The sequence below is a fragment of the Drosophila hydei genome, unplaced genomic scaffold, assembly GCF_003285905.1.
Source record: "Drosophila hydei strain 15085-1641.00,03,60 unplaced genomic scaffold, DhydRS2 tig00000001-arrow-pilon, whole genome shotgun sequence".
Lineage (NCBI taxonomy): Eukaryota > Metazoa > Arthropoda > Insecta > Diptera > Drosophilidae > Drosophila > Drosophila hydei.
This window is the reverse complement of record NW_022045643.1, coordinates 12,777,022-12,921,200: the sequence shown is the minus strand read 5'-3', so window position 1 is coordinate 12,921,200 and position 144,179 is coordinate 12,777,022. Positions and strand designations below refer to the sequence as shown.

Here is a 144,179-nt window from a genome sequence, read left to right as displayed (position 1 = left end):
AAAGCGTGAACTTTCTTGGTTTCGTAGTCACCAGCACTGGCACCACGACGGATCCTGAAAAGGTTAGGGCAATACAGGAGTATCCAGAACCAAAAACGCTGTTCGAGGTTAGATCATTTCTAGGCCTCGCAAGTTATTACAGATGTTTCATTAGGGACTTCGCCGCAATAGCAAGACCCATCTCGAATATCCTGAAGGGTGAAAATGGAACAGTCAGTAAGCATAGGTCCAGAAATATAAAGGTTCAATTCTCTGAAGTGCAGCAGAGGGCATTTCAGAAGTTGCGCGATATTTTGTCATCCGAGAATGTAATGCTCAGGTACCCCGATTTTAAGAAGCCATTCGATCTAACGACCGATGCTTCGGCTCACGGCATAGGTGCAGTTTTGTCTCAAGAGGGTCGTCCTATAACAATGATTTCAAGAACATTGAAGGACAGTGAGGTTAACTATGCAACCAATGAGAGAGAGTTATTGGCCATTGTATGGTCACTTGCCAAATTAAGGCACTATTTGTATGGGGTGAAAGACATTAATATCTTCACTGACCATCAACCCTTGACCTTCGCAGTTTCGGAATCTAATCCAAATGCGAAAATCAAAAGGTGGAAAGCGCGCATTGACGAGTCTAATGCACGTATCTTCTATAAACCTGGCAAGGACAATCTGGTTGCGGATGCCTTGTCAAGACAGCAGCTCAACGCTACAAATGAGCAAGAAATTGAGTCCTGCGCTGCAACGATCCACAGTGAGGTATCTCTCACCAACACCATTGAGACGACAGACAAACCCTTGAACTGTTTTCAAAACCAGATAGTGCTAGAAGAGGCGCGTTTCCCCTTAAAACGAAGTTTTATTCTTTTTGGAAATAAGAAACGCTACTTGATCAGCTATACATGCGTCGAATCGCTGCTAGACGAGCTCGAAGATGTAGTCTCACCCAAATGCGTAAATGCTCTCCACTGTAATTTACACACGCTTGCAATGATACAAGATGCATTGGTGCGAAGATACCCAGCCACAAAGTTCTGGCATTGCAAAAATCGCGTAGTGGACATATTTGCGGTTGGAGAAGGAAGGGAAATCCTCACAGTCGAGCATAATAGGGCCCATAGGTCTGCACAGGAAAATGTTAAGCAGGTACTCTCGGAGTACTACTTTCCACGGATGGCAAAAATTGCCAAGGAAATAGTACAAAACTGCAAAACATGTGCTAGGGCTAAGTATGATAGACACCCCAAAAAACAAGAGCTTGGAGAGACACCGATCCCCTCACATGTAGGAGAGATGTTACACATAGACATTTTCTCCACTGACAAGAAATACTTTCTCACTTGCATCGACAAGTTCTCTAAGTTTGCTATCGTCCAACCGGTCGCTTCAAGAACCATTGTGGATCTGAAGCCAGCCGTAATGCAACTTATGAATTTTTTTCCAAAAGCCAGATCCATTTACTGTGACAATGAACCGTCATTGAATTCAGAGACCATCATGACTATGCTCACAAACAACTATGGGGTCAGCATTTCAAATGCACCACCATTGCATAGCATATCGAATGGACAGGTTGAGCGCTTTCACAGCACTCTGTTAGAGCTAGCCAGATGCCTAAAGATCGACAAAGGCATAAATGACACCGTAGAAGTCATTTTACTGGCCACAACCGAATACAATAAGTCGATCCATTCGGTCATCGACCAGAGACCAGTTGATGTGGTTCAGGCGCACTCTGATGAGCCACAAGAGAAGATAGAAGAAAAGATCAGAAACGCTCAGACGACGCTCAGAGCTAGGGAGAACGCAAAGCGGCAGAATAGAGTCTTCGATGTTGGTGACAAGGTTTTGGTCAAGTCCAACCGACGGCTCGGAAACAAACTCACACCTTTATGTGTCGAGAAGGCCGTGGAAGCAGACCTGGGGACCGAGGTCCTCATTAAAGGAAGGGTGGTCCACAAGGACAACCTAAGATGACTCCCTTGTTTTTTTTTATTACACCTTTTTTTTAAGCCGCTAGGCAATTTCGAATAAGTTAGATATAGTTTTCTATTTACCTTTAGCCACTTGGCATAGTTTTTATAAAACATTTTGGTGGCGGGTACACCCGATGCTGGTGATTTAGAGCAGACTAGGTCCACTGAAATGCGACTAATGAATGCCAACAGTAGACGGATAGAAGTAAACACTGAGGTTCAAGACCAACTTAACCAGTTAACATTTGCTGTCAGTGGAGTTCTCGGGATAGCCAAAACTCACAAATTGATTTTATTGATTTATTTATTTGAAACACTGAAACACTGTCCAGAAACAGAATGCGGACGATGGAGTTGCAAAGTTTAATGCTTGCTATTACTCTCGCGAAGGCTCATTGTTAGCCCAAACATTTTGGACTCCTCAGATTTAAAATCAATTTGGCTAGAGGAATCCATCAACACTATACATTTTATAACCAAATTCCCAAAAATTAAAAAAGCCTGCAGAAAAATTACGATTTATCCTGTCGTCCACAAGAACCAGCAACAGCTCTATTCGCCCCATAGTTGGATGCTAAGCCAGAACCACAGCATGCAAATCTACAAGCGGAATCGTTGAGGAAACCCCCTTGTTCACGGCACCACCACCAACAGTAGAAGCTCATCAGCCAGCAACAACTAACGAACTCTTCGCGGCGGCAGAGCCAAGCGACTCTTCATCCATACTAGAACCAAGTCAAGAAATCCCCAAAACACCGCCAACTGCATTAATTCAAGAAGTTTCACAGCCACAGGTTGCTCCAACCGCTGCCCATCTCTGTCGACACCTGCCACGGCTGCCGGCTCATCCTCATCCTCATCGGCAGCGGCGTCACGTCAACTGCAGCTGCCGGCATTGTCGGCAGTTGCCGCACGGCAACAGCAGCTACTGCTGAACGGCTCTCTGAAGAGCAAGACGAAGACATTTCCTGCGTATCGAGCATCGGTGCGCAGCGAGAGCGACGACAAGGAGTACAGGGCGGCTAGCAGCAGCAGCAACACGATACCGACGACGGGCAAAAGTCGGCCAAGATCAGCGGCAAGAACTGTAACAATCTGCTGCACAACGCCGGCAATAAGCTAAGCGTGAGCAGCAACTCCTTCGGCCTATACGCAGCATCTGGCATCATCGCCCAAGAGCCCTGTCTCCAGCAACGGCCATCTGAACAAATACTGCCTGACGGACTTGACGCGCCGCAAGGCCGAATTCAATCGCCAGCTGAGCGCGCCGACAGACTACACACATCACTCGTCCAGTAACGGCTCATAGCATCGCTGGAGTGGTGGGACACAGTCATCACGGCCATCACGGGCACGTGCACGGCCAGTCATCGACGGCGCCAGCCACACTCAAGTCGCTGCAGCTGCACAACTTTGGTATGCATCATCCGATGCCAAGGCCCACGTCCACGTCGTGCACCAACAGCTTCAACAGACGCCACATACGTAGGCGCAAGAGCAAGCTTAGTAAGCGCCTGCTGAACGGCGATAGCGAAGAATCAGTACGCTGCTCATACTGCTCCGTATTGAATGTGAATGAGAACGACTTGCGGATTTCATTCGAGAACACCTGCACCGACTCGCTGGTCACCGCTGCTAATATGCGACCAAGGAACCGAAATGGTGCACTTTGATGATGTGTCGTTGTACGGCACTCCGAAAGAGGAGCCATATGCTGTGCTTTAATCTGCATTGGCTTCACTCTTTGGTGGATCATCGACGCAAAGAAGTCCGCGAAGCACTTGCGAGGAGTCGTCGCTGGAATTGGGTCGGTCGAGGACGACCTTACACTTGAGGGGGGGGTAGTTAACTTATAACACTTAGTTAGCTTATAACACTTAATGTAAGGTATTATTCAACACTTATTATCGGGTGCTAGACAAGTTAAGGAACAGCCCTGGCAAGGGCAACTCTACTTACGCCGGTGAGGCTATGATTTATAAAAATATAGATCAGTCTCGTGTTTTAACTCGTACTGATAGGACATGCTAAAAATTGGTGTCATATAAGTAAAACTAAAAATAGTGAATATAATAAGAAAAACCAATAAAATTAACTGTTTCGATTATTCAAAAAAGAACAATTAAAAGCAGGGTTAAAAAGCGTTCTTCCAGTAAACCGCTTAAATAAATATTCACTCCGTCATTTGCTCGTTAAATGGCTTATTTCATTGTCTGAGCCCGAGGCCAGCAATAAGAGGCACAGTCGCCTCTCAACCTAACTTTCAGTCACCACAGGACTGGAAAACATATAATTTATATATATGTATACTGTTTGGCTTACTTAAACTCAAGTTCCGTAAATCGTTTGTACATACACGTACATACACGAAAAATTGGAATCGTACGTGATTTTTTATACACACATCCACACACGCATAGACTCTTGTAGAATATTATAGACGCCAGTTTTCTCTGCGTAACGCATACGCCGCATGTTGCGAGCTCTTCCGCTCTCTGCTTTCTGTTGATATGGCAAGTTTTTAAATCGAATGTTAAATTATGCGCCACAGATAATGTCGAATTCATTTTGTGCAACATTTCATTTAGGATGTAATTTGTTTCTTCCTTTTTAGTTCATTTCTGCGGCATAGAAGTGTCACTCATAGCGCAACTGCATTGTGGCTGTTATCGTTTTTGTTATTATTATAACGGGCAGCAACAATTTTAATTGAAAAATCTCCAGCTATAAAGCTGCCTGGCTGTGGCGCACTCATTTGTGAAACTCACCCCTTTTTTGCCACAACCAAATTATATTTTGCAAATATTATGCATCTGCCTAATTGAATTTTGTTTTTCGGTGCTCATTGGACATATACATATATACTGCCACCAACATGATAATCTGGTCCCATTACAACTCAAATAAGCGTATGATAGTCGTTAATCATGCATTTTAATTGCTTCAAAGTTACTAATATCCAACCGCATATTTCCAAACAATTAAATAGTTGGCTCACATCTGAGTTGGAATTTGGCTTTGGTCTCTTCTCTGATTAAATAATTTTGAAATCAGTGTTTGGTTCCCTTCCAACTTTCAGCTGCCAACCAAAATCCACTTTCAAACAGCAAACAGTGACAGCTTGAGCCCAAACAATACTTCAAATTAAATACATAAAGGAAAAGTGTGAGCTCTTCAAATTGGCCAGCTGAGCCACACAATTTCATTTGGAGACCTTGAGCACTGAAAGTCGTTGCAATTCCAATTGAGTTATGTTGCCAAAATTGTGAGCATCAACCTGTCAGTAAATTTAGCTACGTGAGCTAACATTTCTGAAGCAAGGAATGCGCCTTAACGAAATATATTTTAAAGGCCAAGTTAATCTCATAATTCTTACAACTCTTTAATAATTTAATTGCGATAAGCAAACTGATTAAGAGAAAATCAATATTTACCATGAATATCGTACGAAATGCCCCTCTCCGATTACAAAGCCTCAAATGAAGAGTTTGTTCAGAGGGAAATTTATGAAAAACAGCGAAAGAGAATGAAAGGGAAGCCATTGACCCATATGAAGTTGGCTGAAAATATGTGTAACCTTAAGATAAAAGAAAAGCAAAAATGAATTTATGTTTCTCTTTATTTAAAGCATATTTTTACATCGCTCCTTATATATATGTAAATTTATATATATTTGTATTAAATAGCTGTAGGCCAAAGTTACGCAGCCTTTTACAATTTCTCAGCATTGATCGCCAATCAATCATCAGTCAGAACATATATATGTATATATATAGATATATATATTTATATATTTATAGACATTAGTTATATATTGATTTAAAAAAAGTAAATTGATAAACTTTCTACTCTGCTTAAGTCTTTGGCATCATCTGTTCAAGTGGCAGGCCAAAAATGTTTGATGCCAAAAGTTTTTGGGGTGCCACATGGGAAAAAAGAAAAATTTAAATTGATTTTTACTCCGTCAATGGTAAAATGTGCGCATTTCTGTGTTGTTGTGTGTAATGAACCATGAAGTGTTTAAAAGTGAAGGAAAGAGTTCAACGCTTCTAATGATTGAAATAGGATAAACTTTTTATACGATTGTATGTAATAGGCAGAACGGAGCATTTGCAACAATACAAATTAGACTTGAGCTATTTAATAGTAGACTACTGTAATTTTCTTGAGAAAAAAAAACAAGCTTAAACTCTCAATCAAGCGGATAGCTAAAATAAGCAAAATATAGTCGTAAAAATATATAATCGTAATAAAATATAATCGTAAACGTTTAAAACTGTTTTCAACTACTTTTCCGTACAATTGATTTGCATTCACGGTATGGGCTTTACCTTCATTAAGCACAAATAAATGCTTGCTAAATGACTTTATCAAACTCTGCATTAGTTCATTTGTCTTCTCTATTAACAAATAACTGTTACAGCCCAGACTTTAGTTCAAGCAACCAAAAGACGGCAAAGCACACATTTGCCTAAAAATATAGTCTACTTTTACGTCCTCTTCAGGCTTGTCAGTTGCTCGGCTCCAGACCCAAGTCATAGAGAGAAATTTTCAATTTAATAACAGCAAGAGAAATTACACTGCAGCATTACTGTCTGCTTCTCTCGCCTTTTCACTCTGCCTCTCTCTCTCTCTCTCTCACTCATGTTGTGCTGTACTTTCAGCTGCATTAATTTATGCATGAAACTCTATGGCACGTACTGTAATGGGGATATTTCTTTAGAAGAAGCGACCAAAAGTCAGGCTGGCATAGATAGAGGATGCAAAGCCTGTGGCAGGAAGTGGAAGCGCATGTGCAGAGCCATTGGCAATGCCACAGCCAGGAAGACACTGGCAGAGGCTTATTACCAGACATGGCCAGTACCCGCTGCCCTCTGGCCCCTGGCCCTCATTAACTGTCAAAACCTTTGTCTCATGGCTTGTCAAATATGCATGGCTTGTATCTGCAATTGTAACTGCAACTTCGACTCCAACTGCAGCTGTGATTCGATAGCTAAACACGTGCGTCGCAATCATTTGGGTCATTAAAAACTCTAAGAGAGACTTTTACTATGTCATGCTGTTTAGAATGATTCCGCACAAATAAAAACACAAGCCAGATGCACTATTCCCACATTTCTTATGCTGCTTTTGCTTACCAATTTATTACTAGAATTCTAGGCGCTTCAAGCTTTAAAGACATTCAACGAATGACAGACAAGAAGTTATGTTAATGTTCTTTGAAATTTTCGTTTAAGAAGCGCAACTCAAATAAAAGAAGCCAGAAATGTTAATAGAAATATTAGTTAATTACTGTGGAGGAAAAATCGTAAGTCTTCAATGCTATACGCTCTTGGGTTTCCTTTGTCCACTTTACCCAGTCGACTGGCTGACAATGGGGCCACATGTCTGTGTCTGACGTCTGTTAGTTAGCATTGTGTGCATTCAATTCGCATTTGAATGGGCCCAGTCTAACGTACCTCGACACAAATTATGCAACTCAATTTGTATGTGCAAAGGCCTTGACTGAATTGCCAGTTGTCTCTTTACTGCAGTTGCAGAGCCAGCGTGAACTATTAGTTGGCATTTGCAGAGTAAGCACTCAGGTTCACGGAATCAAGCACAGTTTAAGCTCAGAGCAAATACTTATCAACCGTGAACACGTTGAATATTTACCTATAAAAAAAACTATTTGTAGGATGTTAAATAGGTCAATAGTGATTAAGTGATTAACTTATTGTAACTTATTTAGTAAGCAGGCATAGTAGGTCAATAAGCTTTGCATGATTTATAAAAGGTGCCAAGTTATTCAAATTACCTGATTTTATTGCATAACCATTAGCTTGTTCTGCGACTTGTCGAATTCTCTTTTAGTGTGCAAAATGAAACTTTCAAAAAGAGATGAGCTCAATAATTATTACCATAGCTGGGCACATTATGGACTGTCAAACATACTTTCTGTTGGTGAACCATAGTTTTTAGCGAAAGAAAGTGAGATGGAGAGAAAGATTCTTCGATTTTTTAATTTTGAGCACTTTGTGTGCATTACAAAGATTTCTTATAACGAATCAGAGGATTAAAGTATGCACAAAGGATAAAAAGTAAAGCAAAAAAAGAGGAAAGCGAAAATGCAAAAATAAGAAAAAATATTACTCCAAGAAAAGAAATTAATTCGCCTTCCTTATAATTATTTTTAAAATGTTTTACTATATTTGTTATGAAGCTCTCACTCAGGTTTGCATAATGTTGATGTGCATTCGAGCTATAATGGCTCATCAAATTTTAAAATAGCCAAACAAAATATTAAGAAAAAAAGTTTCTGATGCTAGATAATTTTCGGTGAGATCACAATTTTAAAATAAAATTTTCTTCTCTTTTTTTATTTAACGAAAACTCCAGCAATACACTTAGGCATGAAAACTAATTTGAAGTCAACTGTAATGGAATGTCATAAATAGAAAGGAAAGTTTATTTTGAAAGAAAATCAATTTGCTGTAAAAAAAATTACTTATGTAGCTTTAACAAGAGCCAATAAGGCTTCGTCATGTAATTCTCATTAAAATAAAATCAGTGCTAAACGAAAACGCAAATACAGATGCATATATAATGGCAAACGTGGAAGTAGACTAAAATAGGACAAGGGCGAAAGGAGTTTGTGTTTTGTACGATTTCCAACCTACAGGAAGTGCCTCGAGAGCTGCTTAGTTATTCAGAGCATGCTTGTGTTGTTGTTCGACTGATAAACTGACTGAATGACAGACTGCTTGACTCACTGGCTGGATGAGTGACTGTCTGCATGAATAAGGCGCTACCTGATGCACGACTGGTTAAGTGACTCGCCCAGCAGCAGCGCCTGCACCAGCATGAAGAACAGGCAGACAAAATGCTTAGTATACTTTTTTGGGCACTGGGCTGTTGGCAGAATGAGAGCGACGTGAGTGAAGGTCGCGGGCGTTGACTACGTCATCGTTGCACAGAGATATTACCAACAATGTGTCGAGCATAATAATGAGCAGCACTCACAAACTGGAGATTGAACCCGAAATGTTTGGCTAGTTTCCAAATTTCTCTCTTTCTCTTCCTCTTCCTCTAGGTCGCGCTTTACGCCTGTTTCTATCTGCATTCAGTGTAGTTGTTTTCAGTTAAAGCGATTTATTCCTGGCTCATTTCGTGCTAACTAAACGGCATTCATTTGATAAGCTCTTTCTGTTTTCCCACTGCCATCTCTCTTTGTCTCTATCTGCCAGTATCTTTTACTAGTTGAATGGCCGCAATACACAGCCAAAACCGAACTTTAAATGAAAATGCAAATGCTCCTCGGCGACAATTTCCATTTCGTTTTCCCACAAGCAATTAGTTTCCCACTTACGTTCAATTATTTGTGTTTGAATTTTGAATAAGCCCGAAAGCCTTGTGCAATTTTTAAGTGCAAGTGTGTTAGTATGTGCATCCATGTGTTGACTTGACTTTAGTAATAGCCACAATTAAATTAAGCTTTTCATTTTGATTTTACAATTTAACATAATCGCACAAGCAAATTGTATGCAATTTAAACTAAATGCGTCTTTATTATGTTACTTGTTTTTTATTTTAGTAATAAAGGTATTTAAAATAAACCGAAATTTACTATTTGTAATATATTAGTTATAAATTGGCAGTTTACTCATTTATTTAAATATACTTATATATAAACTAGATTTAATAATAGGTAAAAGCTTAATACTAAAAATTAAACTGTTTACATAAAATTGTAACTTGAGCTGCAAATGCGAAAGAAGTCTTTTAACTGCTGATTTCCTTATCCTTATTCCTTATAGCAATATAAACGCTATTCTGTTCTCCATAAAAAGCAAAAAATAATCTGAGGCATAAGCTTATACTACGCACGGCAGTTGCCGTCAAATTTATTTCACGCTTAAATTACGAATACCACAATTTTAGCACTTTACTAACCCAAACAGAGTAGGGACCGAAGCAGGGCAAACTACAACCCGCATCAGACAAACAATTTGCAAGTGGAACGACAAAAATGGAAACACGATGCTAAAAAATGAAACAAAACAAAGCTGTCAATTTATGATGCGTCGCAAATAAAATACCCTAATTTACTGATTAATTGGAAGCTATGAATTTATATACATATTTGTAATTATTTAATTTTAATAGAAAAGCTACGTTAAAGTTCGATTCATAATATGTGAGTCATTCGATGTGTATATGGATAGTACAACAAAGTTGGATACATGAATGTTATGTAAGTACAACTTATTCTATGCGTGGCATATTGCGTGACTAACTTAGAATACCCTTTGTATCCACACAACTGGCATAACAACATACACAATGTTCAGAAGTAGGAAGACTTTACGCTATGGGCAGAGCGTGTTATAAATCAAATGACTATTGGCCGCAGCACGTGCTCAGATAACTAAGCATAATGCGAAATATACAAATGTGTGAAGTGTGTGCTAGGCAAATGGCTGCCACTCCCATTTTGCAGCAATAAGGAACAGCTGCCGGCACATTAAACTCAATGAGTTGAAATTATTTGCAGGCGAAGGTCAACAAAATCATGGCTAATATGGTAGGTGAGTGCTGGGTGGTCATCATCTGATGGGCGGTGGACGGTGGAGGCTACCAGGCGTGGCATTTGGGCGTTGCTATAAAAGACAGCTTCCGCAAACAATAAATTTAGCCCGCCAAATGAGAAAAAGTGGGTCCCTGGACAACTCGTTGCCAGCCAAGTCGAAAGCATGCAAAGATTCTGGCAGAGCAAAGGCACGGCCAAACATACTTTTAAAGCGAAAACTGGACATTTTCTTTACATATATTTCAATACATATATATTTATATATATATATATATATATATATATATATATATATATATATATATATATATAAGTATATATATAAATATAATATTATATTCAGTTGCTGTTGCATAGCTGGCAGCTCTGCCATTTGTGAGCTTATTAAACTGGGGACGGCCACACCATTTGTAGTTAAGCGTATGCTCAGTTTTTGTAGGCTGTCATAATTTATAGGGGCCTCAGTCCAAGTGCTAGGTGAGTGCTTAGATTTAACAGGACAGCAACAGAAAACTAAGAAGAAGAAGTAAAACTGCCCGAAGACTTCAAGTTGGCATAACAACGCAAATTGAAGGAATTTCAGGAAAAAACTTTTGATGCGCACTTGGATGTCGAAAAAAATCCAATTCGAATCAACTAATGAACCTAAAGTACAACTGATAAATATGCAAGTTTATAATAATCAATTAAAAACAAATAGATTAAAGTTAAACAAGTCGGAGGGTTCTTTCTTCGAGCCTGCCTCAAGAAGCTGCCATGAGGTACACCTTAAAGTCAGCATACAAAATTCATAATAAAAAACTATATTAATTAGTATTTGCTATACAATCTAATCTGATTCATCAAATTCCACATTAGCCTGGACCTTTTTGCTAGTGACTTTAAAGACAATATCTTCAAGATGTGTTCGATAATGGTAAACATACCTTAGATAAAAATAAAAATATAGTGGACAGTTCAAACTGTGAATGCTTTTGCTTCATTTATTAAACAATTTAGTCTCGTGTATGATTTAATGTGACATGAAATAATGCATTACACATTAGTGTTGAAGTCATAAAAATGGTCCAGAACTCATTTAATTAAGCACACACAATGCCCTCGACTTTGCGTTGAAATTAGTTTTCTCATTCAGTTCACATTGCGCTTTAAAGACTTGAAGATGCAGTCGCTGATGTTAGTCTTTCTATTCTTGACAATGACTACGTTCACTGGAGGGTTATCTGGCACAACGAGTGTACTCCCACTATCCAAAACCATTAGGTACTGCATTGATCAAATGAACATGGCTAACGCGAATCTGAACGTGGTTGTGGACTGCCTGATGCGGACTGGGAATCAGACGGCTTTCTTTGAACACACGTTGTGGAAGGTAGACTTGCTGCTGCGACGCTTCCACGGTCTGGAGTTCAGTATTTCCGAGGATTCACATTCCTATGAGCCGTCGCCCTACAACAACATCGACGATGTGTTGAAGATCAATGGAAGCGTGACAGGCTATAATTGCAAAAGAAAGTTGTTTGTGGTGCAGGCCATACGCAGAAAACTGGAGCAAATGTATATGATGAACGGCATTGAGAGCTCGTTGTTTAAGTGGCCTTTTAAGCGAAAGAGACCAGATATAGTCGTGCTAAAAGCTTCTAATGCTTCCGTAAGAAGCATTCCGGTCAAGAAGGGTGACGATTACCCTGAATTAAATTGCCTTATTCAAGCGGCCATCGATAAATTTTCACGGGCCATCGAAAAGCGTTGAAGTAGTAATCGAATATATTGGTTTAATAAGTGAAAGAGAAACACCTCATTTGAATTGTTAATTGCAAATAATTAATGAGTGGTTGTCAGGGCGCACTCAACTGCGGTCCAGGTGCGTAAACAACGTCTGGTCACACGCGGCGTATGAGTGCTGGGCCTGGCCTTGTCGGTTGCTCGGGCTCTGGCTCTGATTTACGCGCGACCACAGCAGGCAGCTAAGACAAAAATCCCAGCCCTACTGCATTTAAATGTGGGCCAGAGGCGGCGAGGAGCTGCCTTAAGTAATTGCTTAGAAGTCGCGCAACATGCGGCACAGTAATAAAGATAATAACACTATAATAATAACTGTAATGGCGCACGCAGCAACTCGCAGTTGCATAGGAGCATAGCTGCCATGTGTGGCCCTGGCCGGCACGTATCTATTCTGCTCTAGGCACTTGGCAGAGGCTGCGTTCAAGTTTTTTTTATGCACTTGCCTTGTTTATTTTAATGTGCCATATAAAATAATTAAATGGACGCGCATGCAACAAGCGCACAGCGAGATAAACAGTTGCCAGCCGAGCATATGACCAACGGGAAACTTTCATATAATTAGCATAGCGAGCCACATTAAACGGCTTTAGTGGCACATTGTCTGGCACACACAGTAAGCACTGACCAGTGGGTCCCTTTAATTGATGTCAGGCCATGAAAAGCCATGTCCAATAAATGCAGTCAAAATGCAGTCTCCGATATCATGTACTAATTGAACAAGCGAACGAATCTAGGCTAAAGTGAGTGAGTCGATATCTGAATGCAATTCTGTAACTGATAACATGGCTTTATTGACTTCCGAGTGTCTTTCTGTCAGTCTGTGTTCACAAAAATAGTAGCGTGACTAAATGTTAGAGAACACAATTTATTCATAAGCACAATATTTTGAAAGCCTTTTGAAATTAATATTAAGAATAACATATTTTTCATTAATTTAGATAAACTATGATACATGTTCTCTCCTGTCTGTTAACCAATCTTTATTAGATATGCAGAATAAGCCGCAATCCGATTGAAGTAAACTGTATGATATTTGAATATATATTTTAAATATTAATTTTCTGATTGCTTTCGTTTCTGAAATACATACTAGACGAACAGACAGACACTGTCGAAATGAGCTTTCCTTCGTGACTTTTGTCTTCTTTCAATGGGCTTTGCACATAAGTAAAACATAAATTAGAGACAGTATATAATGAGTCATGGAAAAAATATGTATGCTTGCAAGGTATCTGGAATGAGTACACTAGACCAAGAGTATCTGTTATATATAATAATATAAGCTATCAAGTTATGCCCCAAAGCCGCAAAAAACTAGCGCTTGAATTTATTAGCAACTCATTTATAATAGAAATTATAATGCTTCTCAAATATTTTGGAAGCCATGGACCAATTTCATCTTTAACTTTCTTGTTTTTGCGCTCTGTTGTCGCGTGCGTCATTTTGCTGCCGTTTCTTTTGCACACGCCCCATTTGTGCGCCTAGGCAACTCGGCTGCAATGTCAATAAAAATTCAATTACGTTTCGCACAAAACTTGTCTGGTATGCCTTTCTTATAGCCATTTAGATATTGGCTATCGGCCGTGCAGACGCACAACGATTCGAGGCATCAACTTTGTTGTCTCCGCTGAGTGGCATTGCGAAATTTGTTTGACATTTGAATAGCAGCTTCAATTGAATTCGGACAACAAAAGCGCCTTGAAATTCCATGTCCCAGAGTCAAAAATCTTGCATTTAGTATCTGGAATCCGGAATCTGTAATCTGAAGCAAGGCACTTAAATTTAATGGCGTGTTTATGTAACCCAACGCCCATAGCAAACAGTAGATAATCATAATCATAATCATAATTTGTGCTCAATTGAGCTCGAGCTCTGCCCACCAAATTTACTATCATATAACTCTCGAAACGTCCTGTTGGGCTTCAATAAAAATAAATTGTGCGCATTCGTAATTTGCTTAAAGTGATTTGGTTTAGGCCACATATGCCAAAAGTGTTAAATAGCGACCGTCAAGGCGAATTCATGTTAAGGTCATTGTGCGTGTTATGGCCAAAATCGTAATTTCTCCCACTCTATCTCTCTCTCTCTCTTTCTCTTGTATAAGCAGGTGTAATCAAGTCCCTCACAGCTTCCAAAGAGCATAGCATACGCTCTCCACCAGCAGCATACAAGTGTTATACTGTTATACGCCTGCCTTGTCACTGCTTCTACAGCTGCTGCTGCATACTTACAGGCGCGCTTAGACTCTGGCTTCAGTCTCCCTTTGCCAGTGCTCTCGTTCACTCTGACAGCTTTGCTCAGTGCCGCTTGATACATGTACCGACGTGAGTGTCCCTCAAGAAGCGCGTAAACTGTGTGCAAGAAAGCTCAGCATTCGCATTAATCAGGCACACATATTTTTGGGCCTGAACAACATTTACGTTTCGCTTCATTAGTGGCTGCATAGCGCCGTCTCTCTTCCGCTCACCGAGCAACCTTTGTGGTTCGTTTCGTTTGTGTGCGTGTACGTGTGCGTGCGTGTGCGTGTGCGTGTGCGTGTGTGTGCGTTAGGTTAATGAGCCAAAAGTGTTTTATCGTGTTGTGTGTTAAATATTTAATACAATCTTGGATAAATGTTGCATAATATGTGTGTCGTTTGGCATTAGATAGCATCTACTACATATTATCTCATATTAGCTTTAACCGCAACTCAAGAGCCTACAAGTGACTCCAAGCCATACGAATCACGTAAGTAGACTCCATTTATTATTTTCTGTTCAATAATATTCAACAGTATTTAATTAAGTATTGAAAATAAATTAAACTCTTTCATTTAAATTCCAAATGCTTAATTAAAAATTGTTCCCGCATAAGATGAGAAAATTTGGTTTGTTTGGTAAAGGTTTTTGCATTTGCCTATTGAAGTTGTTTTGGTTTTCTTTCTCAAGGAATGTTGGGCAGTTGTTATTTCAGGAATTTAAAATTTACGATTTTTAAATCCAATTACTTTCATGTCGGTTCTTACGAAATACTCCAATATTTATACACATTTTCCAATTAACAGGAATTTTCATCCGTTCGCCTTGTAAATTGCCAGCATAAATGTTCAATTTTCTGTGAATTTACTTACAACGAGAATGAGGCAACCACAAAACGTGGTATAAACAAAAGCATTTAAACGCAATCGCACACACACACAGATAGACACACACCCACTGACATAAACAAAGACCCAATTCCATTCGCCGTGCGGAGACTTTCAAATTAATTGTAGTCTAACATTTTGCTACTTGCCACAACTTGCTGTGATACTACTTCATTTGCCACGCCCCTTCCACACACATACAAACACACACAATCGTAGTGCGTGGAAGCATCCCAACTAAGTAAATAATGCGTAAAACAAGTCGAGCGTTTTACGGTTGCGTCCTTAGACCCCTTAATGCCTCCTCCCTGCTGCGCAGAGCTCGACTGGCATAGGGAAACCGTCAATTGTAAAATTGTGGCTGGGAGCAAATCGAGGCAGGAGTTTTAGCTCGTGCCGCCTGATGACTGTCGACTGCAGCTTGATGGAGGTAAAAAGGATTGTCAGGCGGGTCTCAAGCGCGCGTGTGCCGGTGTAATTCATTATGCTGACTAACTAAACGAGAAGTCAGAGCCGAGCAGGAGTCCAAGCTACTGTAGCAAGCACTGTCAATGCCACCAAAGCGGATGGGGCAGAGCTTGCTGCGAATTACTTTTCATACATTTTAACAATTGTGCACATGTGACGATGACTACAAAAAAAGGGAAAAATAATGTAGCTACAGCTGCAATTGTTGTTGCTAACGTAAAAATTGTCAGTCATGGTTAGACTTCCGTCACCAGCTCAGTCAACAGAAGCTGTGCCACTCGAGCTCCCTCTGTGTGTGTGTGAGTACTAAAACAGTGCGTGGTTGCTCTGCCTGTGCTGTATGTGTGGACCTAACCATTTCCTTTATTATATATGTCGTCTGTAAGTAATTCAAGTGCCAGTTTATGCCCTTTAATTAAGACAACAAGCAAATGGAATACTAAAGTTATACAAAGTAAAAGCAAAACAACTTTTTAAAAACTTGCAAAATTAACAACATTTTTCGCTTAGCTGAGTAAAGATAGAATAATTGTATTTAAGGACTTTGTATCTAAATTCTTTATTAACTGGCGCATATTGAAAGTAGATAAAACAGTCAACGGCAACACTTATCAAGTGGGAGTGAGCTTGGCGAAAGTATTCGACTAGGAGCTACCCTGCACCACGTACCCAGCAACAGTTTCAAAATTTCTAAGATTGAAATTACAATATTTAGAATATATAACATAACTGTGGTAAAAGTAATCTAAATCTAAATACGTTTTGCAATTTAAAAGACGTGCTAAAGTAACTAATTTTCTTATGGGTTTTCATCGAGCTAGTCTCGTAGCTGTGCTTGTTTTAGATAGACTTTCGCAGATATGATATAAGTTTCTATCTCTCTCATAGGTTTCGAGCTCCAGCGAAATATAGCCAATGGAAATATATATATATATATATAGGAAATGATATACATTAGAATACAAGAACTTTAGAATATTTATATTAAAGCCCTGCATGTTGCATACATTTGCACTAAGCTGAGCAAACGAGTTTAGTTAAAGATTTATTGAGACTATTCGTTATGCGGATTTTAATGGCTTAGCATTTCATTATAAGATTGTATCACCGTCTCTGTAAGGGCATCGAATAAATATCACAAAAAATACATTGTGGCAAACAAAATAAAAGTTTTTGGTTTTTGTGAGCAGCGCCGAAAAAGTTTTATTTTGACAAGCTATAAAAAACTGTGCTCCATAAATCAGAGGGGCGTGTGTGAACTAAAGCAGTGTACACACTCCCACATACACACACACGCACGCATACACCCACACACATATATATATATAAAGCAAATAACTATCACAATATTGGGGCATAAACAGCAATCATTTTTCGATTCGAATGTTAAGTTGTTTGGCGGAGCAAAAAGTTTATTATAAACTGTTCAGCAGCCTTGTTAATAGTTATTTATATAGTAGAAGGCAGGTGATATATACATATATATATATATATATATATATATATATATATATAAGTAACGCATTCATCTTTGAAATAAACTGGCATCGAATCAATATGAATGGGAGAACGTCAAACTTTTTATTTTATTTAATTTTATAGCCTTATCTGTGGCCACAGGGAAAGACTCAAGTCAAGTGTCAATTTTTTAAGTGTTTCTGTTTTTTATATTCTGAACATTAATCACAGCATGTAAGATCCACTTTGTATATTATTTGGTTTAGTGCATTACCTTGAGTCAGGCTGGATGCCATTGTCAACATTAATGCTAATCCCTCTGACGGATTTTTAATAAGTCTAATGGCATCTGGGTGCCATACTGGTGGCTGTTTTTCTCGTTTTCTTAAGCAAAGATTTATTTATTCCACATAAAGTTGATTAAATGCTTCGCTGCCCACTTTGTGCATTAGCATACAAAGGAAACTGGCTGAAAGAAAACCGAAAGTAAGCCAAATATACTGCTACTTACGAGTTTTGCAAGCGCTGCTGCCACGTTTAGGAAAACTTTCCGTTCTCGACCACATGTAAAAACAAGCACAGTTGCTTCGCCAGCTACCGAATGCTGCTCCTGGGAAAATCAGCTTAGTGAGCGGAAAAAAATAAAATTTTCTTTCGGGCACTTGCGTCAATCACGTACTAAAACAAGTCAGAATGTTGCATTAAACTATAGCCGACTGCCAAATACTCTTTTCACCGGCTTAACGAATATGATTTTAATAAAACGGAAAGTAATTCGGTTATTTTTGTTTTGCTTCTGACCGACTATGTCCTTTCAAACTATGTCATAAAGTCAAATCTTTTTTATAGTATGACAAGTGCAGAGTACATGCAGAGAGCTTTATAGAGCAATAAACTCGTTTTCAACTTGCGCATTCGGTACATAAACTCATGTGACAGCTGTAAAGAATCTTCCTTTTAGTAGTTATTCATATGCGCGCATGGAGAGGGATTCTGCCTCAGCGCTTGCCCTGCATTTTTCGCCCCTTTTTTGTGCTGTTGTTTTCTGCTGTTGTTGTTGCTGCTGCTGCTCCTGTGGCTGTCTCCCGCAGCAGACAACAATTTATCACATTTCAATCAATTGTATCATCAATCATGCCAAACATATTTCAGCAATGCCAAAACGAACCAATGAACCAAAGCGAGCAACATTTTGTTAATGCCTATCAGGCAAATGGAAAACCGGTTGAATGTTATATATATATATATATATATAACAATATATATATATATATATATATTGTATATATATATATATATATATAACAATATATAAACATACATATATATATATATATATATATATATATATATATATATATATATATGTATGTTTATATATTGTTTTCTGATCATATTATCAGAATTTAGTTGTGGTAATTAACAATGAATGCTTCACTGCTTCCTAGCTGATTATTTGCTTGGAAACTGTGCTAAAAGCAAGAAGTTTATATAAAAATATAATTAAATAACATAATTTTGTAATAGCTTCAACAGTTGGAGAAAGCCTTAGCTATATTTCTAAACTTTTTCAATTGTCTAAAAAGATTTGCTCTAATGATATATTTGAAAAATTTAAATTAGTTTATTATTTGTTTGTACATGAAAAGCAACAAAGTCTTGGGACATATATTTACATTACTTACTTGCAGGCCACTTGCCTGGCTTCTGTACTTATCAGATTTTAAACTTTTGGTAAATAAAGACATTGATACATGGCATCAAAAAAGTAGATTTTACTGCCTTAACTGCCTTTTCGCAGTTAAGACTTAACAATGCAAGCAGTTAATATTCAACGGGTTTTAGTGACTTCATTCACTTTCGATTTCATTTGGCTATAGTCATCTCTCATTCTATACACTACATATGAAACTGGCAAGAATGTAAGTAGAATTAAAATTGCAGTTTTTTAAGCTCATCCGCGTGTATGTGAGGCTATTTGCAACATAGACACACACACACACACATGGTAGGCATATTTCCCATCAATTTCTACCGTTGCTCCTTTAAGCGGAAAGCATTTAAGTCGGTCTGGTAAGATGCTTCCCACACAAGTACATGGCACCACGCCCACAAAGACACGCATACAAAGTGCCTAACACAACTTTTTTTTACTACGTGCTTTATACTGTTAGCAAAAGCCGTATGAAACAAGAAAGATGACCAAAGACAGAGGACACGAATATAAAATATCCTGTATAGCCGATATCAACTAACTCTCTGTTTATGGCTAATACAAAAATATTTGCATTAAATATGCTGAAAAGCCCTTAGCAGACGGTCCGAGCAACAGCAAATTTTGGATCGCATACAAAACTCATGGCCCTTATGACCTTCTTCCGGCTTTCATTTTGTGCAGGGTATAAAAAGTGCGCTAATGGTGAAGGTCAGACCGTTGTTACGTTTTGGCCTTAAGTACGGCGCTGTTGCTGTCGTTGTTGTCTTTGTTGTTGCTGTTGTTTTCGTCCACTTTTCTATTTTTGTTTTTTTTTTTCTCGTCGTTTTGTTGTAAGACATTATGTGTTCCTGCAGCGCCATACTAGAGCGGCATGCTCCCTCCCTCTCTCATTCTCTCTCTCTCTCTTTCTCTCTCTCACTTCCTCTCTCTCTCGATTTTATAACTTGACTCTTTGGTCATGCGCCGTGTGTTGGTTAATGCTGTCCGTATAACAGTTTAAGAATTGCAGACTTTTGGGCGATGCTGCTGCGGCCACTTCTGCTGCTGTTGCCACAAATAGTGGGCTTGAATGGTGTGCGTATTCTTTTGTGTTGCTCTAGTGGTTACAACAACACAATATAAATAATTCTTTCGTTTATTATTTATGCTCAGATGTGGTTATTTTCGCGCGAGAAATAATTTCTGCATGCGGCCAAAAGTGATTCATGATTCAAGTTTTCTAATCGAGAAAGCGTTGCCCGTATGCAGGACCAACGCGCGTTTTTAACTACAGATTAACTGATAAAGTATCCAAAGTCATGTAAATTATAATTATGATTTAAAATACGATATAGTTAACATATAAGTATATTATTATTCTCAATATTCTCATATCGAAGCTCTTAACACTATATCAATTTAAGCTTCAGGTATTTATATTTGATAGCTGAAAATACTGCAAAAGGAGCCTTTAATAGCCTTTAATATTTAAAACTCGTCATTTGATCAATAAGCATTGTATCATTCACATAAGCCAAACAAATATTATTTGCCCCACTGGGCGTGCTGAAGTCAATTGCATCAAATAGCTTCTGAACTTACCTTTGCGAAGTGCATTTGGCTACCGTTGACTGAAATTGGATTCACTCAGTGCCCAGAGCAGCTCGAGTATCGACTGTCTGTCCGTCTGTTTGAAATGTGCGATGTGCGATGGGCGTACTTTAGTGCGAAATAAATCCATACTTAACCCTGCCACATGCCACTGACAAAGCCCATAAACTGCCGCCATAAGCTTTAATAACTGACTTGAGTCGCTTTGCTGCTGTCGTCACTTTAATGTCATTTTCATAATATGCCTCGAGCACCTTCGCACTTTTAACATCTTTTTGGTCCTTTGGCTACAGTCGTAACTCCTCCCAGAAAAGTTTTATGGCACGCTTAGCGCCAAACCTTGGGCTGGGGCTATATACGTTAAGTCTCTTTGTAGCGCTACGACTCTGCTCCTCTGCTGATTGCCGAGTGCCAAGTGAAACTGACAGCGCAAATGCGTATTTAATTCCGCTTGCGTTGCCAGCGCCACGCCCACAACCCATAATGCCGACAATTGCTGTTGTTATATAGTTGTTGTCGTTGCCGTTGCTAGTGTGTGCGCATTAATAAATGTCACTTCAGCTGCACCGACGAGAGCAATGCCTGCCTGAACAGCATCCCGTAAGATACCTAACAAAATATAACATATTTTAACGCGAGTGCCTCTTCTGCCTCTGCTTACTGTCAAGCTGAATGAGTGACTGCCTGGCTGGCGGAGTGACAGAATGACTAGCGCAAAAAGCTGATTGCGCGAGCGCTTTAAATTAATTAGTCCTGTTTTTTCTTTCACCATTCACCATTCGCCATTCGCCATTCAACTTCCTCTTTCACTTTCGATCCCTTCTTAACTTCAGCGCTGATAAGTTGCCGACAAGCAGATTTGCGACATTGGCAATTTGTGCTGAAAAAAAACGAAGAGCTCCGCAGACTACTTGACGCCGAACATGGAATACCCTTGGATTTAAGGAGCTGAGATGTGTGCCAAAGGAAACTCTTCTTGTACTTGTCCACGGCAAATATACTTACTCTAAAATGAATAAAAAACTAATTTGTAACTAATTCTCAGTTAATCTATGCCAGATAAAGATAAAGAGTACACAAAATACTTCGAACTGCTTCTGTTTAACTGAGACTTGCTTGCATAATAATAGACTCACCAACTATCACCAAGCATATCACCTTTTTCGCATGCCAGATTCGAATACCCTCGCCACGACGGTATAATAAATAAGAGATTGCAGCACCCATCGAGTCTTGTGGCAAGTTGAAGTGAGTGCGTCCGTCTCCGAGCCGATAATCGGCTTAGAGTGGCAGGCACGGCAGCCATAGCATAATTTTGGGGCTGCCAATTGTAGGCAGCACGTTTTTACTTAACATCAATTAGCCTAATGACATAACTGAGCTCAGAGTGCCAGCTGAAAACTAATGGCATTTCATTTGGTCTACAGTTTGAAAAATGTCAAAGAGTTCGATTAGTTGCTCAAATGCCAAGAGTTTATTCGCCTTTTAGCATTCACAGCATTTAAGCCATGGCTTATATTGGCCGAGGCTTACACATTTATATACACTTTTATTGTGTATCTGCTGCGCCCTTGTCGCTCGTGCAAATTTGCCTGAAAGTCTAACATTTCCATTTGCAACAGCAGCAGCAGCGAATCCCGAGCAATGGCTAAAGGAAGAGAAAGCGCGCGAGCTGCATATTTGCCTGGCACACACATCCGTGTACACATTTGCTTGTGTGTGTGCGTGTATCCTTGGACTGGCAGATTATAACTGTTTTCTTGCGCAATGTGAACTACTCGTTCATTATGCTTTAAGACATTAATTACTAAATTGCAGCTGTATTGGTCTTAAGAGAAAGAGAAAGAGAAACAAAAAAGGCAATTCATGCGATAAACGAATAAGTAAGATATATCGAACATTTCATTTATATACACTATATACATGAGTCTGTTGGCAGAAATCTGTTAGATAATTTACATATTATTTATATAAATCGCACAGAATTATTTATTTGATATTTTATTATTAATTGTTATGTGATTTTGCAGCTTCAAATAATAGTTCCATATTTTCTTGCTAAAGTCAGAATTATTTTAGAGATGCTTCCTTCTTTCTGCAGCAAACATGTCAATGCTTAACTACTCAATACATTTTAGTCCACAGTTCAATGTGAACGTTTTCCTAACGGAACATACTCATCTTCCACCTACTGCCCTATTCCCCCATATAGACGCCATGACAAGACAAATACTAATTTCAACTCTCGCGCTGTTTGCCTAAGAGTTAAACCATAAAAAAGTATTCAACTCTTATTAAATACTCAGTACATGACGTTCAATATCTGCACCTACGTATGTCTATGTATTCACTGTACTACATACCATATTGAACCGTCATGTTAAAAATGATTCAATTATTATTTTGGCTGCAGAAATACTTTACAAAGACACGAAAAAATATGAGTTTCTGTGAAATGTATTTTATACTTCTTTCTCTTATTTGTTAATATAGCATATAATTAAATAAATATCGTTTACTTTCATACTTTATTCACAAAAGATCCAATTACATATTTTAATTGCATCAAATGGGCTGCAAAACATTGAAAGTGAATAAAAAATATGTTAGATGAACAATGAAAGGGCCGCTGACCGACCATTAAGCAGGTTCAGTTCATTTGCCAAAACGATGGCCAAAGAATTTAATCAAAATTTATAAATCACTGCAATGCAGGAAAATAAATTGTGGAACTGTTTGCCAAGTTTCCAATAGAAGTTGTTTAGCTGCCAGAAATACGCTCCATAGCCGAATTTTTATGTGGTGTTCGGTCTGTGGTTGCGGTGCTGGCCGTCTGTGGCAGCGGCTGTTTGCCACTTACGCTTGAATGCCTCGTCCAGTCATTGATATGCGAATGCGCCACAAAAAGTTCAAATTAAAAACACTCGACTGTGTGTTATCCTGGCCAGTTGAAAAGGCGATTGTGAGAAGGAAGGACACAAAAAGTTGCGCAAATCAATTTTTGGCAGAGATCTGACATCCTCCAACCCATCGAGCTGTGCATGTTTGGATATAAACTGACAGCTGACAACTCTATGCAACTGTTGCACGCACTTTAAAACACGGCTTGACAAATTGTGCAGCTAAACTTTATGCCCCAAAAAGTTGCGTCAAGCGGGTAACTGCATTCGACGTACACATTGCAAAAGTTTTGCAACTTGATGTTCCATTTCAAATATGGCTAATCGACAAGCATACGACTGGAACGCCGCACAGCTCTTCCACAGTGAGATTGTCCGTGTTCATGGACATGCGATCTCTTAGTCTGCTCTCATTAAAAAGTAAAATAAACAAGTAAAAGTTTCAAAATCAAAAGCGAATAAAAACAGCAGCAGCAGCAGCAGCAGCAGCAGCAACAGCAACAGCAGCTGAACTCAAAACAAAAGGAAATAGAGAAAAGCAAATAAAAAAGACAAAAACCACTTGAGCAAGTAGCAAAAGTTTTCCATTTATAACGAGCACAGTGCCATCCATGGCTATATGCACAGGGGCATGTTTTGCTATGCGGGTGGGCGGGGCGATTGTCGAAACGAATGTGTATATCCTGCTGTCTCATTTGCTGGAACTGCATGAGTGTTGGTAAAACTTTAAATGCGCGGTAATGAAATTGTTGGCAACAAATGCCGTCAACATACACACACACACACACACATGAACGTTTTATGGCAGGGTTCCGGCAAATGTCGAGCATGCAGGCATTCTGCAGATTTCCAGCACCTCGCCAAAGCCAGAAAGTTGTCTGACTCAAGTGTTACGCCCCAAACTACAAAAAAAAACTGTGTTAAGTTGCCACAACTTGGATACGCAGCGTGCCGGGTACAGTCAGACCGTAATGGGAAGGGTGAAAGCTTCCACTTAGCTACACGTCTGGCCATAATCATATGAATGGCTTGGCATTTGGAGCATTATGCTGCGGTTAAGCCACTAAGACAGTGTATATATTTAAATGAAAAATTCATTTGTAACAACCCAATGGAAATTGAATGTCCGCTTGAACAAATAACACTCAACGACGCACTGCTGCAGTATCTAGAATGGCTGGCTGTCCAAGCTAAAGCTTTTCCAAGTCTTTTGTAATTTTAAAAGCATTCTTAACTGCTCTCGCTATGCGCTTAACGTGTTGCAAAGCGAGATAGCCTTAAGTAATGCACTTGATTAGTTGTAATTGCATTAGCTTTTGATTTCACAGAGTTCCTGAAGAGAAATAGTTTTCTTTAACCAACCAACTTGACTTATTCCACTAAAGATGATTACAAATTTTATATATTAATTAAAATAAAAAAAATATATATATATATATATATATATATTACTTTTAAAATTTATATTTTTGGTACCTTAGTTACTAAATATAGATCCATAACATATGCTCTTATATCATCAATTGCAAAGGCTCTGAATAAAATAATAAATTAATTTAGCCACAACTATAATATACATACTTAAATATATACAATACTTAGATTCGTTTCTGTATTTGAAAGCTCTCAGCAGAGAACAGGCTTCATTCAAATTGGCCTTCCTTCACTAGAACTCTGTTTCTTGTTTCCACAGCTTAATTAATGCAGCATTAACTATAAATTCAATATAATCTAAAAGAAGTTGTTAAATTGTCATAAAACTTCATCACTTAATTGCTTGTTTGTTTTCTCATACGAGGACAGCATGTGATAGTCCCAATTAACATCAGCTTCTATGTGGTCCACTTGATTGCAATGTTATTTACTGACGCACTTGCAGTAATTAAATTACCGAATTGCGTTTAATTAGCGTTCAGTAAAGTTAGCCCTTAACAGTGTAAATATTTATAAAATATATTATAGAATATATTTAAAATTAAACATTCATCCTTGTTGACAGAATTCGATTGAAACCCTTTACGACTAGCTTGGACAGTCATCATTAAATCTCCAGATAACAAATCCGCGATCTATTGCTAACAATATTTAATGGTGAATAGATTACATAAGCTGGGACACAAAAATGTTCATTGGCACGATAAGGATTCGCCTATGAATTGTAATTGTAGGTTGTAAATAAGCCTTACAAATAGATCGATAATATGAAAACGTAATCGATAACATTTATACTGAAATAGTTATCGATTATTTGAAACAAACTATGCGCGTGCAAGTCTCTAGTTCTTATAGATTCTGGACTGACGGACAGACGCACAATGCGGGCAATTGACTCAACTCTTCGTTCTGCCCAACACAATATATACTTGATGGGATCTGCCACGCCTTCTTCTACCTTTTACATACATTTTCACAAAACCAATCTCTGATTTCCCATTTTCAATGGGCTTAGCGCATAAAAATAGAAATTGATTCGACAGACAACTAAAAATGTTGACAGCTCCATTAGATCTAAGCACTACAGGACTTGTGGGCTGTATGGTAAAGCTAATCAATGAATACTGCCTGAAAGGTGGTTGATTTGTTGGCTATTTGCTAAAATGGTTCTGTACATCCAATATAGTTGCTTTCATTTGCAGAGTATGTGCTAATCGGGCACCCCAAAGTAAACACACTTACCTCTTCCAATTGTCAACCCAAGCAAACATTTCCTTAGTTGTCAAATCAGTAACCTGTCACACCCCGATTCCTGGTTGAGCTGTTTTATTCTAAACTTAACAGTGCTCGCTTCTTTATGTTTTGTTCAGTGGCATTTTGAAAAAAAAAAATATTTCGTCAAAATTTTAGGTGTTAATTCCGTATCATTTTTCAACGATTTTAGAGTGAAAATTTTTGTGCATTTAAATTTTCAATATGCAGTGTGTGCGTCGAGTTATTGTTAAATACAGTTCTATGAGTAGCTTCACGAAAGTAGACAACGTTCGCTTCTCCTGCACCAAGGAGACGCGAGGAAAAGGCCTAGTTGTTGGCATTTACCAAGAAGAGGGGAACACCGAGGCGAAGTTAACGCCAAGTGGTGAGGTTGCTAACGATCGCACGGGTGGCAAGCTTTCGCAGGCAGTATGTGAAACTAAGATTACGGGACAGTTGGGCCGCGGAAAAGTGTTCAACAACATTGATCCCGACTTTACTAGTATTGCAGTCGTTGGATTGGGCCTAAATGGTATCGGCTTTAACGAGCTTGAAATGCTTGACGAGGGCATGGAAAATGTACGCGTGGCTGCTGGCATTGGTGCTAAGTCACTGCAAGGTCAAAAACTGGTCGAAGTTTCGATCGATGGCATGGACTATGCGGAGCAAGCAGCCGAGGGTGCCACCCTTGCGTTCTATCAGTACTCTGATATGCTGAGTAAGGAGAATCGACTGGTTAAACCAAACATATCATTGTTTGACTCAAACGATACTGACGGTTGGACTCGTGGAGTTTTTAAAGGGGAATCGCAGAATCTGGCGCGTCGCTTAAGCGATACGGCTGCCAACTGCATGACGCCGACGGCATTCGCTCAAGCCACAGTGGATGCCCTGTGCCCATGCGGAATCACTGTAGAGATACGCACCATGGACTGGATTGAGCAACAGCGCATGCATTCCCTCTTAATGATCGCAAAGGGTTCCTGCGAGCCCCCGGTCCTGATGGAGATTAGCTACTGTGGCACTTCACCGGACGACCATCCCGTACTCTTTGTCGCCAATGGCATCACATTCAACTCGGGTGGACTCAATTTGCGTTCAGGGAAAAACATGGACGAGTCTCGGGGCGAAATGTCCGGTGCTGCAGCCTGTGTGGGTATGATGCGCGGTATTGCCGCACTATCTCTGCCCATTAATGTGGTGCTCGTTATACCGTTGTGTGAGAATATGCCCTCCGGCATGTCTGCGAAGCCAGGTGATGTCTGCACCCTGCTCAACGCAAAGGCAATGGCCATACGTGATCTAGACAAGGCTGCCGTCGTCGTATTGGCCGACCCACTGATATACGGCCAAACGAACTATAAGCCGCGTCTGGTAATCGACGTCGGATCAATTTCCTTGGGTTCTCAGCAAACACTTGGGGGCGGTGCTAGCGCTATCTTCTCCAATTCACATTATATCTGGAAGCAGTTCCAAAGAGCTGGTTCCCTAACCGGTGATCGCATGTGGCGCTTGCCATTGTGGGAGTATTACAAAAAGCAGGTCACTGATGAGCTTGGTTATGATCTGAGTAATGATGGACGCGGCAATTCAACCTGTTGCTTGGCAGCAGCTATTCTCCATGAAATGGTACCTTGCGCTGACTGGGCACATATAGATACTCGTGGCTCTGGCATGATTTCCAAATATGGCATCGTTCCATATCTGGCTAGAAAGAAAATGACCGGGCGACCAACTAGGACGCTGGTGCAGTTCCTATACCAACTAGCCTGTCCAGAGAACAAGTAATTTTGTTGATGTTGTGTCTGTGGCTAATTGTTGAGCAAAATCTAAATGTGTCGTTATTGTTTTAATGCCCCAACGGGAAATTTCGAGAATCCGCTGAATTCAACTCTTATATCTTTGTACTGACAATAAGATTGTGCTACATCAAACATGTACAGTTGAACAATATCAAACGCAACATGTACTGGACAGGTCGTAAAGAAAATCACGCGATTGACGTAAACAAATGCGGTTGTGGCTACCTAAGCTCGACTTGGTGGACTTTGTAACAGAAAAGCATTTCATTAAAGACTGAAGTCGCTTATTGAATTTAACTTTGAGCTAATTTAGCATTGAGTTGATGAACAGGCAATGCAATTTTAAGAAATTCAATCACTAAAAGACCGTGTACTTGGCCAAATGGCCTACTAGGAACTAGAGTTCAACTTGTGTGCCTGTCACAACCAATTATTGAAACAAATTTGCAATCTTCACGCAGGTCGTTGCACGTTCGACACGTTTAGGCCATTTTCCAGAGCGCCCCCAAGCCATGAGCTTGTTACCCAAAAAGGATATTTGCTTTTACACACCTACTTGCAGTCGGCTTTGGCCTCTTAGCTTTTGTTGATGAAATTGCTGCAGGATATTACTTTGAATTATCATAAATAACAGCGCACGGCAACAGCAATGACACTTATGTAACCATGTGTGTGTGGGGGAGTGTGCGTGTGTAGGTATATGCGAAGGCAACAGGGATCAGGTGTGCGTCCGCTTTTCGGGCTTCATTTGGGGTTGTATTAGGCTTTACCCCGGTTATGATGTTTCCACTTGTTCATCTGAATGTGTGCACGAGCGTCTGTATATGGCTTGTGTGTGGAGAATCCATTGATGCTGTGTGAATGTGTTTCTCTGCCTGGTGAGAGAGCAGTTGAAGATGAAATGGTGACCGAATTTAGTTCAGTCAGTATACATAAATTAGCCACAATGAGCTCAACTGCACGACTTACCGAATTGTTTCTATGGCATTCAAGCTAAAGCGATTTTCGAACATTCATGAATGCTTTATGTATGGCAGATGAAAGGACTTGAAATGTTTTGATCGCAAGCTATAAATACAATAAGACGTCCTTTAAAGCATGTACAGAATATTTACGTTTACACAGCGATTGGAATGGACTTAAATTCCATTTTTTGCTGAGACTCGGCTAACGAAAATGTCGAGCTGTCGACCATATAAGCATGCCCCGCCTGGTATTTAAATTGCTTTTGAACTGGCAGCTGCTTCGGAGCCTACTTCAGGCTACATTACATCTGCCGTGACATTTATGAAAAATTCAGCTCGATCTGCCTTCGGTCGGGCTGGGTTGCCGTTGGCCGCAATTTAATTTTAAATTTTTACAGCCTGCCCAGGCTGTAAATTCAAAGTGCTTTAAAAATCCATTTACGAACTTTTAATGCTGTAAGCCTAAGTATATTAAACTCTTTCCCATTGCCCAAAAGACTCACACAGAGCTGAACGCAACTTCAATTCAATTATTCAATTAATTATGCAAGTGTTCAAGTTGAGAGAACATTGATGAAGGAGTAAAAACATTTAATTCTCGTTTCTTTGTGCTAAGATGTAGAGCAGCAATTTATGTGCGAATAGAATAGGCCATGGGATCAACATATTGTTAGCGCAGCTGCTTTGTCAGCCAACAATAATTTGTTTGTAAACAATGAAAAATTCAATTACAGTTGCCTTTCAGGCGGCCTTTCAAAAGCTTATGAGCCAACAAGCCACAAGAAAAGTTTGTTTTGAGAATGTTTATGTATGTGTATGTGTGTGTATGTGTATGTATGTGTGCTTTGTATGCAAAGCTCATCCTGCAGCTGACTAGGCCTTTGCCTAGAACTGTATAAAGGACGTGCCCTTAGCCACAAAGCAGCCATTGACTTGTGCTTTGTTTTGCTGTCGTGATTGTCGAGGGCTGTTGGGTATTGACAATGTTATATCGTATGCTTTAATAGTATCGCCTTGTTTGAGCAACCATCTAGATACGTAGACCCGTTATCAGGTATTACACTTTGTGTGGATTCTGTGCTTGTGGTGCCAAAGCCCAGTAGTTGCTCGGTAAATTATGAATGAAACTTCGTTTTTACATTAACAGGATCTTTTCACTATATTTAACCTTTTTCCATTCCTACACTCACAACCTAAGCAAATACTAGATATATATGTAAAAGTAATCAAAAATCCAAAAATAAACCGCTAGAAGTCGATGAGCGTCGAAAGCAATTAAAAATTTAAGCCTCTTGCAAAACGGGTTTCTGTTGGAGAGATCCGATATAATTAATCTATATTGGCAAAATAAAAATTGAAATTCTTACCAGCTTCAATTTTGCAAGTGGACTTGAAATTTACAACGCTCTCTTACGAAAGAGAAAGATGGAAAAATGATTTAATCACATTAATATTGTGTTGCAGAAGCTTACCGGACATCTATAGCTTTTCTCATTATTCTTGATAAATTTAAAAAACTCGCGGAAAAATGCAACTGAGTTTGGCTGATGAAATTTTGAACGCTTCTCGCGCAGTTTCGTATTGTACATCATTTTCAATATGATGGGCAAGCAGTTGGAAATGCGAATCATCACTTGTAATTTAGAATTTATAAATAAATATTTTTCTATTCTACTTCTCTCGTTCTTTCCCTTGACGAACTATATTTGGAACTGAGCCTCGCTGACAGCAAATTCAATGTCAGGTCACATTGACAGGAGGTATTGATTCTCTGAGCTTATTTAGAAAAACAGATTAATTAAATTTATAAAAATTATATATAAATATAAAATATATTTAATATAATATAATATATAATATATACCATAATTTTGAAATATACATGATTAAATGGGAAAGTAATTTTTCACAGTACTTGAACTATATATATATATATATATGGCCGATATATATACTCGTTATTTTTAGCAATTATGAAAAGTGTTTTCTGTTTTTAATTTTTTCTTGATTTCCTGCAGCTTGGGTCATTTATCAAAATGTATGTAAAGGCTTTCACTGTCCAAAAATGCGCTTACACATTTTTGTATTTTTAACTTAATTAAAGTGCATTTTATTAGGATCAAGCTGTGATAAACTAGCTCTGCAAACGCATAGCATAGAAAGGCAGAACCAGAAGCAACGAGTACGTGGTCAATAAGGGTGACAACGACAACGACAACGAGCAGGAGAAGCAGGATACATTGCCAAAGGCAATCATCGCAATTTAATATTCATGACATTCTCATAGTCAATGTATTTTCAAAGTGTTGCCAGGAGCTGCAACTGGGGACCTGCTAAGGAATGAGTCCTGTGCAGGCGACAAGCATTTGGAGCACCAAGTGATTGATGAGTTTTTTATTGCACTAGAAACAGGGCGAGCATCACATAGACCTAGCATACAGTTAATACCCAGTGCTATTCAAAATTAAATAAATGATTGGCTTGATATATAAAGAGAGATAAGCGTAAAGCTCTAAAGCACATGATTATAAACAATTAGTTAAGCCAGACGCGACGAGACGAGACAGGCTAATCCAGTTGCTCACTTGCTAGTGGATTCTTATTTCTGTTTTGACTATTTCGTCGCCTGGCATTCGACATGTTCAATAAGAAATGAACCCAATTCCCTTCCCCTGGCGGTACAATGCTGACACAAATTGCTCATCTGTTATTTATCATATTGGGGGCTGTCCTGCGACGATATCACATATATGTTCCTATTTCTACTTTTCTTGCACATTTCGCAGCCCTTTTTCTTGCGTGCCCCTAATACCCTGTATCTGTAGAAAATGGCGATGAAAAGGTATATATATGTATGGTTCCATAAGCAGCTAAGTTATTCAAGAACAGAGCTTTGCTTTATGCAGATAAATTGGGTCAGAAGTCTGAGGACATTTCACAGCTCTTAGTTGAATACAGAGTATCTGCTGCTCTGACAAGGTTGACTTTCGTTTTGCGGCTTGTTTTTCTTTTCCTTTTTTGCCTTTCGCTCCACTGCAACTGGCTGATTTGCTATCAGCGATAAGCCAAAAGTCCGGACAGTTCTGCCCATTGTTCTCCATTCGTGGCTTGTTTGGCTCTTTGCTAGCCGGCAGCTACTTTAGCAGGCGTCTGCGTATTAAATTCACAAATTGTTGTTGTTCTTCTGACTGCTATCACAGCAGAAGTTCTTTGTATGTGTAACAGAGCTCGCATTCAGCTGATTCCTGGCTGACTATCAATATGGCTGGGCAATGGGCCTGGATAGATTATTAATTGTGGTGATATCGTTGAACCAGAAATAAATTGGCCTTTCACAACTCTTAACAAGTCGTCGTGTGTTGCTGGCCAATCTCTTCATTGTTTAGCCTCGGACCATTGTTTGGGCTGGCTTTGGACAAGCTTGACTGCACCCGAATTCGGAACGACTCGTTTGCTGGTCCGGTCAAGAAACATGCAAATGATTAACGATCCCAACATTTCGTTCGTCTTTTTGGTATGGCCTGGCGTCGGCTGTGGGCCATAAACAATTTGGCTTATTGACATAATTACGCCCGCCGAGTTTTTAGTATACACTATCAGGAGCTAATCCTTGGCAGCCGTCGCTTGATTTATGTACTCCATAATGGCCAAACATAATTTGTCTGTGGTGTCAACATTTTCGCAGGCTTCCGCCAAAGAATTGCATAATTAATGGCGGAAATTAAAAGTAAATATGCTAGCCTGATTATCCCAACTCCCTCGCCTGCAAAATATTTCTGAAGAACGTCCAGAAAACCAGTCTGCAAATCTCTTTGCATAATTGAAATCTGCTGCAGGGAAGTCGCATTTTCAGACAGCGGAACAAAAAAGCCAACGTCGCACTGAGTTCCGACGGATGAAAGTCAGGATGAAGGAGCTCATTCCACTGCACAGCAAAGTAGGACGTCAGCATTTCCAAATAATATTACTCTTCACACAGCGAGCTTATTCCAAATTGAATTATATTTGTAACAAATACAGTAAAAACTAGCACAAATAAGAACAGGATGCCTTTATTTGTGGGGATAGTGGGTTATGCAATTAGAGTTCGAAAGTTAGTTGGAATGAGAATCGCCTTCTACTTAGCATAAGCTGAAGTTCTATTCAAATGAGAAAAGTGTTCTCAAAACTAAGTTCGAAGTTATCTTTAGACACAGAATATTTCGACCAGCATCCGACCTCAAGCTCTGTTTAAACTTCTAGCTCGAGGTAATGAATTTGTTAATTAATGAACAAGATATAAACACCGATAAAGTGAGTAAATTGTCTGATAGGCAACAGACCTTTGGGTCAATAGACTTAGATTTGCAAAGAGATTCGCTCCGGTTTCTCGCTATTCCTCACAATTTTCTTCCGCTCTCAGTACATTGCCTTGATCATATTTAGCTGTCCTTCCTAGCTCTTGCTTATTCCTTATTAATTATAATTTAAAGACCGCATTGACAGCTCTGAGAGTATTCCAAATTGACCAAACTATAAGTATATAGTAGCAGGTTGCCCGACAAATTGTGCAAACTCGAAAACAACTTCAAAGTTAACATAAATTTTCTTAATAATCTTTGAATTGATTTTAAGCTCAACATATTTTATTTATAATTGAGTGTTAAATATCTTTCAGACAAGGCAAAAGTGGATAATGCAATTCTTCTTCCATGTGTTATTTGCTTAGCTATTTCTTTCTATTCAGCCTACTTACTGCAAATCTTTTAAAAATAAAAATCTGTGAAGAATATTTTTTTTTTATAATTTATTTTTATTTTACAGCTGCTGTTGTTCATAAAACACTTGATTAGCAGGGTATTCAGCAGTGCAGCTAGCCATTAAATGAATTTCCCTATGTTCATTCTTAGCTTTCAGGTATTTTGACGCAAGCTCCAAGTTGAAAATTTTGCTCCATTACGTTTTTCTTTTCTTTGCATTGTTATTGTTGTTGTTGCTGCTGTGGAAATTAGCCGCACGGCTGTAAATAGAAACGCGTTTTCCTGGGGGCGCTTTTCGGTGAGTTTCTGACACTTTAATGTTTGCTATTCGATTGTTGTTGTTGTTGTTGTTGTTGCTGTTGCTGCTGTTGTTGGCAGATTCATTAGTGAGCACGTGGCTGCCGGCACCTCATTTTATGGTAGCATATAATGGCCATCCCGTATTCAATGTTGCCAACGGGCCCCAAGTGCCATGCTATAGCTTGTCCCGATATAATCTGGACTTAAGCTGCAGTCTTTAAGCTTCGAATCTGTGCCAAAGTTCAGCAACTAAGTGAAACGATAAACACACATTAATATATAATGTCCTGTAGTCCGTTTAGCTTTGATTTCGCTGTTTAGTCATGATGTCTGAAGAAAGTTTGCATCAAAAAAACTTTGTTTGTATGATATAATAGTCCGTTTATTCATATCTAAAGTATTTATGCTGCAGCCAGCAGCAGTTTCACTAGAAAACTTATAAACATATAATAAATTGTAGTCCGTTTAATATGTTTAGCTTTGTATTCGTCTGTTCCGTTAAGATATCTCGAGGAAGTTGGCATCAAAACTTTGTTTTTATGATACGATAATCCGTCTATTCACATGCAAATGCAAAGTTTCCCAAATAAATAACAAGAGATTGCAAAGTTTTTTATACAATAACATAATATTTAATAGCAGCTGTATATCTGCTGATGAGTCTCTAATGAAGCGGCTGTTGATACACATGAATAATAAATTCGAAATTGGCGCCAACTTAAAGTTGTAATTCCCTCTGCCGGAGTGTAATGAGCGACTGCGAGGTTAGCTTCGGGCACTCGCCCCAACAGAAGGCGCTTGAACGCCCTTAAGTTTGGATTTGCAAATTTATGCAATCTGCTGCAACGAAGCAGCTTCCCTTGGCTAAAGTATGCGAAAGGAATTTGCATTTTGCTGAGTCACATGGCATGCCACGCCCTCTGCGAGGCCAGCCTAATTTATGCACCGAAGCAGTTCATTATCATTGGTCTGTGCCTATCGAACCGTTGCTCGGTTTTGGACCAAGTATTATTGAAATTAATATTTAAGAGGAAACATTAACAAGCAATAAACTTGCTGTCGGGTGCTAGTGACTGCATAATACTCGTTAAGGGTCCAAACTAACTGCATTTTATTAGGTAAATCATTAGAGGCGGGCTTCACTGACTTTACTGTTGTGGAGTTATTGCAAAGCTTTGCCACGGCCCCCAGCGAGCGAATCGGGAATATCTATACACTTTAGAAAACGAAATTATAAGCGAATATATATGCCCGACTTTTTAGGTGTCTAGCTTCCATAGCGCCGAAATAGTTTGCGTTCATACGGGCAGATGAACGGACGGACGATTGGTCGAACATTACGCAGTCAAGGATTGCTTACCTTAAGCTTAAGGAACGTTTAAACTGTAAAAAGAAGGAGTTCTCTTTTCAACAAGAGTGGGAGATACTTACTGTGAAAATGTATTTAAGCACCCTTTTGCAAAAGCTTGACATTTTAGATACCATATAAGCTACCCGTGTCTTTCTATAAGCTGAGATAGATATTTGCAATGCAAATTGTAAAAGCCGAAAACTTCATATTGAGTGATATGATATAAGATGAGATGAAATTCTCTTAAAACGTTTGTACTTGGCTATAGATAATTTTATATTGATTAACGAACGGCTTACATTAGTCTTATGCAATTGACGTCTTGCTGTTCGTCCACCTGTTCTAATGAATGAAACTTGAAACCTGGAATCGTCTTTAAGCTTCCTCTAAAAACTTTTTTTGGGTCTGCATAGGACATGATAAATCGTTAAATACTATATAACAGCCAAGAATAGATTTTTCAAAACATTTAATTCTTATTGTTATATCTGGAAAATTAACAGTAAATTATGCAGTTTTTAACGCATATATTTATATATATATATATATATATATATATATATATATATAAAACTGAACAATCATGCTTAGCCTTATATTATACTTGTCAATTGTCAATAAACTCCTTCACCTGCTTTAAGCAGCAAATGCGTTCATTTAAGTCCTTTTCGCAGTTTGTTTTTCGGTCGCTGTGGATTTTCTATGGATCATTATGCACAAGTCGAACAAGCTTGAACGAGCTGCTTTTTATTCGCCTTTGAGCTTTGCGGTGCTTTTTACTTAACCCGTGGGTGAAGCTGCAGCAGCTCAATTAAAACGGCATTTGAAGTGGTCTGCGGGCTGCATCCTTATGTATACATAGCTTTAAGGACTCGATTGTGTTGTTTTGCGGGTTTCGCATTGATCGATGGCAGCCATGGCTTCAGGTCGAATTTGTAGTTGACATACTCGACGGCCACTCAAATGCAAATGTTAAATTCAGTTGAACTGGTCGGGCAATGGAAATAAAGCAACAAACAAAGCGGCAACAGCAAAGCTCCCGCACTCCCACACACATATATACACATATATATATATATATATACAAATCCGTATTTACGCATACATCAGTGTAGTTATGCATGTATTTATATTCGTGTTGGCAAATTGACGTCACTTACGTCCTTTGGGCTACTACGCAAAAGTTGAATTTGCATATTTTTGCAGCTTCCGCAAAGCCACACTTGGCCAACGATGTCCTTGTTAGAAAGCATTACAATCCTTGAATACCATCAGTTTCCCTTTGTACGTGTCCGGGGTAAACAGCTCCCCAAAACCTGTTTAAAGCGCAGCTTACAAATTTTCAAAGTTCTTACACAGAAATGTGACATGTGTTCTTGTCAATTTTTGCCCAGACCCGTGATGCTATTGTTATGTTTGATATGCTGCCAGGCCGCATGCAATTTTAACTAAAAAATAGTCCTAGCAAAGTATTTAAATAATCTTCCTTTGTCCACAACAAGTGCCTGCCTACCCTTGTGCTTTGTCAAAAGGTCAAGATAGATTTTATCGCACAAATAAGCATATAAATTGCTTCATTAAAAAAACACATATAATAATGGTGCTATAGTCATATGTATATGTCCGACTAGCAGATACCTTGTCTGTTGTCAAAAGAGGACAAAATAGCAGCAGAATATTAGTAATCTAAATAAGCATAAAAGTTTATTTTCATATAATTTTTGAGTATCCTACTAGAAACATCTCAAGATTATTCTTAGGATCGTAATATTAATACATATAAACAGATATATATATGCCATAGTTCGAATAGAAAAAAATGCATATGTAAATATAGAAGTATATGACAATGGTTTCAAAAGTTATTAAACACGCAAACAACAATCCATCAACTTGACATCTCTTCTGCCAAATAAAAATGGCCCAGTCAAAACGTGCCAAAAAGTATGCTATATATTCTGCTGCACGCAGATGAAACGCAATACACTCTACTGCATCAATCAACGCCAAATGCTGTCAATCCAGTAAGAGTGTCTGTCAAACACTTGACAAGAGGAGCAACAAGCGAGAAGCGGAAACACTAATTGAACTCTCGAATAAGCAACAATGGGAGCAGAACTGAAACGTAACCAAAGTGCGGCTAGGCACTTAACCACAGAATTCTTTCAATGTCAGACAGCAGCATGCAAATTAGCTGAAGGTCAAGCAATCAACGAAAAAGAATAACCACGAACTATGCAAAACGAAACGATAAATACCAGCCCCATGCAACGACTACGACAGCAACAAAGGAGAATTGCACTACAAATGTATTTCATGTCAATGCTTCGCAACTAAGAGCTGTGCGGCTGTTGGTACATGTAAACAAAGCGAACAGCAAAGAGCGAACGTTTCTGTCAAAGAGAGTCAAATGTAACGGTATTAATCTGTTATACTTCATGCTGCTATGGTACAAGTGTACCACAACTAGTACAAATCATATTTGATGGTACACAGAGAAACAGTGGAAAATGTCATTGTTAAATAAATATAAGTAAACAAAATAGTATTTTAAAAACTATATGTGAAAAATAAAGAATATTATACATATAAGTGCTTACTTAACGTTCCTCTCATCTATATTTTTAAAATGGTACTTTGTACTTTTTGGTACAAAATACGAAGCCAGCCGTGGATAACTCTGAGGCTGCCGCTGTTGCTCAGTGCACACGCAGACTTCGGAGTGTGAGTAAGTGGCAGCGGTTAAGCAGGTGACTGCAAGCAAGATAGAAAGAGATAGTACGAGAGCTTGTGTATGTGTATGTAGTGTTCTATTGGCAAGAGAAGCGCACAGCAATGCCTTTCGGCATAGCCGCGCGGCTAATTTGATGTGAAAACAAATGCTTAATGACCGAAGTTGCAGTTAGAATTTTGCATGCGCCGCTTAAGTGCTTAGCAGTGGCAAATGTTTACAGTCAATTAGCAAATGGCTGACAGGTGCAAAACTAAAACTAACCCAAAGTGAATAAAAGCAGCGTTCGACATCAGAGCGCTCAGCATGTTGATCAAATAACTGCTACAAATTTCCAATAGTATTATATTTAAGTTAATTAATAGTGATAAGAGGGCGAGTCTTAGTGTTTGACACTATAGTAGAACTCTTAATACAAATTATGCATTATGTAAGCTCGATTAAGGCATTTTTCCATAGTAATATCTTGCCTTGTGCTATATTTAAATCTATGTCTATTTATTTGATGATACAATAACAAAAGAAATAAACAATGGCAGTGAAATTGAATAATAAAGAACGAGTAGATTGCGAAAAGTCAAAGCTAGGTGAGCATCTGCTTTGCTCCTCCAGATGCTTCCAAATGCTGAGTACTTCAGTTTTAGATTGACTTTTCTGGCGTGTTTTCATTTGGCTTATTCGCACTGCAAATAAAAAACTGCACAAAGCAATCAGTCAATTCCCCTGAGAGAAACTCCTAATCAAAACAAAAACCTCGAGCTCAACAATAAGCTCAACAGCTAGAGAAAACAGCACCTGACACAACAGAATTGTCAGTTGCGAAAAAGTTGCTGAAAAATTTCAAATTTTCAAATAACAAACTTTGTCAACTCGAAACAGCATATTCGTTTATATTTCTTTAGAATAATAAATACGATTGTCATTTGAATCGAATGGCACTTTTTATATCATGAACCCATTGGACATGGGTATTCAGGGTATTATGGTTTTGCGAAAATGTGTATAATAGGTAGATCCCATAAAGCATCTATATATGCTTGGCCATGTCCGTCCGCCCATCCATAAACCACAAAAAACATAGACTTTAAATATATATGTATAATCGTGTATATCATACGACAATTAAATATTGAAGCTCAGATTTACTGTGTATTTTGGACATCTCTCGCCCTTCCCTTAAATTCACAAAGTTCCAATTTCAATTACTAGAGACTCGAGCATTGCCAGTAACTAGCATCTGGATGCCATAATTGAGCCCTGAAAAAAAATTGATTAACAATTTAACAATTAAATTCACATAGCAGAGACCATACATCTGCAGCCCAAGCGCAGCCACTTCGTCAACTGCGCTGTAAGCAGAGCGTGCTTATGCATATGTGTGCATGTGTGTGTGCATGTGTAGTGAATGTATAACAGAATTGAAATATAATTAGAATATCAGCGTCTCGCATTGTTCAGGGTATCTCCTAGTCGAGTCGACACGTCTAGTGCACTCTTACATGTTATTTTTAGCTGTGCAGAAAAGAAGAAAAAATGTTTGATAAGAGCAGGTGAGGCGTCTACTTGGAGTGCTTGTAAAATAATGTAATATCAATCGAAAGCCTGACTGCTTCTGTGTGAGTATTGAAGTGTACAGGATTTTAAAGTGTAATATTTCATTATTCATTAATTGCATTAATGATTAATTGAAATAAATTATCAAATTGCTTTTGCTGCAATACCCGACAAGTATTTCACATCTCGAGTGACAGCAAATATTTAATTAGCGTAAAAGCATATTTTCCACTGCAAACTACCATAAAAACTAAAATTGTTTGGCAAACTTTTTAAGTGGCAATAAAAATATTTAACAACAGCATTTGCAACACACACAGTGACAACAATGTTGCATAGCAACTTTCATAGTCTCCTCCCACTGAATGCTGACGCAAGGAATTTAGTCCTCGTAATTGTGATGAAAATAATTTAAAACGGAATTATGTGAGAGGTAAGAGATTTGTGAAGTACCTGCAGGGGTTAATTGGGTCGACGAGCGAAATTAATCTAACTATGAATTTTCTCTCTAGTCCCAGAGACTGGGCAAAGTACACTGAACAAACCGTTGCATATCTCCCGCAATATCTGAAATTTGATCATATCTGTTATCCTCTTGTAACAGACAGAATAAGACGTGGCGAACCCATTAAATATATATATTCTTGATCAGGAGCAGAGCAGCATCAGTTATAGTAGATAACTTATAGTCGATGATGGCTTACCGCCCTGTTCTGGGTATCTTATAGTCGAACATTCTTGAGAAAGGAAACGTCAGCGGCAACATCAACACTGGCAATTGTATGAATGCCTCATAAAGTGTGGAAAAATGCTGCAGGAAAATTGCCAACAGAGCGTTGCTCAGTGGGCGGGCAGTGGGTGGTCGTTGGGGTTACCAATGTTATTGTTGTTGTTGCTGCTGCTGCTGCAGTTATTGTGGTTGTTGTCACGGCTAGTTGTCAATTGCACTGCGCACTTGCTAAGTGCTCTGCGGGCGGGCTACACGGACACGGCTCTGTGTGCTATATTTAAATTGTATAATGTCTCTGTGTATGTGTGTGTGTGTGTGTGTTTATTTAAGCGGACGAACAAACAAAGTGTTTTAACAATTTTGCCTCGAAAATTGACGAGCTCTGCAGTTGCCATATTAAAAATCATAAAGCATCACATGAAAGACGCGAAGTAGTTAGAATACGTTCGTAGCTAGTAGTCGACTACAAGTTACCCATTAGACTAGAGCTAAAGATTCAAATTCAACTAGAGTGTGCAGATAAGAAACTATATCAAGTGAGACAAGATTGTCCTGGAGTCAAAGAGACTAACTGAAGAGAAGGTGTCATGATATCAAGGTATCAAGGTGTCAAGGTGTCAAGGTGTCATTCAAACATATAAAAGTTGTTGCTCATATATATAAATATTAATTTAGTTTTCTCATTGCCATTTAAACAGTTTTGAATACCCTTTGGCCTTTAGGTTACAGGGTTAAAATTGTAAGGAAGCCAAACGAAAGAGCTGAACTTGAAGCGATTCGCAGCGCGCGCTTTTGTTGCCAAAAGCAACGGCGCGTGTGTGTGCGTGTATGGGTGTGTGTGTGTATATATGTGACTACATATATATATGTATATATATATATATATATAATGGTGAAAGTCACGCGGAATGCAGAAGCATAAGAGAGAAATTCTTAGAAATATTTTACGCGTGGCAAGCTTTTGTTGCAGCCATTATTGTTGTTGTTGTTGTTGTTGACTCAGTTGCCGCTGTTGTTGTGTTGCCTTTGGCGCTACTGAAGAGTTTTTAAGCAAAACAAACAAATAAACAAACAAAACGCAGAAAAAACTTTTTGTGCAAAGCAAACAGACAAAGAGAGAGAGAGAGAGAGAGAGAGATAGAGAGAGCGAGAGAGAGCTACGACGACGTCGACGTCGATGAGGACGCCGCAGGCAGCAAAGTTGATTAAAAAAAGAGGAAGAGAAATAACGTTGCAAAAGGCGCGTCCTTGGAACTTTCGATACCTTTTCTAGTATTTTGCATTATTGGATTTGATGAATGGAGGCAACTATGTTGGCAATCAAATGGAAAAGCGTGAACGCCGCAAACGCAGTCCCTTGCGAGCGGAAACTTATGGAGAAACTCTTGAGATTTCATTAGGGAAATGAATGGGCAGTCGAGCAAGGATTTATTGGCGAGGCGCAGCTACGGCTGGAGACAAGTGTTAGTTAGTTCCGTTTCCAATCAATGCAGCTAATTCCGTTTTCTATCAGTTTAATTAACACTTCATCTGCCAGTTGATTATATAAAAATATTTTTCGATTAATTATAAATAGCCCCGAAAGGTAGGCTTTATAAATTAAAATTTTTTAATGCAGGAGTGCAAGGCGAGTGTGTTCATATTTTGAAGTAATTTCATGTAATTCCTTGAGGTACAATGAGCTTAGTGAATAGACATTTGTTTCTTTTTAATTCTGATATGATAATTAAAGGCAATAAATAACGTCTATTTGACTGTTATGCTTAGTTAGTTGTTGCATTATAATTAATATTTATAAGCATTTTTTTTATATTTATAAAAGTGTAGAACCTGTACAATCAAATTTAGTACCTTAACAACCCATGTATACATATGGAATTAGAGCCAAACCAGTCACAATATGAGGAATTAAAAGGAGACAGTTCACAGCATTCCCATCGTTCTGGCAAAGCCTTGCCGTTTAAGTCGTCTTAAAAGCGTTATACTACTGCTGTTTCACCAACAGACATCAGCTAAATAATATAAAGAACAAATTCTTATTATAACAACAGGGAGAATCCTTGAATTGTGAAAAGCAGTTAACAAATCTCTAGGCGGTAGTGCCCGACTAAGACATATCTCGAACTCTGACCGATATAAGTCTTAAATATGCTCTCTTGCACGTATACACACTTAGATACACACACAAACACACACACACATATGTAAGTACAAAAGGAGAAAAGCTTTTGCCAGCGGACAAAACATTTTATTGAATAACTTCAGTGTGGATTGTAAAGAAATTTTCAGCAGATGTTGTATACACAATATGCGCTTGAATGCAGCAAAAACTAAATTGAAATAAATGCAAATTTTGAAGGCTCTAGCCTTAAAGATGTAAAGAAGTAACTGAAGTTCGATTATTTCATAGAAACGGAAAATGTTTATGATAAAAATCAATTTTCAAGAAGTGCAGAATAATATTGAGAGGCGATATAGCAGTGTCTGCTCGGCTTGCAGATAGTTTCTCCAGTTGGCCAAATTCATTTTGCCACACCTTCGCCTTTTCTAACACTTGTTCGGGGGCTTTGGTGCTTTGGGGGCATCATAATTATACGAATCAGTCATCTGACTGCTGTTTTCTAATGCCTGGCACATTTGGCACAAGCTACACAGACACGTCGTCAAACAAGCCTTTGCCTTGCTTCCCAACTGTCTAGCCCAGCTCGACCCTGCCTGAGCCTTTGCATTCCCGTTCCCATTCCCATTCCCATTCCCATTTCATTTCGTTCCCCGTTGCAGCAGCTTTCAACATTGCTAATGTGTCCCATTTGCAATGGCAAACCACTGAAGCTTAACACGTTGTCTACGCAGACATTGGCCACCGAGCCACGCCCCCAGGCAACAGTCACGCTGCACTCGCACACACACGCACACACACACGCAGACAGCAGTGTAAAGTTTTACGCTGAAATGCCTGCCTTAGTTTTTGCTTCTTTCTGTTGGCACACATTCGTCGCTGTTGTGTGAGACTGTGTGTGTATGTGTATAACTGTTCAAAGTTGCATGTTTGGCCAGCAGCAGCAGCCGCCCCAGCAGCAACGGCAGCTCTGACTCTGACGGCGTTCCCAACGGTAATTGTCTCGTTACTCTCTTTGCATGTTGGCAAACATGGCACATTTTTGCAATGCCCCAGGCGTAGGCTTCACTGTACGAGTGTAGCTTGTGAAGTCGTCACCTTAATTAGGAATCATTGATCTATCAGCTTATTTTATCTATGTCATATGATTGCTGAAATATAATTTTCAGTGTGATTTGCTTGTTTTAAGGCTTTGTTCAAACCCTTTCTAAAATAAAATTAAATTTAAATTTAAAAAGTCTCGAAAAAAAAAACAAAATATCGAATGCTGGATTCAATTTTTAGATAGAACTTTAAGCAAATAAATCAATAAGTTTTGGAATTTCTTAGGGAAATAAAGTCAGCTCAGTGCTTCATTATTAACTGAGCAGCCCTCGCTGTCTTTGCCCACACAGCGAGCACACAGGTTGACGCTCTGCTAATAATTTATTTACACTTACCGTTTTATACGCCCTGAACGGAAGGCGAGAGGCGAAGGCCTCGATGTTGAGGAAGGTGGCGAGAATCAGACCGTTTGATTATACAAATATTTGCCAGCTGGCTTTCTCTTTTTACCTCTTAACTGGGCTGCCATTTGCCATTTGCCATTTCAGCGCTGAAGCTAAGTGAAATATGCACAATTTCCGTTTGCCATTTGGGGCTCTCTCGAAGGTGCGGGGCAGATTGTTAACAGTGTGTGTAAAACATAGTTAGATGTGTGTAAATGCCACACATATAACTGAATGTGCTGCGGCAGTTAGTGAAGCGGAAGAAGGCCAAAACGAAACTAAAGCTGCCAACAGGCAACAGCAGCAATCGTTAAAACCTATTGCAGCTACCTCTGTGTGTGTGTGTGTGTGCGTGGCATAAAGTACAAATGGAAATGCACTTCTAATGGCTATTGGCTAAGACAAAGTTATGTGTTGCACTCATTTTATATCCCAAAGTAGCACTAAAGGATGTATACCCCACATGCCACGTTGCAACCAGTTGGATGGGATTTGCATTGCTAATGCAACTACTTAAAATAAAATAGTGTTCAGCAGGGATATTCCCTGCACATATATATATATATATGAGTTCTATATTGTATGATGTAGCGTACATACATATACGAATATAATACATATTTTAATATAAATAAATCTAAATAATTAAACATAAAAGTAAACCAATAAAGTAAACCAATAAACATTTATTGAGACGGCTCAACTAGGAGATACGCTGAGCTCTGCGAGTAGCTGATATTCCAATCATGCCACGCTTCTTTTACACATTGCAAACAGCGCATGCGCACACACGCCTACACACATACACATACAGCGGCTGCGCATGGACTGCAGAGAGAAGTATTAGCTTCACTGCAAGACCTTAATTGTTTAGGGGTTTTTCTTAATGTCATTTTGAGCCCATTGAAATTGGGAAACCAGGGTATAATGGAAATGTAACAGGCAGAAGAAGGCGTGGCAAACCCCATAAACTATATATATATATATATATATTCTTGATCAGGACGACAAGCAGATTCGATTTAGCTCTGTCCGTCTGTTTTCTCAGCCTCTATAAAGCTAGAGATTTGACTTTTTGCAGATCCGCATATCAAGTTTGTTTCAAATAATCGATAACTATTCCCTTTTTAGTGTTATCGAGTAAAAACATGATCAGAATGCAGTTATTAATTTATATCTCGCAAAGCTTAAGAGCTAAAGTTTCCAAATTTTTTAATTTGTTTGTTAAGTTTTGTTGTTGTTAAAGTCTGAATATCGGCTCCAAATATCCTCAAATTCTTTAAATTTAAATTCAATGCGTGAAATAGTTTGCATCATTACTAAGCTGATAAATACTCCAATAGAATATGTATATCATGAATAGTGATAATTTCATTAAAATCCATTAAGTAACAGAGAAGTTATTAAATAAAACCTTTGGCCAATTTGCACGTTGCCTGCAGATAGCTCGTACATCTAGAATTTGTTCATTATTGGGAGCCTGAGCCAGTAGTAGAGAGAAGCCCTTTGAAACTAACCCGCTATCGCTTCTCTTCATTAAGCTGCTAGCAGAGCAATACCAATGACATAATGACATAAGACTCTGATTCCATCGACAAAGCTGATTAGCAGCTGAAGTGATGCCACGCACGACTTTGATATTTGGGCACCAAGCGGGAGGCGAGCGAGGCTTTGGCTCTTCCATTTGCCTCAAGGTTAGTTTAAACCAACGTTTGGCGGGAGATAGATTGAGGCAACTTCCAACGCTCCAATAGATGTGGGCAGGGTAGTAGCTGAAACCTTCATTGTTGAATTAGAAATTGGCAGTAATAGTATGTGGGTTATTGTTGATCGAATAAGGATCGAAGATCCACCAAAGCAGTTTGCTCCTGCACCGTGGGCCTGATCGTGTTAGTATCCGAATATTTGTTTAGTGGGGCACTCAATGTTTTTTTGTGAGAGGAACACAGCCAATTCTTGAGTCCTGTTTCTCTGGCCATTGGCGTTCCAGATGCCCACACGTAGAGCCATTATTTGGGGCTATGCTTGGTCATGAGGGCCATTAAACTGGTTAATATGTTTGCCTGCTGGGCATCGCATCGCATCGCTTGAGCATTGCATCAAACTGGCAGTGTTGTTGCAAACAAAATCTGTGAACTATATAAAGCTCACAACTTGCAAAGCTCAAAAATTTCTAACGCAGAAGCAAGTAGAAGTAAACACTTCGTGTAACCTTTTTGTTGTTGTTGCGCTGGTGAATAGTTCTATTTTTAGAACTCTGCAGCAGTAGAGCTTAGGCGAAAGCTTTTCCATGTAACACGTCTTTATAAGTCAAACGAATGATCGTGAATGATTTAACAAACTATGTACAATTTTTGTTGTTTTATTTTTCGCGAATGTCTCACTGACTCTCCGCTCTCTGCCCACATATATATACTTTTTCCTTCTGAGAGAGGAACGGGCTAAGAATTCCTCTCGTCATTCATAAAAAAAGTATTTCTTTTCGGAGCGAGCAGAAACGTAACTGAAGTTTTAGCGTGTGTACGTCTGCGTATGCAGGTATGCACATATGTGTGTGTATGTGTGCGTATGCACGCATGGGTATGTGTAGGTATGTGCGTGAGTTGTTTGTTTTTATTATTGTTATTATTTCCACTTAGAGAACCGGTTGTTGCTAATATTATAAATGTTTGATGACCATGATGTATATATACAATAATTATCTATATATTGTGTGTGTAGTTATTTCACTCAAGCAAGTTCGGAAATGTTCTCTTCGAAATGCCAAACGATCGTTGCGACCCGTCCAACCTCCGTTATATATATATATATATAGATTTATATTTATTTATACTGATATTACACATATATGATATGACACTTATTCAAAAGATTTGAAATGTTGCTTATTTAGATATCTTTTATATTCTGCTTTTTTCAGATTCAAATCAATGTGCGAAGGATATAAATTAAGCTGAGTTTGATTCAGTAAATTGTGCCTGCCGAACTAAGTACCGTGCGCATAGATATTCTCCAAATGTCAAATTTCGAGTTGAAGATAAGTTTAGTTTAGTGTCAAAGTCACTGTGTATGAGAGTGCCAAACGCTAAGACAATATTAAATAACGATACCTGCGCCCAGCAATTAGTAATATTTCTTTTTAGAAATGTCTGCCGTCGAGTTAAATGGCACTTTGCCGGTCATGGAATTTCATCAGAGACAGGTGAGCTACACTTATTTTCAAAAAGAAAAATCCGCTTGGGTCTCTTGATAACAGTTTGAAATTATACTGTAAGCTCAGTTATCATTCACAGTCATCGATACTTTATTGTGTGTCAGCCCCATAAAGTATATACCCCGCTCGTCATTAGGTTAGGGTATAATGGTTTTGTATTAGTTTTATGTGTTTTCCCCGACCTCTTTAAATTTAGGTTCAATTGGAAATAGGGCCAATATGTGAGGAGTTTGCCTTTTCACTAAGTTGACTCCAATATAAGTAACTTGGTGTCGGAATGTCGGTTATTGTTTGTATTTTTTAAAAACTCAATACAAACTATTGAAAATATTAAGAAACACAGATGATCAGGGTATCTCCTAGTCGGGCACCCCGACTTCCTTACTTGTGTTCGTATAAAATATATATGCATGCTATAAACATTTTTCTAGTTTACACATTTACTTATTTTGATGTTTTAAAACACTAATTTTTATTATTAGTTAGCCTTTTTGAATTAAACTTTAATTTTGACAGATTTGTTTAGTCGACGCTGCACAGTCATATGGCTAACACCAAATTTATTAGCCACTTTCCTAACGGATTCGCCCCTATCAATAATACGATTATCCTGCATAAAGTAGAAAAGATAAGACAGACTGTTGAAGTGAGAACACTGAACATGTGTTACAGTTTTGCTCGTCAGTGTATAGTCACTTCGTGAAAATACTTTGTTTTTTTTTTTAATTAAATAAATATTTGTATATTGTGATTAAAATAGATTTGCATTTTATTTTCATTTTTATGTTATCATTTTTAATTTTAGTCCAAGTTTCCTAGAATACAAAAAGAAGCAACTCAAGTTGTACTGTTAATATTATTTTGCCTTCGACTGTACGTGTTGCGCGCATCTCTCAGAGTTTCTCGCGCCGCAAATGCGCTTCAGTTGTGTTTTTGCTTTGCATCGTGCATGAGGTTGAATCTTCTAATTTTCTTTTGTGCTTTTATGCTTTCATTTAAATTTGAGTTTAACTTGTGTTTTTAAAAGTGCAACTTATTTGCAAATATTAAATGGAGGACGCACGTCAATTCTTTCTCAAATATTATGAATTCAAGCCAAGAAGGACCTCAATTACAGGCAACTGGCAAATTATCTATCGGTGTTGCGAAATGAACAAGCAGCTGAACGAGGAATGGATACAGTTAGATGAAGATATTTGGGTTTGTCTTTTCATTTATTCATTTTTTACTTTTTTTTTGTTTTGTGGGGACTGTATTTTCCACTGCTTCCTTTTGACTCACTTTCCTTGGACTCACTTTTTCTTAGCCTGTTGCGCCTAGCGAGCTTTCAAGCTCCGAATTCCATTGCGTGTGTGTCATTTCTATTCTCAGGCGCTGAATAGCAGAATAGCCAAAGCTGCGTACTTTTGTACCACAGAGAGCGCTCGACCGAACTTTTGGAGCCGAATTACATTTTATGGCACACTTAAGCTCTTCATAGCACGCCTGGACAGTATAACAAAAGTTCTTTCATGTAAAAAGCTTTATATAAAAATATTACAAACTAGAAGGCGCCACTGCGAAATGTGTCTATATCAACTCTAGGACTTATTTTTAATATTTTCCATAGCTTGTATCGAGAATTAAAAATTAAAATTAAAACTGACATTACGACACCAAGATTCGTACCAAATCCTAATTAAAAAGAATCATAGTTATGTTTGATATTTCAATATATACATGTATTTTCTATATATTTATTCTTTTTTTATTCAAATTTTTTTCTATTTAAAATAAATTTAAAGTTATTTATATATTACGTATAAAAAAGATTTGCGTTTTATTTACATTTTTATATTATAATTTTTAATTTTTGTCCAAGTTTTCCAAAATGCACAATTTCCACTGTTACGGTAATATAGGCCGCGACAGTAAAACTGCGCGTAAAGCACCTCAGTGGCGCTTTTGCTTTGAATATATATATAAATATTACAGTCAAGAGTAGAAACGAAGAAAATTGCTCGATCAGAATTAAACATCAAGCATAAAAATGATTCACTGGTACACATATACATAAATACCAAATATCACATATATCACAACTATCTCTCAAGTATTGGTAAAAGGTTTTTTCCCGCGTACTCTGTACACTCTTTCTTGTTGTGCGAGACACTAGCAGTTCGGTCCGCAAGTTGTAAATAAGAGGAAGCAACAGAGAGTCAAAAATTCATACTGGGAAATAATCAAAATAACTACACCATTGTTAAAACGTAATTTAAAAAAATTAACAACAAATTCTGTTAACTGTTATGTTGGGATTGCAATAATATTAGTGAATGCAGAGAAGTGACTACTGCTGCTATCTGAATTGTCGGCCACGAATATATATTCACTTCTAGAATGAGAATAAAATATAAATGAGTATAAATTTTTCTAAATTAAATAAATATTTGTATATTAAGAGATTTGTTTTTATTTACATTTTTAATTTTAGTTTAAGTTTTCTAGAATACATAAAAGAAGCAACCCAAATTGCACTGTTAATATTATATTGGCCTCGACTGTACTTGCTGCGCACAGCTCTCAGAATTTTTCACGCCGCGAATGCGCCTCAGTTGCGATTTTGCTTTGCTTTGAGCATGAGGTTTTCTTTTGGTGTTCGTGCTTTTATGTTACTTTCTTTTAAATTTGAGTTTAACTTGTGTTTTTAAAAGTGCAACTTATTTGCAAATATTAAATGGAGGACGCACGTCAATTCTTTCTCAAATATTATGAATTCAAGCCAAGAAGGACCTCAATTACAGGCAACTGGCAAATTTTCTATCGGTGTTGCGAAATGAACAAGCAGCTGAACGAAGAATGGATACAGTTAGATGAAGATATTTGGGTTTGTCTTTTCGTTTATTAATTTTTTATTTATCTTTTTTTTTGTTTTGTGGGGACTGTATTTTCCCCTGTTTCCTTTTTGACTCACTTTCCTTGGACTCACTTTTTCTTAGCCTGTTGCGCCTAGTGAGCTTTCAAGCTCCGAATTCCATTGCGTGTGTGTATGTGTGTCATTTGTATTCTCAGGCGCTGCCAGATGGCGCTGCCAGAATAGCCAAAGCTGCTTACTTTTGTACCACAGAGAGCGCTCGACCGAACTTTTGGAGCCGAATTACATTTTATGGCAGACTTAAGCTCTTCATAGTACGCCTGGACAGTATAACAAAAGTTCTTTCATGTAAAAAGCTTAAATTCGGACTTGACACGTCAATAAATAAAAATATAACTGTTATTAATCAAAGGTCTTGGCTAGATTAACAAGTAAGAAAGCTCTGGTGGGGTGCCCGACTAGGATATATCCTGAACCCAGTCCTAATCGAGTTTTTTAATATTTTCCATAGCTTGTATCGAGCATTAAAAATAAGAATTAAAATGGACATTACGACACCAAGATTCGAATCAAATCCTAATTAAAAAGACAAAATAAAAAAGTCCCTTCGCTGCCGGCATTGAACCCATAACCTACGGAAAGCAAATGTCGCCTCTATAAACACCAATACCGTGCTGCTTGCTTGTGAATAAGCAAATTTCATTTTAAGTAGCTGCTGACAATTCTTAGAATAGAAAAAAAGACACGAATAAAGAATTCGGGGAAAGTTGGAGCCGGTATCCAAAATATACCAAGAATCAAAATTGTAGAAAATATACATTGAATTCAATATACAATTTGAAGCTTTTAAGCCTTACGATATATAATTTAATAACTGCATTTCGATCATGTTTTTAATCGATAACAATAAAAGGGAATAGTTATCGATTATTTTAAACAAACTTGATATGTGGACCGGCAAAAATCAAATCTCTAGCTTTATAAATGCTGAGAAGACAGACGGACAGACTGACAGGCGAACAGAGTTAAATCGACTCTGGTTGTCGTCCTGATCAAGAATATATATTCTTAGTGGGATCTGTTGTAACTCTTTCTGAATTTTACTTACATTTCCCATTTTCAATGGTATTAGGATAGAAAAATTCGAATAGGGGAGGTAATGGATTCATATTCGGAAGGCAAGGCAGAGGGCAAAGCCCATTTTTAGGCTTTTATCTTTAGATTCCTTTGATTTAATTGAAGAGCAGGACATAAAAATGGTTAGTGCTTGTTTTTCATAAAGCTTCGAATTGAAAGTGAATTATAAATTTTAATCAAGTCCAGCGATAGGCCAACTGCAGCTAATTTGGTTAGCCTGCCCAGGCGCTTTGCTAGTCGAAAATGCAGAAATGAAAAAACTCTTCCAAAATTGGCTCAGGCAGAGTGACTGACTGATGCTGCCTCCTGCTGCGCAGTAGGCCAACTTTTATTGACTTCCGGTTCGCAGTGCACACAGCCATTCGCATTCGTGCAAAGTGCAAAGTTCTGTTGGCTGTAGGCAGCGCAACGCAGCGCAGCCATTTACGCAATCAACCAGCAGAACACCGCCGTAGATAACGTGGCCAGAAGAGGTGAGAGGGCCGGAGGAGCACGGTGCGGAGGAGTATGGGGTGCACCATTGCCAGCGGCAGCAGCCGCGTCAGCGGTTGCCCAAATGCAAACATGCAGCAGAGTAGCATCAAAATCAACAACAGCTTCAGTTTCTCTATGAGGCTGAAACGCCCATTCGCACAGCAACACCATGTCGCACACACACACACATACAGCAAATGTTGCGCGACCAAAGTAAATTTCGTACGTCCATTAATGGGCAACTTTTTGAGCTAATGCCGTGCATTGCCAAAAAAAAAAAAATAACAAGTTCACTAAAATTGTATAAGCAGCCAACTAACTGAGCCCGCTGCCTAAAAATCAACAACATTTACAACAACAAGCTAAATCTAGCACATTTAGTGAAACTTTGATGGCTGCGCCATACGCTGCTTACAGAGCAGAGTATGCAGAACAGTCGATGCCAATCCTTTGGTTTCATGTATGTCAATTTATACAATTTATGTAAAATTAATTAATTAATATTTAATCAATTGAATTGTGAATTGAAATTTGGTTTTTGTGGACGAACGGAGATTCTTAAAGCTGGAACTTTCACTTTGCAATGTACATATACCGTTCATATACATGAATGGGGGCGTGCCGAATTTGAAATAATAGTTATACGATATACGATTTACGATATATGATATATGATATATGATATATGATATATGATATATGATATACGACATACGATATACGATATACCATATACGATATACGATATACGATATACGATATACGATATACGATATACGATATACGATATACGATATACGATATACGATATACGATATACGATATACGATATACGATATACGATATACGATATACGATATACGATATACGATATACGATATACGATAAACGATATACGATATACGATATTCGATATACGCTATACGATATACGCTATACGATATACGATATACGATATACGATATACGATATACGATATACGATATACGATATACGATATACGATATACGATATACGATATACGATATACGATATACGATATACGATATACGATATACGATATACGATATACGATATACGATATACGATATACGATATACGATATACGATATACGATATGCGATATACGATATACGATATACGATATACGATATACGATATACGATATACGATATACGATATACGATATACGATATACGATATACGATATACGATACACGATATACGATTTACGATTTACGATTTACGATATACGATATACGATTTACGATATACAATATGCGACAACGATATCGACCACATAACGTAATATAGCTGCTTTAGGTTGAGAAACAGAGTATTAAATAAAGGCTGAAACGGCAGCAACGCACAGCATAAACAACTAACTAGAAACACTTTCTACGACTGCAGGTTTTGCAGTTTTTAGACGCCGTCCGAAATTCAATTAACTCGCAACGTTTCACACTTTGTTTCTGATTGTTGCTGCTGCCCACACAGCGCCACATGTGGGCGTGGCCCGTACCGAAATCGTTTGGTAGTTGCGCAACGAATTTGGCATCGCCTTAAAGCATGCAACATTTGTTGTCATTAGCCAAGGGCAGCTTTAACAGACTCCGTGCGATTTAAAACTGAAAAATATTATTTGGAAAGCAAACAAAAAACATATGTCAAATGTGTATGCTAAATAAACAAAAATAAATGCATAAATATATATGTTTACACATATATTTAAAAAATATCTATTTATATTTGCGGGAATTCTTTGAACTATAAATATTTAAAATAAAATGATAAAAATGCATGCTAATGTATGCATATTGGTAAAAATATATAAAACTATATAGAAAATAAAATTTGGTACAAATTTTTATTTTAATTTGACTTAAATTTCGATCTTTTAAAGTTCAAGTAGCCAAAAATGTGATCAAACAATTTATAAGCATTTTTTCTTTAAAGATTTATATTATTTAAAAAAGACTCGTTGTATAAAAATATTATTTTTATAAATTTTTAATTAGTAGTAAAAAAATTATGGTAAAAACAAAAAAAAAAGATGCTTGTTAGGATATTTTCTTTCAAACCAAAAGCAGAATATACAAAGCTAGGTAAGTTAAGATGCGCAGGTTATAGCTGAATTGCTTATTCAGATTATTTATCGATTTCATAGAAATCGAAAAACTGATCGATTATTTGATAGAAGCGCTACTTTTAGGTCTCCAGATCTTAAGCGTTCCTAGGTCGAAACGAACAGTCAGACGGACTGATGGACGCACTATGGGCTGAAATATGTCAAATATTCTGCAATGCCCAATGAGTTCAGGTTGTAAATATCGCATAGTAAGGGTAATTCATGTTCGACTTGGCTCGCAGTGAGCGCACGACTATTGCTGCGCTTATTGGCCACTTACGTAACAAGCAATGGTCAATGGGATGCTCGCAGTTCGAGTCCCGTTGCACCTCAGTGAAGATATTTTGTTGGCCCTCGGCCAAAATGTCAATTCCAATTCGAGGTTCGCACGCGGCACACATCACGTTACCAGCTACGACTGTGTGTTGCCATTTTCCTGCCTGCAAAAGAAAAGTCGGCCATCAAATCAAGCTGGCGACTGGCTGCACTTGTTTTATATAATACAACAGCTGCGGAAATTATCATAGCAAAAACGAAAGCCAGGGCAGCAAACAAAGGAAGGCGGCTAAAGAAAGCATCTCTTATAAATTTTGCCTGTAGCAAAAGGCAATCAAGATCTTCACACACACACACACACACACACACACACACACACAGAGGCGCGCAGACACATGCGAAACACAGCCTCCATTTTGTTCAACTAGAGGCAGACATGCATGGCGGCATTTCCGGTTGCTTGGCACCATTAGTGCAGCTGCCACGCCCGCTCTCGCCCGCCTTACATTTTGGCTTTTTGTCGAGATAAGCAGTTTTCCTTATATTTCTTTCTGCTTCTGCTTTTGGCCTTGCTGCAACTTTACGCTAGAAGGAAAAACTTGTTTTTAAAAAGCGCATTTGACATGTGTTTGCTGCAGGCCCCAAAATACGTAGCACCCAAGAGTGAGGGGCTGCTCGGCCCCTTCAGCCATGCCCCCACCCCCGTCTAGTTCGTTTCTCCAGCTCTGGCCAAAAGTCTTTGCCAAGAACTTAGCAAGTTTCTGGGCGTCCTCTGCTTAAGCCTGTGTGCGTGTGCAAAGTATATTCATTATTTTGTTTTCATTTGCTCTGCGCCGAAGTTCGCAATTGAATTTTATTGCGTCTTTTTGGATCTCAGTGAAATGCTTTTGCGCCCGATCTGCCGCCCTGGCCCTGGCCCTAGCCCTGGCCATGGACCTCAGACAGACAGTTCGAATGCATTTCTTATGGCTGTGCCAAGCAACCGCAGTTTGTGGGCTTTTAGCTTAACTTTTGGCAAAGAGCAGGAAAGAGAAAGACAGACGGAGTGAGGGGAAGAGACAGGGAATTCTCTTTCATTGACTCTGGCATCGGTAATTATGTGATGGAATTTGGCATGAGCATTACTCTGAAATAAAAGCCTTTGATTAACCAGTTTATTATTGTAGCAAACTTTGCTAAGAACGTTTATTAACTACGTTTAAATGGCACATAAGATATGATACAACAAGTTAGCTTACCTAATTCATGAGATTATTAATCCAGTATCTAAGATAGCATCCTTCAGCATCCTCAGAAAAGAAGTTCAAAAGTAATCCAGAGATTATTCGTATATCCCTTTAGTTACGATACTATTAATGATTCTCTCTACTCTGCAAATCGTATATTCCCGAGACTTAATGCGACAAATAATTATGTAATATTTTTTCCGACTGAATTTTTTTTTTTAAAGTTTAGAAATGGAGCATTAATAAAATTCTAATTCCGGATAAGCTATGATGCAGCTCATCATAGTCTAAGTCCGATATCAGTCTATTTAATAATTGAGCTCAATTAAAATATCTTTAAGCTACAACTTTTTACTGAATTATAAATATTTTTGAAAAAATGTAGTAATAATATATATTTATTTAGAATAAATTAAGGAAATAAGGAATATCAATTATAATTTATTGTGCTTATACATATAGTTTAATTATTACTATTATTATTATTATTACTATTATTTTTATTATTGTATTTATTAATATTATTATTTTTATTGTTATTATTATTACTATTATTTTTATTAATATTATTATTCTTATTATTACTATTATTTTTATTAATATTATTATTATTATTATTATTTTTATTAATATTATTTTTTTAATATTATTATTATTATTATTATTTTTATTAATATTATTATTATTATTATTATTATTATTATTATTATTTTTATTAATATTATTATTATTATTATTATTATTATTATTATTACTATTATTTTTATTACTATTATTTTTATTAATATTTTTATTATTTTTATTATTATTATTATTATTGTTATTATTATTATTAGCTTATTTTATTGAATTCAATTCGTTGCAGCCAAATGCCTTCAACTCTCAAACGCATTTGGCTTTAAGTCGGCTCTAAGTGGACGTGGAAGCCAGTTCATACAAGTTAACAGGAAAGGTTTTTATTTAATGAAGGTTGAGTTTTATTGAAAGGCAAAATGAAGTCGCAAGTTCTACGTTCTGACCCCAAGCAGTGGCGATTGACGACAGAGCAGCACAGCTTCGTCGGCGTCGTGGCGACAGAGCTGCGTGGGAGATCTGTAGCCTGTGGTGGGGTCGTTGACTTTGTTTCATTTGGGTCCAAACGTTGCTTGGACACGGAACTTGAGTTGACATATTTACGGCTTGTTGACTTTAACGTTCTTAACTTACATCGCAAATCGTACTTATTCCCTATTCTAATTGATTCTACAGTGCTTAAAAAATATGTAATCAATTGCGAGATGGCTGGGCTGCGCTGTCAGTCTGGAGCCAATGGGATTTCTCTTGAATAGATCGTTACTTTCGCCTTGCTATGCTTTCAATGGGCGTAAATGTATTAGGATTCAGTTGTCGAAATATTTTTTTATTTTATGGTAGTTCCAGGGCACTGCCTGGACAAGGATATTAAGGCTTATATATGGCAAATTTCAAGAAATTTTGCAGAACACGAAGCCAATATACTCGTGCTGCATGGCGAACGAGAATGAATATTTTGTCAAATGGAAGTTTAATAAACGAAACGATATGACAAAATAGTAAGCTCGAAGCAGATGTAACGAAATGAAATGTTTTCAGCCAAAAGGGTATTTCAAGCAGAGAAGCGGGTGTCGGGTGTTGAGGGACGTGCGGGCTCGATAAGCCGGCAAATGCTTTTAACTTTTGCAAATGCTGCACACTTTTTGGCTTCCGCCCACACGTTCCCACACAAGCACACACACACACACATCTATATGTATGCATATTTACATGTATATGTGATGAGGCTGTTGCTCTTTACTAATGCGACGACGTGAACTCAGTCAGCAGCTCCCCAAAGGCCTCGCACGGAGCCCGTGTGCTGAGCTCTGGGGCTGTTTGTCTGTCTAAGCAAATTATAATTGAGTGTGCAGGACGAGCGCATTGAACTGGCGCCTCCTGCAATCAGCCACGCCCAAAGAGCCGCGTTTATGCTAGCCTGAGATCTAAGCTCACTTTGAAATGAAAATGAAACAAATTTTATTCCAGAATATCTCGCATTTCAGGCAATAGCTAACAGAAAATATCAATCAATTAATATAGATAATATATAGATCTAATACATGCTAATGTTAAAATACTTAAAATCTTAAAGGACTTCCTCTGTAGAGCAATCAAATTTCTATATAATAATAAATGTCTTAAACAAGAAATAAATAAACTTAATTTAATGTTTATGGAGTCCAGAAAACAAAACAATTTGATTTACAAAAATATTTTAATATTAAATTAAAATTTTAATAATTAATAATTAATAGTTATTTTAATAATTAAATAAAATATTCAGTTTACTTTTTTTTAAAATAAATGTATTGACGAAAAGCTCCTTTTGTATGCACTTTATGTCGGTTTATTTTATATATTTATTATACCTTATATAAAGGTCTTTTTATCAAGCCTTGACTTCTATTCATTTAATATAAAAGCTTTCATTAGATCTTCATTAAAGCCTTAATGAACTTTTTCATAGAAATTAAAGCTTTTAACTTTAATTAATGCGCTTTGTTCATAGAAAAAAATGTAGAACTGGCTAAGTCTGTGTAATGAAAAGTCAAAAACTGACCTCAAATTTGTGAAAAGTTATTTAAAGACGCATTAATGTTTAAAGCATACAAAAGTTGATAAATGAAATCAATGGAATATTATTATAAGCTAAAGCTTTGCAGAACTTTTTGATTGAAATAAGTTTAAATAATCAAAAGAGAGCTTTGGATTTCAATGAAAGCTTTCTTTTTAAGCAAAGATTATACAGCAAGCTTAATTTCGATTAAAGCTTCATAATAATTACTTAAATATAAATTTAATTAGCAACTTAAATAATAGGAATATATAATTTTCTGCAGTCCCACTTAGAGGAGAATTGAATGCATCAGAGGGCAATAATTAATAATTAATTAATAATTAATAAAATAAAAGCGAATTTGTCATGATAGTTGGCTTTGAATTCATAAGCTGAATTATATTTATGACTAAGACTTGATTATCTGAGGAACTGATGGCAATTAAGTATGGAGCATGAGGCTCCATTGGCTCCATGTGAACTGAAGATTTTAAAGGAATTTCAATAAGGTTTCAGATAAGAGCCGAGAGTCCTAGACATACCTGAAAGCTTTTTAAGATAAATAGCTGAAAATCTTAAAATTGCACTTTTTTATAGTTAAGTTGCTTAAGTCGGAACAGAAATGATTGAGAACTGAATGGAGTTAGCTTGCTTCATATTGTCATAGTATTTTCTAGCTGAAATGCTTTAAGTCTTCTGTTCTGCTCAGTGCTCACCTGTCGGCTTGTCTAACTGTTGTTTGTGTTGTTGCTGCTGCTGCTGCTGTAAGCTGCTCTTTGTGGCATGCTCGAAGCAAACGCGCTGCCACTTGAGACGAGCCGTTGGCGAACGCAACGCTCCACGACTTTGACTCCGCCTGCGACTCCTTCTGCCCGATGGCCATAAATTTTGTGCCACGTTTTGCCATTTTAATGAATGGATTTTTTAATGCAATGTTCTTCTTCTTCCTCTTCCTTTTTTTTTTTTTGGTTTGGCTTGGCTCGTTATGGTGGTAGCCCAAGTGGTGCTATGCTCTGGCTGCCTGGCTGCCTGGCAGCCCGACTCCTTGGCGAGCTTTAATTTATTGACTAATTTAGCCCGCCTGCCCCCGCCCACCTGGCCCCGCCCAGACTAATAGATACTTTTAGGCGCTGCTAATGGCCAACTTTTGCTTTTATGCATGCGTATAAAATTCATTTCTGTTTTTTACATTTTTAATTAGGCAGCGCCTATTGGCAGCCTATTCTCAGATTTAATTAATGCGCATTTTATGTTCGTGTGGAGCGCGGCAAAGAGGCAGCTACACCTGAGCCTCGGCTACGCCGTAAATATTTCCGATTAGCTGGCAATAACAACAGGCAACAAACAACAGACAATGGCAACAGCAACAACAATTTAGCTACAAATGAATGAACACATGTTAAACCCACATAGCTCGCCCCTGAAAGTATGCAATGCTTTTTGTTGTGCGTGCAGATCTTATCTGCCCAACACCCGCACACCCGCACACACGCACACCCGCACAGCGCATGTTTCCTTTTTGTGTATGTATGCCTTGCCTTTGGGCACCTTTTGTCATCGTTTGCCTCGTTCCGGCTGCGCGATAACAAGCATCATAAATCCTTTTTGCCTCCAAATGGCACAGGACAACGCCCCCTGCGCGCTTGCCACTCGCCCTGCCCAGCCCCTTGCTCACGTAGCATCTCGTGCTGCTTCTTTGTAGCCATTTTGTAGGCGTCATCAGCAGGCAGCAGGCAGCGTCTGTTTCGGTCTCTGTTTGTGTTTCGCCTTGGCCATCGTTTGTTATTGTTTGCGGTTTGTTGGCCACTCTCGATTCGACCTAGCCACTCAGCCACCCAACCACCCGACCACCCATTCATATATCAACTCTCTGACTGCCACTGTTTTGCCACCTGGGGGCTGGGTCGGTGCGTGTTTTAGTTTTCTTCGGGTTGCTGCGGTTCGCTGCGTTGTCTTAGCCGAAAACCAGATTGAATTCAGCTCAAACTGCAAATAGTTTCAGTTTCCTAAGGCCGCCATAGAAAGCATAACAATTTTGCGGTGGATCATGTGGAAGCTCTACCCAAAATGTTAGCAAATCAAACAGATTATGTGCAGCTTAACATTAATGTTGAGCGCTCCTTAACCTGAGACCTCCAGCAGCAGCTTTTCCATATGCAGCTAATATAGCTTGAGGCTTAGCTAATGTGAACAATTTGATTGAGAAAGCATGCTTAGTAAAGGTTGCTTATAACAATGTCAGACACAAATTCGATATTTTCATATCAAATTTATAATGCTTAGCTGAGGTCATGCAATCCTGAACGACTTCAAGGGTATCTGAAAGTATTAATAGCAAAATATTGCTTTAAGATTCTGATTCAGATTTAGTCAAAGTGATAGTTGGATGCTTGGCTATGATATGAGGCTGTTAAGATAATAAAAAGCTTTCATAATCATCAAACTGCATGACTTATCTGTGGCTCAGTGGATCTGGATAGATGGATATGGCTATACAGTGAATCTTGCAAGTGGCTATATATATCATATATCCTGGATTCTATGAAAGAGTGCTTTAAAAACACGTCTGTGCTTAGCTTAGAGCTAACAGCTTATGTTACGTTGCTGTTAAAGCATTAACAGTTCAGCAATGTTATCGACCTTCTACTAGCTTCTCTCAACTGAAGATTATCTTCTATATATATAATATATTCTGCATTTTATGAAAGAGTACTTTCAAAACATGTCTGTGCTTCAAAGCAATGTTAGCTCTAAGCTAACAGCTTATGTTACGTTGCTGTTAAAGCATTAACATTGCAGCAATGTTATCGACCTTCTACTAGCTTCTCTCAGCTGAAGATTATCTTCTTTATATATCATATATCCTGAATTCTATGAGAGTGCTTTAAAAACACGTCTGTGCTTCAAAGCAATGTTAGCTCTAAGCTAACAGCTTATGTTACGTTGCTGTTAAAGCATTAACATTGCAGCAATGTTATCGACCTTCTACTAGCTTCTCTCAACTGAAGATTATCTTCTATATATATAATATATTCTGCATTTTATGAAAGAGTGCTTTCAAATCATATCTGTGCTTCAAAGCAATGTTAGCTCTAAGCTAACAGCTTATGTTACGTTGCTGTTAAATCATTAATATTGCAGCAATGTTATCGACCTTCTACTAGCTTCTCGCAGCTGAAGATTATCTTCTGTATCTGTCAAGATAACCTTCCCGTTTTAGTGCTGTTCAGAGATCGGCTAAGCGCATATTTCATATTGCCTGGAAGCAGAGCTTTGTCTGTTCTATATGTGGCTATATGCTGCATTTATCTGCAGCTGGCAGCGAATCGGCTTAGCTGGCCATGCAGGAAGCTTCGCCTCGTTGTTTTCCCGCTGTCGAGGCGACAATTTGCCGCCCAGCGTGGATTAAAAAGTTGCCAGCTTCACGGCATTTGCATTTATGCACAGAGCCCCAAAAACAACCAAAACACGCACAGGGGCTGCTGCTGCTGCTGCTGCTTAGTGGAGCTGATAGGGCGAAGGACATTTGAGTGGGCCAGCTTCAGGATACGCTCGGCTGCAGCTCGACTGCTCGAATGGGGCGCTGTAAACTCGTGAGGCTATTTGCATTTTAAATCTGCTCTGCCCCGCTTGGTGTCGTCTGCAACTTGCCTGTTTAATAAGCCTCGCACGCTTTGCCGTGGCAAGCTGTTGTCCTGCCAGCAAGGACATTCTGCTCCGTTCTGCTGCTGCTGCTGCTGCTGCAGTCCACATGCGGCTAATGCAATCTTGACAACGCGTCCGTCATGTTGGTGCCCAGCCGAAAATGAGGCATGTCACTTTTGATTTGGTTTTATTGCAGCCAGGACGCAATTCTGATTTGCTGGCCATGGCGAGTGGCAAGCGGCAAGTGGCAAATTGCAAGTGGCAAGCGCCAAGGGGAAAGGGAACATTGTTTGAACAGCAACATGGCCAACAGCATGTGTGTATGGCTAGAGGGAAAAGTTCAAATTGTGGGTGCATATCCTTTGGTCGGCCCTTGACAAGAAACCAGAGGCTAATAGAAAGCAAGAAGAGTGTCAATTGTTTTTGTCCGTATGGCACATTAGATTTCTAGGCATACGAAATAAGAATTATGTATGATTTTAATATTCTTATATTTTATAATTTTAAATTTATAATATTACGAATTGCAATTTAATTTTTGAATTCGATTGTCATCACATATTCCCGCGGTAAATATGTTATCGATAAGACTGATAGAGTAACAGAGCTATGTTAATGTAACAGCACTGCTGTAGATTGGGCCAGGTTACTTTGTATGCATTGATACTTATATGTATATAGTATGAATATTACAATAATTTCATAATAAAATATTAATAGAAATATAGCATTCCACTATAAGCGGTTAATAAATCGTAATGCTATTAATTTAGTTACATCATAAATTTAAAAAATATAATAGGCGCCAAGCATGAGTTTAATAGTGTTGGAAAACACACAACCCACTGGTTTTATGCTCCGACTCTCAATCTCACTCTCTCTCTCTTGGTGTGAGTACCGCCATAAAACTCTCAGTTTGCGCAACGAACACAATATTCTGCTGCGCTCACCAATGCTCGCATCTCCCATGAGTTTCGCTCTTCGTTTTCATCTCTCATTCGCATTTCATTTGTCGTTGCGAGCGGACGTGTTTGATTGTTGCTGCGGTAAATTTAAGCGTTGCGCGCGTATTTCCCTACCAATTGTAGCTATTACATATTCTCGCTCTTCTCAACAAGTCGTGGGAGTCAAAGACGCTCAAAAAAGTGAAATAAAAAAATTGAACGCTTATAGTTTATAGTTGATGTCTACATCAACGCAAGCGTATGAATACAAAACATGTAATCCATGTGTGCAAATACCCAACAACAAAACCAAATTGAAATACGTTTCTAAAAAAACAACAACAACGTCAAGTGCTTTAAATTTTGAAATAAAAGTGCAGTGCAACAACGAGCTATGTTCAACAATACATATTTAAATAGGAATCGGAATCGGCAACGTACAACGTACAGATACAAAATGAAATGAAAAGTTAAAAATAAATATATATGCCATCTCTCTCGGCTACGGCAGCGGCATCGACGGCGGCAGCAGAAGCAGCAGCAGCATCGCAGAGTCAGACAGGCGCGAGGGACGTGATTTCTCTTGTGCCTGTCTGTTCTGCCTTCCCCCTTCGACCGCTTGTTCATAAGCAGCATCATTGCTCATACAAAACGAAAAGAAAAAACTATAGATATATATGTGCACATGTATATATATAGAAATTCATTCAATGTGCCACATGTTTTTGTCCGTCGTTCCTTCTGTTCCCTTCGCAATTTATTTTGCGCACATTTTTCGCTCGCTGCTTTTTGCGCTTCGTTTACATTTCATGGCTGCTGCGCCTCCTTGTTTATCCTTTGATCCTTCTCGCATTGCCATTCGCACCACCGTTCGCATGCCTGTTTTTCTGATTCGATTTTTCACGTCTCTCTCTCACTCACTCACTCTCTGCTAGTAGCGGCAGCAGCAGCAGCATCCAAACACACACGTACGCACACATACACCAACACACGCTCAGCTGCTTGTCGGTGCTGCGCTTTGTCTTTCCCATTCAATCAACGAAAATAAAATGTGTGTGCCAGATGATGAATTCGCCTCGTAAGAGAGAATAATGTGTCGCCGTCGCCGTCGCATAACCAAAAATTGCATTTAGCTGTAAAGCAACAATAACAATAACAACACACGAATAGAATTTAAAATGCGTTTGCGTTTTCCGCTGGCCACAGACAAAGCACAGCCTTTGTGGAAAGTCTGCTGCTCGAATATGCCGCAAAGAGAATAAATATTGTATTTATATATGAATAACGTGAAGACTTATCGCTTTACCAATAACAACGCCAGCAATGTTCCCAGTGACAACAAAATTCGCAATAGATGTTTTTTCTTTCTTTTTTATAAACATCATTTCATTCAACTGGAAACTGCGTCTGCCTCTCCACCGGCCCCTGCCCCTAAATAAAAGCGCGTGGCTGTCTCTCATGCCTTTTGGCTGGTCTCTTTTGTCTCGCGTTTGCGCTGTATTTTTCATTCCGTCTTTTTGCGCATTTTCTGTTTTCGTTTCGATTCGCTTGGCCGCAGCCACAGTCACAGCCGCCATGCAACATCCTTTGCCCAGTTGGATAAGAGAGCAACCCCTAAATAACAATTAGTTTTTCAATACTATTCGTTGACAAAAACACCGACAAATATGTATATATATATATCTATAAGTTAATATTTATGTATATGTATATAAATATAAATAATTTAACTGCGCAGACATTATTCAAAAATTTCGCAAATCGTAAAATTCCGCGTAAAAATCTGTTGCGAAAATGTTCAAATATTTCAGCCATAATATTATTATTTTGTCATGTATCTATATTGGACTGGCCTATGTTCTATTAGAGAATCTTTAAACTGATATCTTTTCATCTTTAAAAATTCCTTGACTGAGTCAAGCATGAGTTTTTTAAATTAATTTTTTGATTTCTCTTCGATTTGCATAAAAATATTTTTTGAAAATGTATTTTCAGTTCAATTTAATAATATCGTGAACTGCGACTCCTAAGTGAAATTCACTCCAATTGTAAATTGTGCCAAAAATTAAAATTGTAAATCGTATATGAAAAGATAAATGAATGCGTATAAAACACACTAAACAAGTGCAAATGCAACGTCTAATCAAATACAGTGGTAATTAAAAAGTGCAAGAAACAAGCGTGACTACCCCTATTTAGATAGTGGAGACTACCCCTAAAAGAAACAGCACACAATTTGTTGGTGTCAATTATACGGGGCAGCTGTGCATATAATTTGCGACGCAACTGTAAACACAAAAAGCCGTCAAACTGTGGGGCTCCGGGGCATTTTTTCTTCCTCCGCAAGGAATGTATTATCCGGTAAGCAAGCAAACTGAATCTATCCACACACATTATTGCACGTTAAAGTGGACATTATTTGGTGACAGGCACTGTACAGGTCAACCAGCAGCAACAACAAACGCACACATTACACTGCACACTATAAATATTGTGACAAGGCAACGGGCGACAGCTCAATTCGCCTTGTGTTTGCTTTTTCTGGCTGCCGTTTTTTGTTTGCCACTTACACACAAACACACACACTCGCACTCTGTCTCTCACACATTCTCCACTTTTTAATCGCTGCCTAAAGAGTAGCTTTTACTAGTTTAGCAAACTACCGTTGTTTTCACTCTCAATTGTCGGCAATTCCGAATTCTTAGGCGTGCGTTTGGCTTTGTCGTTATTAGTGAAGCCTGCTCACTCTCACTCCTCTCTTTCTTTCTTTCTTGCTGTCGCTCTCTCTGGGATTTCTGTTTGGATTTGTTTACCTATTTACATAGACAACAACAACAACAAATATGTATGTTAAGCATTGTATTCACACGTGTGCCGAAAATCTCTCGCTTGCCCCCACCTTTGTTGACTCTGTATCTACTTCAAAAAATTTTCTTTTTTTTCCCGTCAATGCGCGTAAATTGTTTTCACAGTCTTCAGTTTCAAAGGGTATATGTAGCCACAGGGCTAAGCCAAGCAGGGGATCTGGAAATTTGATAGCCCATAATGCGGCTCGACTTGCCGCTGTCGATTTGTTGATATTTTACCAATGCTCATTTTGTGCGCAATTTTTTGATATTATACTGTGCATTCCCCCATATCATTTGATACATTCATGTGTCAACTTTTGGCGCCCGCTGCTCGCTGCTCCCAACATTTTCCCACGTATTCAAATACATATATAACTATATATATAATATTTTATGCAAATTATGATACGATAATCTTTCATATTATTAATTTATTTGTATTTGCTTTTTGTTTTTTTCTTTGCAGGTACGTTCATTCAAATGCAAATGTATGGGTTCTATGGTAATGTTTCGTGATTGATAAGGAAGTTAACTACAGCCATGATTTGTATGCTGACAAATGATGTTTGTCTGCGTGTGTGTGCCCAGAGATAATCATCCATCAGTGCGTTCGGCTAGATTTTTATGATGTCAGCCATTAGACGAAGTTCGTTTTGATCTCATGCGAAATGAATTGAAGTTCTCTGAGTCTATTATGGCCTACTTAATCAAACGGTGTCCAAAATGTCGCAAAACTTGGGAGTTGGCGTCTCCAAAGTATTTTTTATTATATTTTAAGCTCATTAAAAGCTAGCTGTCGGAGTATCTGGTAATAAATATCAGCCGTCGGGCAATCGTTAGATTTTTCACACTTAACGATTATCAAATAAAGAAAACTATTAACTATTGTTGATTGATTTCGTCATGTTTAGATAGATCTTTAGTTTAATATCACTCAATTTCCTTGAAAACTGTTTATAATTCAATTGAAATTATTTTAAGTTTATCATTTGCTTTGCCTTTACTTTTCAAATGTCATTCCGATTGATTGCGATTAAAATATAACCTGCAGTCCATCCGTTCGTCCGTTGCTCGAATGGCTACTAAATTATTACATTTCGCGCATGTAACATTTTATGTGGCAGCTCATAAAGTTATGAGCCTCAAATTAAATGTGTATGATTAAAAAATTGCTAGAAATTTTTTTCGGCACGCTGACGTCCAAATACTCTTCCAAAATAGACATCGAATAGAAACATAAAACAGGAATAATAAGACGAACATTATTTAAGAAAAAAACGTATTTTCGAGTGATTTTAAAAATTGATTAGATTTATAGAGATTCTCGAGAGATTATATATATATAGCGTACAGAGAATAAATGTCATTAAACTAAAGATCAAGACCTGCGTGCTGATACGAAAGAAGAATAGATTAAATACCAAGAAGATCGGGATAATGGAATACGATTTTTCCTATTCAAAATAGTTTTTCTTTTAATTGGGGAATTACAGAAAAGTCAGACGAATAAGAAAGTGTTCCAAGCAAAACTTATGTTCCAATCAAATTTGTTCTTATATATATACATATATAATATTCACGGGTTCAGTCTGCCGGTAAACGTTGAAAGTTCTGTTACGAATGCCCTCTGCTGGAGTATTTAAAATTTAGTTGCTTCAAACGGAACTCAATTTAAATTGATTCTTTATAAATCTGATTGGATATATTCTCGTCTTCTGGCTTATATGTATGTTGCACATTTAATGTCAAATGCATAATACTCACTTGTAGGGTATTCACAGCTGTGTAGCTCCAAGCGAAATCTTCCGGTTCGCCGTTTGTCGGAGTCACAATTGAAAAATTGCACATAAATTGCATAAACTGTGTTGCCGTAAATTGTTACGGCGTAGGGCGAGTGTGAGCGGTGGGGGTAGGTGGATGTGTGGCTGAGTAGCTGGGTGGCTGGGGGGTTGGCTACATTATAGTCGGAGCTACTAGGCGGTCCCATTGTGCGTGCGCACTTAACCGCAAAGTTGGTAAATTTTGCTTTTTTATGATCAACGGATCTCGATATCAGCCGACCTTAACACGCTGTAGCTTTATGACTGGCTTTTATGATATTTGTTTATATCTGATTACGCAATTGGCATTAGCATTAAAACAAATATAAAATGTAAAATGAAAAAAAAAATACAGTTATCATTGAGTGTTTGCATTGAGTGAAAAAATTACTTTCACTTAATTGGCCAGTGCGAAGGCAGCAGCTGCTGCTTTTAGGCTTTTACTTTACGGGAATCGTCGAGTTAATGAATGTAGAATGAGTGGGGAAAGAGAGGACGATAACTGGGAAATGTAGAAAATTCTGTCATAATGCAGCGATGCTTCAATATTTTCAATTTGCTTGATTGATGGCTTTAATTTATAAGCATTTTTAAGTAGCACTCAAGCCCCGTCAAGCAGTGAAGCCCGCAGATAAGAGATAGGCCATTACATAGCCCACATATTATAACATTCACATACAGTTATACATAAATATGTATATATATACAGCTCATTTTTTGTTTATTGCCAGCGCGTCTGTTTTTCTATGCCAGCGCAAATGATATGACAATTTATTTCAATTAAAGTTGATTTAAAACTGTGTTGCCTTGCCCCCTCTTGGGCTGCACGTTGATTGATGAAAATTGGGGGGAGCGCAGAAGACGAGGCATGAAGAGTGGAAAGAAACCTCGTGGCCTATTCGAATAGTGTGTATCTCTAGATATCTTTATAAATGGGGGCGTTTTAATAATCAGCCGGATGAATATATAATTAAACAGTTGATCTTACCACAAAGTAGAAATATCATTGAGTCAATTAAAGTGGATCTGCCCCATTTCGATGAAATCTTAGAGCAAAGCGATGCTTAATATATGAAATTTTGAATGCTTTGACTTTTTCAATAATATTGAGTTGCTTTAAAGATTATAATATATGTCAAATAAATATGTAAATTACTTTAAAAATATAAATATAAATATTTAAATTTTTAAATTTTCATTTGGTGGCTGTATTATATGCATATATGTATATCTAGATCTGATCTTGCAAATGGATAAGGTTGAACATTTTTTTTCTAAGCCATAAAATAGCATTTTATGAATATTATTTTTTGTAGATCAAATATACTATAAATATATTATCCCTATTATCCACTCAGTCAATAAGCTTATTAATATTTGCTTAAAAGATTTGATAATATGACAAACTATTTAAAATTATTAAAATATTCCCTAATACACCAAATCATTCATATTGAAAGTATTCAGGTTTTTTCCACAGTTTCTGTGTTACATATTAATTTCATTCCATTTTATTCCGAAGTCAGCCTTTCTCTTATACAGTTGTCCTCGCATTTACTCTGGCAAAGCTCTAAGCTCTAAGCACTTACACGCGCGTTTTGTGTGTGTGAGTGAGTGCACATGAAAGACGCAAAAAAAATTTTTCGATATTGACTCATTCGCTCCCATTCGAATTCGAATCTAAAGGCGCAAATTTTATGGAGCGCTGCTGATAAGGCTCAGTCGATTTATATTTTAATTGAATCGGGACTTGTGGCTCTCATTCAATGCCTGAGTGATATTACAACGATTTATAATTGAATTTAATTTGCATTAATTTAATGGCTTAAGCATTTTTATGGCATAATACGTTTGGCCAAGAGACAATTAAGCTGCTAATACATAAGTTATCAAGAATTTGATTCGATTAACTCGTATGCTTCGAATTGCACCACTGCCGAAAATAAAATGTGCAAACAAATAAATTAATTTTGGGGAATTCGCTAAAGAGAAATAATACAAGTTTCGCATATCTCTAACAAGTGTACGAGTTATGAAGGTGGGCATAAAAGGGTGGGGGGATATGACTGTGCGACCGCTAAACAAATCACAACCTACGGCAATGTGAACGAACCCCGCAGCAGTAGCAGCGACAACAACAACAGCAGTTGAAGAAACGTTTAAGCTAAAAGCGTCATGCAAATTATTCGGTTCAACTCAAAACTGCGACGTCGACGACGGCAGCGACGCTAATCGCTAGTGTCACTCACACGCCGTTGGTGCGGGCAATTAGCAGAGCGCCGCACGCCTGCGCAATGACTCAGCAGCAGCAGCAGCGACGCAGACGCAACCGAACTGTAACAGGTTTTTTGCACTGACTGTTGTGTGGCCGCAGCATGAAACGGTAATTGCAGCAGCATTAGCTTTTAGTTCCATTCCATTTTGTTTCATTGCTCGTTTCGCTCTCGATTTCACGCCCACGTGCTCTCCACTATGATATTCTCACACTGACCGCCCCTCACGAACGTTACATTTTATTGCCGGTCCGTTAGTGTCGCCTCAGTTTGTTGATGTTTTTTTTACACATTTTTCTTAATTTATGCGGCCGGCTTATATTCATGCTCTACACATGAAAGGTATGATGATTTTCTCACGAATTGTGACCGCATTCAAAGAGGCAGCTCCACTGCCTTAGAGCATTCCATTGCTATTGGTGAGCTTACGTACATTTCAATACGTAGAGATCAGCTAAAGTATATAGAAGTTGTGTAAGAGTATTTTATCTTCGGATTCTCCTCGTTAAGAGTTGTTTCTTATTTTTAGTTTATTTGCATTTCTGTTTAGTTGCCGGTGCACAATTTGTTGTTGCTGCTGCTCACTAAATTTACATTTTATTGGCTTGTCATAAATATGAGCGTGTGTGTGTTTGTGCCTCAGTTGTTGTTGTATCAATTTTTGTTTGTTTTATTTATTCGTATTTTCCTGTTGTCATTTTGTGTTTTGCTTATACAAATATTTTTATACTGAGTAACTCGCAACGAAAAATAAACTCTGTTCGCATATATTGACATAGTTCGCGGGGCGACAATATTTAATGATTAGATTTTATAGTAGGTAGCGCAATCTATTGATCTGTTACATTCTGTTTTTGATATTTATGCGAGCGGCTTATTTCTAGCCTGCCTAATCGGGGACAGTTAAATGTATAAAGTGTAAAAAAAATAATTTTTAATTTAATATTTTAAAAACGTTGTCTTCTTCAGATATTTAGCATTCCATTTTTATTCATCTGATGCTCTAACCGACTATTTCGTAGATGGAGCCTAGAGCTTAAACTAAAAATTTTAATTCTCTTTCACTTCGTTCTCGAAGGTCGTAAATCTTTATCCCGTACACTCATAACGTTTATTTGCCATTCCATTCCATTAAGTTCTCCAAAGTCTTTTAATATTCGTAAAGCCTTGATAACAAATGTATATTCCATTCCATTTCGTTCTCGAGACTCCTATTTAAGCATTCCTGTAACATTCACATCACTGCATACACTTGTTTTCTTTTTTATTCCACAAAGTAGTCTGTGTAGCATTGATAGAAACTTACAAACCCATTTTCAATTCCATTCCATTATCTTATGAACCATGTGGGGCTAGCATGGAGATATTCGATAAAGTTTCACACACACCTTCTTCAATCCGTTTTATTCCATTCCTTTCTCCACACAGTCTGACTCATTCTTCAAACCGGAAGTGAAAATTTCTCGTGCATAGCGCAACAAACCAAAATCATGTTCGATTGACTTTATCAAAGTTAACAATCAAATCTTGATTCATTGATTCAATGGGGCGCAGTGGAATTTCTATTTTAATTGAAATCCATGCGTAATTTATGCAAATTCAATTAAACAACAATTAATTGCGCTGCCCCATCTGAACCAGCACAAACAGCAACAGCAACAGCAACAACAACAACAATTTGTGCTGCTCAAATGGTTTGTAAAAGGCAACAAAAACAATTTAGCGCCCTATGCATATTTACACGATTTTTTGCCATAAATTAACAAGTGCAAAATATTTTTAATATATATATATATATTTATATATATATATATATATATTTATATATATATATATATATATATTTATATATATATATATATATATATATATATGTTAGTCAAAATTGCAAAAATAAATCAAGAAGACGCGCTAGCGTTTATAAACGCACACAAAAATCGCGTGCGGCTTTTTCCGATGATTTAATTTATTGTCTACTTAAAATGTGCAAATTTGTTGTCTTCGTTGTGCTATGCTAAAGGAAAATTATGTGTGCTTACTTTGCATTCATTGTTGCCAATTAGCATAAAACGGCAGCTTACAACAACAACAACGGCAGAAGCAGCAGCAACAATAATGCGAAAACGCAAGGTGAACCAGGCGACTTGCAATTAAAAGCTAAATGAAGATGCGCGCTGGACAGGCGCCGGGCTATTGTTTGCCAACTTACAGGCAAAAAGACGATGACATCACCATCCAAAGCATCCAGCAGACACTTTGACCTTAACGACCACTTGTCGTCGACCTTCAGCTCCCTTTATGGCTTTTTAATTATTACAAAGGCAGGTTAAACAATTAATTCAAATGAGCCATGTTGTAGCTGGATCAGCATAAAAATTGCAATCAAATGCATACACATATATGTATATATATATATGTGTAATATATGCATTTCAATTGCAGCTGCATTATGTGCACATGTTCTTTCTATTTGAGTGTAGAGATGCATATAAGGTAGATTTGCCATAAAGCGAACCGCGCTGAACGACACGTGTTAAACATAAATTATAATTGTCTATGCTAAACATTGCTTGATATTTTCTTTATGGTCATACACAGATTCGCATCGCATTCACAGTTAAGAAATCTATCCACATTGCCAACTAACATTGATCGATCTATCTAACTTATAAATCTTTTATCTATTGAATATTTTCAAACTTTGAATCTAAACGTTCATTTTGATTCATTGTTTTGAGTGCTGCAAAGTGTAAGGTTCAGTTCAAACTTTTGCTATAAATCATAGATTTTCTTATATATGATAAACTTTTAAGATAGTCCAAGCTCAGCCGTCAAAAATATAGTATAATGACTTTAAAAGCGGATGCATTCGACTATATATCTAATAATCAGGCAAGTTACTTGAATTGAGATGTTTTATTTTGTTCATATGTCGAAAAGCAACTACGAAGTTACCAAAACTACTTCCGAAATTCCTCATTGTATATGTATATTTTGCTTAAGAGCTGGCAATTATTTATAATAGCTATGACAATAAAAAAATTTGTTTAAACTGAAGTTTAGCTAATTTTAATTTAATTTAATATTTATTCATTTAACCAAGATTTCTTTAGCTTGTCGAAAATCATAGTCATCATATGAAAGAATAAGTATATTCTATTCTGCTCTAGTAACTAACAAAGCCTGACCTGGAATATGCTTTGTAGTCGACATGGCAAACAATACGAACTTTGAGACGCATAAAAAGCAAAAGAATCTTTTCATCAACTTTGGCCTCAATCTTCAGGCTTTTCCTTTGGCCATCTTTTCGTGTATCTTTCAGTTTTCTAAACAAACATCGCTTTGATACAAATTTCTTTAGTTATTTTTTTCCTGTCCTGACAAAGTTTGTTTTCGGTTCATTTAACAGAGTTTATATTGTACTTGGGGCAATTGCTTGGTGAGGGTATTTGAGCGTCGTGCTTGTACAAACTATCTTCTCAGTTGGCGCATGCAAATCTTTTGTTTAATTTTTGCGCCAGTGCCAATAATGTTTAATGCTGATTTTAATGGCCGCCAGACTTTTGCATATTTATTTAGTTTTACATTGTTTTTGCGTAGTTGTTTTTGTATCGCATGTACTTTTATTTATTTAATGTTTTTGTTTTGTATGACTGACGACCTCTAACTCAGCATGCAGCACGATTTCGCCATCAATTCGAGCTTGTTTCATCCTCATTTTGTTTTGTTCATATTAATTTTCAATTAACAGGTGTGTGTAATTAAATTAAAGCCTTAAGCGAGCTAGTGCACTTCACCTGAGTGCGGTGTAAGGTGTGTTAATTTTTGTATTTGCAACACCTCGGAGAATGGCCGACTGTGCGGGTCCCATTTCGAGCATCACTCGAGAAAAACTAATGAGAATTCCAAACCAAGCACACAAGCTGCGCTTTTTCCTATACGTTGGCCAACTAATTCCCTTTGATTACATAGTCGAGGCGTGTCCGCTTGACTGCTTGACTGACGGACTGACTGGGTGACTGGCTGACTGTCTAAAATTGACAATTTCCTTTTCGTATTAAATGCTATTTGTATTTCACTCACAAACCGAATGCCGTTTGACTATTTATTTGTTTTTAGCCTTCGCTCTGCTATGCGGCGGGCAGCATCCAATTACTGGAACACAGCCGTTGCCAGGACCCGAACACGGGTCCGTTTTGGGTCTCGGTCCATGCCCCGACACGTGGCCAGCATCTGTTACAAGTTTTCGGTATCAGAATCGGCAGCGGGCAGCGGCATCGATTGCCGGCGCTGTGTGAAGTTTGGCAACGCTTAACAACGCACAGAGCCACTAAATTGCATGTGAAGCGACGCGGCATACATATGTCCATATGTGTATACATTCCATTTATGAGATCTGCTTAAAACAAATCACATTCAACTGCGAGCCTTTGTGGAAAGCAAAAAGAAGCATATGTAGGTGGTGAAAGGTACAGGAAGGTGCAGGAAATGAATGTACACAAACGGCAAACGAGATTCAAATGCGAGTGCTTGGGGTCAGGGTCGTGCAGTTGTGGCAAGTGCAAAATAATGGCACACAACTCATACATATTTCATGTATTTATGTGTAGCAAGCATATACATACATATACACACACAGCCAGCCCCCAACCTCGCGCTCGCACTCGACTCGACTCGACTCGCTTGCAGCAGAGGGCGAGCTCGCGCATAAGGGTTGACCCAAGTGCCAACCCCAGAGCATCAGCATTGTGACATTTAAGAGGCTCTCGAGAGCACCAGCAGCAGTAGCAGCAGCCGCCGCGGGGGCATGCAAAAGTGTTGAGCTAAAAACAAAACACGCACAGAGCACCCAACCACCCGACCACCCATCGACAAGGCCCAAGCCGCACGCCCACCCTGTTTATGCTATTTTCGCAGCAACCCTCGCGGTGAGCCAGCCAAGTGAAGAAGGTGGGACTCGGCGCTCAGTGTGCAGCCTCTCAGGAGCTCTATTTCCACTGTGTACGTGTGTGTGTGTGTGTGGCCCGAGTGTTGCATACTTTGTGGCGTTGCTGGCTGCTTAAAATAATTAAAAATCAATATTTAAGCGATGCCTACACTCAACGGCAGCAAACCTTTAAAATGGCTTCATTAAGAGCAACAAACATGATATGGAAAACAAATCTCAGCTCTGAATGTGCCCAACTAAGTCTTCTTAATGCTGAATTTAATATTATCGTTGCTCTCGCCTGTTGCCGAGCTACAGGATTTTGCATTATAAGTTGTGAAGCAATTTAATTATTTCCTCTTGTATTAATTATTAACAACATTCTACAATTTCACAATTTGCATAAAAGTTTGCTTGAAATTCAAATTGGTATTGTGCTCTGTGCCACGCCTTGTGCCACAAATATGGGCTCGTAATTTTATTTTGATTGCGTGAAAAAGTTTTTACTTCGAGCTTTTCTTCACTTTTTGTGTGACATTTTATTGACAGCTTAGAATTAAAAAAGTTCTAAATATTAAATAAGAGACAACACGTATATTGATTTCAAACAGAATATTCATCTCTATTCGGCTTCAAAAGCTTGTCGTTTGAGGTCTTAAAACAATTTAAGGAAATTCATTGCGGAAATTGCCAATTAAAATGAAAGCAAAAATTGCATTAAAATTACCAAAAATACGGCGCAAGCTGCGCAACGATTGCCAAAAGTCTCGGCCATAAATATATAGTACGTCGACTATACATTCACACATACGTGTATATATGTATATATATATAAATAATGCCGATCAATGCTCTGGCAGCAGTCAATGAAAGGTAAACACCATCGGGCCTCATAAAGCATGCGAGTTGTGAATAAATCACAAAGCCACAAACAATAACAACAACAACAACAAACATTATAGTATATGAAATTTAATATGGTCACATCAAAATGCGCAAAATGTGTTTTACTGCGAAGTGAATTGATTTATAAGGCAAACTGCAAGTCTGAGATGAATTTTCGTCATATAAATTTGATTGCCTTAAAACGCAGTGTCGGAATTTGTTTAATATAAAAACTTGTACATATATACGATTATATGTACGATTTATATGAAAATGGAAATAATAATAAACAATTATAATGCAGTTATACACAGCAATAAAAACAATATTAGAATAAATACGTTAAATGCCCATTTTCATGAGAAATCATTAAACGGTGTAGTTGATGCTTTAAAAAATATATATATATATATTATATGTATATTATATATTATATTATATATATATATATATAATATATATATTAACAAATTGATACAAAACCAAGAATCAGTCTGAAGTCTTCAAACAATATTTGCCTAAAAAATAAATAAATTATATATTGAAGTTTGGAATCGTAGTTAAATTTGATTATGAACTTAAGGTTAACGGCTCATTGGAGCGTGAATATAAGCGCTGATTCTATTCATTCGTTTATTTATGCAATAGTTTATGAACGATAAATATGAACAATTCAGATTGATATCGAATATTGATTTCGTTCTATTTGTCACGTGTTCAAATGTTTTGCATATGCTTATTTTATATATATTTCTTTAGTATAATTCAAGTTGTATTTTGATTTATGCTTTAGATAGCAGCTAGATAGTTGACAAACGTTTATTTTTATATTATAGAGGTTTAATTCAAACTTCAAAAATACGTTTTGTATAAGATTAACTTACAGAAGACATATTTTATGCTAAAGTTAATGCAATGGTAAACAAAACTCAGCAGTTTGGCTCACATGTTGCTGAACTATTGCAATTTGTTTTAATAATCCATTAAATCGCACTTATTCTGATATATATATATATATATATATATATATATATATATATATATATATATATATATATATATATATATATATATATATAAATGTATATATTTATTTATATGAATATATATATATATATATTTATATATATATATATATGTATTTATATATATGAAAGTCTTAAATGTATGTCACATATTTACCGCCTCTTTGAGGTTTGCTCCTCTCAGGTGGTCGGTCACGTATTCGCTGGTGCCTTGTGGCTAACCGAATGTTAATTAAAGCATTCCCAGCCACTGACACCCACATGAGACGCGGCTGTAAGTCCCGCATCCATCCAGGTTGGCTTTGCCGTATCCGTGCAGTTCATTAAAAGCTCGTCAAATGCGGCGCCAGACCCCCAAAAAAAAAAGGAAAAAGTTTTTATTCAACTCCAACTCATTAGACATATTCTCCCTGCCCTCCCACTGTCAGATGTAATAAACATAAATGGGCGCATAAATATATGAATATGCTGCAACTCTGGCGATAACTGTCAGTCAGGCAGATGTTTTTGAATGTTGTTCTTGTTGGCTGTTGGCCACGCAATGGCAGCCAATGGCAATTAGGTTGCTGATAAGATAAGCGTCCAGAAGCCGCTGCCTAAACCAATTAGAGTCGAGCGGGCGGCATGGGAGCAACCCCTTTTTTATCGCGCGTGGCAAAATGAAATGGCGGCAGCTGTCACACACACGCACACACATTTGACTCCCCTGTGTCTGTGTTAGCTTCAATCAGAAAAGTTATATTTTGTTTTGGCTTTTGTATCGCCGCAGTTTGGTAACTTTTTGTGTTAGTCAGAGCCAAACATTTTGTTACCTATCTTGATGTATGTTACTGTCACTTGCCTGCCAAACTTGTGCTGTGTATGTGTGTCGATATCTATGAGGGTTTTACTTTGTTTAGCTTTTGCCTTTTTATTGGCTGCCAATCAAAGCTAAAACTGAACTGTGGCTGAGGTGTAGGCGGCGTACAGGCATGACAAGGCATAAAGTATCTGCGAGATACAACACATAAGACAACTTAATTGGGCAGCTGCATCCGTGCAAGTGTAATCAATAGACTTTTATGCTTAAAAGCCACAAATTCTATTTGAGCACACAAATTGCTTCCAGAAAAATTCTGTTTGTGTGCCAAATGAGAATTCAATTTTCATATTGTCCAAATGTGTACATAAATTTATATTAGCTCGGCTTAAGCTACGCTCTGGCCCGGCTCCGACAATTCTGAGCTGTCTCGGAGGCATTGCCGTTTGCAAAAACAAAAGTCAATCGTTGCGTCATGTGCGTCATGTGGGCAAACAGTTTGTGCCACATTCATACACACTCATAAAGATAACCGCACCCTGGGCAACTTGCTACATGTGGCTGGCCTCCCGCCTTGCTGGCCTCCCTCCTTCCTGGCCTACTCTTACGTACATATTTATTTTTTAAATACCGAAAAACTGTTGTTAATTATGCGACTTGGTTGGCTGCCTGGCAGCCTGGTAGTGTGACCAAAAAAGGTTTTGCCTGACAGCCATGAATAAAGTATTAATTAAGGACTGGGCGTTGAGCGCCAGTCAGGCAGATTTGACAGGCGTGGCTGTTGGGGATAAGCGATAACGCTTTCGCCAGCAAATTTATTAAACGTCACAGAAAATAAGGCGAAAAAGACCCCAGCGAGAGTCGATGATAAAAGACCGAAAAATGTTATATGTCAATTTTAAGGGACGACATGGGCAACGAACATTAATTAATTCGAAACTTGCAAGAGCTTGGGCAGGCACATTTCACAAAGCCATCTGCTCGCCCCCGCTTTTCCCCGAAATCTAACAAACATAGAGAAGGCAAAATTCCGGCAGAATTTTACAGCATCATTTAAATATCAAAGGCAAAGACTTTTGGCCAGCTTAAATTGATCTAAGCTGCCTGCAAATCCTATATTTAGGGCCAGCTTCTTCTTGGGCTGCCCGCAGGGCAGCAGCTGCTGCTCGCAGGGGCATAAACACTGCACGGAATTGCACTCGAATTGCATTTCAAAGCACCAAAATGTCATTTGCAGTGGAAGCGAGCCTAGCAAGTGTTGGAGGCGGAGACTGAGAGAGCTTGAAGTTTCCGTCACTCACAAAACATTGTGGCATAATTTATGTGATGTGCACAACACATAATTTTGCAATTTGCCAGCTGTTCATTGGGGAATATCTTTTGCATTTCCCAGTTCTCTGTTGGGACTGTGTCTCCGATGTGTCATAATAATATAATTTAAGGATGGCAGGCTGCTTGAAGAACTGGTACAGGCTGTTTATATTTAAGTCTCTGATGTTGTCACAAATGACGATGCGATTAGTCAAGTGAGAGTAAGAGGGAATGCCAGGTAAAGGTGTCAAACTTAATAGTCCCTCGGTTTATCATTTCTCAGTTTATAGAATTACCTAAAACAACATGCTTTTCTTTTCTTAAATTCGAGTTTCAATATTTGCCCTGGTCTATGATGAAGTTTGTAATCGAAAACCGCAAAGGAATTATAAATTTGTTCAGTTCAGTTGAGTTCATTAGGTTAATTAAAATAATAATTGTGGGCTTCCTGCTGTCAAAGAGCCCATCATTAAATCTCTAACCGAAACGCAAAAGAAATAGATCGAAGTTCACAAATCGAATCGAAGACCCACAATAACAACAACAGAAACTAATTAGGGCCTAGAATCGTATTCGGTTACACTCGCTAAACGCTTTGATTATTAATTATCAATTTATTCCTTTTCGTGCATATTTCGCTTCAATTTGTATTTGGTCAATCATCAAAGATTCGATTTCGGACTAACACAAAAGCAAACAAAATAATTAATCAGCAAAATAATTTGAGGAAAAAGTGATAGCTGGAGGTGGACTATCAGATGCGCTGTATCTGGTTTCAATCTTTGGCTTTCGGACTACACTGAAAGAAAACTCTGGCTGCTTCAAGCATTTTCACTTTCTTTATTTACAATTTAGATCTTTAAGCTACGTTTTGGCCTTGGCATATAAATTTTTGTTTTTATGTATCTGTATCAGTTCCCATTCCCATTCAATTCATCAATAAAGCAAAGATTCTCATGTGGAGCTGTGAATATTTATGCTTATAGCTGATATGTCTGTCCACAGATGTAGGGCATTGGCGGGCATGAAAGACATGCTTCGGTTTTTAAAAGGCCTGTCGAAATGTCAAAATCTGCCAGATTCTACAACGTAGAATTTTTATGCTGTCTGTGAATTATTTTGCACGCTTCAAGCGATTTGTCCTTGAGTCGAGGCCGACTCGAGGCTGAAGTCATCGCCATCGCCATCGCCATCGTCATTGGAGTCATCGGCCAACAACCACTTGAGCTCAAAGCCAGCGTCGTGGCTTACATAAACCCATCGGCGGCGGCGGTGGTGACGGCTGTGTGTCTGTTGGGCTGCGGTCTTGCTAGCTGGCAGCTAACCAGTCAGTAGGGGCGTGGCGAGAGGAGGGCAGCGTTGTGTTGTCTGTGTCTGAACTGATTATGACACCGAATGCCACGAGGCACTCGTCACAGACCGGCGCGCATTAGAAGAACCGGAATAACCAGTGGAAAAGCGCACACTGCAATTGCCGAGTGCAATAAACCCGGTCAACGGCAGTGAAAGTGGTTTACCCCGGCTGCCAGTTGACCAACTGTGTGCGCTGAGTGTATGCAGAGCAGAGAGCAAAATTTGCACAGCTACCAAAGCAAAGCATCTGGATTAATGCATGGCCATGTCGCCGCCATCTGATGGCGATATATGGCATACGCATCGCTATATGGAGGACGACGCTGCCAGCTAATATGGCAGCGCGAGCATAAATAGCAATTTCCGCTTGCGGACAACCGTAAAAGAAATAATAAATATGAATATGCTTATGAAAGGGCAGGCGAAGATGTAGGTGGGCAGCACCACCGAATGTACATATGAAATGAAGAAAAGTTGTCGCTCGCTTGAATATGCACGCGCGAGTGGCTATAATTTATTCAATCAGCGCCACAGCAGCGAAAATAAATAAGCAACAGCCGCAACAACACAAACAACGGCAGCGACACCTAAATTGTCTAATGATGCCATCATTTGAGGTGGACGTGGACCCTGAGTCTAATAAAAAAAAAACAATAACAAAAACTGTTTGGGGGCTGGGAGGGGCACAGGAAGCGGCTACGGCAGGAAGCGACACTTGACAGCTATGAAATATGGAATTAAATAAAACGTTGCCAGATATGAGCAGAAACGTCTAGTGGAAGGCGCTGGCACGTGCAACAATGGACAGCCTGCATGTTGAGTGGCTGCCACACAGACAAAAGTGCCACTAGAAACATTGAAAGCCACTTATAGATACGACAATTGCAGACTCAAGGGGCAGCGAGGTGCAGGTAGTTACATATACGTATGTACAGATAGCTGCTGCTTAGCGGAGAGAGATACTTATATAAGGATCTTTATGCGCAGCTGCTTATCTCATTTGTTTGCAGTCCAATTGTCGGCATTTCAGCAGCCATCAAAAAATTGTGCACATGGCTAATTGCGAATGTAGCGCTTCGCCTTTTGGCACCTGATGGGGCATACAGCACTTTAACCGCAACAAGGAAAATTATAAAAATAGCCAGAACTCAAACTAATTTGTAATGACAGACAGACAGACACAAAAGAGCACAAGGCAAATGCGGTTAGAGCGATCGTTTGATCATCATGAAGATCGCTGATGATGATGATGATGACGCTCACCCAATACAGGTCGAATGTAGCTCTCAATGACATGTGTTTCTGTATGTCTGTATCTAACTTGAGTTATTCATAGATTATTCTGCTTCCTTATGTGAATTTCGGCTCTTAAAACTGAACAATGAACAAGTCGCAATTGCGTGGGGAACTGCCGAGAGCACTTAAAAAAGGAAATTTGATAGCATTTCGTTTGTCTTAATGAATTTCGTTCAATTACATAAAGTCGATTGTCGAAAATGTTCAAACAAGGTCAAGCTGCTAAGAAATTATTACTTATGTAACAATTACTAAATCACTGCAAATTATAACAAATTGAAGCTTCAAACTAAAGTTTGAGAATGTGAATGTGAAGAATTAGCCCACGTTTCCAATCATTAAATAGACACTGGGAACTTTAACTGTTGGGGGCTAGCACGCATAGCTTATGAGAGCTTTGTTACCTTAAGCTCTTCGTCACATCGTGTCCAGCTGACAAGCTGCTTGATCAAGACATGCCCACATCATTAAGAGCATATCCCAGGCGAGAGCCACACGGTCGTTGCTCTGTTGTCAGAAAACTTATGTGCACGCATTTTTTTTGACTATTCCCCAACAAAAAATCACTGAAAATCACCATCCGAAAGATCTTTCGTACATTTTTCCTGCTCAGCTCGTTGCGTTGCCTTGTCGCTAATTCGAAATCATCAATCAAAGCCAAGCACCAAGCAGCAAGCAGCAAACTGGCGAGGCATCGCAGCTACATCGAGATTCATCGAGCAGCCGTTGAGTCATTGAGTCGCTCGCTTCAGGGAGTTCGCACTGTGCTCCCGCAAGACAAATGCACTGTCGCCTAGCCTCTGCGCTGTGGGCGTGTCTCGCTGGGCGTTCGAGGCAGCAACAAAAACAACAGCAGAATCAGCTGAAGCAGCAGCAGCAACAGCAGCAAGCAGCAAAGTTTTCAACTCTTTTGTCTGATGACAAAAGTTTTTGTAGGCGCAGCTTTTGCGACTTTGACAATGAATTTAGCCTTAAGGCGAAAAGGAGAAATACAAAAAGCCAAATCCTGTTTTGTTCGAAGGAATGAGGAATGGAAAACTGGTTTTCAGTTGTGGGAGTGACGCCGCAGCGCAGCAAGTCGTCGACGTCATCAACGCGGCTTTTGTGGCGCACAAAAAAGGGAAACAAACAAAACAAAAAAAAAAGTAATAGCAATGGCAAAAAAGTAACGACAATGGAAACAACTTGACTGCACGCTGACAAGACGAGAGATTGATGGCCATCTAGAGCAACGTCATGTGTTGAATTGAAGCTCTAGAAGAAGGATTGTCGCATTGTGGGCAAGGATTTGTTCATTGATGATGCTATTGAGTAACTAGAAGCTGCTAATTCTGGGCAGGTAATAGATGCAGTTGCGAAATAAAGCCGCTCTTATTGAACAAACATCGAATTTCACACTGATAAATATTCCGAATGGATTTTAATCATTTTATTACTAGAATATAATCCACTTAGATCTGTGAAATGTATATATTTTTCCACTTCTTTTTTCGCTCTCTTTCTTCGAAAACTGAAATCATCAAATCGTGTTTTCTATGCTATTTGTGTGCTTAGTTTATGGTTTATATGTCTGGTTTCTATTTTAAGAGATTTGGGGCTAATTGCTTGGCAGCAAGTCGCTTTTACAGCTCAGACCTAAGCGTCTTTGGTTACTTTCCCAAGCCGAAAAACAAAACCTCTTCTCATAAGCTACACTTCTCAAAAACATTCTCACTAATTTTCGCTAATTACTTATTCTTGTTTTCTCTCTCGCTTTTTTCTCCATTACAGGTAAGTTGAACAGCTCTCAGCGAGTTGGCGCATTAAACCCAGCGGGTCCCAAAAGTAATTTCCTCACGTCCCCGCATCCAATGGAAGTGACTGACCCAAAGCAGCTTTAATTAGCCAAAAATCTTTACGCCCCTCACTAAACCTCGCTAAGGCTGGGACCCATAAATCTGCCAGGTAAACAGCTAAACAACAGGTGAACTCAAACCCGAAGTTTCAGCTGCAAGTTAATTGAATAAATGACAACAGCAAAGATGAAAGAGGCCTAGAGAGAAATGGACAGCCAAACTTTACAATGTATTTACAATATTTATTTCTAAAAAAATCTTGGCGCTGCCAATTTCGCTACCTGTGAAATAAATTTAAAAAAAAATTAAGAAGCAAGAGGGAAAAAACAATCTACAACAGCTGCTGCGCAGATTTCCAGCAATGATAAGTGGACAGAAAGAGAGAGGCACTGATTGCTGATATAGAGAAAGAGAGGGGAGGAGAGAAAAGGTGCGTCAAGGAGAGTGGTAGGCGGTTTGAAAAGGCACAAGCAGCGCCAGGGGCTGAGGCAGAGCCGCGGACATTTCCATGCTTAACAAGATAAAAATCTCCACGGATTATTTCATACACTTTTGCCTGGGCAAAACATTTTTATAACTTTTCTCAGCTTTTGTAGCTTTTTCATTGCTGTTGTTGTTGTAGCTTCTGCCGCAGCCCCGCCCAGTTCAACGCCCAGCTTAGCACTCTCAAGGCGCTCTGCGGTTGCCTCTGTTTCACTTTTGGTCAAATGTGTTTTTTTGCTGCCGCTTTTTTCATTTTGTTTTCTTAGTCAAAAGTTTGTTCTGTGTAAATTATTCGCAGCGTTTTTGTGGAAAAACAACTCGAAACCTTCGGTTCGTTTACAGAAGGCGGAGACTGGGGGAAGTCAGCGCTTATATGTGACATGTTTTGGCAGTTTTTCGTTTTCGTTTTCGCTTCTTTATTTTTATTTTGGTTTAACAAAGATTAGAACGTCGTACAAGTTGTGACTTTGCAGACGCAAAAGATTGCCAAACGATGCCGCAAAGTTTTGCACTTCGACTAGCAAGTTGTCTAGCAGAAGCTTCTAAGCACCGCTTGTCGACAGCAATTCAGTTTAAATTTTGAATTTTAATGCCAGCACACACAACACTCTCTGCAGACTAAGCTCTGCATCCACAAGATGTCCAATAAAATGTAATGAAAATAATGCAAATGACATGCTCATACACATAAAAGATATATGGCATGTTGAGCTGATGCCGACGAGGACGGTGATGATGATGATGATGAGAACGTTGATGATGCTGTTGACTGTCATGTTGCATAAAATCTCTGCGAACACATCTACACCAGTTGTGGCCCGTTGCGGACCTTCTGCTCAATCGTTATCTGTGCGCCTTTTTTGCCTCTCGAAGCGAGAGCAACAAGAGAAGCAGCAAAAGTTGTCATTGTAACTGCATAAAAATGAAATGCAGTACAAATACCCGCAAAATACTCAAACCAAACACAGACAAAAAGCAGCAACTGCAACAACAACTGCAAAACAACAGACAGCATATAAAAATAATTTGAAATGAACAGCCAAGGGGGATAGCATGGAGGCAGCGTGCCACAGAAATGTAAACTATTGAATGCCAAACAAAACGTGGCATCGCAATCGACAAGACATAGCGACTGGCTAGGGGCGAGTGAGAGATAGAGCTATAGACAGAGACGCGAGGGAATGAGAGAGCGAGAGGGAGAAGGCGAGCGAGATACGTGGCGTATACTTAACCAAAATATTTACCCGCGTAAAATTGTGGAATGTGTAAATGCGTGTCTGTTTGTATGTGTGATCTGCTGTATGCATTGTGGATTAAATGGCTTTCATGTTTATTTCTTAAAAAGTTGTTGCCTGCATGCATTTTATTTGATAGTTATTTTTTATGTTGTTTTGTTTCTTGTTTCAAGTTTGTGGCTTATGAATGGAAATGCAAGTGGCGCATACAACAATTTTCGAGATAAAGTTCCGATACGAGAACGCAGCCAAGTGTGAGTTGATAGAGAATAAAGAAAACGGAAACGGAGCTGAATCGAAAAGATTCGTGTGTGCGCTGCAAACAAAGTAGAAAGGAGTCAGAACAAGTTTATGGTTGCCTCATATATCAAGAGATAAAATGTGAAATAATCAAGGCTACCAATTACAAAAGCAATTGTGAAGAAAGTGATTGGAAGAGCTACGGAAAAGTCTTCACCTATACCTTATTGATTTCTTTTGTATCAGTTTTGATTGAATATCACAAAACTTTTATTATTCTTTTAAAATATCATCTTTAAGTTTCAATAAGATATTTTGATGCTTTTTTATTGTTCATTATTGTTGTTCATATTGTTCATTATTGTTTTATTGTTTTGAATACCAATACGAGCTGCTAATAAGCAATTGCTATATAGCTTTAATACTTTGCTTATAGACTCTTTACTAGCTTATAAATTCCTTAGAATTTTTCCCACTTATCAGGCAAATTTAGTTAAGAGTGGGAAGAAAATCAAATTTTTCTCAAAATATATTTTGCCTATTCATAAGATTTTTTTTTACATAAATTGATTGATTCACTTGATGTTAGATATAATTTGCTTAATTCTGGCTCTTTCTCTTTCTGTCTGACAATCAACTTAAAAGCGAGCAGGTTCCTCGAGACATCCGCCCATCTTGCATTTGCCATCTGCTTTTTAAGTGGCACACATAAATCACTTCCTAATCATTTGTTATCTATTTTTAGGCCACGAGACCTTGGAAATGGCAATTAAAAGCCATCGATCAATGTAAATTCTCACCTACGCGACAGCCTTCCTCTGATTGTCCTCTGTTCAATGAGCCAAAACTGATAAATGCGAAATATTGTGTTTTATTTCGGTTTCTTTAGCTGTCTGCTATTCGTGCTCACACAAATTAGCTTGTCTGCTCAGGCTTTCAATGTAATTAAATCAAAACATAAGAAAATAAGAAAATCAACTATCAAATGCAATGCGGCAAACCAGAGAAAAGCAGCGTCTGTTTGGCACAGTGCTTGATAATAGTTTTTGCACCGGCTAGACAGATAAATACTAAGATAATCCGCGGTGGCCAGCCACAAGATAAATTGTTCTCAACCAAGTCGCAGCCACTTTGCACTAAGCGCTGTCATAGTCGAATTAATTGACAGCTGGCTTAAATTGCGTTGCATTAGGCCAGCAAAGTGAAGTGAACAGGATGTGAATTCTAAAAAAAAAACGGCTTAGGCCCTTGGGCAATGGGATAACAATCCACTTTGGCATAATTTTAGATCAAAAATTGTGCGCATAATCAAGTGAGCTATTAAAACGCTTATCGTGGACTCAGACGCTCGGCAGCTCCTGCGGACAGGCCTTCGGCACAACGTCCTAGACCCTTGGAAAACTTATTGATTAAACTCGCAGCAAAGTTTTCATGCAGCCGAGCTGCTCAGGGGCGTTACGCGGAGCGGGCGCCAGTGGCACTAAAATGCGACCCGACACGCGAGCCAGCAATTTTGTAGTTTAGTTTTAGCACCCAAGGCGGAGTTGTGTGTGCCAAAGGGGCGTCGAAGTGGGGCGTGTGTGCTAATAAGCCGAGTCATTGATTATTGTTTTTGTTGTTGTTGCGATTGCTGTGACGACAAATTGCTTGGGCAGCATTGTTGTTGTTGCTATTGCTGTTGCCTTTGTTTATTATTGCTTAATAGCAAATGTAAACAATTTAGAAATTTAACGCTGCATTTTTATGGCAAAATACTCACAATTCTTTGTGTAGTCTTTGCTGCTGCCCATAATGAAGCAATTAAATAAATTAGTCAAAATGCTTTTAATATGAACAATGAAATGAAATATACAAAAAATCAAGCACTGTCGCTATTCGGGTTTAAAATACCGGATTAATTGCTGGGCTCAATGGAAACGGAAATTGATCATACGCCGCGTAGCTGCATGAATGCTTGGCGCGCGTTTCTGAAAACATGAAATATAAAAACGTTGATTACGCATACGCAGTGTGTGACAGCTCACCTTTTTGCAAGTACAGCACATTGTTGCAACTTTAATGGATTCATGCACCATATTTTAATTAATTTTTTCGAACAATGCGCCCCCGAAAAAATCATTTTGTGGAGCTACAGAAAAAATGCAGCTCTGCTCGTGCAAGATTTAAGGCCGCCATCGTGTCTGACGCTGATTTAAAATGATTATAGGCAGAGCGCAGCCAAAAAGCGGTTGCTGCACTTCAAGCGAACAGAGCCAACCACAAAGGGGACACGCCTTCAACATGTTAAAGCTTGTGCATGGCCATTTTATAGGCGAGTTTTCATGTGAAAAGCTTATACAAAACGGGTATAAAAGGGCCTGATGCGGCATGTTACAAGCAAAATGATGACAACTATGTATATATATATATATATATATATATATATATATATATATATATATATATATATATGTGTGAATTCTCTCCATCAGCGTATCTGATAAAGTCTTTATTTGAATCTATAAGGTTTCGAGAATTTATAAATAATTTATTTTGTTTAAAGCTTACCCAAACGCAAGGCTGAAAAGATTTGTTTTTGTTTTTTTTTTAGTATATACTAGTATATACTAGCTTTTAGAGTACTTTTATTTAGTAATTAGAAGAATTACTTCGTGAAGTTCTTGACGAGGTACCTCACCGTCGAGCAGTCTCCACTGAAATGCCGTTACTTGATTGCTTTTTCCTTTTTTTCACCACGCTGCTCGTTCGTTAAAATGTCGAGGGTAATTGTTAACAGGCCAACAACGCACGAAAATTGTAACTGTCGTTGTTGCTGTTGTTGTCGCTGTCGCACATATGTAAATTTGAAATATATTTACTAGGCTAGGCGATAAATACACTTGCATATATCATAAATCAACTTGGCTCGCGGCAATGGACTGCATTTTGCGCCTACAAAAATGCCTAGCTTTCATTTTTATCTATATTATCTAATTATTTGTGTCAAAAATGTGATAAAAAAATTGAATTTGATTTTTGTCACTAAAAGCTGCGGTTGGCAATAAATAAATTCGTGGCTTACCTATGCAAAAAGTACTCCACTGAACGCCAGGGTGAAGAATGAAGATGGAACCAGCGCTGTATACTATAAATAGTATTCATCTATGTATGATTTTAAACAGTATTCAATTGATTTAGGTAACCTGTTTTTGCTCTCAGATTTTCCTTTAAATTAATTTTTTATAGCTGCTGGGTATTGCCCAGTCGATCACATTTCAACAGTTTACTATTTTCAAAAATATTTTTTTATAAATAATCGCTTTTGTTTATTTTCAACTTAATTTGATTGCACTAATAAACTGTAATTAAAATTGTGAGAACATAATTTGATTGCTATAATTGAAGTTTTACACTTTTAGAACATTTTATATAAATTGAGTTTTTACTGAAATTGTATATTAATGAGAATTGACTTTTTCGTGCTCGTCTTGCTTATGCAATAAATAGTTAAATAGTTAAATAGTTTTTATTTATTAAACATTATATCTCTAAAGATATTTAAATATATTTTTAGGCATACATTCTGTTTATTTTCTATGATTTTTTCAACTAAACATTCTTACCTTTGCTTTTCAGCAGTTTCCTTGAAAAGATTCCCAATTTAATACGTAATACGACCCGTTTGCCTGCTGACAGCTACAATTTGGTTAGCGACACATTTTACCTATCATTTCGACAGACAATTCCTTTCAATTTGTCTGGCCAGAGTCGAGTGTGCCGCTTTTGAATGCAATAACCCAGCGGAATGTTATATATCTTTTGGAATATATCTAAGTATTTATATATATACACACACAGGCAGAAACTGTGTGAGCATATATAACATATCGATATGAACTGTCAATAATGCAGTATGGGCTGAGCCAAATGCCGAAGACGGCAATGTCGCCGTCTCTTGCTTGAACTCTTTGACAATTTCAACGATAAAAATGTGTCAGAAAATATTCCAATTTCCATCCAGCTACCAGCCGTCAGGGGTCGGTAGGGAGGCTGGAGGGTATCTCACACAGCTTACACTTTTCAATTTTCAAAATATTCTTTGGCAATGCGCCAGTCAACTGATTTACGACAACAAAGGCGCAGGTTTCGCTCTGACTCAATGGGGCTCTGATGTACCAATTGATGGATGCTCTGACATGGCGCTGACGCAGAGGAGGGGCAGTAGCCGCAGCACTAGCAGCAGACGAGCAGCGTCAGCAGCTGTACTGAGTACCAAAAAAAAAAGCGGAAATGCCCGATTCAATTATTTATCTAGCTCTCTAGAACAACAAAAAATTAGTTGGCTTTTGTTATGCAACTAAATATTTGCGCCCGTCCTGGCCACCAATGGACGACTATTGTTGAGGCTTTTGTTGTTTTTGGCATTAGCTAACTCTGTGCTCCCTTCCTTCAGCATAGCTCGATAGCTGGACAATTGCAATTGTTGCTTCTCTAAAAGCTGCTCCCTACTCCCTGCTGTCTGCTTGTTTCTCGTTGCCTTCACAAATGTTTGCATGCCAATCTGAGGCGCAGGTTGGCGTCCCTGTCGCTGTCCTCATATGGTCATGCTTGCTTTGGGTTGTGTCATTTAAGTGCCTCATAAAAGTGTCAACTTGTTGTTGCCTCTATGGCACTCGTACTGTCATGCCCTTTGCCCCCTGCCTTGCCGCTCTTCAACACTGCTGGCACTTTATGCATTCATTCGCCGGCCTTTGTGTGTATCCTCAACTACACACAAACATATAGAAACATATATATAATATATGTATGCATATATAGCTGTATATGTATGGCATATGGGGTCCAGCTATTTGTCCCATCCTTTGTTTGTATGTATAAAAGGATTTCATTTCATTTCTTTCGTTCTGCTTCTTGGTTGTTGTTGTCGGCGTCGTTTGTTCGCTTTTCATACCTTTTGATAGTCGCTCGTCTGTCTCTCTGTCTGTCCCCGACTGTCCATGCACTTAATACATATTTTTGTCACCCTTATCTGGCCAGGGCTGTCGCAAGCCCCACGTTGACATTGTCTGAGCCGCACTGCTCTGCCCAGTTGATAGTTCCAGTGGCAAACTGCATGAGCCTCAGGACCTGTTATGATTGCCAGCTTGATAGGTTTCCAGCACGTTTACACACATGTGTGTGGCTCTATACATTGCTGTGAGTGTCCGCAGTTGGTTCAGAATAAGCTTAAATTGTTAGCAACTAGCCAGTAATTGGGTCCCACTTTTATCAAACTGAAGGTTTGGTCGCAACGATTTCCAGCATATAAATTTGCTTATATACTTTTTATTTTTATCGTGTGAAACGGTGCAGCAACTTAGATAATGATTTTATGTCCTAAATATCTTTTTAGACTAAACCCGAAACTTTTCCTGTTCATTTCTCGCTTTTCCTCTAACTGCTGCTAGTTTCATACTTGCCCTTTTCAACGTTCTGTTTTCCAATTTTAATTTACACATGAAAACCATTTGTCTTCTGTCGGTTTCGGTGGAGCTTCGCTTACGCGACATTCTCATAATTTAGCCACTTGGCCATAATTTAAAGCGGCGTCGTCGTTCCCTTCGCCTTAACTTTTTAGTAAAGTTAATAAAGCCCATGAGACAGTGGTGCCCTCCATCCCTTTTACACCACTTCATTTCCTCTTTGCGTCACCCACACACACAAACACATGTGACTGAGCGCTGGCAGACAGTACGTGACTTCCGGCCAAAACAAAACGGTTTCTCAACATTTTATGATAATTTATTTGATTATTTTCTTGTTAAAGTGCAAACTTTGTCATCTTTTTTTTTGAGTTGGTTTTTCTTTTATGTTTTGCTATATTTCGCACTCAATTTTCTTTTCGCTGTAGTTTCGCTAGCTGGCAAAAGTTTATGTTTTATTTGGTGTAACAGACGGAAACGGAAATGTTGCTCAGCATATGCGACAGAGCGCAGTTGTCCTGCCTATGTAAGGGTATCTCTGCATGTGTACAGTCCCGCGTTGGTGTGCGTCTGTGTGCCTGTGTGTGTGTGACGCCCATAAATTTATTGCATATTTTTTGCACCATATGACACTTCAGCTTAGCGCCAGAGCAATTTGTATACACACAAATGTGTGTGTATGTATCTGTATGTGTGCTGGCTAAAAGTTCAAAAGTATTTGCCTGCTTCTGCTTCTGCTGCCATTCAATCAGGCTATGAAAATCAAACGCCAAAAAAGCAATACAAACGAAAACCCAAACCAACATTTGGTTTTTACAAAGTTTTTTTTTTTTTTTATTACAATAGCCTTACATTATTTTTTCTGTAGTTTGGCATTTGGCAGGCTAGTCAAACTTTATTTGGCATCGGCAATATCACGGCTGTGGCTGCTGCTGCTGCTGCTTTACCTTCGCTTTGCGTATTTGCCAGAGCACTTTGTGCAGGTGAAAGGCGAGGGGGCAGCTACAGCAAATGCTGCAATTGATTGAGCCCAGAAATCACAAGTGTGTGTGAGTGTGTTTGCTTTATTCAAGTGTGCGTATGCATGTGTGTGTGCGTGTGTGTGTATTGGGCAAGCAATCAAAGTGAGTGGATATAGAATTGGCTTTGCCATTCATTTAATTAATTTCCATTATATATTACTATTATTTTATTTTTTGTTCGTAGGCAAAACTTTTTGAGTGCATTTCCGGGCACCAAAATGGCGCCCGAACTTCCTTCCGTCGCTTGCCATTTTATTTTACGTTTATTTTTGCACGGTTTATAATTGGAATGCATAAATTTTTGTTTGCGCGCTTTCGAAAAAGTTGAAACGTCGCATTCGTATTCGCATTCGCATTCCAGCATCCAACATTCCATATTTACCATAATATTATAATATTTTCTGCTTGCCGCATTTGCATTTATCCCGATGCCAACTTCCCTCTTCCGGCCTGTCTTTGGCATTGCCCACTTTATTGTGTTCGCTCGATTTGCGAGCACTGCGCAACTGAAAACTGAATTAAATGCGCATTTTGGGCTAAACAATTGCCGTGAGAGACTGGAGAAGTGGCCAAAGTTTTTCTGCTCGCTGCCTGGCGGCTTCATCGTTTGATCAACGCTTGTTACAATTCGCGCCTTTGCAAACAAAATGAAATAAAAAATGGAGATAAATTTATATTCTCATTGCGGTTTTCGTCCGCATCCGACAAAGCGCCTCCTCGCTCGCCTGCCCTTAATGTATCTGCTTGGCAGTTGTTGCCTCCATTTGTGAAATGCATAAAATACACATTTGGCGCAGTTTCCTTCACTGCTGCTTTGTTTCCTTTTCTTGCCTCTCTCATTTTAATTCCAAAATTAAGGCATAAAAATGCAATAAAGAATATAAATCCAAGCAGCAGCAGCAGAGACTCTCACACAGAGCGACTGTAAGTTGTCGAAACATTTTGGGCCAATTGGACGTGGTGGACTGAGTCCTTGGCTGGCTTTCTTCACTAATTACTTGCTCTTTGCATAATTGCGCCTTTCATTAAACTCGCAACAGCAAGCGCCAACAAAGTATTGTTCTTTAGCATTTTGTAAATCTGAAAGCAAACGTTTTGTTTCTCGCCTCATGTATATGCAAATAATATGCAAATTTCTTAGCCTCTGAGCGTCCATGTGACTCTGGTGGCTAGCGCAAACTTTCCACATGACCGTCAAAGGCAATCAAATGCAGTGTCCTTTAGCTATGTACTATGTGTACTTTAATTGAATGCTAAGTGGATAACAATCTCCTTTTTGCTCTGGCTTTTGCTGCTTGCTAAAGTTCAAATTGGCATTTCTTTATATTTGCTGTGGGCAGCTGGAAATTTCCACTGAATTCTGTAGAACTTACAATATTTGATATGAGAATAAGACATTTACTAAATTTCATTTGATTGAGGGTTTAGTACTTCAACAATTCGTGAAGTCCATTTTTATCTATAGCAATACGAATTCAGAAAGAAATTAGACAACTTCGAATACTAAAATAATAATAGATTATCAATTCAATACAAGAAGCATAATATTTTATAAATATATCCTTATATCCTTTTTGTATTTAACAACTTTTAGCGTCTGTTATCATTTCCTAATTAAAATTATATTTCTTATTTTTAAATAATTTAATTTTTAGTCAGCTCCCCTTTCCATATGAATATTCAGAACGGAATGAAGAGGTTGGGATTTGCATCCTTTGGAAGCGATGCTGCTGGCACGCAGAAATGACTCAATTTTCGCATACAATTTGCCTGTCACAATTGACATTGCAAAACAACTGGTGGAAAAGTTTTCATTGAAGTTAGCACCAGCCGGGGTTTTTGTTGTATTTTCGTTTTTGTTTGGGTTTTCCTTTTTCGTTAGCCCGAGCTTTAGAAATTAATTAAGCATGGTTGGAGCGTGCTGTACAAATTTTCATTTGAAATGACAGTTAGCCAAGTTTGTTGCTCTCAATGTTGCGTTGCGCTGAAGCGTAAATCTCATTTTAATGCCAAGAGAGTTCTTAATTTAGTTTAATTACAGCAAACACACGCGCGTGCTCAGGCTCACACTCACACACATACACACACACGGATATATATAAGCATACGTATATACATATATAGGTATATATAAACATACACCAGTCAACAAGTTTGTTGCCTTGCCTCAAAGGCAAAGTCTGGCCCCTGCCTGCCTGGCTGCCTGTGCTTCAATGTGATTTTAATTACAAGAAATATATGCAGTCGCCGTTGCTGCAGCGTCAGCTGAAGTCGCGACTGTGCAGCAGCTCTGCTCGTACAACATGACGTATGCGTCATCAGTGAGTGCCAAACACAGACAGCAGCAGCAAACTGTGACTCTGATGAGCTGCCTGTGTGTGCCAGCCTGTTGGCAGGCAACACTTTTGTATCTGCCGCATAATTATGCTCACACGAAATACTAGGAAAATTCGCAGGTGAAATACAACAGCAGCCGCTTCCAGCCGCCATTAAACACAATAGCAATGGATGCTGTGCATCCAGCTTGACTGCCATGTTCATTATGTGTTCTGTCTGTCTCTCTCTACATGTGTGTGTGTAATTTACACCTGTGCAGGTGTATTTTAGCAAACTGCAACACTTTCAAATTTCGAGTCTCCCTTTGCAATTAGCAGCGCTGCTTGCAAATTGTTTGTGAAAATAACGTAGCAAAGAGTTGTGTGCAGCAGCTGTGAAAAACACAGGCCTGGGCCTGTTTAAGAGGGCAGCATCAATTTATATACTTTCATTTGATAAGAAGCAAGTGGCCTGTCCCCGGCCATGTCCTGGCTTTGGCTTTCGCTGCACCGAAACGTGACTATGCAGACAGGCGGGTTGGCAGGCTGGCAGAAAGAAAGGGTGAGACAGGCTGAAGGCGAGCCATGGCAACACTTTATCATGTCAGTTAGCAAAGTGGAAAGCAGTCAGTGTGCCCCACTGGCCCCCATCCAAAAACCAGCTGCAATGGCGTATATTATTTTTAATTTCGTGCGACTCGCCCAATACTACAAAAGAGAAAACTACAATGAGATGGCTCAAAGGGCACAAGATTCTCAACGAATTCTGCATGCTCTTCAAAAATTAGTTTAATTTATTTGATTACCAGCAGAGCATCTAATAATCGGTTACATGTTGCTCGAGCAGGTTAGCAAAACAATATTTTAACGTTTGTTTAGCTCAAGCCATGGGATAAACTTGTTGGGCGTAACTTTGTGGAATAGTCTCTTGTGAACATGGAATAGAATAGTGTGTGCGAACAGTATTACACTGTGCAACCTGTTCTCGATGTGTACACTGTTCGCTGCGTTGCCAAACTTATGCGAAAGTTGTGTGTGCCGCCTCCCCTGGGGGAAGAGCAAGTGAAGGAGCCGTGGCCTGGCAAAAGTTAAAAACCCCAAACGAGAACTGTGCGAGGACACCGTTGAATATGCAAATGAAAATGCCACAACATCAGCAAAGGAAGCATACGAAGAAGGAGAAGTAGAAGTAGAAGGATGAGGAGCAGCAAAAAAACAGAAGCAGCAGCAGCAGGACGAATGAGGTTAAGTTGAGCAGCGTCAATTGTAGCTGACGGAAATGAAAACAAGATGTGTGTGAAGAGGGTGTGTCGGTGTGTGTGTGTGTGTGTATAGGTGTGCGGGTGCAGCAGGGCGTATGCGTTACTTTTGTAACCCTCTCCGAGTGCGGTGCGCTCTTGGGCATAAAATTCAAATGAAAATGTCGCGTGTTTTATGAAAAACTGCAACAATGAAACGACTTCAGAGACGTGTCACGAATAGCAAATTCGTGTGCGTTGCTATATTATTTTCTTGCGTTAGCCAGCAGTTGGAGCAGCAGGTATAATTTGATTGTAAACAACTGTCTGCAATGCGAATACAAACGGAGTTGTGTTTAATTAAAACTGCCCCATAGATAGGCAAAGCAAAGAAATTTCTGAAAATGTCGTCATCGTTCACATTTGAAAGGGAATCAATTTTGAGCACAGGCATTGATTGCCTCTCGGAATTGAAACAGCAAAAAAAAAAAAAAAAAATAGAGAAAAAATATAAGTAAAAACTTTGTTTGTCGTTTGCTATTTGCTTTTGTGCGTGTCACATAGCAACACACACACACATACACACACCCACATACGCACAGCACAATATTGAAAACTCATTTGGACAGAGCAGCAAAAAGAGAAAAAGAAAAAAAAACTGTTTGCAAAATGAAAAACTCGATTGCTACTTTTTACCCGCTTCGCTTCGTGTTGTTGTGCTGTTCTCTCAAGCACTTGACTCGTCGTAATGAAACTTCCAACTTTGTTGCCCCAACTGAGCCGAGATAGATGAGCTGCATTAGGAGTGACCTTCGGCCAGTTAGGTTTGGACTGGTTTCTCACCTATCATTAGTGCTGACGGCGAGTGGAGCAAGTGAAGCGCGTTAACATAAAAATTAAAAAAAAGAAGATTATAAACCATACAACGCGTATTTTCCTTACTTACCGAGTATTTTTTCTGCTGGCCTTTTAATTATGTTATGTGCCTGCTGCGTTAGTTTTTTGTGCGTGGCCAAAAAGATCATAATGCGGCCCCGACTCAACCTAAACAGACTTGAGCAATAAGTGTTGTGATCAACGTTCGCCACTCATTAAAAACTAACAACTCATCGCATTTGCGGCAGCGCTTAACGAGTTTCAACTGCTGCCATTGTAAAATAGCAAAAGCAAAAGTTTCGTTTATTTGCCTCGTTTGTTTCTCCATATCCATAAAACTGCCAGTAATGCTAAATATTTGCCCCGATCCGACTCTCCAGTTCTACAAATTCTTTAGCTAAACAAGCTCTCAACATGTGTACAAATATATATGCCTCAATTGATTAAACAACATAATTATGAATGTTTTGATCGATGCCGTGTACTCAGCGCAATCTATCTTGATTCTATTTGCAGGTATGTACCAAATGACAGCTTCGAATGGGTCTTAGGAAAACTGTTGAAGCATCAAAGATTGATGCAGTGCTAAGTAGAAATTGATTACAGCGAGTCTTACATAATTTTTGGGCTTGGAGCTAATAAATTCATGGTCTTCTTAAGCAAACGATTGAACAATTGCTCAAATTTGTTGAGTTTCTTTTTTTTTTAATTTATTGCAAACTGGATGTAATTATTTAAGCTGCCAAAATAATCCAAAACTGAATAATGACGCCTTGCCTTGAGTCTTAGCACGGAGTGTGAATATTAGAAAGCAGAAAATCATCAGAGAAGAACCTGGCAGAGATTGTAAATCAAAGCTACTGACTTGAGACGCTTGAGAACTGTATTCTGTCTACTCTTTCAACAATGCTAAAACCTACTCACTTGTCACCTGCCAGGGAAGTAGCTAAAAATAGTTGTTTCTATAACTCCACATTATAAATCCAAAATTAATAATAAAAAGAAAAATAAAAGATCTTTATGACAGCTCCCAGAAAAATAGCCTAAGCAAGACTTTCCTGTGAAACTCTCTTATTTCTTTAGCTATTTTTAAAGATAATTTAAGTTTGCCAAGTTGAAAGCCAAAGTGGACATAGCATCTATGGTTCACATAATGGATCTATACTTTTTATCTATTTTAGCACTTCTCATCTCTCGAAAACAAATTTCCAATCGACATCTAGTTGATGCTTCGCCTCAGTGTTGACGCACAACAGCAACGCGCACTTAGCTGCCTTATGCTGTAAACGGCACTCCCTATATTCCCATTTCTTATCACTTCCCCCTCTTGCTCTCTCTCTCTCTCTATCACTGTCTCTCTCTAGCCGATATCGCGCCATTTCGCCTCAATCATTTCAATCAGCTTTGGCTCACTTACAGCCTCAGCTATATTGACTTGGCTTTTGGCTTTTGGCTTGAAGTGTGGCCCCATCTCAAGGCTAGATAGCTTGATGGCTGCCTGCTGAGGGAACCTAAGTGTTTATGTGTATCCTGTCGATGTATTATTAAGTGTCTGTGTGTGTGTGTGTGCGTGTGTCTGCTTGTGTACATTGTGCCTTAAGTTCGAACTTTAATCAAAGTCAACTTTTATGCGAGCTTTTTAAGGTGCTTTTTTCTTCCCTTGATGGATTTTGAAACAGCTCTTACTCTGCTTCACATCCTTTTTCCATTCTATCACGCCCTCATCCTGCCCATGGCATATCCAAAGGGGGCGTGTCATATGGTAGCACAACTAAAAAAGTAACAAGTTGCTGCGCGTCTACGGGCCGAGAGGGAGGCAGATAAAAGGCGAAAAGGAGGGCAGACGGAGTGCTGCGATATAAGAAAGCGCAAAACTTTAAATTGAAAATTGTATTCAAGCGTTAAATTGGCTTTTTTCGGCTCTACTCTACAGCGAGCTCTGTAAAAACCACACGCAGCACACATAAATACTCACCTCTGGGCTTCTCTGTGCACTCCTTTCTCGCTGTTCACGCTGCAGCATGTGCTGTACTTTTAAAATATTTTTTCTTCACTTTTGTATGCCCTGTGCTGGCAACAAAAGCTATAGAGGGGATATATAATTGCAACTAAATGGTGTTAAAAGAATCCAAATTTAGCAATCTCGCCATGTGTGTGGAGTACATCCAAAGTGATACTATCAAATCCGCAATAATTAATTTTTTGCCTAGACCATTTCGCTCCCATAAATATTAATATATATTAGGATGAGCGCTGTGCTGTGTCTTTAGCAAATTTAAATGTTATTCAATGCAAGGTATCTTGTAGTCCATCATTACTCATCGGTAGGTTGGTTGTTTAGTTTCTGTTTCGCGCACTTTTTGCAGGTCTTTAAATTCGATATCTTAAATCAACTGGACTCCCTGTCATTGGCCTTTGGCTGTTATTGCTTTGTCACATGTGGCCCATGTAAACAATTTCGTCAAGATTTACGTTTTCAAGAACTCACACGGAAGTACCGCTTTGTTCTAACTCTATATGAGTTGCCCCTGCCTCGTCTTTCTCCCTGTCTCTCACTTGCTGTATGTCTGTCTTTGTTTTGCTCTTTGGCCAAAAAAAGATTCCAATAATCATTGTACGTTTTGCATGTTAATTAAGCTCGCTCGTGTTCTCTCTTTGCATTGCTTTATTGTCATTTTCATGTTTTTGCGTATTCAATAAACGCACCAACTGCGGCCAACACACACATGCCGAATCCCCGCCCTCTATCCCGACTGTTGGCCCTTGCCCCTGCACAAACACACGAGCCATTTGGCTAGTCGATTCTATGATTTTGACATTTGTTTTTGGGTGCCTCTCTGCATGCAAATGACGCTGGCGTTGATAGCAACGCATGCGATTGTTGGCTGGGGGAAAGGGTAACGGTGATGTAAATCGCAGGGGGCGTAAATGGTATAGCAACCGACGACTATGCCACACTCACGCGCACACGCACATACACACACTTGAATCGTTTGCTTTAGGCTCGTTCTGACAGTTGTGCCTGACCAGAGCTTTCGGCATGTTATATAATGAAGTGTGTGCCATTTGGGCTGCGCATGAAACTAGATAAGTTAAGACTTGATATTTTAGCATGCTGTTCCATAATAGAGGACCTAACGGGCTGAGTCCCTGTTATATTCTCTATTATATAATGCTTACGTAATGTGAAACTTAGATGTATATCTTGAAATTCGTGTCAACAATTTGATTTCCAGCATTGGACACTGTGCACCATATTAAATTGTGTTTGAAGACAGCAACTGCATCAATTATGACTATCTCTTTGTGTGTTACTTCAACTATAATGTAAATCAGTTTATACAACAATCAAGATAAAAGATCTGCGAACCCTTAAGCGTGATTGAAGCAAACGGTAGCTGCCGTTTGACGGCATTCGAAACACTTCTCAAATTATCTTTGAAGATAAAAGTGTAAGTTAATGTTGTTGGCAAATCGGTTGCGTGCCAGATAGCCATCAATATGCTGGCAATATTTATGAGGCGCGCCCGCAGGATACAGGCTTTAATGATAGCCTAAAACAGGGCACTTAATTTCAGCTTCATTTGGGGAGCTACTGCTCCACACAATCAATAATGTTTTGACGAGGACTGTGCCACAGGATCTCACATATCCACCTAGGCCAGAACCACTTAATTCTGTAAGTGTGTGTGAGTGAGCGAAACGAAAGCGAAATAATAATGAGGGTAATATTAAAGCAGCAAAAGGGAGAAGCGGAAAGAAATTGGTCAGCAAGAAGTACAAAAACGTGAACTCTGTGCCTGTATGTGGGCCTGTTAAGTATGAGTTTATTTTCGTGGATTTGCTGCAAACAAAAGCGAAAACTAAAAGTAGTCAAGTTTTTGCCTCATTTCAGTTGTTCGGGTTGTCGCTGTTTTCAGTTATTTTTTCTGCTCGTGTCCTGGCAGCCATTTAATGCCCGCCTAACACGCAAACCTTCCCAACTGCCAGCCAATTTGTTGCTGTCTGCCAGCGTGGAAAAAATTGTATTTTTCTTTTTGTTCTCTTTGTATTTTTAGTGTGTGTGAAAAAACTAATAAAGGGGCAATTTAGGCAATTCTCGTTGATCGTTTGCTGCGGGCTGTGATATCTGTTCGGCCTGGCCCACGACAATGGAATTTATAATGCCAATTATGAGAATTTATTCAACTGCATATTAGCTCCAATTGCCACCGAGTTCGTTGAATGTAGTTAAATAACTTTTGTAATCAGCTAATTTATCAACATATTCTAATAAATATTAAAAATCATACAAGTTTGATTGAACATTAAGCCAAGCTAAGCCTAAGTGTGTTTTAAATCGAAATGCTGTTAATTATATGTGTTTTCAATACTTTTTATTCGTTTCTGGATTTGATTAACGAATAATTTTAATGCACTCTGGTGTCAAATTTGCATTCCACTTAACGCCATAAGTAGAAGTGGCTTAAATGCGTTTTATATGGATTTCGACTTATTTTTAATTAAATTTTCAATCACCCGACCATGTGGATTATTTACATATGGATTTAAATTCATTTGTAAGAATAATAACTTAATTTATAAATTAATGCGATACTCATTGTCATTATTAAATTGTTAATACATTATTGAATCACGAATGTGCAGAGCCAAAAAGTTGTCGGAAAGTGATTCATAATCCACTCGAAACTCTCATTACCAATTTGCAGTTGCTGCTGAAGTTTATTAAACTATTTGATGGACATTCTGTAATGTTGCATGTTTCAGGAAGCTGGAAAAAGTGTTATATTCACAACAGGCGCAGTATTTAATATACATATAAATATCAAAAGTTGAAATACGGAAAAATCACAAAAACCAATAAAACCAAATTACAATTGAATTCTCAAATTGTTACAGCTTAGCAACGATGCGAGCGAAGACTGCCAAAGATAGAATCTGAACGTTCTTAGAATAGCTCTACAGACAGCCTGATTACATTTTTAATTTATCAATTAGTAAATATATATATTTTTAATTTTTACATATACGTTATGTAATCGTTGGACCGACGGTCTTTGAAGTGGAAAATCGACAATTTGAATTTCAATTTAATTGTGTATATATATATTTTAAAAAAATTACAACTTGTATATACAAACAAGCAAGGTCATTTTCAAAGAGTAATTAGTGTCTAATGCAAAGCTCTTACATATATACAAATATAATTAAATGAAGGCTGTAGTAATCAATCAGCTACTTATAAATTTGAATTTGTGAGCTGTTGTGAAGGTCGAAACGAAATAGTCTTTATCACTGGACAAATATCACTAAGTAATGTTAGTATACTCCAGTTAAAATCCTTCACTTTCAGTAAGCGATTTTCTTGCAACGCGCAACAAAAGCATTTAAAGCATTTCCGCATTTGCTTAGAAGCATCTGCTTCCATTATACTTGATACTGCGCACATACAGAAGAGCATGTGCACTTCATCAACGCATATACACAAAGACATGCACACGCATACACTCACACACATGACATCTCCTGCTATACATCTTTGTTAAGTCAGCACTTTGGAAATCAAAATAATACACAGCTTTTGCCACGCCTCAAGCTAAGATCAAAATAAATAAAATAAATGTTACTGATTTACTTTGCCTCTTTTCCTTTTTTTTTTTGGCACTCCCTTCCTTCTAAATGTTGTTGTTGCTGCTGGAAAAGCCATTACATTTATTTATGTATTTGCGTTGGCCGCATACTTGGAGGCGCCTTCACTTTGCTAGGCTTACAACGACAACGCAGCAATCGCCTCGTTTGACACTGAATGCTCAAATATATTTTTGTTTAATTTCAATGCTAGTCACGCATATCCTGACGGTGCGTAACCCGACCCCCCGCTTGTCATTTTACTTTAAATGTTATTTATAAATTTTCGCGTGCCTTGTAGCGTTCTCGTTCGTCGTACACCCTGCCCCAGCTGTGGCGATCTATGTAATCTCAGCTGCGTTGTTAATTTACTTTTGGCTTGGGCATGGCCTGTCTCCATGGCGACGAGCACACGCACAGGCAGGCACACACAGATGCACAGATACTTGAGCATTTCCTGTTGCTGTCTATCTGATATGGAATTTTCCGGGAAAAATGATAATTACTTGGCAGAGGTATATACTCGACTGTCAGCATATGGCGTATTCGATATGGCTAAGCTGAAATGGAAACATGGAAATATGTATAAATTGAAAACGCCTGCAGCTTATCTATATTTGAAATTTATGATTTTGAAATGCTGTCGTAAAGAGGCAACGCCCTTACGACACAGTACTGAGTGCTCCGCTGTCAGAAACAAAAACAAATAAGCGAAATATTTCTATCTTAATGAATTTGACCCCCAGTGTCAATTTAGACTGATTAAGCGGCCAGACTCGGCCTGAGAGCTGCGAGTACAGTACAAAATATTGTTGTTGCTTTTTTTTTTAAACGTGCCAAATGCTGCCTCTGCTCTCTCCCTCTCAGCGATTCTCTCTGCATTTGCCCAACTCTTGCATCAATGCGCGCTAAGCGGAAGTAGCTGCTCTGTCAACATTTTTCTGTCTTGTTTATGTAATTGAAACATTTGCCTAACAATTAAAATTTAAATTTTTACATATATTAATTAAACCAACTGTGTTTTTTGCTCATTTTAATATAAAGAGTGTTCTGTCTATACCCTGTACTGGAGCTTAAGTACCTAAGTGTTTGTCCCTCTTCTTTGTTCGCTCTTTCTCTCTCTCACTCTATCATTGAATGGGTTTTTATATAAATTTTATATATTACGTATTGGCCTATTATATCATAGAATTATTAGAGTTGATCGAGTCAACTTCAAGTTGCTGTAGAGTATTTAAACTTCGTCTCACCGTTATAACAACTTTTTCTGTTGGTCTAAACAATTGCATACATGATTCGTATTATTGGATTACCACTAAATATGCGCATAATTATTCGTATTTATAAATACATTTGTTATGCATATGTCTAAGCCGTAAACTGTTTCGATAATTAGTCAAATGTCTAAAAAGCGCAAACTAATTTTGAAGTTGCGGGCAAAAAATGGATTTTGTTAAATATTTAGTATTCACAGAGTTTTAATTGTGTTTGCGCACCCTCGGGAATATTTTCGTATAATTTGTTTAATGCGGGAAAAGTTATAAATTGTAGAAATAAAAACTTTTTCGTATTCAGTCGATAGTTTTGTTGTTAAAAAGTTTGAAAAACTGTTGAATTAGTGATTGTATTTTGTATACCATCTACGTACGTCAAAGACTTGCGCTAATGATTCTTTCTCTTCTTCTTTTTCAGGTACGTATCATGTCAGCACTGCACAACTCAATGGAGGTATAAATGAATACATCAATTGAAGTAGCTTCCATATGTTTTGCATTGTCCAGAAAATCAACATGCATTTCCCATCCAATCAACTTGTATATACACATGGATAATGTACCTAGCTTTCAGTTATAAGTGCTATTGGACCCTTCTTAAGCCGTATATTTATTATGCGTTGGCGACGCAGTAAGCGCCTTAAGAACAAAGAGCAGTCGTATATAGGCATGTATATGGGCCTCAGTGGACTTTATTTACTACACACTAATGCCACAAATTAAAATGCTGTGCCGTATGCCGTTGTCATTGCCGTTGCTATTGCTGTTGCCATTGCCAATGGTGCTTAATGAGTGGAGCTCATACAACGTGCAATGTGCCTCGCTTGTCTGGAGTCTAATTTTAGCTATCATCGAATGGCTGCCCAGCTCCCTGGCCCGGGTCTGCTGGGGCTCAACACTCAGACAGTAGCCAAGAGTTGAATACACAGCATGGGGTGACCGCTCTCAAATCTCAACAGCCCTAAAGAGAGACACAAACATACGCACACACACATACGCAGAGAAGCACGCACACGAGGGCAGCAAAGACGAAATGAAAGAAAACAAAAAGAACTGAAAACTTTATTAAAGACCTGATCCGACTTCTCTGCCTTTCTGCCTGCCTGACTAAGTGAATGACGACGAGCTCTCCATACGCAATTACGACAAAAATCCAGAACGTCGTATGCGCGCCGGGTGATAATATGAACGAGCCAAGAGATGCAGGGATAAAAATAGAGAAGCACACATACACTCTGGCAGAGTTACTTAGTTACTCACCGAGAAGTTGGCAGAGAAAAAATTGTGCTCGAGCGGGAAAGGATATTGTAGCAAATGGCAGCAAGCGCACAAAGAGAAAAGCCATCGCATCCAGAAAGTGCAAAGGAAAACAAGTGAGAACGGTTGCAGTCTGCTGCACAATACTCTGTTGGCAACCTCTGCGGGGTGTCGTCTGGAGCATTAGAAATTTGTGGAGAACATGATGTGGATTGACATGTGGGTCGTCCGTCTACCAGCGAGCTCAGAGCTCAGTTAGACAAACGTTTCCAGAAATCAATATACTCGTTTTCAATGAGCAAACAGTGTGTACTCGCGGCAGATGCTGCCGCCATGTGTTGCATTTCAAAGTGTGTGACTTATTGCGCAAGCAGAGCAACGGCCAGATGAGTCGAGCAAATGACTAACAACACTGTACAACATGAATAAGCATTCGTTGCGATTTCGATACATGGCTGCAATTGAGCCCCTCAAATACTGTTGGCCTATACCTGTGCTACAACTACACACAGTTACACAGAAACACATAGATCTATCGAACCGCATGCAAATCAATCAATTCAAATGCGGTCTGCTCAACAATGCTCAATAAATTGGGAATGCAATTTTGTCTGAAAGGCAGCTGGAAGTTAAACCTTTTAAATCGGATTCGCATAACTTGCCATTATTAAATTCAATGAGATCTGTAATCCAACGGCTCACAGTCGCATTGTTCTACTGGCCACAGACAGAATGTTGTATACTGTTTGCGGTAATCGGCATCCTCAGTATACCAGGCAGGATATTCGTTTGCCTATATGCAAATGATTTGCTCCTAATTAATAGCAGACAGTCGTGATCTCGAAATTGCATTTGGAGCAACTGCTGCCTTGGCTCCCATTGAATAGGAAACATATTTTTACAAGTATTAAAAATATCATGCATCCCATGAAATATGCATTGCAACCGCACTCATAGGGACTGACAGCAGAAGTTTCTGTTAGTGAAAAGTTAAACTTGCCAAATTGCCAGCGCAAAGACGTAAAAATGCATTATAAATCAGTTGACTAGCAGAGTAGGTTAATGTTTAGGAGTTCGTTTGTTGAAGGTCAACATGGAAGCCCACGATGTAGTCAATGATGGGAGCTCAAATTTGTATACTTCAATTGATGAAATATCTAAAGAAAACCTTTTGACATTGTCTATATACAATATGAAATATTATGAATATTATGAACAAATTTATGTAACGCACAGAAAGAACATTCTGGCAGTCAGACTGTACTTCTAGCGATTCCAATTAAATGATTTGAAAGGGCAACACATTGCCTTGCTCAAGATATTTTCTATTCCGATTAGATTACTCTTACTTACCCGCTTCCTCTCAAGTGTCATATCTGAGCTATTGAAAATTCATATTCATTTTTCTTTGTAAAATGATACTCCATTTCTAGTAATTAGTCTATGCTCTTTCTTTCATAATTACAAACTTCCTGCCTGCATGTCCTGCTAAATTACAGCCCATTAATTACAACAATGCTAAACCAACACATAGGCCACACATTTATCATAAGAGGCCTACTAACTTTACAACTCACCAGCTTATAACCAAGTTGACATAGTTTTCGCTTCTACTACTTCTCACTCTCTCACAACCCTCTGGTGTAGTCGGCTATTTCAGTAGGCAAAAATTTTAATTAAGGCAATAGTTGGGTGCAAATGACGCTCGGGGAGAAAGGGGCAATCCGACCATTTAGTCCCAAAAGTCAATGAGCTGAGGTCACAGTTTTTGACTGCACTTAACTCATAAGTTAGAGCGAGACGGAGGCAAACGAAGTGAATGAGACAAAAAAAGTGCCAACGTCAGGTGTCGCTGCGACAAAAACTAAGAGCTCACCCCTTTATATTTTGGACTGCACGTTGTTGGTGTAAAAATGATAAATTATCCGAAAAATTTGCAAAGTTCTGAAAATTACGCATTAAATCATGCAGAAAACATTGGAAGCACCTTTGCTAAGGGTAGCAGGTTGCGCTGTGCCGAGCAGAGTGCAAAGTCATTGTAGAGTTTATTGCTGTGATTGCGGGTGTAGGGTGTGGGTGGGTGGTTGGGTGTTGGGACAAGAGTCATAGTGCGTTGCGGGTTATAGGGTATCAACAATTTTATCGCTCGTATGGCAAGGTCTTGCATTGCATTTTATAATGCTCGCAGTCGTTTTTCTTTCATTTTTATATATTTTACTGGTCACGTTCCTTGCCCAACGATGTGTGTATGTGCAGGTGTGTGTGTGTGTGCGTGCGTGCGTGTATCGTAAATTTTGGGCAAGTAAACAACAATAGAGCATCAACAAAAAAGTAACAACGATTTGCGTTTCGTAGCATAAAGTTTAAGCACCTGGCTTGGCTATTTTGTATTTTCATTATTATTACTATCCATGCTGATTGCAGTTGCTACTGCTGCTCTCAGTTACGGTTTTCCTTTGGCTGGCACATATTTCATGGCTATGATTTACTCATCGTTCACGGCCGTTGGCTCAAACAGCCAACCGGAGCAACAACAACATTAGCAAAAGCAGCAGCTACAAACAACAACTCAAGCAGAACAACTGCCCAGTTCAGTGTAGCCAACCCCGCCCAGCTGCTGGTCGACTCTATGTTTATTTTCGGCTGAGATTGGGTCAACTAGTTGAGACATGAACCTAATTTACTGCCTGAGTGCTTTTCATATCAACTCTCTCTCTCTGTCTACCTCTCTCTGGGTATCTAGCCATCGCTATTGCCCTATCCCGCCCCCTTAGTTGGCTCCTATTCGGTATCTCCTATTGCGCATTTGAAATGTCTTATTTAGTTTTTGTTTGTCTTCAAGTTATGCACACCAAAAAAATTGATGAGCATGCCAACAAACACAGTGAAGTTGACTTAGGCTGCCACAACTCAATCTTAAAGTAGTTTATAAGGAAGCCAACACGGATACTGATAACTGATTAGACCTTAAGGATAATACAGCAATAAATAGCATATGTGTTTCACTAAATCAGTTTCCTAGCAAAGACTTAAAGCTAATAAGTAACATTTCAATTCAATATGGAAAAGTTATTTGAAGCTTTAAGTAGACTTGCTCTTCCACTAATCAACTTCCATTATATTATAGTTGTCATTTAAAACAATGGAAACATATATAATATTATCTCGACCGTGTTCATTAACGTCAACTGTCGCTGTCACAAAAAAAATCTGAGCAGCGATGCGTGAGTGAGAAACCGTCAACCGGACTCATTCGTTTTGCTGTCTGGTTAGCGTTAATGTTTGCCAATTTGGTCAGGTTAACAAGTTGAGCTCAAGGACCCAACCACTCAAGCATCATCAAATGACTCCGCAGAGTATGCAATAAAAGTTTTCTCTTCATTTTTTCATTGAAACGTCTCGAATTACGCATGTATTGCGCTGTGAGTGGCATTTCGGTTAATGGCTGACAACCTTTTAAGTGGAAAATCAGCAAAGTCGTGTCGATAATTGCCAGTCAGCTGGCACACTCACACACTAACACCGCCACAGCCACAGCCACGCAGGCTTACATATATACAGTCACTTGCTTTAGTTGAGCTTTCGCTTTTACGCTTTTCATGTGCTGCAAGTTGTGTGTGTAAACGCATTTTATGAAGTCTGTCAGCCCAGTGAGTATTCTACAAGCACTTGATAAACTTTACATGTGTTAAGAGCCAGCTCACTGAGAGAGGCTGTCAGGCAGTGAAACAAACAGCCACGTACACACACAGACACATACACTAGAACTTAGACAGGCGCTCAGTTTTTAATGAAGGCTCATCCACAATGTCGTTGCAGGTAGCTGAAGCTGTAAATGTAAATGCAACTGGCTTAGAGTGTAGTCTGGCCACATATACCAATTACTTAGTCATTGCAGCTATTACGCCCACTTTGTACTCGTTGCTGCTTGCTTAATTGCCAAGCCTGCCTCATGCCGCAGCCGCCATTCGTTCAGTTAGCAGCTATTCCAAACGCAACTCAGCCACTGTTTTAGGTACAACAACAGCAACAGTTGTCTTCATGCCTTTTAACTTGAAGTTAAGAGAACCACAAGCCAACAGCCCACTAAAGGATGTGGCCTTTGAATGCCAGATTCATGAAAGCTAATGCATTGTTGTGTTTATTTAACAGACACTGTATAATGTTATTATTTGCATAAAAGAAATATGGGCACATATACACATACAATATTGCTGTTTATGAAGTAAAATCTTTTCAGATTGAAATTGAAAAGATTTTCTTAAATAGCTTAAATTTATATTTCAACAGCTCCATTAGTATTCTTACATTTCTGCGTATTGCTTGTTTATTTTCAAAGCAATTCACTTCAAACTAACAATAACAACATTTCGTATGCCATTTAACTTACGTTACACACACACACATACACACACTCACATACGCACACGCAATTGACCCATTTATGATGCTTGAAGCACGCCTGAGTATTAATTACGTTACCAGCAATTCACGAGTCGCTCAAGCGTATCCGAAAAGCCTATACACAAAACTAACCAACAAATTGCCCCAGAAACAACAACAACAATAACAGCAACAACAACTACTACATCAACAGAAACAAACCCAACCAAAAAATTCCCACACTCGCAGGGCTTCACAATCCTTGCAGCAGTCGAGCGTTACGAGCTAAGCTGGCGCTTAAGCCAAATGACCAACGGTAGGTGGCAAGTGCAAGCTGTAAACTTAATTGATTTACAAGTGTGAAAAGTGTGAAAAGCGTGGAAAGCGTGAAAAGAGCCAAAGGCCACGATAGTCATAACAATAATGCAAGAATAAAAGAAATGAAAACAGAATTAGAAATAATACTAAAGAGTGCGCAGCAAAGAGACCGCATTAGTATTTTGTTTTGTTTTTGTGTTTATGTAGAAAACACAATCCGCTTAACGGTAATTGCTTGCTGCAGGTGTGTGCGTGTATATAAATATCGAGCATACGCCGCGTAGTCTGCCACATAGCCCTTATATCGTATATGTCGCTCGATGTCGCGTGCTGTGCTTTAAAGCGTTTCTAACGCGCATTTAATGGCACTTTTTGTATACATCGACTCAGTACCCATGCCCATGCCCACGCCCACGCATCCATAAGTTGCGTGTAAAGCGCCTGAAGGCCCAATAACATAAAACTAGCTCATTTACTTTTCATAACTTGCGCGCCAGGAAGTGAGCTTTTGTTTTTAGCCGTCAGTTCCTTCCGCTTTCAGGCGTTCTTTGTTTATGTTTAGCCCCACCGTCCTAGAACGAAAGGTGAGGGGGCGTGGCGGCAGTTAATAAGCCATAACAATCAGTTGGCTCTGAGCAGCGGCTTGCGTGCTAAACCATTTTCGATATGCAACAGAACTTGCCGTCTTGAAGACTACACGCTGTCAGGTGTTTCTATTGATTGCTGCACGGCTTGATTTATAGCTGTGACGTCCATGGGCGTGGTCAGTTCAGCCAAATCAATCAAACGATTGCTGACATTCTTTTCCCTATTTAAAGCAAGCAATTTTAGCAGCAGCCTGTCATCATTGCTATCAGTTGTATCTGTGTGTAGACAATTGCAGTGAATCTCAGCTGTTGCTTAATTTGCTGGCACTTAACGAGTAATTCAACTGCCATACACATTCCCCCCTAGTGTTGTGCGTAATGCGATACTTGTGGCTTCATTGCACTCGCAGTGAAATGGAATCGCGAAATTGTCATAGAGACAGGGACGAACTGGTTATTCCAGTCGCTCAACTTTCAATTATTTTCGAGACATTTAATATACTCCTCGCAGTTGAGGGAGCTCTCGAGCACTTCTGTCAAGCTGTCAAATTATGTTTTGCATATGAATAATGTGGGGCAAGATTTATGGATTCTTCAACATCAAAACAAAATTTTTTTATTTATATTTTTTTTTGCTAATATGCCAACATTTATTTTTTTGATATTTTTAAGTGCCATGAATCAGGCAGAAAATCTGCGCCAGATGCCGCCGCCTATTCGCAAAAATTCGACAGAGCAGCTGCAGCAGGGCATATGTAAAGTCATAAGAACTCCAAATATATTTGCTTATCGAAGTCCATTAATAACAGAAAAATGTTTATGCGAATTAAAGATTATCGAGAGTAAATGGGTTTCATTCAACTTTAGAATTTCATATATTAATAATATCAAATGTAAATTTCTTCTGAAATTTAATTCCAGTTTCAGTTGAACATAGAGCAAATAAATATTGGTCCGCTTCTTGTATTAAACAAAATATCGATAAAAAAATCCATTCACAAAGTTGTCATTGTCTCTTTGTAGAGTGTTACCTGTTTGAAAATAATATATATATACATACTGTTGAGGTCTGCAAATAAATATTTATATGACCTCATTCTATATAGGGCAGAATAAAACACAGATTTTATTTTTGACATTTTATTATGGCCCGCATTGACAGCACCTTTAAGCGTGTGCACATAATTCGTTGTTGTCTTTCATACTTAATGCTTCTTCAGCTTCTGTCAACGCATCTTTTGGGTGCCATAATTCAAGTCTGTCAGCCTGGCTGACAACTGGCACGCCATTTGCATAGCTAAACATTTGCTTCTAAATACAAATTTCGATGCTTTTTTTTATGTACTCGTATTTGCACGCGTTTCATTTTGATGTTTGAGTTTTTTTTGTATACGCTTGTAGAAGGAATAACGATTTCTTTGCGGAATGTGTGACGCATAACCATAATTTTTACCAACATATATAAGAATATTAAGCCGATTAGATATATTAGCGATGTTAGGTAGCCTATGAGACAGAATCCGTCGAATCAGGCTAATATATGATACAGCTGTTAGAAATTGATGTTTTTGTGCTAGATAATTCTTATATATGATACCTTTGCCAGGCTCTCTTTCTATATATATATATATATATATATATATATATATATATATATGTATATATATATATATATATATATATATATGTATATATAGCTTAATATGATATGATTAATCTTTCATGAATGAGTTGTTTCATTTGCTGAAGCTCGTGGTTTTTTCCAAGGGTTAAGACATGTGAAAGAGTATTCAAATACTCGACGTGCTTTCAGCCATTTTTTTATTTATTTTTTGCGTTTTATTTTTTTCTTGCATGCCTCGTTTATTGACAAGGCTAAGAACGTGAAGATTTTGGTAGTGTGTACTTTTGATATTTGTCTTCATTTATTTTTATTGATTTTTTTTGCTGCTGCTGCTGCTTTGGCTGATTTACTATATATTGGCTGTAAAATATATAGGCGAGGAGTGGCCAACGGCCAATTTCATTTTCATTTGCTAAGCCATTGAATAATCACAATGCATTTTTCCCGCTGTCTTGCCAGCTTCCATTTTGGCCTGACATTTTACGACCTCTGGACATTTTTCGCACACTCTCCTTGCTTGGATTGGCTTGGCTTGGCTTGGCTTCGCGTGGATGGTGAACGCTTTTTAATTATTTAATTTTCCACTCACGTTCGTTAGGTCGACAAAAATTTAGCGATATAAATCCGGAAAGTGCATCTTCAGCGCACACTCGACGGCGACATTCTCACGTTTTCATTGGCATTAAGGTTTAGTTGATCGCCCCCTGCTTTGCCATGCTGCATGCTTCATTTGGCCAACGCTGGTAACTGGTAAGTGAGGGCGATTGATGCCAGACGGTTGCAAGTGGAAGAAGCTCAAGCCAAAGCCAGTCGACAATTGGAGTCGGAGTTGGAGTTAGTTTGGGTTGGTGCATTTGCCGGGCTTGGCTGCATAAATTCCAATGAAATGGCAAGCTACTCGCCTCATCATCATCATCAAGATGCTCATTATTAGCACCATCATCATCATCACGAGACATCTTCAGCTTGAGTTGGGCCATTAATAACAACAAATACCGCAATGTGGGCAGCCCAGTGACACACAAAGTGCCAACTTGCAACAGAGAAAAAAAAGGGGGAAAATCTCGAAATCTACGACTAGAGGCAGCAGATGCAGACCGCATTTGAATGTTGGGCCGGTTTCCCCGGTTCAATGCAGTTAGTCAGTTGGTCTGTTTGGCAAAAAGTTTTTTGCAGATGCGCAGTTTACCTCTCCGCCTCCCCGCTGGCCATGGAGTTGGCCGGCTTGTGGCTAAAGCCAAGTTGCGGGCCTGTTTGCCGTTTAGGGCCAACTCTTCGGGCTTTTTTCTGTTTTATTTGTTTTGTTGTGTTTGGTTCATGCTGTTGTTGTTATTGTAGCTGCTGTTGTGCACACCTGCATCTGACATTCGGGCTTACCGTTTACAGCAGCCGCAGCTTCAGTGCTCTAACGCCGTTTATATATATTTTAGCCACGACAACAACTGCTGCACCATCGGCTCGAATAATAAAACACGCAATTGTTTGGAGAGTTAACCACAGTTAGAAAGCTTTAAAACGCTATATAAGTATTTCTGAAACGTTCAAATATTTGTTGTAACTCTCCAATAAATGTAATATTGTAAATAAATACAAAATATTATTAAATATAATATAGTAAAATACAATTATTTAAAATTATTTCTAGTTCTTATAGTTTTCTTTTCCAACATAAAATGCATGGATGCGACTCCATTGTAATTATCTTGTGTGTGTGTCACAGAAAAATCATCTAAAAGCTTGTATAGATACAAACAAATAATAAATATCTTAGTTATTTTATCTAAAGTCTGAAAAATTAAATTGAAGAGCCATCAACCTGCATAGGGCCTTCCCGTTTTAGTTTGGGAATGCTTTTAATGTTTTTCGCACCTCTCAAAAAACAATTGAATTTGTTATTTCAGTTTATATGCAAGATGTGTAAATGCTTTTAAAGCATTTTAATTGGTTCGCTTTGCAGCAACGTTTCAATTATTTTATTTGAATGCTGCGTTTATTGTTTCTGGTCTTCGCTGCGCAACATAATATTGTTTTGCATAGCACATCGGAACATTACGCCGTATACGCCGTGCTATGGGTTTGTCTGTGTGTGTGTATGCTATGCCCACTAATTTGCGCTTGTTTTTCTTTCACCTTCCGTTGACACTATTTCGGTCGCTCTCACTAGCTCGTCGTGTTGTGTTCACATTATTAAGGATGTTGGATGTTGACTAACAGCATTTCAGGCAAAACATGGTGCATTTTGTATTTGGAAAATAAATTTCCGGCTCAGTCGTTGATTTGCAAAACAGAAACCCCCTTTTAACGGAGCCTACACATATCTGGTAGCTGACACCCACACGCTACATTTGCAGTTGCACTAGCAGCAGCAGCAGTTGCAGTAGTCCTATTACTTGTCATGTGGACATGAATGATGCACATAGCTGCAGGTTCTAGCTATACACATCCTTTCACACTTCAACACGCTTTTGCTATAATTTCCTGTGCACCAAGAGCCAGAGTGTAATTCAACACACAACACGATGCATATCTAAAGTGCGCCTTGACTGCCTGACTGCCTGGCTGCCTGCCTGTCTGTCAATCTACACTAATTCGAAATAACTAAAGTTATCATATTCTAATAGGAGCTTACTTTCGGAATATTGCCTTGTTAATTGAATTGACAGCTGGCAGCAAATGACCTTCATCCGGCCAATTGCAGTTTGGCAAATTGACTTTTTACGGCTGCCTTACGGCAAATATGCAGCGATGCTTTCGCAACTGGAAATTGAAAGGCAGACGTGATTAGCATCGACCTAGAAAGCTTTCTAGTCCACGCCCATTGAGCAATTGAGACACAAATTTGGTAAGATAACAACAATAACAATAGCAGCGACAGCAACAGCAACGGCAACGGCAACAGCAACTACAAAACAAAGTTAAACAATCGACGCGCGTTGAACAAATTTCAATTTCAATTTCAATTGGCTGCCCGTTTTAATTGGCATTCAGCGCGTCGTGCCGTTCGCTAACCAACTTGGATTGGGCTGTCCAATGGCACTTGGCCCGGCTTTTAAACGTGTGTCGCCAGCGCCCCAAATTTGCCATTGCATTGACCAAAATGGGCGATTCGCCGACGTCAATTGCGTCAGCAGCAATCAGCGGCAACTATTGAGCAATTGGTCAAATGCTTTTCACTATGTCAGGTTCAAACTCGAAACATGTTCGCTGCCAGTCGTGCAGCTGACGCACAAGCGCCGGACGACGGACGCCGGACGCCGGGAAAGCACAAATAATTTGGCATAACTAAATATATTTTGTGCTGTTTGTTGTTCACGTCATGATTTATTAATATTCCGTTGATGTAATGGAACTATATAATTTCTGAACCATATGCAAATATTTGTGCTTATATCAAGTAATTATCGTATTCAGAATAATATCACATCAAACTTTAACAAAAGAGCTTTTACGACAGGCAGTTGCTCTTACACTACTAATTATTCACGATCCTTTGTGTGATGTGGAATTATTAAAACTTCCTTTTATTTTCATCGAATAATGTTTGTTTTTCTGTTACAATTTAAGTGACATATTTATGAAAAAGAAAAACTTAATAAAATGTTAAATCCATTTCAATCCACACCCAATTTTTTTTACTGTGTATAACAGTGCCGCAAAACATGCTTTGGCATGAATTTCGTACCACTTTTCTTCATTTTGGGGCCATAAATCAGCTGGCAGTATGTGACATATTTGGCAATCAAGTATACGCAGTGTGTGACACTGTGAATATTTTAGCGAGGGTAATGCATATATTTAACGAAATTTGATCAACTTATATACATTTAATCGAATGGCAAAGTTAAATACTGGCATGTGCTGGTGTATATGCAGCACAACTGCTGCGTTGACGAAATTGTGCGCCAACACTCAAGACAAATACTTCAAAGCCACTTGAAAGCCAGCAAGCAATTGTTGCAAAAATGAAAAGCGTAAAGTGTTTTGTTGAAAACGTTCCAAAAACAACACGTTCTATGTGCCAGTCGGCAAATGTAAACAAACTGTGGGCCAAAAAACAACGCAGTCAATAAAATTGCGCCAGCTGGCAGGCTGCACTGAATGAAAAGGGGATGCTGCAAAAGAAATAGCAAAATAAATGCGGACAAAATATTTGCCATGCAAATAGGACTCGAAAAAAGCTCCACTCTGACAATATTCGAGTGCAATTAAATGCAAAATATTTAACAATGCAGCAATGCATAAAAATGACAGAATCGCATACAAAACTCTTGTTAAATTATATGGGAATGGCGGAATGGCAATCAATGAATATGTTAATTGTGCGCAATAAGTGCAGCGATAGTTAACTAAGAAGTTTTGGGAAAGAGATAGCGAGATGAGTTGAGATGAGTCTAGTAGAGTGTGGCTATGAGGAGAGAGCTATGCACAATACTTTGAATTGAGTTAAAAAGTAAAATCTGTTTAATAAATTAACTATATAGTTCACGCCCTAATTGAACTTATTGATCAAATTAAACAGCAATTCCTATTGCACTAATCAAACTAATGTATGGCTGACACAGCTGCCAGTGTCTGCTCGCTTACTCTCCACACACGGTCTTTTATAAGACTCACCATATTCATAATCAATTTAAGTATAGCTCACGCAATAGGTCTTCTTTATAACTTATAAATTTGCCGGTCAACATATGCATTGAGTAAAATTTTACTACGCTGTGATGAGGTCTTTGTGTGCATTGTTTCAAGTGGCACTCGGCGAGCACAATTCAAAGAACTTATGCATCAGGCCCCCAAACTAGATCATTCTGACAGATAAATTAAGTGTTGCAAAAGCGACAGCGACAACAATATCAACGACAACAACAGCAGCGACACATTTCAACATGTTCAACGTCGAGTGCTCTTATTTGATGACATTTAACAGAGACTAGCTAATACCTTGCCAATGAACAGGTGCTTAATTAAGTGTCATATTTTGATATATATGAATTGTCAATGAAATAGGTTTATGAAAATTCTAATTTCTTGTATATTAAATTTGCTTAGATTAATAAAAAAATACTTTTACCTATACTTATGCATGCGTGATTCGGCTTTTTTGTACACGATGACGCATTGAACTGCATTACAGTTCAAAACTTAGATTTTTCATTAGCTCTGAGAGCAGAGTATTTAGAAGTCGTCTGCAACTGACTTCTTGTATTTCAGGGGACATCAAGATGAATTTCCGAAGAATTTTATGTAAATTTAACATGAATATTTTCTTTTGAATATATACATATTTAAAAAGAAAAAGAAAAAGAAAAATAAACGAAGAAAGCATACGAATATGTTTTCGAACAGAGCACGGCGGATACGCAAAGTGCGCCAATTTGCACGGCAGATTACATCACAGCCCCTCAGCGAAGACGAAGGCGGGTGCAGAGCATCTCGACATGTCATATGGCTTGCATTTAATTAACAAGCTAATTTTTTAAAACACAAATCGCTGGGCGTTGCGATGCGCCAGAAGCAGATCAAGAGCGAGAGGAACTACTGACAGCCAAAGCAGAGGAATACGTTTGCCGCCAGCGTGGGGCCCAAAGAGATGGAATATAGACGCTGGGAGATGGGGCGGTGCCAAAAATATGAACACCAACTTTTATATGCGTTCACAGAGCTTGCTGTTCTATGGGCTGCCTAATGAGATGAGAGATACGAACCGCAGCCAATGCATAAGACATGGAAACATTTTTGTTAAAAATAAAATTGTTTAACTTTGATGTGATTTGAACTTATCCTTAAATATTTTGTGGCAAACGCCCCAGAAACGGGGAAATTATAATACTAGATAATATACTGGCAATACAGTGACCATTACTGAATTTGTTAATCGTGACTTTAAGTTGCTTTATTATTTTAATTTGTATCCAATTATTTGGCTAAAATATATATGTCACGAAAAAGCATAGCAAAGCTCAAATTTCTTGACATCTTTTTATATTTTACATCAAAGAAACATTTTAAGTTTTTATCTTTGGTATTTGATAATCTTATAATCTTTTTAATATATTTGAGGTATTTCTTAAACCTATTTCATTATAATTGAAGGAATTTTTAACTGTCACTTCTTAAATGCCACAAATATATTCTAGCTTAGTTTAATCCAAAAATTAATATCCATTTCATGTAGCTTCAGCCTTAGCCGACAAGGCAAACGTTCTAATCAAGAAATACAACAGCGCCAACAAATTTACAGTGAAACATATTAAAATGCCACTCACACGATAATCCCCATTTACCTAGTTCTCTTTTTCTCTCTCTGTGTCCCTCTCTCTCTCCCGCTTTGTCCCTCTGGCTTTGGCTCGCTTAAATTACAAAAAGTTTGCTGACAAAATGGTTGGGATGTGGGTGTTGGGTCGTGATTTAGGGTTGGAGCTGAGGTTTATTTAGCTACAATAAGCTGCAAATTTTGCATATTTCATAGCTGTTGACAACTAACGCTGTATGTGTGTGTGCTGGCGTGGGTGGCAGCTGGCAGGTAAGCCAAGCAAAATAATAGCTAAAATTTGTATAAATAAAAATTGCAATTTAAAACTCGCATCGCTACATCCAATGTATTTCTCTGTATGCATGTGTATCCACTTGGCAGTTAGTTGCCTTTGTCTACACAGCAGCTTAGCGGCTGCCATAGATAGTGGTCATGGGTTACCTGCAAAATAAACTATATGGATTTCATTGTGAACTTTTATGGCAGCATTCAACCATACCTACACGGACAACTATGTTGGTCCAATTATAAATGGTACCAAAAAGAGATTTCCAATGCCAGATCAAATGATACCCTGCCTGCAGATACACCGACTGAAAGTGAAGCGATATTACATCATGTTTACATTAAATTTTGCTCGACTAATTCTAGTAATATTTATTTTTAATGCACATATTCATAAAGTCCTACAAATGATTCCATACTAATCTAAGTCCTTCCTCTGTCTGGCTATCTTTTTTGCAGCACATGGTGCAGGCTAATGTGGCGCCCTTTGCAGGCGCACCAACCGGCTATCCCGCCGCTCCAGGACCAGCGGCAGCGGCCGCTGCTGGTGCGCCCACGGCGGCCGAGAGCCTGTCGCTGGCCGTGACAGCAGCCGCCATCAAAACTGAGCCCGGCATGCAGCTAAAGGCAGCCGCCGAATCCTCAACAGCGGGCAATGGCAGCACAGGAGCCGCTGGTGTCGCGCCAGCAGCTGTGGCTGTAGCCACCAGCGTGGCAGATGGCGTCGTTGTCAATGCACCGTTGTATATTCAACAAAAGGTGAGTTTCGTCTAATAACTATTTCAAGCACTCACTCTCAACACTCTCTAACTCTAAATGTGTGTGTGTGTGTGCGTTTGTGTGTTTCTGTATGTGTATGAGTTTGTGTTTTTGAATTGTAATTTGTAGCGTTAATTTGGCATTGGCTTTTGGGTTCGGTTTTGTCTTGCTCTGCTTTGATTTGCCATTATGTAGTCGTTGACTGTGCCTATAACTTTGCACAAACATACACAGCCACACCCACACACACACACACACACACACACATTCACACATACTCACGCACACTCAGAAACGCGTTCATGTTAGTTGTTGTTTCTTTTACATATTTGATCACGTGCTCTAAGCTCTACGCTCACAATTTAGCATTCATATTTTTGTGGCATACTTTTGGGGCTGGTCCAGCACGTCGTTTGTGTTGTTGTTTATGCGCAGCAAAAAACGCCGAAGGACACTCTGCTGAGCTCTGTGGCTTGTATAAATCTCACAATTTATTTTATTTTCTCATTAAAAAAAGCAACAAGCCAATGTGTAGGCTAAAGCAACCATACTAACTAGCTAATATAGAGCAAACAACAACAAGCAAAATGCTATTTTTGGATTCGGCCTTAAGGGTATGAGTTCAAGCATTTAAATTAAATGAATCTTAAATATTTTATGCTCTTCATTTATTTAGCGAATAATGCTGAGTTTTTTTATTGAATCAGAAATGTTTGGAGGAATTTAATTTTTATATATTCACGACTCCGTGTGATTTTATTTCCCCTAGCTTTACTTATTTGAGGAGCCGCATGCGCTTATTTGTTTATGAAAATTGATTCGTGCATTTGAATAATTTACCAGCTGGACTTTGCATTTTTCAGCTAAGCTTTTGTGTAACATTTAATTTGTGTGCTGCACAATATCATGCACACACACACACGCACACAGACACACACACACATACATTTACGCAATTGTTTAATTGTTTGCATTTAAATGTTGGCGAACTTTGGCCTCCCATACGCAATAAATAATCAAATATTTAATTATTGGCAATAAAATTGCTTGTTGTTGTTTAATTTCGGTCTTTAACTTCAGTTCCAATTTGTCGTTATGTAGTTGACTTTGTGAATAAAGGCATCAATTTTCAACTATATTTAGCCCTTTGTTGTCTACAATGGATCGTTTAAAGACGTAGGCAACGTAGCCACATTTTATTTAAGCACACAATTCATCAACAAAATATGCCCACATGGTAAAGTAGTATATTTTGTATAAAGGAGCATTAGTCCGTACAACAATAGAAGTAACTGTTCTTTTAAGCTGAGGAAATCTTTAGCATTTCTTTAGCTAAATTCTATTCAAACTTTGAGCTGTCTTGATTTTACACACTCCATTACATAGCCTTTATAAGTACATATATACAGAGTGAATAGATTCAATTAGTCTAGAGGTATTTGCTTTATCTGAATTAAATATGAGTTTCTGTAGCTGCACAACAATAGAATCAAACTGTTATCATAAACATAACATAACTCATGCATAGACATGTAGATGGACAGAACTAACTGCGAACGACGACAGCTGAACAAATGTAATGCGAATTGCTTCAAGCCAATGCTTGCAATGGCATGAGCAAGAAACAACAAACAGACAACAAGACAACATTCCTGTCTCTGCCGTCTGAAACTATGACGTTTTTGCTTGAGCGTGAAGCTTCGATAAATCTATACGTATATATATTCTCTATATAACTATATATATCTGGCTCTCACTTGCTGTTAGTAATTTACCCCTTCCAACCCACAATGTTAAGCCATGCTTTAAGTTTGACAGTTTGCTAAACTGATTGATGAATTGTTATTGATATTGACTGGTTGATGGAGTCACATGTGTGTGTGCAACTTGAATAAATATAATCCTTGACATGTATTGTATGGTTTTTTGATACATAAATAAATATATATATATATATCATAGTTTAAGACTGTATAAAATATACACGAAACAAACCTGTTAAATCATTTTCTAGTTTTTCGCATTTTGTTATATCACTATTTTCATATATACTACTTATATAATTAACAATACGCTAGCTGTATTCGAGGCATGTTCAAACTGAAATAAACCAAAAGTGAAAAGCAACTAAACCATGGCAAATGCAGTTGGATATGTATTAGTTATATATATTTATATATATAAATATTTAATTACTTGTATACATATTTGCAATGTACTTATATACTAAGCAATTTTTTTGGTGTTGGTCGTTTGGTTGATTGCCTGACCGTCTGCCTATCGTAGTCCTTGTGTCACTTATACACTCTTTCACACACACTCACACGCCTACACACATATATGTATATATATAAATATATACATGCACAGCTATGAATGCGCCTGAAATGCCAACTAAACGCAAATCCTTGTTGTTATCCGCAAATTTATCACAGACAAATCTGTCAACACAACAACAACAACAACAACAACAAACACAACAGACACAGTACAATGGCAGCATTAGCAATGGGACCGCAGCTCCAACTACAGCCCCACTGCCACTGCAAGCAAGTGGTGCAGGAACAACTGCTCCGACGCTGGTCACGCAACAGCAGCAGCAACAGCAGCAACAACAGCAGCCACCCGCGCCTCTGACAAATGGACACGCGATGGAGCAACTGCAGCAGCAACAGCAGCAGCAGCAGCTACCGCATACCCCACAGAATGTGCTCAGCATTGTGAGTTTGGCCAACACAGCAACAGCAAAAAATTATAATAAAATAAACAGTCAAGAAAAGCAAAAAAAAAGACAACAACAACATAATAATATCAACATAAAAGAAAAACTCTAGAGCAATGCAAACAATTGGGATATACGTTTCATGAGTTCGGTATTCGGTTTCATGCTTGCTCTGGGTTTCTGCAGCTTAGTTTTTTGTTCTCTTCTGTTTTTGATGCCTTTTTGCTGACCAGCGCCTTCATTAAGCGAAAGTTGCTACTTAGTCGTAGAGAACCCACGTAGTTAGTACCCATTCATTGCAGCTTACGCATTGTCATTCCTAGCGCGTCCTTCAACAATGCTGTGCTGCATAACAATTGTCTAGGTTTATAATTTCTGAAATTTTGTTTTTTTTTTGTTAAGAGAGAAAGAGAAGCGGAGAACGAAGTGAAGCTTGGTCTTACAGCGAACTGATTAAAATTAAAATTTATGTGACATGCTGTTTAAATACATATTATGATTTGACGACCTATATATTATGCAAAATAATTACAATATTAAATTTAATACTAAGTTAAGTTCTACATCAATGCGACTAACTACTTCACGAATGTTAACCTGTTAGAAAACGAAACAATTCTCAAATTTAGGTTAATTTAATTTTGATTCGAAAATGCCAACACCTTTCGCATTCAATTTAAAACATTTAGCTCAAATTCCAAGTCCTTTGCATGTAACCCCTTGATTTTGATTGACCTATACTCTGCTGCATAATATAAAAAAGCATATCAGCTATATACATATGTATGGTATGTGATTATTTACGGACAGCTAAAAAATCTTTTCATCAAATGAATTGAAATTATAATCAGAGATTCACAAATACAAGGTCTGCCATATTACAGTTTGAGTAGAGTATGCCGTTGTCGTTGTTATGTGTCAGGAAATTCCTTCTTCTTTGGCTTTTTCTTTTGAACTTTATGCAAACATGCGAGCGACCTTTTTGCTGGCAGCGCGTCGCGTGCCTCACTGAAGGCATTTTATAAACTAAAAAGCGTTAAATGTCATTTTAGGGTAACCCGATCCCAATCCCAATTCCATTTCCAATTCCAGTTCAAATTCCAGCGGCCCCACTTCATTTTCAGGATCTGCCCACGTTATCGTTAGCCATTTATACGGCTAAAGTTTTTCACGCTATTTCACTTTAGCTCACCGCCAGCAAATGAATCCAAGGCAAAAAAAAAATAGGAAAATGTGCGCTAAACACGCAATCGGAATGGTATAGTGAATAGTTTGCCGCGATATCCATACATGTTTACAAAAGGAATTTGCTTTAATTTATGTGTCAACAATGCGCATTTAATGTGAAACTGCGAATGTATCCCTAAAATTGAGTTAGCGCCATTTCTATTGCCTACATTAAGGGGCGAAGGGGAAGCAAATCAAATTTATATGCTCTTAGCTGATGTTATTGCATTTGCCCATGCATTTTCATCGTGTGCGTCAATTGACAATAATATGAAATTATTCAAACCTACAGACAGATAAAGGACAGAGCGAAAGAGACAAGAGGAGATGGAGTGAGGGAGCAAGGGAGGCACATGTTTTGTGGCATGGTTGGTTGACTGACAACAATGCCAATAGGCAACATGCCACTGTGCATATTCAGTTTTAATAATGCAAAAATACAAATGCAAACATTTCCGCAGGGACATAGCCAGGATTTGGTTGCAGAGAGCGAGTGGGCGGGGAATTTGCTGCACTTGCGCGACAGTTTTATTGCATAAGTCAACAAAAGTCTGTGCCACAAATGTGCCATTTGCATCGGGTTCGACTATCTGTCCGATCTCTCTCTATCTGTTGGTGTGTGAGTGGGTGTATGCCCTGTAACCTTTCTTTTTTATTGGGTCACCCACACACACACACACGCACAAGTACAATAGTTGCACGTAGCGGTGCATAACGTGTGTGTGCCAGTCTACAAACCACTTGAAAATTGTATTTTCATTTCAATTGTTTATTTTTTGCGGCACTCGTTCGCATTCGATTTTCCATGTGGCAGCTGCAGCAACCACAACACCGTCGTCAACTACTGCCACTACAGATGCATCTACATTTCACCAATTATCAATAATACATTTACATTACGAAAGCATTTCAGCAGTTACCAAAGCAAGTGCTAACAAATATATTGTTGATATTGTATTTCAGTCAATTTGTGCATTGAAATCCGTCGAGAGCCAAGAACTTAAGCATAATTAAATTTAAAAACTGCAATGAGTCTGTAAATAATACTGCAAATTTGATTTATGCCACAAATGAATAACTATTGTATTGATTACAAATTATGTGAAATGAAAGTTAATCCTTTAATAAAACAATGTAGAGCTAAGATTTACCTATATTAAGAATGCCATAAAATAGAGAAATGTGTCAGCTTGTCATCGATATAAAAAATGTATGGATGTCCAGAAGGCTATCATCTATTTGATACAGCGTGATAGTTACAGGGGGATGGCATAAAGCAACACATCAAACCCATTAATTGGGAGAAAATGGAGTCAGTCAAGAAGCACGCCAGACATTATTTCAATATCAGATTTAGTTTAAGAATAAACTAAGAGTCAAACGTATTATACTCATTTGATTTTTCATTTTGTTCTCTTTATGTTTCTGACACAGTCCACAGTATTGATTGCCAACGAGGCAGCGGAGGCACAGCAGAATTCAGCACTGCCCCATTCTGGTGGAGGCGGCAGCGGTACTGGTGGTGGAGGCGGCGGCGGTGGTGGCGGTGGTGGTGGTGTCGGCTGTGGTATGCCTAGCTCACCGCTCAGCAGCTCACCGTCCAGCGTTACAGTCGCCCCGACAGCAGCCACACTCAACGGCAGCAGCAACAGTAATAGTATCTCGAACGATGGCAACATCTCGGGCAACACATCACCTATTGCCAGCGGTGAGCCGCTGCTGCAAACACCACCAGCTGCACAGCAACAACAGCAGCAACAACAGCAGCAACAGCAACAACAGCTCAACTTAAGCAGCAGTCCCACAGCAGCCACCTCGGTGACAGGCAGCTCCATAGCATCGGGCACCTTGGCCGCAACCAGCAGCAGCATCTCGACAGGATTGCTGCCCACAGCTGGTCTGGATAGTATTGCCAATTGCGGCGTGGCCACGGTCAGCGGCATTCTGACTGCTACCGCGCAATCACCCAATGTGGTCACTAGTCTAAACAGTGCTCAAGTCCAGCCGGTCTCCTCGTCGGTGGCTGCCGCCATGGCCGCTCCCGCAACACTGGACGCCAAAAGTCAACCCAAGCGCTTACATGTCTCTAATATACCGTTTCGCTTCAGAGATCCCGATCTACGTGCCATGTTTGGGGTAAGCCTACAGCAGCAAGTTACCATCTCCAACAATAATAACGCAAACTATGTTCTCTCTTAGCAATTTGGCAACATTTTGGACGTGGAAATCATCTTCAATGAGCGCGGCAGCAAGGTAAGTTTACAGGATGTATCCTCCATTCTCTATCCTGTTGCACGATTCATTTAAATTATGCACAGACCGAGCGGGCACTTGAGCCATTGTTAAGTGAAGTGATGTCCTTTTGTCCGGTGACGTTGCCAAGGCAACCTTGAACCATTGTGTTCTGGCTACAAATATCACTTGGATGTCCTGTCCCTCCATTTTCCGACACCAGTTGTAACGACAAAACTTCAATGTACCCTTAAGCAGACGCCGCTCGCAAATATAATTGCATAGCAACGGGCGCTGTTGCTATACAAAACGAAAAATGTGCATAATTTAAGGCGCTGACGCATGTCCCAAGATGCTGGGGCCCGCATGCCCACGGCCCCTATCTCCCTTCCACTCTGTTTCGTGTGTACTATATTGTAGTTTAGCAGTATGAGTCGGTGCCAACCTTGTTTTTAAATCGTACTTTATATATAAATATACCATATACTCTACCTGTATATGTGTATATCTCTGTATACACATCTACTTATATACTCTATATGTTTTTTAATTGCATGTTTGATTGCGAATGGCAGGGATTCGGTTTTGTAACATTCGCTAACAGCAACGATGCAGAACGAGCACGCGAACGTCTAAACGGCACCGTGGTTGAGGGACGCAAAATCGAGGTGGGTGCATGCAAGCAATACCATAAACCACTCAAACACACATCCACATCCACACACATACACACACAACACACCTACACACTTAGTTACATGCAGTGGGCAGCTATTATCTAGAACTAATTACAAAACTATCACAACTTTCTTATGTGCCACAAAATTTATATATATATATTTATATATATATATAAATATATATGTATATATAGATAGAGTAGGGAAAAGAATTTCGATGTGAAGAAATTGGTTTTCAAGTCTCGGAGTTTGCGTGTCTACGTGACGTGAAATAGTTTTCACGTGTTTTCGCATTGCAGAAAGAGTTTTATTTCATTTATTTGCCATTTTTATGAAATTCGGTCTGCATTGATTGCGCTTTTTGGCAATGCAATGCGTATTTAAAATCGGATTCACACATGGTCAGCGCACTTTGATTTCGTGTTTTAATCGAATGCTCATTAATTTTTAAATTATGCGCAGCCTTTTTTATTTGCCTTTAATTAAAAATTAATTACTTTTTTGCGTTCATTTCGCATTTCCTTGCGCACAGACAGACAGCTCACCAATTTTTGTATTTATGTTAAGTGGGCAGCCGCAAATAATTGGCATTTAAAATATGCTGAAAATGCGCAAAGTGCCAACTGATATTTAAACAATTTAACTGCGACCCCCAAGAGACGACAATCATTTTTTAATATTATTTTCATTTGCATTGTATTCTGCGCCATCGAAACCCGAAAGCTGCCTAATTATGCAGAATTGCAGTTGGGCGAGTGAAAAAATAATATTGATGGCTTTAAGTAACAGACAGGGAAGACACATGAACTTCAAGCACAAATATTGGTAATGGATTTTAGCTGTTAAAAAAGAAAAGGAAACTTTTTAAATAATTTGCCCTCACAGCTTTAACCACATACACACACACATACACATATATACACCTCATGCAATTGTAATTGTTAACTAACACAGAATTTATTTCTACGTTCTCTGTACATGCGAAATGCGATTAAACTATAATTTACAACAACAATAAAAATAAATCTATATAATGCGTACATTATATTAAAACAACAACAAAACTCACCACCAAAACCCACCACGCTCGCTGCAACTCAACTCAACTCTACTCGTTACTCGAACTCTCTCGTTACCAATAACCATTGTGAAGGTGAATAACGCCACTGCACGTGTACAAACCAAAAAAGTGACGGCAGTACCCAACGGTAAGTTGCTCTAACACACACACGGTCATATATACACAATATACACAGACACACTTACACACACACACACGTATAACACCTATATAGAACTTAGTTTAAGCTATGTAGCGAAACAAGTTTAAATGTTGAACAAAGAAATGCAATTACGTCTGGCCTAGAAGAACTATAAGAAATGAGAAGCACGCAAAAGGCAACTTAAATAACAACGACAACAAAAGCAACAACAACAACAAAAACAATAAAAACTTGAACACAACTGCCATAATATTTGACTGGCCATTGCCGTTGTTGCGCTTAGTGTTGATATAAATTTCGTTGATTTCGTTTTTCTAAAATTCGGTTTTCCTTTTATTTTTTATTTTCTTTGTTTAAGTTGAACTTTTCACATAAAGTTCTGTGGTGGCTGCAACTGCAATGCTAGCAAAGCTAAGCGAATGTTTCCTAATGAAAATGTTTGTTCGTGGAAATTTGTTATTGCTTATGATTTAATTTGAGGAACTTGTTGATAAGACGTATGTCAAGGCGTTAGGCAATCAAAAACTTGCTAACTGAATGGCCATACTAACAACTTTTGCCAATTTTGCGGTTGCTAACCAAACAATATATACACGCATATATAAACACATACAGATGTTTGATAAGAATTCGCCTTGTTTGTTCTATTAACCGGAGTTATGGATTTTAAGTGTTTGTCCTTCAATTTGTATTATAAACTGATTACTGTTTACTGATGATTGAACACAATCTGATAACTACGAAATAAAAATACCTTTTTTATTTTGTTTTCTCTCACACACCAACACACACAGTTGTACTGACCAAAGACGGTGCCCTACCGGCTCCAGCTCTAGGTGAGCGAACCAGAGAACAAATATAAATGGAAAATTAAATTTGTGTTGTCTTGTAACTTGCTTGCAAAGAGAAAAAACCATAAAAAAAAACTAAATAAACAATAATAGCTCGTGCATAATTAACCCACTTAATGTTGTCCATAGCCATAGGCACCTAATCATGATCCAGCCTAACCCTTATACTATATAGCACCCAACTCTATAGTCAACATTGTCCTGGCATGTTGCACGCTAACGGTGGCATGATACAAACCCCAATATTGGCTAAACAACTCGAAAACACCTGTAATACCCACAACTAAACGATTTTATCTAAGCATACAAGCATTTACACTCACAGTCCCAGCATGAATACTGTCCATGATTTCTATGATTGTTCTGTTCTTTCTGTACCTACAATTACTTCATTTGGCAGCAGGAACTTCATAGGCAGCTGCAACATATATATGTATATATATATATACTCTGGACTTGTAGTGTGGTTTCTTTTGAGAAGTTTTGTCAGTTAGAAGTTCTTAGTTATTTAATGTTACTTTTGCAGTACACACATTTTTATTTAAGCTTGTGGTTACCTCAAAGTTTGCTCCTTTACCAAAAAAAAAAAAAGACAGACGCAAAGCGACGATAAAAAAACGGCATGGAGAAGTTTTCCATGCCATGTATAATAAATAATACTGCTGATTAAATCGTCTTTCCATGCAAGTTGCCATTAAAAAGTATTCACAGCGCAAAATCTATACTTTAGTTTCGCTCAAATACGATAAGCCGATTACGAACCCAGCGCAAGCCAAACCCAAACCCAAACCCAAACCAACCCAACCAAACAAAACTGAACAGAGCTGAACGAGCAAAAGGGAAGCAGCTGAAATGTATCCAGCGGCTGCTCCCACGGAGTTTTTGCCTGCATGTGGACAGGACATGCAAAATGCTTTTGTATCGCCAACAGACAGACGGGCTGAGGGACGGACGGACGCACGGACAGACCTACAGATTGGAGATGAGATGCTGCACATGCTGATGCGGCTATGGCTGTGGCTGCAGGCAGCATCTTTTGCCTTAGGTGCCTTTGCCGTGGCCTGGCTTTTCCAGCCTGGTTCGCCCTGGCCACAGTCCTCCACTGCTCTCTGCCACGTGCACGTAATGCGCTTCATTTGCGTTGCACTAAATGCAAGCAGTGTGTCCGCTGGGACGCCTAGCTATTTATGCGGCTGCCAGCATATTATAGAAATAGTCAGTCAGACAGACAGCCAGACGGGCAGACAGATAGTCAGACAAACTGAGAGGTAATAGTAGTTTTGCTGGATAAGCGGAATAGTGGGGAAGGCAGGGAAGCACTCACTTTATCACGTTTCGAACTGGCTTCACTTGCCTGGCAAAAGACGGGCAGCATTAGCTTTAGAAGGAGTGAAGGGCACAGCTCACGTTGTCTTATTGCTCGTTACGTTGGAAAAGACATGCAGAGCGGGACGAGGGTGAGGCGAGTAGTAAGGATAATTACAAAGAAAATGGAAAGCACACAACGTTGCAAACATGTTGCGGCACACACATAAATTTTAGAAGCAAAAAATCAAAAACTTCTTACCAACTCCAGATGCCTTCTTGTCCTTCATGTCCCTAGGTCGTAGTTTTGTTGCTTTCGTCTTGTGTCTTATGCAAATGTGTTTCTTTCACACACTCTCACTCATACACTGTGCTCCATTTTGCAGAAAGTTTTGCCTTCTGTAATGTATGTAAGATTCCCCCACACCTACACATATCCATGTTTATATATATAAATATATACATATGTATATTTGCTTATGTTGATCCTTTGACATAGTCAGCTTAATGCGCCCAACCAGCAGAAACAACAATTCCAACTGCCTGACTGTGTATGTCTATTTGACATTTATTTTAATGTGCTTTTCGATTTTACCTCCCCGTCATGTGTTTGTTTAGAAAATAAATTGTTTAGCAAATAGCGGAAGCGCAACCGACAGTTTATTTGCTATTTAACTAGCTTTTGCATCATTGTGAAGCATTTCAATTTTTCATTGCATAATTTTGTGCGCTCACATATCAAATTTGGTCGATGAGATAGAAATTGGCAAATTATTTATTACAAACAGCATGTCAAGTCAAAAGTTAATTACCTCAATGTCTCCAAACATAGCTAAAAACTTAAAAAAAAAATAAATAAATAAAGGATATATGTTATATCGAAATGCATGTTCTGTGCTGGCAACCAAACCCTTCTCCCCGCAAGCTTTCATTAAAAAAAAATACAGAAATCCCGCAACTGCATCTAGCACGGGCCAACTTGTAAATGTTATTGATCCTGCGTGTCATGTCTATAAAACTCTGTACATATACATAAAAGCGCAATTTAAATGTAAAACTAATTTTAAGTTTTCTCTTGATTTTTCCATGCCCGCAACAACAACAACAACTTCAACAAATGCAACAACAACCGACAAAAAATAACTACACCGATTTCTATAAATCAACTGACTATAGTTTGCGTACAATGGCCTGAAGGTAAGCGTTCTGTCACGTTCTATTTGTATTCTTTTGCTGTATTTGTATTTTGTATTTATTGCTTGCCGTGTATTTTGTTATAAATTCTCAAATAACACAATTGAAAACATGCACACACACATACACACACACACACTTAAATATATTCACACAACTATTCAGAAACAATAAGTTATCTTTAATATATACGGGACCCATTCAGTTCATAATATAACTATAAGTTCTGGTATATTTTTAGAGTGTAAGCGAAACCAAGTACATAAAAAGACAACAACGACAATATAACTATATATATATACTAGGCAGCTCCCTCTATATCTCTTCATGTGAAATGTATTATAAGTAACTCTGGGATCTTTGACAGTTCGAGAAAACATTTTCAATAAGCCATTCAAACTCCACTCAAATGCAAATTAAATAGATTTATTGATTTACAATGTTAGGTTCCAAGTTAAACTGTATGCATATTATATACTCGTAAACCTTTTTTTTACAATACTAAATATTTGATGACTGTTTTTTAATGTAATTTTTTTTTCGTATTTTTTTCCATATTTGCCAAATTTAAAAAAAAAGAATTAAACCAAAAATAGAAAACAAAACACGAATGAAAAATCAATTAAAACAAATTGAAATAAACAAATATCGTTACTTACCGCTCGTAAACCCCATTTAAATCAGGCGCGTCACCATTTTCTTTCTAGACTTAATGATGCTGATGATCTTGTGATCAGCTAATAATGGTTATGAATTTTAGCATATTGCGGCTGTGTTGTCTTATGCATACTACTTAACTACTATATATATATATATATACACTATTAATAAATATATATATATTTACTATAATTTTATATACATATCTGAACAATCAATATCATTTTGTTTGACACATTTATTTAATCAGTTTTGTTGTATGTGCGTTTTGTTTTATGTCCTTAGTTCGTTTTATGTTTTGACATATTTTGGTCTGGTTCTTTGGTCTGAACATTGTCGGCAATGCTCCTTAGCGTAATTAATTATTACTTATGTATATACACACTCACACACACACACGCACACACACATCCATACATATACAACTACAAACAGGAATGTATGTAACTGTTAATTTTCGTCGCGATCCAAACAGCTTTATTAAGCACTAGACCTAAGCTCTATACAACAGAAAACCCGATTCGAACGAAGAACCACTGCATCCCACAATTCGAAATGTAAATACGACACACACACACACATACCCACATACACCCACACACATATATACCTTTAAAGCTCTTTATATATGTGTGTATGACAGACACGCATTCACACGTAGTCCAGATTCATCCACTGATTCATCGAATGATACAAATACAATCTAACAAAATTTATGAACATATATGTGAACCTCAAGGTTATCGGCTGCCCGTGGCCGCCGCTTGGCCTTTTTTGGGTGCGCCCGTTGGTGCCGGAGCGCCGACGTTGACACCGATGGCGCTGCAGATGCCACTGTCGGTGGCGCAAGCGGCAACGGTGCCATCAGCGGTGCACAGCGCGCCCACGCCCACAGCTTCGCCAGCAGCCACGTCCATTGTGTTGGCGCCCCGCCATCCGGCGCACAGCGCACTCCCAGCAGCTGTGACGGCGCAAACTGCAGCACCACCAACGACACGGCGGAGGTACATTGAATTGAATCGTCGATCGCATTTCTTTGAGTGTATGCGCCAAAAAAAGCAGAATTCAAAAATTGAGAAAACTCGTTGACTTCCACAAGAGACAAACACACACACGCACACACATACTCTCAGAGAGACATACGTAAATACTACACACATACACACAGACACACACACACTCACACAGAGGCATAACAGCAAGCAACAAACTTAGTTTTGAGATCTGTACCATATACTTACCTACATATATATTTGTTGTCTTGTTATTTTGGTTACGCATTTGGGTTTGACTATATGCTAAGTACTATATATTGCATATCTGTTGGACGCCCTTGAGTTTGCATTGTTCAACGGCTAGGCGACCACAAGCAAACACAACCCTAGAATCAACCAATCAATCAGTCAATCAATCTACCAACCAATCAACCAACTAGTGTCAATTTCACCTGACAACTGTAATTAGCTCTTAAGTATGGAAAGGTTTTTAGCTTTAACCATAGTGTACTTACCTACATAATACGTAGTTTATAAAGTGCCCTATATCGTGTGACGGTAGACAATTTTTGCGAAGCAAGCGTTTTATAAAAGGCATTTCATTTAGTCTCATTAGCATCTTTCTCTATATCTATCTATCTATCCTTCTCTCGCTCTGGCTCTATACATATATTTCTTAAAATTTTCCTAACTGTTTATACTCTTGATATGTTTTTACTTACTTTGCAATTTTGCACGTCTGACTTTTTTTGTGTTTTCATTACCAAAAATATGGAAAATAAGAACTAAACAAAATGAAAATGAAAATGGAAATGGTTATTTGTATAAAAGTTGGGCCTAGGAAGTATGGTCAAAAATTGATACGATACGTTTACAATTTGTTGCATGCCACAAAATGATACAGCCCAAAATTCGGAACTTTGATTGCTTGGCTCTAATGCTTTTTTATTTGTAAATAGTAAAAATCGAAATTAACTTTTGGCAATTGCATTCAGAAATGGGCCATGAAATTGCTGAAAGTGCAAATATTCCATATTACATGTAAATATTATCTCTGCCGAGCTTTTAATTGGCATTTAAACAGCGAAATCGAATTTGATTCGCATTCTAGGCAAATAAATTTGCAATTTGATTTTGGCTCACATATATTCAGTAATTAATTTTTGTATTTGGCATATCGCATTGAAATACATTTGTGTGCAAGTTCCCAGATCTCCAATTATGGCCAGCAAAGCGCAGCGCTCTTGTCCAATTTATTGCGGTCTGACTGCTAATTGTTTGTCACGAGCAACATAAAATGTATTTTTAATTACATGTCGATGCTCAATAATGCGATGGCATCCATTGATATTTGACAGATTGTACAGAATGCTTCGCCCAACTGTTTTTAAGCTGGATTAACTTGAACACAGACACCATCGTTCTCACGCGCGCATAGCAATCATCTAATTGTCTATTATCTGTAAACGTTAGCTTTAATCCATTCGGCACCATCAATATTGTTTTTAGTAAATGTGTTTTCCTAGTTTTGATTGTATTTAAAGGTTTAAAGGTTTTTGAATCGTACTACTTTCCATATAAACGTTATCTTTTGCTTCGTTTTCTGAATACCTTTAAAATAGTTTGACCAACATTTAAATGCAACAAGTTGTACAAACAAAGTGTCTTGCCGCATACACACGTCAAATGCAAACTCTATTTATATTTATATATATATATATGTTTCTATTCTAAACTGCAGATCGGTCTAATGTTTTCGTATTGTTAATGGATGGTCTTATTATAATAAATCGTATATATATATATATATTTATATAGAAATAATACACTCAATATACAAAACAAAACAAAACTGCGTAGCATTTGTTGGTAATTCAATGTTATATAATATTAATTAAGTATGTTTCTGAAACCGAATTCCCCTTATATGACTGGCTCACGTATGTCTTATGTATTGTTATATGTATATACCAACAAGATCATTTAAAACTCAATCGATACTCAAATATCTTTACATTTAAACAGTTACTACATATTGCCTAGTATTTGCTAAACATATACTCTATGCTATATACTACATATATAAATGAATATATTATATAAATTTACTTATATAAAGAGAGAGAAACTAACCGCATGCATTTTATGTTCTTTTCTTTTCCTTTTTTCTACTTTTTGCACACGAACACAAATACACACACACACAAATACACACGAAACGTAAATAAAATATAATTCGTGTGTTCAAACACCCAACCACACACACACTGACAACACTCACACACACATACACACTGGTAAAAATGTTGTGTACAAATCGTTGCAAAAAAAAAACTCAATCAAAAATCAAATTCCAAAAAGAAAATCGTTTTGACCGCCTCACAGCCGCCGCCGCCGCCGCTGCCATGCATGGAGCTGCCATGCCACATAGACACATGGGCGTGGTCGGTGCCACACCCTTCCATCCTCGGCACCATTATCCGGCGCTGGTAGCCGCCGCTGCCGCCGCTCAGCAGCAACAGCAACGTCAAGTGGCCGCCGCTGCCGTGGCCGCAGCTGCTGCCCAACAGCAGCAGCATCAGCAACAACAGCAACAGCAGCACCAGCAGCAGCAGCAACAACAACAGCAGCAACAACAACAACAGCAGCAGCAACAGCAACAACATGCCGCAGTCGCCGCCGCCGCCGCTGCCCAACACTCACAGCACGCCGCTGCTGCCGCCGCCGCCGCCGCTCACACACATCCGCATGCCCATGCGCATGCGCTCGCGCCTCAACTAGCCCAGCTGCAGCCAACGCTGCAGGCCGTTGCCGTGCCCACTGCCGCTGGCAGTGCTGCGGCTGCTGCCGCTCAGCAACACTCGGCGCTGCAGCAATCCCTGGCAGCGGCCGCAGCCGCACAGAACTCAGGTGTGACGGGCAGTGCGAGTGCCGCTGCCGCCGCCGCGTATGCGGCGCGACTATCCGCTGCAACGGCATCCCAAACACCGGCCGCTGCTGCTGCGGCTGCTGCTTCCATGGCAGCGTCGGCTAATGCGGCCAACAATGCTGCCGCTTTGCATGGATTTGCGCCGTAAGTAGAGCCCACTCCACGTTGCCCAAAAAAAAAAAAAAAAGAAAAGAAAAACAACCAAACGTCGTCGTCGCAAAAATCGCCATAAAGAGAAACTGCCATGTAGCTCTAGTTGTATCTTGTTATTTTATTTTTTGGTTTTTTTTTTAGTTAAATAATCTCTATATATTGAATGTAGTTTTAGCGCACTTACTTTTTGTTCATGTGGTGTCTACGCTCGCTCTCGAACGCTTACTCAACTCCAATGCCAACAATGCATTGCTGCATTGACAGCAGCGGCAGTGGCAGCAACAACAACTGGCTCACTGTATTGCATGCAACGAATAATTACGCATACGCCGTGTTGTGCACGCTGCTGCTGCTGGTATTGCAGCTTCTCTCCAACTGTCATTATTTTACACACTTAACTTATCCTTATCCCTCTGATATTAGCCTCACCCACTCCACTCCCACCCACTATCCATCCATTCCATCTTCGAGCGCAAATTTGTTTATAGCTTTAACGTTGTTTTGTCTCTCGATTTTTGGTCTATGCGGTGATTCTTTTGAAATATTTAGCTACCTTGTGTGTGTAACGTTTTTATAAGTATATCCAACTATATATGCATAGCGTCACATTTGCCTAATGTACCATCTAATTAAATCGCAAGTTTAGACTTGTCTCTTGTATAAAATCAACAAACAACAACAACAACAAACAACAGCTATAAAAGCAGCTACCAATTAACGCACGCCAACTACTACATTAACTACTTAAATACCCAAAAACATATTTATTCTTGACTGAGAGCAGTTTCTTTTGGCATTCGTATCTTAATATTCGTATAAGTTTTTGATTACTTTGGTTGAAGGGTCCTACGTAATATTGTATATTGTGTACCACTAGGCGTATGATGACATTTGACATTTAATATGAATTGAATTGAATTGAATTTAAAAGAAATGTTTTTGATGCGTCTGCTGCTGCTGCTGTCGCGCATGTTTCCTCTATATCTCAAACAATTATTTATATTATTATTTCCAAATACACCCGTTTATATTTTATGTTCCTTTGTGGCTGCTGTTCTATAACTAAATAATAGCGTATGACTGACAATGATAACAATGATAATGCTACCATTTTATATGAAATTCTACCAAACTAATTAGCTAGGTGCATGAATGTCTCTCCTGTCTATTAAAGGGCAGAGTTCGAAAAGTGTTTCTTATACATTGTTTTGTAGACTCGGGACAGTTGTATTGTAACCTCGTACTTACCACATATGGTTGATTATCCTTGCTAGTGTTCTACTTATAATTTACATGTGCATACGCATTATCTAATAATCACCTCGTCATCAGTTAGGTTAGCGCAGGCAGAGGGGAGGAATTAGATGAGGCAGGTTAGAGTTAGATGCTAGGTAATTTAGGCTTGAGTTGGGCTCAAGTTAGGCTACATTTAGGGCTCCCTTACGTTTTCAGTTACACCTTGAGTTTCAGCCATTTTACCCAATGTACCCGGTACAAAAAATAAATATTAAAAAGAAAAACAACAGAAAAGGGCACCGGCAAAGTTTTCGCATTAAATTACAAAATTTTTCTACGCTAAAACTTTGCCTTTGCCTTCTGTTGAGAACGCCCAAACCAAAATCCACACACAAGTGCGTTAAAAAAGATTAATGAAAATAAAATAATAAAAAACGACAAAATAATATTTATAAAAATTTTTGAATTTTGCTTTTAAGTGCTATATATATATATATAAAATATATTTATATATGTATATAAATATCAAGTGACAGCCAAGTCCGATCAATAACAGAACAGTTCTGAAATGTTGTGGAAAAATTGTGCACAATATTGATCGGGCTCTGCTGACTTGCGAGACTAATGAATGAAGTTACCTACTTAGTTATTAATCTACGAATCTTATCCTTCTACTTAAACACCCACAGCGTATACTATGATCACTTCTTAGCAGCCGCTGATCCAAATCTACGCTTCCAGGTAAGTCTATACAAATTGTACTCTGCGATTACTAGTTAAGACAATCATTTAGGCTTAATATTAGTGTAATGTATGCTAAGATACATTTATAATATACACACATATAGTTTAAAGCTGGCTAGCTAAACAACAACAAAACCCCTAACTTCTTGAAAAAAAAAATAAATATATACACATATATATATTATATATGAATTTTACAGGCAGCCAAACCGGTCACTGAAGTTCCAGCCGCACAGCCAGCCGCCATATTAAATGTAATGAAACCTATTCAGATTGATACGTTAACCGTAAAACATAACAAAACCGTATTAAGAACGTTCTTGAAACTACAATATTTATATTACTCTCGTACATACACATTTATTCACACATTACCTTCAATTGTAACTTGTGAAAGACACCAATATTTGACTTGGTTTTTGAACAGAACATTCTTCTCCTATATGTTTGTACATTTCTCGCTCTTTCTATTTGTTCCTATTATTATGATTATGATTTGATTTTATTTTCGATTTACATATTTTTTAATGCATACAACACTAACGACGAGTTTTGAGATACACTTTTATATACCACTTACGTACCCACACATTGAGAAATGGTGTTTTCTATTGTTTATCTTATCCTTTGGTAACTGGTCGTGCAACTAAGTCTGTAAAATTTGTTGGCATTAGCAAGCGTGTATACGTACAACAAACCAAAAACAAAAACAAAATATATGCATAAATATATCACAAATTCCAACTAGGGCCGAGTGTCATTAACAAAAACGAAAAAACTATATATATATATATATCATACATAAGTAATTGCTTTTATGTATTTAAATACTCGTATTCATGTAATTTAATCATTGTTCTATTACGTCTATTTCTATCTGCGAAGCGATTACTTATATGCATCGCTTAATTATCTTGTTAACACATTTTCTACAACTAAGTATCACACGCGTAGTCTCCATAAAAAGAAAATTTATAAAAAACAGCAACAACAACAAATGCTTTAATTAGCGGCCATAAAAAAGACGCATAGTATACTTTCAGGCTGCATGCCGCTCTTACTCTCGCTCTCTTTCACTCTTTTTCTGTCTGTCTTTGTCTATTTTGAAGCGAAAGAATATTTAAATTTTTGTTTTTTTTTCTTTTTCACATTTTAATCTCGCAAGTTTTTGTTTGTTTGGTTTTTCTTCTTGCGAAATCTGCTTTGCTATCTATATATACATACTGGTATTAATTAAATTAAATCTATAATTAAGTAGCATATAAATAACTATTCTTCAATGCTGTGAACATTTTCGTAATTTTACTAAGTATGTATTCTTTTTTTGGTTACTTTTTTCACGACTGTTACAACATACGCAACAACAACAACAACAACCACCACCACAACAACTACTGCATCAAATATCTATACAACATTATCAAAACTAAAACGAAAAAAATACCGAAAATTATACCAAATATATCGAAAAACTTACAGCGCCGCACTGTGACTACGCTAAACAGTACCCCACATACGATCAACCGCATTCCGGTACCACAGAATGTTTTGGTAAAAATAATCATTTTTAGCTAGAAAAATTTGAAAAAAAACGATGAAATTCAACTTTCAAATCCATTAGAAAATTAGTTTGTTGTGCCCAAATTTAAATTGTTTGTTTTATGTATGTGTGTTGTTTTTTCTGTTTTTAATTTTCATGGGACTGCGCTTTGTCTCTTGCACCCATATCTAAGTTTTAATCCGATACTAGCTATAATCTTTATATATACATATACGATATAAGTTCATTATGAATCCCTGCACTTTTGAAACTTTGTTTGTAGCATTTACTTACTCCGTACATCCATAAGACTTTGGCATCTTGGGTTTATAGCTTGAACTCGCTGGTCACATCCTTGAAATTATATTTCTGTCTACTATAATAAGCAAAGAGTAAAAAACGCACTGATATAATTTGATTGCACTCCTCTTATGTTTGGTTCTAAATCCATATATGTGTATATATATAAATATTAAATGTATATATACATATATATCATTTTATTTATTATTTTTTTTTTGGTTTAGGTTCTTAACTCTTTTTGCCATTTTGCTCTCTATCACCTGTCGCTAGTTTTGTCGTTTCCGTTGTATCTACTCGATTTACCTTCCCCTTTAACACACAATTTGCTTCACATTATTCCAGGCCACTGCTCCGCTGTTAAAGACTCCCCTGTCTCAGGCCCAGCAGCAGGCGTATGCCACCACCTACACGGCGGTCGCTGCCCGGGCCGCCTACGGGGCCGCTGCAGCTGCAGCCGCCCAGCCAGCACTCGCTGGTTACGCCACCGTAGCGGGGTAAGTTTTCATCTCAGTTTTCCACGTGTCCCATTCGCTGCATCAGCCACTGTTCAGCTGTTTCACACTCATCGCTCACAAATGCTCCACGAAACACGTGACTCAACCCACAGTTAACCCACAAATCCGTAAACTAAAAACGTTAAATAATCCAACTAAAACTTAAATAAGCTTATATGTTAACATTAAGATTGATCTATTCTTATATCTATTCGTAATTACATATGAAAAAATAAACTCCGTCTTCAACAAAATTCTATTGTATTTCATAATTTATTTGTATTATTTCTTACAATTTTCTTATTTTATTGTATTATTTATTATGTTTAAATGTATAAATATATTTGTTTCATAAACATCTTATATATATTCGGTGTCTATATTTGCTTAATCTGTCTGTATCCGGTCATATGGATAGCTCTAAGACATTTTTGTATATTTTCGACTTTATTTTATGTTTTATGTTTTAAAAGATTATTATATTTTAAACCGTAGATTATGTTTTGATACTCCGAAATCGACTATTTTATGTTGCATTCAAAAAATAATAATAATTTAGTTATCAAAACTGTTTTTCTATTATTTGATATCTATTATATTTCGTAGTTATTCATATGATTGATAATATATTTAATATAATTTCCTTTTTTTTATTAATTTTTTTAACACTTGACTAATTAATTTGATTTGATTCTTTTTTATACAATTCGAAACTCATAAAATAACTTATCAAGAGTAGCAAATGTCTAACACCGAAAACTGAGGCCTTACAACTAACAATTGAACATTTTTGCAAAACCGTATCGAAATTAAACAATTTCTACTAATAATAACTGATAAGAGGATGGAGAAATGAAAAGATGTGAATGAGATGAAGAAGAAGTGGTATTAAAAAAGATCATTTATTGCACACACTCATGCTGTGCGGAAACACACTTGAGAACGAAACAAAACTCACACACAAACTAAAGAAAACTAACCCACGTGGAGGCATCAAGAATCTGTAGCATTCCCATATCATATTTATATCACCTATTTATCGTTTCAAACTTAACTAATTTTCCGCAAACGGAATATTTCTAGTTACGCGCGCGAGTATGCGGATCCTTATCTTGGACATGGCATTGGACCCGTGCCCGGCTATGGGGTAAGTGGTTTTTCTCTTTGCAACTATTGCTTGACAAATGACTTAAATAAATATAAAATCTCTGTTTAAAAATATTACTAAATTTCCATTTTCTCCATCTGCTACTCCAATATCCAATATCAATCAGGCAACAATATACCGCGGTGGCTACAATCGTTTCGCGCCATATTAAAAAGCTTCAGAAGTCAGCCAAATAACGCAATTGAACTACTCTCGAAAATGCTCAATGTATGAACAAGAATTAGACGTAAATACTCCTCCTCCTACAGTGCAGTATGTAGCAGTTGAATCTATATATATAGGTCCAGACACGCAGAAACAGATGCTCAAAGATGATCGACAAAACGCGGAACCCACTCAAACAAAAAATGGAGAGTTGAAAATCAAAGCTAAAAGCAGCCGCAAGCTAGCGGCCAATTACGCAAGAGTAAAATTAAAAACAAAGCAACAATTTTTTAAACAAAAAACAAATCAATGTCGTCCATAAAAAAAACATAAAAACAAAAAGAAAAACAAATGCAGTATACACAAAATATTTAAATGGCAATTAGTTTGCAAAAAACGTGCTTCACGCGTAGATTTTTACTAAAAACAAAAGCTGAAATTTTGTGCGGCAGAATTTATATTTAAAAATTATATACCTACTGGATATATTATTATTATACCAATAGATATTGTAATTGTATATCAAAAATGAGCAATTCTAATGTATTTTCAGGCTGCAAACTCCATAATTGACAAGATACCCAGATCAAGTTTTGCTTTTTAGTTTTGTTTATTAAGTTATCTTTATATATATAAATTTGATGATTTCTGTTTCATGTATTTGTTACATATAGCATTGTAGTTTGTAGTAAACACAAAACAAAATAGTATATTTGAAAATTATTTTTCTAAAAAAAAAAACTCAAAAACAAAACAGAGATAAAAAGTTGCCAAACAACTAAAGAAAAAGTTTCAGAACATTCATCTGATAATCGTTTACCTTAATTTCTCTATACGTTTGAAAGTCTCCAAAGAATACTCATTTTATGATTGTCAACTTATTTATTTTTAAAATGTTTTTATCTGCTTTGCTCCAGATTGTTCCTAGACACTTTTTTCGGCAGCTATAATGCAAAAAGTCAACTCAATGAAAATGAACATGAAAATGATATTGCTCAACTCGTAGTGCATAAGTAAATGCAAAAGATCAACACGTAGACATATCCTTGGAACATACAATAATAATTACTTTAATGCGGCCGTAGCAGCAACAAAAAAGTCTTTAATAGAAGAAACAACAAATAAATATATATAATGAGTAATAATAATAAACATATTAATGCAGAATAGTTTTTAAATTCAAGCTTCCAGTGACAGAGATGAAAACATGAAAATTTCGTAGTAAGCATTAAAATAAATTACATTATTAGCTCTTACTATGTAGCACTTTCTTTGTGTGTTGTGTAAAAACCAAAAAAAAAAAAAAAAAAAAAAACCCCAAAAAAAACCAAGCAAAATCCGAAAAAAAATACAAAAAAAGCAAAATTTATATATTACATAACTTCACATCGTTTCAGTGTTGTTAATTTTTTGGTCTAGACCACAAAACTTCCCTAAGCAAGCTAAGAATTTATTTTATACACACTCTATCAAGTCTAATGCACACAATTAACTTATACAGTTGTGTATTTTGAAATGTATGTTGGAGAAAACCAATCCATAGAAATAACAAAAACAAAAACAAAAAACAAATGCTCAAGAAGTAATATGACCTCGTTCTCTATTTCGATTCTTAGACAGCTACTGTCCTAAGACTTATACTCGTTGTTTAAATATAAAAAAAAAATACAAAAAAAAAAAACAACAAAGAAAAAAAACTAATTCGTATACCTTTAATTCGTTTTTTGTGTATATGTGCAATTGCTCCTTCGAATTTATCCTTTTCGCTCAAAGAAACTCGAAAACATTTGCTATTCATCTTCTATTTTCCAATTATATATTTAATTTTTGAGATTGTACATAATTACTATGAATTTTCTTATACTCACACATACATATACACACACACGCACAAGCACAAGAGCAACTCGAAGCAATTTATGTCATACTCAGATTTTAGATGTTTACAGAGTGTTTCTTTAAATACAATTGCGGAAAGAAACAACAAAAATTAAATATTTAAACTATGATTACGTTGACATTTTTCAAGCCAAAGTTTATATTTAAATATGATTTTTAGTTAGATTTAGTTATTATGCGGACGACGGACACACACAAAAAGAAAGTGAAAGAGAAGAATAAAAACAAAAACAAAAGGAAAGGGAAAATAATAATAAATGGAACAAATCAATTCAAACCCAACAATTGCCAAATTAAATGTAGCTTTCAAGTGAATAGACTCTTAATTAAATTAAAAAATAAACAAAAGCAAATGAAAATGAAAAAAAAAAAGAAATCTTTTAAATAGCACAGAAATAAATACATATATTAACAAATCTAGAAAAATAAAAGTATATCACACTTTTTGGCAGCATACACACAGGAAAATGAAATACTTTTGGGTTTGATATACAAGGCGAAATAAACCAAGTAGTTATTAAAACTCTAACATAATAGAATACATAAAAATTTATAAACTCAACTTCCACCGCAATTTTTTAAAACAAAAACAAAAACAAAACACAGTCTTAAGTAAGGTATGAACTAAAGTCAACCTAAGTATAAATATGTAAAATGCAAACGCAACTCAATCAAACACTGCAGCTATAAATATATTATAATATGTATACTACATACCTACTTTTAAACTATATATTTTAAATTTTATTTAACACTTTCGATACTTTCTGTGCGCCCGCCCCGCCCTCTTACACACCCAATTATAAACACCCAGTACAAGAGCAAGAATGAGAATTACGAATCTTAAAGCTGTAATCTTTAATCTGTGTAGTCTAACCATAAGCCAGCGCCGCTTTTGTTCACTTTCACATAGAGCATACGCATAGGCGTTATATAAAGTATAAATATAAACTATATATATAAAAATATATATTATATGAAAAAAATACTTATCTTTAAAGATGTGCCAAATTGTAAGTTGTACCATTTGTTTTTATGAATGGACAAAGCAAACAAATGCAAAAAATTAAAATAAAAATAAATAAAAAACGAAAACAATATAAAAAAAATATATATATATGAATTGAAAAACTTGTGAGCAGAAATTCCCCTCCCCAAGACGAATGATTGATTAATTGTTTAGACAGACAGATTTCAACACTTAAACGATGATGGAAAATATTTTTAAAACTTAGCATTGTGTATAGAGACGAGAGTTAGAAGTTAAGCGTCCCCAGGCGCTTCCTTACAAACAGAATTGATAACACAACAAAAGAGACGAATAGTATTATATTAGCGGACTCCCGCACCAATCACATACACAGCCGCTTCTCTCTCTTCCAAAGATGAAACATTCTCGAACCTCCCCTCTTAACTCCATTGACTTTCATTTATACACACGCACAGAGATACAATCCCATGCATACAGAAATGGCCATAAACATGAGACAAATTTAATTGAGCAAAAACTATATATTGGTTTATATCAATTTTCAATTTGTAAGGTTGTGACAAATTGTAAACAAGCATAAAAATTAAAATAAAAATGGGAAACCTTTAAAAACGTGCAGAAAATGTAATAATATATGCGAACGGCAAATAGAATAGCGCAGAGAAACACAAAACAAACAAAATAAAACAAAAAGAATATTTGAGATTCATACAAACGAAAAAAAGAAAAAAATGCAATAAAAATAAATTTTAAAAATATAAAATACAACTTTAACTGGCATTTGTTATTTACTGAAGCTATTGATGGGGCACAAATGGAAGTGATTTGCATCTCGTTGACTGTTTCACGCAGTTGTTCCACTGCTTTATTAGAAAACCATTTAACATGGAGTATAAATCGATGCTATAAGCTGAACGACAAGTGAAACAAGAAATATGAAGGGTGCTTAAGTGGGGATTGCCCGACTAGGGGATACTCGCCGTGATGCTGATTTAATCATTATAGATATATTTTTTCATACAGATACTATATCGTTCAACCACAAACGCTCGCATACAATAAGTAAGTACTTCGAGAACTGCGCATTTAATCATTATAGATATATTTTTTCATACAGATACTATATCGTTCAACCACAAACTCTCGCATATTATAAGTACTTCGAGAACTTCGAGAACTACGCATTGGCTGAAGGCTGGAGAGGCTGCTCTTGTTCTGCGATTACCCATTATGAGATACTAGTTATCAAATAGTTTTAGTTTTCGATGTACAATTTTAATAAACTCATGAATATGATATCCAAAAGTTGGTATATACAAAAATTTAATTTTCTTTTAATTATGGAG

The 144,179-nt window shown here is 38.1% G+C and overlaps 1 protein-coding gene, 1 long non-coding RNA gene and 1 pseudogene across 18 annotated transcripts; 2 read left to right on the top strand and 1 right to left on the bottom strand.

The window, feature by feature from the left end:
* Positions 1–26,348: 26,348 nt before the first annotated feature.
* Positions 26,349–28,221, top strand: LOC111599844 (annotated as a pseudogene).
* Positions 28,222–30,134: 1,913 nt separating this feature from the next.
* LOC111599843 lies at positions 30,135–30,768 on the bottom strand. Its single transcript, XR_002751462.2, has 3 exons — positions 30,508–30,768; positions 30,403–30,444; positions 30,135–30,342 (listed from the first exon to the last, which is right to left on the bottom strand). It is a non-coding gene; the product is annotated as an uncharacterized LOC111599843 (long non-coding RNA).
* A 16,408-nt stretch (positions 30,769–47,176) lies between these two features.
* LOC111599851 (RNA binding protein fox-1 homolog 2) lies at positions 47,177–140,159 on the top strand. Of its 17 annotated transcripts, none has more exons than XR_003944346.1 (17): positions 47,177–47,248; positions 117,844–118,143; positions 120,579–120,863; positions 123,527–124,228; positions 124,292–124,345; positions 124,900–124,992; positions 126,158–126,212; positions 127,022–127,063; positions 129,560–129,580; positions 133,618–134,305; positions 136,240–136,291; positions 136,495–136,548; positions 137,774–137,845; positions 138,480–138,631; positions 139,715–139,778; positions 139,906–140,006; positions 140,081–140,156. XR_003944346.1 is itself a non-coding variant. In XM_023315649.2 (17 exons), exons 2-17 carry the CDS (start codon positions 64,905–64,907, stop codon positions 139,948–139,950), a joined length of 2,691 nt encoding a protein of 896 aa, XP_023171417.2. In that variant the 5' UTR covers positions 62,619–62,657; positions 64,551–64,904; the 3' UTR covers positions 139,951–140,159. The 17 variants fall into 17 exon arrangements, 16 of the variants coding, with proteins under 16 accessions (XP_030081077.1, XP_030081097.1, XP_030081078.1 ...); XM_023315649.2 differs by lacking the exon at positions 47,177–47,248 and adding exons at positions 62,619–62,657; positions 64,551–64,916 and having other exon boundaries at positions 139,906–140,159; XM_030225217.1 differs by having other exon boundaries at positions 139,906–140,159.
* Positions 140,160–144,179: the final 4,020 nt, after the last annotated feature.

What these genes read in the sequence shown, in the direction of transcription:
- LOC111599851 (XM_030225217.1), top strand. Translation starts at nt 47,192, where the DNA reads ATGTCTGCCGTCGAGTTAAATGGCACTTTGCCGGTCATGGAATTTCAT. An exon ending in GCTTTGCATGGATTTGCGCC is followed by an intron (nt 134,306 to 136,239) that starts GTAAGTAGAGCC and finishes AAACACCCACAG; the next exon opens with CGTATACTATGATCACTTCT. An exon ending in AGCCAGCCGCCATATTAAAT is followed by an intron (nt 136,549 to 137,773) that starts GTAATGAAACCT and finishes AAAAACTTACAG; the next exon opens with CGCCGCACTGTGACTACGCT.